The following is a 111837-nucleotide window of genomic DNA, read 5'->3' on the forward strand; positions in this document are numbered from 1 at the left end:
GCTAGTAAGTGACTGTATGGAGATCTGAAACTGCCTTTCCATCCCATCATTCAGTTTTCCACCTGAATTAGTCATGAACCCAAGCCAGAAGACTTTGGTTAAAGTCTTAAGGGAATTTTGGAAGAGGAGCAGGTTGTATAAGGAATTGGCACTTGCTTCCTTTGGGGGCCATGGTGAGAAACAGTAAAAGCAACCCCATGACAGGCAAGTAGACTTATAGAATTGGATCATGGCTACCATTTCTACTCCCTTCCAACCTTCCAGCTTCTGACTGTATTTTTCAGTTGTCAGAGCCTTCCAGTTCAGCCTCAACTACATCAGGGCCTCCCCTGGACCAGTGCCAGCTCCCTGTCTTCCTGCCAGGGAGTTGATTGTTCTTGGGGTTAGTGGTAAAAGCAGGTGAGAAGCAAGCAGAAGTGCAATTGGTCCAGTCTTCTGTCTCAGAGTGTCTCATTTCCAGGGACGAGTCATGACTCACTGGGCCTTGGAGATGAATTTGGCCTCAGTCTTCTGCCCCCCATCACCTGATGGGTTAATAGAAAAAGCAACATCCATCTTGTAGTACATTACTGCCTTTCCAGGAATCCTAGATGAAAGCATATTTTTTTTAAGTCTTTTATAATTATCTCTCAAGGTTTTCTAACAACTGTATACCCCATCTGATTCATGCTCTGCAAAACCTTTCCCAGAATTCAACTTCTGGCCTTGTCCTCAGAGTGCCTGGCCCAGTTTGAGTCCTATCTGATGCTGGGATAAATCTTCTTGTTCCCTTGACTTCTGACTTTAAGATGTCCTTCCACGTTTCCACCCCACAATCTCTATCCCTCTCTGGGCACAGCAGCACTTGGGAAATAGTTCCTACACTGCCTTTTATCTCATTTCACAAAATGAACTGCAAAGAAGCTGGAAGGAAAAGAGGAGGAGGATTATAGTGAGGGCACAGAGTGGGGGGGGGGCCTAGAGAAGAGCTCCAGCAGATTATCTCCTTGCTAAAAAATGCAACCAGCATCATCAACAAAGTATTGGCTCAAAAACATGCAAGAAAGGAAAAATAAAATCAGTGTTTGGGTGGTCTGAGTGGAAGGAGCCAAGCTGCCCAGAATGTATCCTGCAAAGGCTGTCAGGAACCGATAAGGACAGCCCCAGATGCAGATGGCACAGAGAAGAGCAGGGTGAGGGGGAACCACAGATTTGCTGAAAGAAGCCTGAGAGAATGGGGCCTGCTACCCAGGGAATGTGGGGGCTCACTTATAAATGGCTGCAAAATGGCTGAGCTGGGGACCTCCTCACCATATTTCAATGAGGCCTCACTCCCACTAACAGCCTGTAAATCTGCCTGTAACAAGGAGAAAATTAAAGAAATGAATCTGGGCAAATAGAAAATTAAGGAGAGCTGGTAACAGCCAGCTCCTGCAGAGAGCAGGGGTTGGAGGAGTATAGAAGGCTCTTATCCTGTGCATTAGGATGATTGGGAGAATCTAAGCCATTATTTGAAGGGCTGGAAGGAATTAAGATCTGGACATTTCCCCAGTATTATGGTACCTGGGAACATGAACTTTGAAAACCTAGTTTCCAGGACCCAAAATGATATGGTAGCTTGAAATGCAGCTGAGTACAGTGGTTCCCAAAGCATAGCCTCCATTCTCTTCCATGTGAGCAGTAGCATCACCTAGTAACTTAAGTGTGCAAGTTCCCTTGCCTCACCCAGACCTGCTGAATTAGAAACTGGGGATGGGGCCCAGCAACCTGTGATTCTACAGTAGACTCAAGTCCCAGAACCTTGGGCTGAGTATAAGTCATGCTAGTTGGTATAAAATGTTATCTGTGGCCCCTTAACTTTTGTCTCCAGGAGAGGTGAGTCTTGGGCCTGTTGAGAATAGTCTGTGGGGTGGTAAGTGGTTCTTATCTACAAGGTTACAGCAGCTGGCTTCAGTTAACTCCAAAATGGCTCTTTAAGCAAATACAAAGCAAAGGACAAAAGATTAAATTATATTAGCAATTTAGGAGCAGAAGGGCCAAACTACTTAAAAAAAAAAAAACAGAGGTTTATGAGGTTTTATTAATATTTAAATTGCAGTGAAACCACAGCTTCAGCCTTTGACTCTAGCATAGAGATATGCAAATATGGCTTTCAAAAGCAAGGCAATTTTAGACAGCCCTCAAGGTAATAAGAACAAATAAAACAAATGATTTTGTAATTTACCTTTATTGACTGATGTTGCCGAGGCATGAAGAGCCCATACCCTGTGAGAGTCAGCAGCAACTGAGCTCTCCAAGGGGAGCAAAGGAAGCCCACCCAGAGGGAGAAATGCCAGCAGACTCAAGACTGGTAACAGAAAAGACCCAAAGAAGACAAAACAGAAGGAGGTCAATAAGAGGGAAAGATGACTAACTTAAAAAGTAGAATGGAAATCCATCCCTGGGGTCTATGGACCATCTGATCACAGGAGCAACAGCAATGATAGTCATTAATAATGATCACTTATGGGCTGGGGATGTGGCTCAAGCGATAGCACGCTCGCCTGGCATACGTGCGGCCCAGGTTCGATCCTCAGCACCACATACAAACAAAGATACAAAGATGTTGTGTCCGCTGATAACTAAAAAATAAATATTAAAAAATTCTCTCTCTCTCTCTCTCTCTCTCTCTCTCTCTCTCTCTCTCTCTCTCTCTCTCTCTCTCCCCTCTGTCACTCTATCTTTAAAAAAAAAAAATTATCACTTATAGGCTGGGATGTAGATCCTGGGTTTGATCCCCAGTACCACACACACACACATACACAAATTGCCACACTCCTATTATGTTTCATGCACTATTCCCCACATTCAAATGAGAAAAATGAAGCTTCAAGAGGTCAAGCAAGGGCTGGGGTTGTGGCTCAGTGGTGGAGCGCTTGCCTAGCGTGTGAGGCACTGAGTTCGATCCTCAGCACCACATTAACCACATTAAAAAAAATAAAGATATTGTGTTCATCTATAACTAAAAATACTAAAAAAAAAAAAAAAGATCAAGCAACTTGCTTAAAGTCACACAACAAAAGGAAGGGGTAGATTCAAATAAGTATGTGAAGCTGAGGTCCTTGCTCTTTCCAGTGCATTGTGCTGGCAATCTGGAGGCAGCGAATAACCCCGAGGTCAATGAGGGGAGACTATGACTGGTTCTGTGGTAGCCTCTGTGTGTGTGTATTTGTGTGTGTGCACGCACGCATGCTTGGTTGTGGAAGAGAGAGTGAAAAGATCCATTTATGACTTTGAAGTTGCTTGCTATCCAATAGATTTGCCAAGAAAGCCACAGAAGACCTTTGCAGAGTTCTGGTAAGAGGCTCTTTGGAGTTCAATTCCCAGCACCATCAAAACACAAACAAAATCCTTAAAGATTATGTAATGAGTTTGCCCACTCTAGGTGAATTTCTGGAGGAGATATCTCAACTGGGCTTTAAGGCTTGGGTAGGGTAGAATGTGGCCAAAAGAAGCCAGGAGATGCTAGAAGGACCATATGAGAACTCCCAGTTGTCAGAATTGGAGGGAGGAGCACCTAATCCAAAGAGAGGAGATGGAAAGGTCCTCTAATGTACCTTTCTCTGACTCTTTCTACCTACCATCCCAAACCTAGCCTCTCCATGCAGTACCTGATGTCCCTTTTAGGCATGTGGCCTCCACATGTAGCAATCCATAGACTTTGCTCTTGCTGCCAGATGTGGTGGCACCCTCTTCTAACCGACACAACTCAGAAGCCTAAAGCAGGAAGATCACAGATTTGAGGCCAGCCTGGACAACTTAGTGAGACCCTGTCTTAAAATAAAAAGGGCTTGGGAACTGGGGCAGTAGCTCAGTGGCAGAGCACTTGCCTTGCATGTGTGAGGCACTGGTTTGATCCTTAACACCACATAAAAATAAATAAAGGCATTCTGTCCATCTACAGCTACAAAATTTTTTTTAAATAAAAAAAAAAGTGCTTGTAAAAGCATCAGTGTTCAAGCCCTTGTTCTAAAAAGAAAATTAAAGGGGCTGGGGATGTGGCTCAAGCAGTAGCGCGCTCGCCTGGCATGCGTGTGTCCCGGGTTCGATCCTCAGCACCACATACCAACAAAGATGTTGTGTCCACTGAGAACTAAAAAATAAATATTAAAAATTCTCTCTCTCTCTCTCACTCTCTCTCCTCTCTCACTCTCTCTTTAAAAAAAAAAAAAAGAAAGAAAATTAAAAAAAAAAGATTTTGCTTTTACTATATTTTTACTAGGTAAGTCCTGATCTGCTATCTCTGCCAATCAATACTTGCCTAACCTCTTTTCCAAAAACCTCCCCCAGGTTTTTCTCCCCATTTAGAATATCCCAGAAGTTTTATTTTGAGATGTGCTCCTTGATAATTCCTTATTAACAAGTTAGTACCATTTTTCTTTATCATAACCCTGCTCCATACCTGGCAGATATGTTATTAGGTACTCAATGAGTATTTGTTAAGGGAATGAGTTAAAGGATGCATGAATGAACTCCATTAATTAAAAAGTTTATCCAACTGCAAGACCCACCCTCAAAAATTTTGGAAAGCCACTTTTGCCATTAGGAATGCTTCAATTCCTCCCACCCATCTTTTAGGGCCCTGATTTACTCCAATATTATTATCATTCATCTATTTATTTTGGTACTGGGAGTTGAACCCAGGGGTACTTTACTACTGAGCTAAGACACAGCCCTTTTCATGTTTTATTTTGAGAAAGGGTCATACTAAATTGCTTAGGGCCTCAATAAATTGCTGAGTCTGGCCTTGAATTTATAATCCCTTTACCTCAGCCTCTGGAATCACTGGGATGACAGGCTTGTGCCTTGGCACCCAGCCCCAAAACAATGTAAGTAATCAAAATGTCTTCCTCTTCTAAACCCATTCCCATGGATTTTCTCTGATTTTTTTTTTTTACTATCATGAAGCCCCACCTCTTTAATTAATCAAATCAACACCCACCCACACAGCTTCCCCTAACATCAGTGAGTCAGGCCTTCTCCAGCCTGGACACTCAAGGCAGACAAACTGTTGCTGCCATCACTGAAAAAATAATTATGATGTTCATGGTAATCCCTTGGCAGGTTCAAAGCACTACCAGTCATCTCTCCTTACTATGGTAGAATGCTAACCCTACTTTACAGATGATAAAACTGAGGTCCAGGGCTTTGTCAAAAGGGTCAGTTCATGAGTTGGTGGCAGACTTGGAACTAATCAGCCCAGGAATCCCTATTCATTAGACCACAGATGGAAATGCCCTCATTATGTTGTCTGAACTATGTCTGGGAGAGAAGGAATATGGATTCCAGCCGGGGAGGAGGGGAGGCTGGAGAAGGTCAAAAAGAAAGCTTTTTCTTTGCAATGCTATAGTAGTTGGCACTAGATAATTCCAGAAAGGTTTTTAAAGCATTTTACACAATCTAGATGAGGGGAGAAAGAATTCATCCAAAGGTAACAGACACACAGGTAAGCAGATGTTTTGCCATCTTTTCTTGAAAACCACATATGGTAGTGTATATTAGCAGAGGAAACTCAAGTTACAATTTAGAAGGGTCTTCCCAGGTGTTAGTCTGTAAGACTCAGATAAGCTAGCATATGTGCCAAGTAAGTAGAAAATCTTTTGGCAAGCCCTGTTCTTGGAGCCTGGTGAGGGGTGGGGTTTTCCTGGAGACACAGGGTTTGTGGGGGCTGTCTCAGGGTCCTCCACGGTCCTAAAATGAGAAGGCTGCTGATGGAATCATCCCCAAACTCACAGAAGCTCTGAAAGCCATGGAAACCAAGATCTGTGTAGAAGCTACCTCTGGTATCTAAACAAATACCAAGGAAATTGAGAGGGGGAAATGATCCTCTGAGAAATTTATTTCCTAAAGATATGTGGCCTCAGAGCTGGGCATGGTGGTGCAGGCTCTGGAGGCTGAGGCAGGAGGATTGAGAGTCAAAGCCAGCCTCAGCAAAAGTAAGGCGCTAAGCAACTCATTAAGACCCATAAATACATTTTATTTCTAGATAAAATACAAAATAAGTCTGGGGATGTGGCTCAGTGCCCCTGAGCTCAATCACCCGTGCTTAAAAAAAAAAAAAAAAAAAGATGCGGCTTCAGGGCAGTGCTGGCCAACAGTGTGATCTCCCTCCCTCCCAAAGGCCAAACCTTCTTCTATAGCTAGTGGCATCCTAGAACACAGAGAATCATTCTGTTCACTTCAGACCAGCTCTGGGCTTTTCTTAGCCTTTAGCCTCTATTACTCTTCCACTCTGCTGAGGCCTCTGTAGCTTTTCTGCCCCACAGGGAGCAGAGGGTCACAAAACCTGAGTGCAGAGAAGTGTTGGTCACACCACTTTGAATGTACTAAATGCCATTGATTTATATATCTTAACAATAGGTAATATGTGACATGAAATTCACTTAAGTTTTATTTATTTTTACTTATTTTGCCTAGTGACTTTCGAGTGCTGAATCACTGGGCGACAATCTCAGGTCCCTTTTTTTCAATTTTAATTTTGAGACAGGGTCTCACTAAGTTGCTCAGGCTGGCCTCTCTAACTTGCAATCCTGCCTCAGCTTCCCAAGTAACTGGGATTACAGACATGCTCTATTTGCTCCCAAACTTTTTAAAAATTAATGTTATTTATTCAATTTTTTTATTTTTAATTTTTTAGTTGTAGATGGACACAATACCTTTATATATTTTTATGTGGTGCTGAGGATCGAACCCAGTGCCTCACATATGCTAGACTAGGGCTCTACCACTGAGCCACAACCACAGCCTATTTATTCAAGTTTTTGAGGGTGTGTGTATGTTAGTGTTGTGTACATGCCCTGGGCCTTGTGCATGGTAGGCAAGTGCTCTACTACTGAGTTACACTTCCAGCCCTCACTCAATTGAAATAAATAAACAAATAAACCAAAAAACAGGGGTGCTAGACCTGACTCTGAGGCTTTGAGGGTCAGAGCTCTTTGCAGGGAATGACAATGAGCAACAATGCCAGGGCCAGGCTGGGCCTCCCCCTCCTCCACCAGGTCCAGATGGGAACTGGGGCTCTGGAGAAAGGCCACACTGGGGCAGCGCTGGGCTCTGGGCAGAAGAGAGGCACTCAGTGAATGTGAGGAGGCCACAGCCGTCAGCTCATTTGCATCATAAGTGATTGGTTTTCCCTGCTCGTCCCTCATTAGGACACAATGGACAGTTGTTTGCTGGCGCAGCAGATCATTTACCAAGGGAGAGAGGAGACAGAGCACAAATGACTGATGGGCCATTGGGGGGGAGAGGCAGTCACCTCCCTCTCCTGCCCTCCCCAGGCCACTGGGACTCTTGTTCTCACACAATGAGAGGGAACCTTGGAGAGTAAACTAAACCAGTCATTTGACAGAGGGAACTGAGGTGATAAGAGGGTATATAAGACTTGCTTAAGGTCAAACAGAAAGTTCATAGCAGAAATGGGGCTTCTAGAAGAATCTAGAGTCTAGACTCGCTCCTCCCCCCACCCTTTATTTTTGTGGTGCTGGGGATTGAACCCATGGCCTTGTGCTTGCGAGGCAAGCACTCTACCAACTGAGCTATATTTCCCAGGCCTGGAGGGGCCCCCTTTTCTGCTGCAATACATTCCCTCTTCCTGTCTGGTGGTTCTATATTTCTGTGGTCTTTCCTGTTCTGAGCATTGGTTTCCATCTTCCTCTCTTCTATGTCTGCCTTATCTAATCTCTCTGTTCTTGCCTCTGTCTGTATCTTGTCCAGGCAGCCAGGATAATTACTAAACTTCTAATTAATCTCTGGCCTAACAAGGGTGGGTCTTGGCAGGAGAGACAGCAATTTGGAAACTGTCTAGGATCTGTTTTGTTGGGGATAGGTGGGAAAAGAACCAGTATGTGTTGGGGACTATGGTAAACCAGGCATGTGGCACATTTCATTTCATCCTTTCAATCTCACAAGGTAGATTTTCTTAGAAACAAGGAGAATGAGGCTCAGAGATATTGAGCAATTTTTGCAAGGCACCCAGCTGGCAAATATTAACTGATTTCAGAACTTCTATTCTTCCACCTTCGCATACCCTAGCACAGGTCTAAGGCAGGGTGAGGGGTCTGTTGATTCCAGGGTTCAGGTGAGACACAACCTTCCTGAAGGAGGCCACTGCTGTGTTGTTCTCTAGGCAGTGACTGCCTCCCAGCAAACTCTCTCCTATTCTCTGACTCCCACCTTCCCCTAGGCCCCTTTTCTAGAATGATTAAACCTCACAAATGGAAGTTTTCACCCCTGGGGGGTTGGTGGGGAGTCAGTGATCAAGACAGAGAAACCCGACAAACAGATCTTGGGGGTCTCCCTCCTGCTAACACCCCCTCCCTGTTCCCATCTGCCCCTCTCCTCCCCTTTGTGGGTCAAGGCTGCCAGTGTCTGGTTCTGTTTCATTGTGCTCTGGGGGAAGAGGAGAGTCGGGGGGTGAGTGGGTGTCTGTGTGCATGAACATAAGGCCTCCGGGTTCATTCTGACACTGAATGAAAAACTCACCAATTATTCGTCCAATCTCATTAATATGCAGACAGACATCTGTTATTTAGGAGTCAACAGCAGAGGCATTTTCTTGGGGGGGGAGGGGCACTTGTGTACATGACTCTCTTGTCTCTAGCTACTGGGGGATATCTGCTTAGAAATCACCCCACTCCTCCAGACCTGGAGCCTCCCCTCTCTTACTCTTACCCTCAGCCTTGAGGAAAGCAGGAAGGGGTTGACTAGAGATGAAGGAGGCATGGGAACCTGGCTGGAAGGATGGAGGCAGGAGAGGAGCCAAAGTTATACAAGAAACTACTAGAACAAAGAACTAACCCCCTTCCTGGGGAAGACAGTAGAGTATGGGAAGAGAGCAATACCAGGTCCTGGTGTCTGCTGGGAAATGAAAGACATGACTTTGGGACATGACTCCTTCCCCACTTTTGCAGCCCCAATGAGGAGTTCTGGTGTAGCTGAGGAAGGTTACTATGGCAACATGGGGTCCTCACTAAAATTCTTCAGAGAAAGAGAGTTCAGAAAGATAGAGACCAAAGGACCCCAACCTTTGGAGGAGTGACTAAAGCTCTCTCCAGCTCCCAGGACAGGTAATAAGACACAGCCACTTCCATCTTCTTCCGGCTTTAGGTGCCCACACCAAACACGCCCTCAGGCCCAACTCAAGTCCTCAAACCTGCACAACTATCTTGGTTATAAAGGTTGACAACAGCTCAGGCTCTGCCAGAAGGTCAAAGCTTTTCTCTCATTTTTTCTCCTCTCTGGAATCTTCTTCACTAGCACAATGAAGTAGATGTGATCAGCCCCCTTTTCTAGTGTGAAGTCTGAGGTTCAGGCAGGTGCTGCCTTGCCAGTTGCAGTGTGTGGAGGTTAGTCTGAGTCCTCCCTCCTTCCCTTCCCGCCTCCCCCCCAGCAGGCTGATTGCTGAGGTTAAAAAACACTGGCTGCATCACAGCATGATTAATTGTTTATTTCATTAAATGATTAACGAGGCTACATTGTTTCTCAAATGGGTGTCTAATTTGTGGGGGAAACAGCTGCAGAGGAGGAAGCTGGGTCTGACTCTTGCCTCTAGGGTGGGGGTGGCTCTAAGTTCCCCTCCCCAGTCTGCAAGGGCCTTTGAGGATCAAGGAATAGCCCCATTCCTTCTTCTCATCCACTGGGCTCCCCAGCCCAGAGGCACAGCCTCCTCCCCAGAAAAAAAAAAAGATCTGTAGCCCAGACCTGAAGAGGGGACCAAAATCCATTCTGGGTGGTATTGGAAATGTATTAAACTTTGGGGGCTCCTCCAACTGATTTATCTTCCTAATTATGTTTGCTTTAGGCAGATATTGAAATGTGTTTGCATTCCCTGAGCGCAAATGGCAGGGGAGGGAGGCTGGGGAAAAGAGCCGATACAAACACTCTGCACTTTGGCAGCTGCAGGCTTCAGCCTGCTTTGTACTTGAGCAATTCAAAGTGGAGAAGGATCCAGCCAAAAATCCCAAGTTGATTTTTATGCTGGGTCCCTGTGAGGGAAAGGGTCCAGTCCTCTGGAACAGACAGCGACCCACCTAGCTAGGCCTAAGAACCCCAGCTATCTCCAGCACCCTCAGCCCAGGACTTGGGGTCCTTGAGGAGGTTCTTAAAGTCAGCCCCTAACCAGGTCTTGGTTGACAAGGTAGGATGTCCAGTGCCCTTGAAATTATCCTAGAATCCTTGAAATTGGCCAAGATGAATTAGAATAGGGGTCCAACAGGAGGGTCCGCTGAGCCAGGGAATGGGTAGGGATTTCCTTTCGAAAGTCTGGGGCCTAGCATCAGGAAAGGGGAGCTCTTTTATGTGCCATACCTCAGAGCCCAAACCGCTAACCCTCACCATATCATCCAGATAACCATCTATCCAAAAAACAAGTCTGATCACTCTCTGTTTGAAATCCATGGTGGCTGCTCACCTCCTCAGAATGAAGTCCTGGTTCCCTTGGCTGTGCAGCCACCTCACGTACCTTTCCAGGCTTGTCTTTTGCTCTTGCTGTCATGGGAACCCCACCATGCCATGCTCACTCTCCTCTCCACATTTGCACCTGCTGTTCCCTCTGCCCAGAGTCTTTCTAACCTTCCCCATCTGGCAAACTCTTCAACCCTCAGGACCTGGCTTAGGAGAAGGACCTCCTGCAGCAACCAGTTCTTTTACAAACATCCTTTCTCCCTTTGCCAAGGCACTTTCACACCTAAGGTTCCTCTCCTCCCCACTGGGCTGGTCTGTGGAAGCTCAGAGACTGGTTCTTTCAGGCTTCCAAGCCCCTGTGTGACCCATAATGGTGCCATGCACATTTGCTAAATGCCTAGGGCCGAATGGGCTGTGAATTAAGGTAGGATCCCCGCAGAAGGGAAGGGAAGATCTGTGTTCTCTCCCAATGTGTCTGGAAGAATTGGCTGGGGTTAAGGCTGGGAGAGAAGGGGAGGGTCAAGTATAGTTCCTGGAGGAGAATGTCACCAAAAAGAGGCCAGTGGGACCAGAGCCAAGGAAGGAATACAGGACAATCTGAAACCAGACTCCTGAGAAAACAGACCAGCACTGTCCTTCCTGACAACAACTGTTCTTGCCATCCCCTCCACTGGTTTTCATTCTCTAGTGGACAGCAGGGGTGACCCTAAATTCAGAGCTGATGCTCCCCTATAAACATCAAGGAACTCAGGATGGAATGTAGAGAGTCCCTGTCTTTAGGGAGACCCCAGAATCAAACGAGTGACTTTTGGGGAAACTTTATGCAGGGTCAACTTATGTAACACGGAGGCTCTTGATGCCCTCCTACCCTGTGACCCCAATCAATAGGTATCAATAGGCTCAAAGCCATGGGTGGAGATGGTGAGCAAGGGGCCTGCACCACTTTTGCAGGACCCCTCCCATGCTAGTGGCAGCCCCAACTGGGCTGGGTAATGTGATTGCACATCAGTCCACTCCAAGACCCCTAATGGTCTGAGGATTGTCTGCCTCATTAACTGGAATGAAGAGTCCCAAGATATCTCGTCCCCTGACCTCTGGCTCCCAAAAGGACAGGTGTGATTCAACTCTGCTCCACCTGTGGGCATGGACAGGAAAGTCCCCCGCAGTGATTAACTTTCCCTCCTTGCTGCTAGAGACTAGATTGTTTTTTTGAGAAAGCAACAAAACTAAAGCCACAGCCGTTTTCCATGGACATGGGCTTTATTTGGGACTGTTGGGGGAAGGGAGGTGGAAAGCTAGGATTGGTGGGCTGATGGGGAAGGAGCTTCTCCTTGCTTTAAAATGTAGTGTGTGTTGCCTGGAGGTTAGAATGTGTGAGAACAGCTGTAGAAGTGGGAGGAGAGAAAAAAAGATCATAAAATGGACACTTTCCTTAGGGAAGGAAGCCAGGACTAGGATTTAAAGACCAGGGGTGGAGAGGGAAGGTACCCTTTATATAGGAATTCAACCAAAGTCATTGCTTGATGCCATCTTCCCTAATGCCCACATGCCCTATCCCAGTTCATGCCCCAGATGCCCATCCTGTTAGCTCCCTCAACTTCCAGAGGAGAGGAAGGGGGATGCTCTCCTGGCCAGGAAAACTTCTCATTCTAACTGCCCTAACCTCCCAGCCAGGGTCAGGAGGTCAGGAAGCCCAGATGCAGGCGGGGGAACAATTGTGCCCCTCACCACCCCTCCTCACACTCCCCACCGCAGCCCCTCACATGAGGTTGCAGCTCTTGGCACGATCCTTGTGTATCTCGCCCTCATTCCCCCGGTCTGGCCGTCCTGACAGCTGAGTGGACCGCTGAAGTCCCCGGCGTGAGTCAGTACGGCGCAGCTGCCTATGGCCACGGCCAAGGGAGGCCACTGTGGCCACATGAAAGACATCCCTGACGCTGCGCTCAGATGACCTGGAGGAGCATTCAACATAGGACACGGCCCCCACCTGCTTGGCCAGCACAGTCCCCTGGAAAAGAAGAACATAAAAGAAAGTTATAGGGCTTATACTGCAGCTCAGCAAAGGGCATGGATGCTGTGGGCTGAGGTTGGAGGTCAGTGTTTGGGGAAGGTCAAGGGTCAGAGGTCAGAGGACAGAGTAAAATGACGAGCCAGGTAGGGCATTTTCAAATCAGAGGCAGAGAAGGGCAGAGGTGAGAGGTCTAGGTTAGGATTAGGTTAGAGGTCAAGGTCCCACCTGCTCATGTGTAACAGGGATAAGTCTCTGCTTGGACAGCTCCCTCAGTGTGGCCAGGTCTGTCCGCATGTCCAGTTTACAGCCAACCAGCACAACCTTGGCATTGGGGCAAAACTCCTGAGTCTCACCCTGCCACTATTTGAGAGAAGAAAATAGTTATGGAGGGATAAAGGGAGGCACAGGGAAAATTCCTGCTCCACACCAGGAGGATGCCCTTCCTTCCTCATAGCATGCCGAAACCAGGTATCCTTCCGAATTCTCCCATGTGAGAAAGGATCTGGGAATATTGGGCTTGGGTTGACAGCACAATGGGGTTCAGAGAAGGAGATAGTGAAGAGAGCTGCAATGGGGCTGTGGGAATGGGGCCCTCCTCTGCCCTGAAGGGCTAGGAAGGGTCTGCCAGCCTGGAATCTTCCCATTCCTACTCCCCTTTCCCATACTTTCTCTTGTGAACATACAAATCCCATCCTCCCTTGACTGGAAACTGGTGCTGCTAGCTGATTTCAGTCCATTCACCATGGGCTTTTCTCATGGAAATAGGGGCCTGAAGAGGAGGCCTCAGGGCTATCCTGAGCCCCAGGATCAACATTCCCATTCCCTTCATCTGGGGCTCCCAAACCAAGAAGAAGGGGAGAGCTGGTAGGGAATCCCTGTCTACTTCTCTACTCTCCCCATATCCTCCAGCTATTGTTTTCAGCTGTGAAGGGGCGGGATAGGAGGAATGAGGGGAGAGTTGGGAGGGGGGAGCTTCACCCACTATCCAGCTGATAGCCAAGCCCCAGTCATCACTTCTTCCTCAGGACCATACTGTCCAGTCCCCTCAGTCTAGCTGCCCTGCTTCCCCAGTCTCCCACCTTCTTAAGGACACTGTCCAGTGTTTCTGGCCGGCTAATGTCAAAGCAGATGAGCACAGCATCGGAATCAGGATAGGCCAGAGGCCGCACGTTATCATAGTAAGAGGAACCTGAGGGAAGACAGTGAAGGGACAGACAAGGGTCCTGAGTGAGTGGCAGGCCTAGAAGGGAATAGTAGACTTAAGAAATCTTGGTTAAGGGATTCTGGGAGCAGAGAATGGAAAAGAGCAATCATTAATACACATCACAGAATTCTGGTATTATTCCAAGGAGAGGAGCAGGCAGAGGGGAAGTGAAATGGTGGGAAACATCTCTCTGGGTTTCCCTAAGAGTAATAATTCTCTACTCTCCCCATCCCCAAATACTGGGGACTGAACCCAAGAGTGCTCTACTACAGAGCTTGATCCCCAGCCTTTTTTTTTTAATACTCATCTTCTAGGTGTAATTGGACACAACACCTCCACGTTATTTATCTGTCCCTATGTGTTGTTGAGGATTGAACCCAGGGCCCTGCATGCCCTAGGCGAGTGCTCCACTGCTGAGCCACAACCCCAGCCCCCTAGCCTCTTTTATTTTGAGACAGGGTCTCAGTTACCAAGGCTGACCTCAAATTTGTTATCTTCCTGCCTCAAGCTCCTGAGTAGTTGGATTATAGGCATATGACATTGCACCCATCTAACAGTAATAATTCTTAATCTTTTTGAGTTTCAGACCCCTTAGAGAAGCTCAGGAAATCTATCAACATTCTCACGAAATTCTGACTGTACTTTCTGAGCTTGTTTTGACAGACTCCCCTCCCCATCCAGTGGAACCCAGGGTCTTCCACATGCTAGGCAAGTGCTCTACAACTGAGCTATACCCCCAACCCTTGACAAACATCTTCTAAAGCCTTAAAATAAAAACCCTCCTCATTTTTGGGGGAAGGTAAGGAGCAGGGGTAGGGAAAGAGCTCTCCCATCCTCTTGGGAATGGATCTCAGATTTCTTTAGTTCAGCTCAGAGAAATCACTCTCCTTTACCCCAAGAAGGAATTCTAAGTATATCTCCTATACTCATTTCCTAAAAACACTTGTTCCAAAATAAAAGCCATTCCTTCCCAACTTTCCTAGGTAGGCAGAACATAGTTGAGGGGCTTTCCTCCTTCAGGACATGGTTTCTATTAGGCTGAGTGTGCTCTGCCTCAGTTTCCCTGGCTTTAAGCAGATATTTGATATTCTTTTCTCCTAGAATTGGATGGATGGGCTAGGATGACCTGGAATCTAAGGTTTACTCAAGGGAGAGGTCAGGCTGGGGGCCTCAGAAGTCAGGGTGACCCCGAGGGACTTGGCTACCTGAAGTATCCCACATGTTGAGCTCAATGCGGCGTTTGTCGATCTCAAAGCTCGCGGTGTAGTTCTCAAACACAGTGGGGACATAACTCTGCAGATACAGATGGGTCAAGATGAAATCCTTTCTCCAGTCCTCACAAATGCCCTCCTTCCTCCCATACCGGGTCCAGCCCAGTCCCTGGACAGAAGTTGGTCTGGGGTTGGGCAAAGGGGAGATCCCAGGAGCTGCTCCCTCCACGGATTTTCTGCTAGGCTTCCAGACCCCTTCCGGATCCCTTCAGCCTTTAGTTCTCTCCCTCTCAGCAGCCCAGAATCTCCGACATTACCCCCTGCGCGCCCTCCCGGATCCTCTGGTTCTCCCAAATCCCATTCATCTCGCTATGATCCCTAATTCCTTCCACCCCAATCCTCTGCAGTCCTTTCAGAGCCCCCAACATCTCTTCCCCCTCTCCAAGCCCCTCTCTCTTGTCCCTGGTTACCTTGGCACCCGTTTCCATCCGTCCCCGAGGCCCCTGTCACCCATCCCCGGTCCCCTCTCAAAAAGCGGATTCCTCACCCCGGGGTAGGCGTCCTTGGCGAACACCTGCAGCAGCGCCGTCTTGCCGCACTCTGCATCCCCCACCACCACGATCTTGCAGCGGCCGCTCTGCCCCTCCATAGTCCCGGCTACGCGCCGGCCCCCCACGCCGCCCCCCTCTTGGGCCCCGCCGCCTCCTCTACCGCCACCTCCCTCGCCGCTGCAGCTGCAGCCGCTCGGGCCGCCGACACCGGCATCTCGCGGGCCTGAGCGGAGCCCCCGCCCGGGGCTGCGGCCCCCTCCGCCCCGCCCCTAGCCTGGGGGCCGTGCCCCCAGCCCCGCCTCCCGCCCTCGCAGCCGAGGGGCGGGGCTCAAAGGACCCGGGAGGAGCCTGGGGAACCCGGGTCCTTGAGCGGGGATCTAGGTCCCTGGTGCAGTCTAAGAGGTTCCTGAGGGTTTGGGGCTGGCCAAGACCACGCTTATTTGAAGTCCTTGGGAATGGGGGCGGGGCGGAGTTCGAGCAAAGTTCTGAAGGGTAGGGTGTGAGCGTCACATTCACGAGGCTGGGACCCACGCGTGCACGCAGGTGTGCCAGTGCGGATACGCGCGGTGGCAGCCATCCACTTCCTGAACACAGGGGGCGCGAGATGACTGGGAAAGGAAAAAGTCTTTGGTTTCGTCTCCCTCCTCCACTCTTGTGTCCTGGCGGGGGATTTGGGGAAAATGGGAATATAGACTCCTACACACCCCACTCGGTGGCGGGTGACATCATAGCTTTCCGTCCCCATGGCGACGGGTGGCCGGGTCTGGGGCTGTAGTGACTTAACCGCGGGCCTGGACTAACAGGGAAACGTGGACTGAGTTCCTTAAACCAAGTGCTGAATGGAAAGTTTTGGGGAAGCTGCGTCCCCTGGTGGATGCTTGGGGTGAAGGAGAAAGGGAAGAAAAAGAGCCAAGCCCAAAAGTCAACTCAGGCTTGACTTAGATTCTAACAGTAATCAAACCCATGTTTGCATCTGCATGTCATCGTTTATCTTTTAAAAATGTTTCTTTAAATCGGAGACACTAGATTTATTTTTGCTTGTTGTAAATAACCCTATAAATATAACTACAGCACCAGCACCAGCACCAGCACCACTTTACAGAAGGCAAAATGAGGCACAAAGTGTTAATAAAGTCAGAAAGATTTAAAAGTTCGGTCTCCATGCTTTTAGTTTGCCACTGTAAGGCCACAGTGAATGAAGCCTGATTCTTTGTAGGGTTACTGATGGATAGAATCAGAGCTTGAGGTACAACCTGATTGGGTTCTGGTCCACAAGTGGCTCGTTCCCCAAATCTGATGTAAACTCAAACTTTGGGACTGTCCTTCAGAATGCTTCTTAACATAGCTTTAAGTTTTCATAAGGTTTATTGTGAATAAGTAAGTTAAACACAATTTATTCATGTTATAAGAATGTCCTCATGTGTATCAGTGGTCCTATGCGACTGAACCCCTTTTTCCCGCTCTGGAAGCTCGCAATGCAGAGGCCTTGGCCCTTTAAGTCTGAACGCTAGGCCCCGCCCCAGACCCGGCGCCCCACCCAGCTGGTTGGAATCCGCAGCCGAGGCACATCCCGACGTGCGCCCCGCCCTCCCCAGCTGTGCACCCTCAGTCCAGCTGTGCTCGCTCGTCGGGAGTCCAGCCATGTCCGCCGAGAGAGAGGTAGCCGAAGCGGCCACTGTGGTGGTGGCGGCGGCCGAGGAAGGGGCCAAGGAAGATGTTTCTTCGCAGCCCCCGAAAGCTGAGGCAACTAGCGACCCGCAGCCGCCCGCGGCCTCTGAAGGAGCGGCCGCCGCCTCTCCGCTGCCGCCGCTGCGCTGCCTGGTGCTCTCTGGCTTCGGCGGCTATGACAAGGTGAAACTGCAGAGCCGACCGGCCGTGCCCCCAGCTCCCGGCCCGGGTCAGCTGACGTTGCGCGTCCGGGCCTGCGGGCTCAACTTTGCAGATCTCATGGCCCGGCAGGGGCTGTACGACCGGCTGCCACCGCTGCCCGTCACTCCTGGCATGGAGGGTGCGGGCGTTGTGATCGCTGTGGGCGAGGGAGTCAACGACCGCAAGGTGAGCGGGCCAGTGCAGGGTAGGTAGGGACTGCGCAGGCCGCGGGGCAGTGGGGCACGAGTGGGCGGGCGCCGGGGGTGTGGCAGGGCGGGGGAAACTGGCACGGATCTGGGTAGACAGACATGGAAGACGTAGGAAAAAAAACTTATGTTTTGAGGATCTTGGAGAAAGGAAATTTGTTTGTCGAGGGGACAGTTAGCGTTCCTTCCCCAGCCATTTTTAGTTGCTATACCCCCCTAGTGGGGTTAGGTGTGTGGGGGGGGTGTGCGCAGGGGGTGGGGGGGGGAGACAATAAGGCGCTCACGCGCATGCGCACTATGCCTGCTCACTCCCCACCCCACACACACTTACGCACTAAAACCACACCTGTCTGTACCCCTGCCCACCAAATACTCCCTGGGCAATTGTGGTCTGTGACCCTAAGTGACGGTTAGCGTCCTCTTTTCCGAAGGGAGCTTGAGGAGCTGGGTAGTCGAGGTTGGGCGGGGGTGCAGTGGCCTTGCCAGAGCCCTAGTCACATGCAGCCCCGTGGTCTGTGGGGGTGTGAGGCGGCCCCTCCCTGAGCCGGGCCATGGAGGAGGACACGCCCGTCATGGAGGAGTGGGAGCAGTGCTGCCCCACCGCCAGCAGCCTTACACTACCCGACTGGTGTTGAGTGGAGGAAGTGGGATTGGGTCTCCTAATCTTTGTCTGGAGCTCTCTGTCTCCCGTGACTGCAATATCTTCTCCTCTGACTCAGCAGGCCAGCTACAACCCTGAGATGCCTTAGGGAGCTTCCAAGAAACGCTTCTGCCTTCCTTGGGGACCCCCACCTCAGAAAGCCCCCGGTGGGAACCATTTGGGGCAAAGTGGGGAGGTGTGGCACCGTGAGCAGGTTGGCCCAGCTCTGCCGGTCGTTTCTCCTTCTCATTTGTCATTAATCTTGGCCACAACCCCGGACTCTAGAGACTTCCATATGAGCAACTTTTTGAAAAACCTGGGGGGACACATCATGTGTTTAGGGGTGTCTTTTCAAATCTTGTGTGAGGAGCGGATGCACTCTTCCTATTATCTGACCTAGATTTTTTGAGGTTATTGTACATAAGCCCTTAAAGGTTTCTCCCTAAATTCAGCTGTGGCCCCACCCTCACCCTGACTTCTAAATAATCCCACCCCTGAGAAAATGCTAAGAAGAATTTGGGGAGGGGGAATTGTCATTCACGTTACTGCTGAAGGCCACACACCTATTCTCCCATCCCTACCCACTTTCCGCCAGATAAATACAGGATTTCCTGACCAGGGAAGAATCTGATGTAAGAGCCTGGATTCTGTGGGGAGGGCCCTATCTCCCTCCTGTGGTCTGGGCTGGGAGGCTTAAGTCCCTGACCTGTGATGGGCTGAGGGTGAGCCATGAGCCAGGCTAGAGACTTGTTCTGGGCCAAATCTGGGACTGGCCACCACCCCGAATGGCTGCACTGTTTGCAGCTCTCCTAGGACTTGTTAGACCTGAGTCCTGGGATGGAGGGCTTTGTTCCCCAGACCTCAGGCCACAACTGTGGAGAAAGATCCCAGTCTACTCTTAGTTCTCCACTTCAGTGGAGTATAGGATCTTGAAGATGTGAAAAAGGGCTTGTGGCCATGGTGTATTCCTGTAATCCCAGACACACAGGAGTCTGAGGCAGGAGGATCACAAATTTGAGACCAACTGGGCAACTCAACAAGACCTTGTCTCAAAACAAAAAATAAAAAGGATTATGATGTAGGTCAGTGGTAGAGCGTCCCTGGGTTCATTCCTCAATACCACAAAAATTATGGGGCTGGGGATGTGGCTCAAGTGGTAGCGCGCTCGCCTGGCATGTGTGCGGCCCGGGTTCGATTCTCAGCACCACATACAAACAAAGATGTTGTGCCCGCCGAAAACTAAAAAATAAAGATTAAAAAAAATTCTCTCTGAAAATACCACAAAAATTAAAATTAAATTAAAAAAAAAAAGGAGTGTGTAGGAGTCCCACTTCCTTTCCCTGTAGATCCTAAGTCTTGTTAATATAGATTCCCATCATTCCTGACAGGAACTAAGAGAAACCTGGATTGTCCTGGAACAATACCCACACCTCCCTCTCCATACTCTTCAGAGAGCTAGGAGAGGCTCTTTCTTTCAACTGAGGACTACCCCCTCCTCCTTGCCCTTCCCTTGCCCTGGTTGGTAAGCTAGAAGGATTGTTATCTTTGTCCCCTTTTCCTCCTGCAAAGAGGCTCCTGTGCAAGTGGCTGAGAATGAGAGAAAACACCTTTTCTTAGTGCGTGGGATGGTGTGTCATTCCTTATGCATTGCCCCTCCCACATGATCTCTGGGTGAAGGTGTTTTCTGAGCCCGTAATACTGGCTCAAATACAACTTTTGATGGATCACACCCAGCCCTAACCACTCAGAGACATTTACCTGTGCTTTGGCAAGGTCCTTACCACATGCTGCCCTCTTCCTTCAGTTATTTGTGTGACTTCCTCTTCTGCTATTATTGTTATCATTGTTATTACCTAACATTACCAAGTGCTTACAGTGTGCTAGACATTGTGTTAAAAGTCCCTGAGTTTTTTCATTTAATTCTCATCATTCCCCTACTTTACAGATAAGAAAAACTGGTTAAATACTTTTATTTGCCCAAGGACACATTGCCAGTAAACAGTGAAACTCATTTTTATAACCAAAAACAGTTTGATCTCTTCAATAATACTCATGCTGCCCTAACTGTATTCTTCTTGCATTCAGATTCTTACACAATAATTAAGTGCATGATCTGTAAAATGGAGATAAGGATAGTATCTACCTCAGAGTTGATGTAGGGATTATTTGGGTGCTTATATATAAAGCACAGGGCATAGGGCCTAGCCCTCAGTAAGCACTCAGTGAAGGGTAGTGCTTATTGTTGTTGTTGATAATGTTGTTATTATTACAATGACTTCTATTGCTGTTTTTACTGCTATTTCTTTTTTTAATATTTATTTTTTTAGATGTAGATAGACACAACACAATGCCTTTATTTTTATGTGGTGCTGAGGATGGAACCCGGGTCCCACTCGTATTAGGCGAGTGCTCTACCGCTGAGCCACAATCCCAGCCCCTTTACTGCTATTTCATCTCAAAGAAGATGGCTGGGCACATAGTGGAAAGTCAGTAAATCACCTTAGGTGAATTAATTGACTGAATGCTTCTATTCTCCCATTCTTCAAGGCAGGGGATCGGGTGATGGTGCTGAACCGGTCAGGGATGTGGCAAGAGGAGGTGACTGTGCCCTCAACCCAAACCTTCCTGATGCCTGAGGCCATGACCTTTGAGGAAGCAGCTGCCTTGCTGGTCAATTACATCACAGCCTACATGGTCCTCTTTGACTTCGGCAATTTGAGGCCTGGCAACAGCGTCTTGGTACACATGGCTGCAGGTGACAGGTCCTTTCTGTTTTCCCCTTTCCTTACCAGATTTTCCTTCCAGGCTCTTCTAAAGCCTGTCTGGTTTGTTGTCATGGTAACACCAGGCTGCCTTGGCCTGTGGCACCTAGAGGCCTCTGCAGTATAGTTGCCATGGTAACATTCAGGCACCAGGTCCAACCTAGTGTCCTTAGCAACATGCCCTCACTCCATACCTTCTCTTCTCCAGTGACCCTCCCTCAATTCTTAATTATGGAAATTGGACATGGGCCCCAAAGTGAATCTAGGCACAATAAAATTGATGGACTGACTGGGTCCTTGGGAGACTAGTATGAAGAATAGTGACTAGGTGACTCCATATCCGCTTCTTCTGGATGTTTGTTTTTTTTTTTTTTGTCAATGAACCTTTATTTATTTATTTTTTATCTATCTACCTACCTGTTTATTTATATGGGGGTGCTAAGAATTGAACTTAGTGCCTTACCCATGCTAGTGGTACCTACCACTGAGCTATAACCCCAGACCTTTTCTGGGTATCTTGCTGCAGGTGGTGTGGGTATGGCAGCTGTGCAGCTGTGTCGTACAGTGGAGAATGTGACAGTGTTTGGAACAGCCTCAGCCAGCAAGCATAAGGTGCTGAAGGAGAATGGGGTCACACATCCCATCGACTACCACACAACTGACTATGTGGATGAGATCAAGAAGATCTCCCCCAAAGGTAGGGGGTCAGGGTATGGGAGTGGGTAGGATGTCACAAGACCGGAAGAAGGTCTTTAGATCTGTGGATCCTAATGTTGTTCCTGGATCCCCTACTTTGTGACAGGAGTGGACATCGTCATGGACTCTTTGGGTGGGTCAGATACTGCCAAGGGCTACAACCTCCTCAAACCCATGGGCAGAGTCGTCACCTATGGTGAGTTCTTGAGCCAGAGATGGAGAGGATGTTAGGGGCAGGAGGGTGGGGTAGGTCTGATTAGTGGGAAACTGAGATATAAGAGCCTGTGGCTTTTGAATGAAGAAGGTGCAGAGACTTGGGGGCTCTACAGAGAGGATCAGGGTTACACTCAGGTTGCTGCCTGCTGGGTGCCAGCTACTTTCATTCTCTTTTGTAATTTTTCTTGTGAGTCATAGTAAATCATTGTGTTCTCTCTGTGCTCCTGTCTGGGGACAATTCCTGATACAAAACCAACCAGTCTGCTTTCCTTCTGACTTCCCCTGTTGGGCCTCTTAGGCAAGCTAGATTTTCATTTTAAAAAACTACTCCACACAAAAAGTTTAGGGTTAGGAATGCAGCTCAGTGGTAGAACACTGGCCTAGCATGCATGGGACCCTGGATTTGATCCCAGCACTGAAAACAAAGGAAATAAAGATTAGATTCTGAGTGCGCCTGAGAGGATTTGGGCCAAGTAAGCAGAAGTAAGGAATCATCCTGCACTCTGTGGCAATGGTATGGAGAATTGCAAGGAAATACAGGGGTACATGAGCATGGATTCATACATTCAGGCATGTACTTGGCACCTGGATCACAGGCCCTATCGCCCCACCCCTCAGGAATGGCCAATCTGCTGACGGGCCCCAAGCGGAACCTGATGGCCCTAGCCCGCACATGGTGGAATCAGTTCAGTGTGACAGCTCTGCAGCTGCTACAGGCCAACCGGGCTGTGTGTGGCTTTCACCTGGGCTACCTGGAGGGTGAGGCAGAGCTGGTCAGTAATGTGGTAGCCCGCCTTCTGGCTTTGTACAACCAGGGTCTCATCAAACCTCACATTGATTCCGTCTGGCCCTTTGAGAAGGTGAGTGTGGTGACCTTTCAGGGTGGCAGGGCCTAAGTAGGCCTTGTGAAGGGTGTGGTCTCAAGGGAAGAGGGAGGGAAACAACTCCTTTGGGCTGCCTCTTGTGGGACGGGGACCAGATGGGATCAGAGTCTTCTCTTCCCTTCCAGGTGACTGATGCTATGAAGCAGATGCAGGAGAAAAAGAATGTGGGCAAGGTCCTCCTGGTTCCTGGGTCAGAGAAGGAGAACTAGGACAAGGGACTGAGGACCCTTGAGGCCTGGAAAGGGAAGGGAAGGTTGGGAAGCCCCATTTCTGATGACCACCAGACTCTCACATTTCATCCTCTTATCATAATGCTCTTCCCTCCCTCTCTCCCCAAAGGTCTCTGTGGTGATGAACACTTCCGGGCCCTGTTCTTTCTCTTTGGTCAGGGCTGCTCCCTCCCCCTTCCTGCCCTCAAAGAGGTTGGGAAGTGACCACTTGGATGTTTGGGGCCTGCCAAGGGGACAGGGAGGGTCAGAAGGAGGCTGATGGCTTCCTGCCCCCACCCTTTCCAGGGCCTGCTGTGCTGCTTTTGTGCCAAGGTTAGCTAATCCCTCCCCATCCTGTTGTGTGTGCTTCCGCTTCTGCCTCATCTTCTCTCCCACCCCTGCCCCACCACCTCCCCAAAGAATTAAAATGTCAGCTCAGGATACGGGGCCAATCTGTGTGAGCCCAGCATGTACCTGTCTCTCCCTAATGTCCCTTCAGCCCAGGGCCGACCAGCGCCCACCTTTAGGCTTTATCAGTTCCCAACTTTGTCGTCTGTCCCCAATTTATTAAGCACAGTTGGATTACTTCCACTTCCAGGTTTTCTGCCATCCTTAACCAAGGCCGCCTCTTACAACAAGGACAGGAAACAGACCCATGTCCCAGGTCACAACTCTGGGAGGGAGGCAGAGCACCCCTACCCTTCACTGAGGTCTCTGGATTTGTTCTCAGTGCCTTAGCATCGGAAAACCTGTGCTTGTGTGTGTGTATTTGAGGGGGGGGGGAATCCCTGTCTCTGGCTTCCTCCTTCCTGTCCTCCCCAGTGCCTTCCTTATTCTGGTGGAGATGGGGTTTTACTTCTCCCCAGTCCTACAACACTGCCAAAAATCTGTGTATGTGCCAGTGGGTGGGGGGCCAGCCATTAGCATCTTGGGGTCAGGGCAAAAAGTAGTTGCCCTCAACGTGGTCTGTGCCATGTCCTGTCTTTTATAAGACCTGGAGGAGAACAAGATGAGAAGCTTTAACAGGCTGATCTGGGAGATGCAATGTTGTGTCTTGTTCTGGGACCAAAGTGAAAATCAAAGCACATTCCCTTTGTAGTCAAGGAGGCCTCACCACCTTCTCCCAGAGGGAGGCAGCTTTTCAGCTCAGCCCCAAACTTTGTTTACATGGTGGGGAGACAGAGCAGGAAAATAAAGGGGGGTGGTAAGGATCTGTACCATGGGAACCAAAGTGGGGACTTCCTAGGGAGGAGAATAACTCCCTCTGCTGAGTTGGCATTAGGGAGGATTATTGCCCCAGCCATTGCTAACGGGAGGTGGGGGGTGGGGGGATTCAGCCTCTTCCTTGTCTAAATGAGGCCTACATGTGGGAAGTGTGATTTCTGTTTTTGTGTACCCCACCCCATTACCGAAGCTGCCTTTGTGTTTGTGTCAATAAAAAGCCAAACCCTGGGTCCTTGATGTTGCCTTAGAATGGAGGGGAAAGTGAACTCCTGGAAGGCCAGTGCTGATGGCAGGAAGTCAGGGTTCTTCTCTGTTCCAGTCTCCCTTCCATACCCAAATCAAGTTTCCTTTTATGAATGAAATGAGGAAGGACATCATGCCAAGTAGGCACTTTTACTCTTCCCTGGCAGCGGTTCACAATGTGTAATCCCTTCCCCCTGTCAGTAAACGTAAAGATCTATGCTTACCCAACCACAGCTGGTTGGAGAACCTAGACTGACTCAGAGGTGAAGACTGCCAGGCCCTGCTTTCCTGGGGGCACAACTGCCAGGGCTTCCACCTCCCCGCCCCCTCGAGTGGGCTTCTGGAAGTGAATCTCTAAGATGTCATGCATCTCTGGGCCATCGAGGACATCGGGAATGTTGAGTACCAGCACTGAGCGGAGAACTGTCTGGGATCTGATCTGAAAAATAAGCCAGGAGATGGTAAAGACTCATCAAAAGATTGGGGCAGCAGATGCCCTGTGAGAATATGGAAGGGTCAGGATGGTGGTGGGTAAGGTAGGTAGGGTTTAGAGGCCCTGATCCTTGGGCAGGTTTTTGGCAGATAGACAGGTCTAAATCCCCATCATCCACCGTCCCACTTACCTCAGCCTTCTGGATCTCCCCACTCACATAGGGAAAGACTCTGAGAGGAACCTCCTGCCTTCCCAATGGCACTCTGAATTGGCCAATCCGGCACAGGTTCTGGGCCACTGTGGGGAACAAGGAAGGGTAGACATTTACCCTCAAGCCCTCTCCTCTCCTGTGACCTCATGCACACTGAAATCTATTCTCCCTGCAGTAGGCCCTTACCTTCTTCCTTAGCAAAACCCAACACAACAACACTTCCTTGCAGCAGTTCCCGAGTCTCCACGTCCCCACCCCCATTCCTGGCTTTGCCAAAGAAGATCTCCAGCTTGTCCAGTAGCTCCTCCTCACTCAGCCTGAGTTCAGCAGGAAATCCACTAACCAATACCCTCTGGTCATTCCTCTGGCTGGACACCTAGGAAGAGACAGGCAGGAGTGATCCCAGACTCAATCTATTTCTTGAAGCCCAGGTACAGCACACCCTTTCCATATCCCAGGATCTTATCATTCTGTTACCTGGATAGTGGTCACCATGGGTAGCTCCAAGGGTTGGACCTGTACCCGCAGCCAGCACTCCTCCATGTCAATCTTATGTTCCTTTTGTTGAAGCACTTGATCAGCAACTGGATAGCAGGAAGAACATGGTCAATACTGGGAAACCTCCCAGCCTCCCTCCTGAGATTCACCCCAAGCTCACCTTTGGGGTCATCGAAAATGACCAGAGCAGACCCTCCAGGCAGAGGGCAGCAGATCCGAAGATTGGAAACTAAAGACTTGGGCACTGGTCTGCCCTGCTTAGTGTGTCCTCGGAACACTAAGGGGAATTCTGGTACAGGGAATGGAATCTGGAGGTACAGAAAGGGAGGCTAATAAAGGGTTAGAAAGGTCCCTAATCCCTCCTGAGTAGATGGTGCCCCCAATTCAGTTTGATTGACAGAGCTGAATACATTTACTGAAAGAAGAGCTGGATTGATGAATGGATAACATAGCTCAGTCCCATAATGGGCACTTTATATATAAGATTTTAGTTTGTTCTCATACAAAGCTGAGGTAGTTCTACTTTACAGATGAGAAAACTGTGGCTCAGAGAGTTAAAGTAACACATTGAGGTCACACAGCAAGGAAGTGGCAGGGCCCAAAGTAAAGAACTCCCCAGCTCTTTTCCAGCAGACTGCATGTCATCTTCCTGCTTACCTTGTCTTTGGGAGAATTCCTGAGCTCCCTTTTTAGCTGCTGCAACTCCTGCAGTCTCATCTTTAGTCTGACCTGCTCCTCCTGAAGGGTGCAGAGGGTCTATTGGAACACAAGGGAACAAGCAACTAGTCACCTGCCTTTCCAGAGAACAACCAAGCCCGGGGGAAGAGTGTCCTTTTCTGGACTCCCCAGAAGCAGACATGATGATTGGCATCAGAACAACCCAAACCCTTTACCTTGCCCTGGGCTGGTCCTGGCACACTCCACCTGGGGATGGCTAGCCTCAGCTGCTCTAGGAAGGGCTGGAGCATTGCAGCAGCCATGGCTGGTTTGTTACTGCAGATCTAGAGCTTAAAAAACATTCATCAAGCTCCCGCTATGAGACAGTGAGCCCTAACACAGGGCAGTGGAAATTAAGGGTCCAGCCCTGGGGCCTATACCAAACTACCTAAGATAGTCAATGCACAGTCACTGATTGTAAAGGTCAGCAGGAGTTTAGAGGAAGTAGTCCAGAGGGATTAACACAGCAAGGGAGGCCTGTAGGAGGAGTGGAGGTCGAGTTGCATAATGCCATAATACTGTTTGCTAACTTGTTTTTTGTGGGGTGGGGTTAGGGATTGAACCCCAGGCCTTGCAAATGCAAGGCACACATTCTACCACTGAGTTATACCCCCAGCCTATTTGCTATTATTTACTAAATAACTTACAATATGTTAGGCACTGAGCTAAGGCCTTTTATATGGATTATATCCCTCAATTCTCATGACAGCTCTATATGATAGACACCCTTTTATCCTTATTTTACAAAAAAAGAAAACCAAAATTGAGGTTAAATGGCTTGCCCAAAGTCATTTGGCCCTAGGCAGGCTGATTCCAAATTCCAACCAGTGCTGTACAGAGAAGAAATCAAGCCCAGAGCCAGCAAGAATTTATATATCTCCTAGCTTATCTCTCTCTTTTTTTTTTTAAGAGAGAGTGAGAGAGGAGAGAGAGAATTTTTTTTTAATATTTATTTTTTAGTTCTCGGTGGACACAACATCTTTGTTGGTATATGGTGCTAAGGATCGAACCCGGGCCGCACGCATGCCAGGCGAGCGCGCTACCGCTTGAGCCACATCCCCAGCCCCTCCTAGCTTATCTCTTAACTGCAACTTTTTCCATGTGCCAACCAGCCTTTCAGGCTGATGTGATTTGGAGTAGGTCCAGAGAGACAGCCAACAGCACAGGCAGGGAAATGGCATCAGGGATACAGATAAAATACACCTTTGTTTGTGGGCTGGAGTAGACACTGGCTGGCAGAGTTCACACTGTGGTTAGGAAGGTCAAATTTAACTGTGGTTAAATAAGGTTAGCTCAGAGAAGAGTGAGCTTACTTGGAAAGATGAGACTCTATCCTGGTCACCTCTGTATCCCCAGTGTCCAGAAAAGTGCCTGACACAAAAGACTTTCACTAAATGTATGTTGAATGAATGCATGAAGTGAATGAATGATAGGGTGAGAGCATGTTACCAAAGGCACTGAAAAAATTCAGTGAGTTTATTTTTTTAAGCAGAGGAAAACTAGAGCTTGACCAAATTATGCTGGTTTATGAATAGTGAAAAAGGTTCCTAGCTGTGGTGGTACATGCCTGTTATCTCAGTTACTCAGGAGGCTGAAGCAGGAGGATTGCAAGTTCAAGGCCAGTTTCAGCAACTTAGCAAAACCCTGTCTCAAAATTAAAAATAAATAAATAAATAAAGGATGAGGGAGGGAGCTCAGTGGCAGACCCCTCCTGTGTTCAATCCCCAGTACAAAAAAAAAAAAAAAAGACTCCTTGGAGTCTTGCCTTATTTAGCAGAGGGCAATGAACCAGAAACAATGCCAAGATTTTGGACCTGTGGGTCCCTGAGTTTTGTAGCCAAACAGGCATTATACCAACAGGCAAGGGAAGTGTGTCAGTGGCTATTAAGGACCTAATATGTATCAAGAATAGTCAGACTTATTCATGTATCATAAAACCATCTCCTGGCCTGAGGGTGTAGCTCACTGGTAGAACCCTTGCCTAGCATGCAGTGAGGCCCTGGATTTGATTCCCCAGCACTACAAAAATCAAAACATAAATAAATAAAAACAAAACAAGATGTTAAGAGCTTGCCTTTCTTTTTTCTTTTTTGTGGTACTGATTGAAACTAGAGGTGCTTTATCACTGAGCAACCTACATCCCTAGCCATACCTTTATTTTGAGATGGTCTCTAAATTGCTTAAGGACCTTACTAACTTGCTGAGGCTGCCCCTGATCTTGCAATCCTCCTGTTTCAGACTCCTGAGTCTCTGGGATTATAATCATGCATCACTGTACCCTGATATAAAGGTCCTCTGAGACCAGTTTTAAGCTAGGTGTGGTGGCACATACCAGCAATCCCAGCCACTGAGGAGGCTGAGGCAGGAAAATTGCAAGTTAAGGGTGAGGATGTAGCTCAGTGATAAAACACTGTTGGGTTCAATACCTAGGATACCCCTCAGAAAAAAAGTAAAAAGGGCTAGGGCTAGGGCTCAGTGGTAGTATATCCCTGGGTTCAATCTCAGCACTGCAAAACAATAGTTTTTTAATAGGTGGGAGTGAGGTGGGGTGAATCAAGGTTGTCCTTGGGAGCTCCATTTCTGAAAAGAGTATTGATGATAACAAACACATTGAGCATTTGGTATGTGCTATAGTAGCCTAAGTTTTTCCTATATTAATTTATGGGTTATCTAGTCTAATTCTTATCATTTTTTACCAAACTTAATAGTGTAATTCTTTTTTTATTTTTAATTACTTGTTTATAGTACTGGGGATTGAACCTTGCATTATGGCAGGTTGTTAGAGGTAATTACTCAAGATAAACTACATTCCTCAGTCCCACCCCTTTCCTTACTCTTTTTATTTATTTATTTTTTGGAATGGGAATTGAAGCCAGTGTGCTTTACCACTGCGCTATTCACCCCTTTTAATTTTTTTTTAATATTTAATTTTTGGGGCTGGGGATGTGGCTCAAGCGGTAGCACGCTCGCCTGGCATGCGTGCGGCCTGGGTTCGATCCTCAGCACCACATACAAACAAAGATGTTGTGTCCGCCAAAAACTAAAATAAATAAATAAATATTAAAAATTCTCTCTTAAAAAATATTTAATTTTTAGTTGTAGTTGGACACAATGCTTTTTTACTTATTTTTATGTGGTGCTGGGGATCGAACCCAGGGCCTCGCGCATGCTAGGCAAGCACTCTACTGCTGAGCCATAGCCCTGGCCCTTAATTTTTTTAAAATTTATTTATTTTATTTAGTTCTAATCAGTTATACATGACAGCAGAAAGCTCTTCAATTCATTGTACACAATGGAGCACAATTTTTCACTTCTCTGGTTTACATGAAATTGTCACATCATTCATGCAATCATACATGTACCTAGGGTAATGATGTCCGTCTCATTCTACCATCTTTTCTACCCTCATGCCCCCTCCCTGCTCTTTTTATTTTTTGAGACAGAATCTTGCTAAGTTGCTGAGGACCTTGATAAACTGTTAAGGTTGGCCTTGAATTTGTGATGCTCCTGCTGCTGAGTAGCTGGAATTACAGGCATGTGCCATCGCATGCATCTGGCTATAGTACAATTTTTGTAGTATAATTCCTATAGTTGTTTTTAATTATTTTTTAGTTTTAGGTGGACACAATCTTTATTTTATTTTTATGTGGTACTGAGGATCGAACCCAGTGCCTCATGCATGCTAGGCAAGTATTCTACCACTGAGCCAAAACCCCAACCCCCTATAGTTTATTTTTTATTTATTTATTTTTAAGAGAGAGTGAGAGAGAGAAAGAGAGAATTTTAATATTTTTATTTTTCAGTTCTCGGCGGACACAACATCTTTGTATGTGGTGCTGAGGATCCAACCCGGGCCACACACATGCCAGGCGAGCGCACTACCGCTTGAGCCACATCCCCAGCCCACCCCCTATAGTTTAATTCTTTTTTTAGCACGTATTTTTTTTTTTTTTTTTTTAAAGAGAGAGTGAGAGAGGAGAGAGAGAGAATTTTTTAATATTTATTTCTTAGTTCTCGGCGGACACAACATCTTTGTTGGTATGTGGTGCTTGAGGATCGAACCCGGGCCGCACGCATGCCAGTCGAGCGCGCTACCGCTTGAGCCACATCCCCAGCCCTATAGTTTAATTCTTGTAGATAGGTAATCTTGTGAGGAGGTTTAATATAATTCCCATCTCCATCTCTCTTTTTTTTTTTTTTTTTTTTTTTTTGGTACTGGGGATTGAATGCTTTACCACTGAGCTACATCCCTAGCCCTTTTTGTTATTTTTTGAGTCAGGGTCTCCCTAAGTTGCTAAGGCTGGCTTTAAACTTGTGATCCTTCTATCTCAACCTCCTGAGCCACTGGGATTACAGGTGTGCACCACTATGTTTGGCTCTCATTCCCATCTTATAGGTGAGGAAATGGGATAAGACTGTTTATTTTATTTTGTTTTTGCATTGCTGGGAATGAACCTAGGGCCTTGCACACGCTAAGCAAGTACTCTATCACTGAGCTACATCCCCAGCCCTAGAGTATAAATTTACTACATCTAATGATTTGCTCAGGGTGACACACTTTGAACAAATTAGGATTTAAAATCAACCAGGCTGGCTCCAGAGCCTGTGGTTTTTTGGGGGCAAATGAAAAATTCCCAAGGGAGAAATTTTGTTATGTGGAACAAATAGGGTAGTATCAGGAAAGGCTGAAAAAACAGGAGAGAGGGTGAGATTCACTCATTCATTCAACAGTGTTTGTTTATTTTCAGTATTGGGAACTGAACCCAGGGTCACTTTACCACTGAACTACTTCCCCAGCCCTTTTTATTTTCATTTTTAAAATCAATCAATCAATCAATCAATCAATCTATCTATTTATTTATTTATTTTTGATGGTGCTGGGAATTGAGCTCAGGGCTTGCACTCACTAAGCAAGTACTGTACCACTGAGTCACATCCGCAACTCCCTTTTTTTTGACACAGGGTCCCACTAAATTGGGTAGGGACCTGCTAAATTAAGGAGACTGGCCTTGAATGGCAAGCACTCTATCAACTGAGCTATATCCCCAGGCCAAGGCCTTGAATTTGTGAACCTCCTGCCTCAATTTCCCAGCTGCTAGGAATACAGAGGCAGGACATCATGCCAGGCTCAACAGTGGTTATTGAGTGTCTAATATATGTTAGGGACTGTACTAATCACTGGCAACCAATGCCAAACAGGGTATGCAGAGACCAACCCTCACAGAGCTTAGTCTATAAGAGCATCATGAGTCAGAGAAATTTAACTCTCAGAGGGGGGAACACTTATTCCTGACCCTGGAGCAGGCCAGTGGTTAGGCTGGTATGGAAATATAAGTGAGGGTTATTTTGGGGAGGACAGATCTTTGGGAATAGGGCATGACTCATCATAGAAGTTCTTATTTGGGCCATAGGACCCTTTGAGTATCTTAAAAAAATGTATGGATTCTCTAGCGTGGCATAGTGGTACACATCTGTAATCCCAGCAATCTGGGAAGCTGAGGCAGGAGGATTATAAATTTGAGCCCAGCCTCTACAATTTAACAAGATCACATCTCAAAACAAACAATAAAAAGGGCTGGGGAATGTAACTCAGTGATACAGCGTCCCTGAGTTCATACCAGGAAAAAAAAAAAAAAAAAAAAAAGCATGGATTCTCTCTTCTAAAAAATACACATTCACACAAGAAATTCACAAGATCAAGACTTGCTGGATGGGAGAGATAATCCCAGCCTTGTTTCTTCCAGCCCTTCAGCAGGTCTGAGATGAGCAGGTTCACAAGTTGAAGATCCAGAGAAGAGCTCCTCTGCTCCCCCCCCCCCGCCCCCCTTCTTCTCACTTACAGTATTGATGGTCACTGACATGGGTCTGGGGTCTGTTTGGTAAAAGTTGAGGTTTCAGAGCTGGTCACAGAGTGGCAGATTCCACCACAACAAAATTCTTGCTTATATGCTTTGAGGGATTTTGGTCTCCTCCAGCCCCAATGCGCCTGAAACAAACTTGTGAAGGTTCTACAGGAAGTCTTTTTGCTTCCACTTTCATTTCAGGGAAATCCCAGCCCTCTATCAAAGCTTCTCCACCTCTAGGTGGAGCTTCTTGATGTTGAAAACTTGACTACCCAGTCATGCGCAGTGGGGCATGTTTGTGATTCCCGTGGCTTGGAGGCTGAGATGGAAGGATAAGCAAATTCAAGCCCAGCTTTAGCAATTTAGAGGCCCTAAGTAACTTAATTTGGCCCTGTCTCAAAATAAAAGGGGATGGGGATATAAATTGCTTCAGGGTTAAATCCCCAGTACCCCCTTCTCCTTCAAAAACAAAAAAAAATCCTGACTACCCAGCAATAAGGTTTCAAGAGAAGCTACCTCACAAGCAACTGCAAAGTAAATACTGGCCCCAGTCAACCATTTCCAGGTAATCTAGACAAACCTGTCAACAGAATTTTTTCTGTTCCCGAGTGTTTCTCCAGATCCTAGAATGATGCTGGGCACATGTAAACATTAATAATGTACTTTTAAAAAACTTTAGTTGTAGATGGACACAATACCTTTACTTACTTACTTTTATGCTAGGCAAGTGCTGTACCACTGAGCTACAACCCCAGCCCCTAATGTTTTTTTGGAGAGGGGTATAGGGATTGAACTCAGGGGCACTATTTTGTATTTTATTTAGAGACAGAGTCTCATTGAGTTGCTACGTGCCTCACCATTGCTGAGGCTGGCTTTGAACCCACAATCCTCAACCTCCAAAGCTGCTGGGATTACAGGTGTCACCGCACCTGCCCTAATAATGGTTTTTATCAGTGGAGAATGCAAACAAGACAGAGAAAAGCTATAGTTGAAGTTCACAAAGTGTAATAGCTGGTGTATGAATTGTGCTATGAGCCCAATATTCTGCTACACATGAATTAGCTCTGTGAAATCCACAGAATTGGTTCTACTTAAGAAAATCAAGGCAGACTTAGAAACTTGCCAAAGGTCACACAGATGTATTGAACCCAGGGACACTTAACCAGTCACATCCCCATCCCTTCTTGAGACAGGATCCAAGTTGCTTAAGGGCCTTAAGTTGCTGAGGCTGGCTTTGAACTTGATTCTCCTGCTACATTCTCTTGAGTAGTTGGGGTTACAGGTGTGAACCACTGCCTAAGGCTTGTATTAGTTTCTAAGAATTTTTAACCAGTCCAGGATATTTTCTACTGCAGTTACTCAAGTGAAGTGCTAATCTTTGGCAAACAGGCCTATTTGGAGGTTTTTTTTTTTTTTTTTTTGGGGGGGAGGGCAGTATTATGGATTGAACCTTGGGACTTGTGCATGGTATGGTAGGCAAGCATTCTACCACAGAACATTTCTAGCCCAAATGGGCCTTTCTGAATCCTAGTTCTACCAAGTGACAGTCCATCTTGAGTGCCAAAGAGTAAAATAGGGTCAGATTAAAAAAAAAAAAAAAAAAGAGGTAAAATGCCAGATCTATGGCCAAATCTTTCCTGTATTGCACAATGGTGATACAATAAGAGTTCCCAAGTCCCTTGAATCAAACTTTCATGCCAGTCTCTGCCACACTGACAGAGGGTAAGAGTCTCCTCATCTCCTTTTAAAAATATGTGAGGTACTAGGTTCGATCCTCAGCACCACATAAAGCTATTGTGTCCATTTACAACCAAAAAATAAAAATAAAAAAATAAAGTGCTGGAGATTTAGTTTAGATCCTGAGTTCAATTCTCAGTACCAAAGACAGAAACACTAGAAATGTAAACTCTGATTCACTAAGTCTGGGGAAAGCTGGACTTTGGCAATCTGTGGGTCAACAAATCATGCAGGTAATCTCCTGTGCTAAGGTGTCAAGTGGGGACAAGTCATGGCTTAGGTTCTCCAGATTTGTAATGTGTAGAAACCAGGAATGCTAAGGAATTCTGCACAGTGGTATACTAAACTAAAAATGTCAGGAGCAGCCTTTTGGGGCAGCAGACCACACTTTACCTATAGAAGGCAGTCACATCATTAAAACATTATCAATCAGTGGACAGAGTAGTCTTTAAGTCTTACAAAGATTTTTAAATATTCACCCACAGTTTTCTATTTACTAACCAGTTATCTTATCCTTTGAATGTTCTCCTTTACTCAGTCTTGTACAACATGTAGACAAAGGTTTTTTTTTTTTAATTTTGTTTTTAATGATGGAAACAACAACAAAAATATCTAAAACCGAAGCTTCTGGAAGAACCATTTGTTCTTGCCTGTCTTGTACCTAGAAAGGGGGAAAAAAGGGATAGAGATTAAAGAATGGAACAAGAAGACCAAACTCTTTCATGTACATTAGTAAAACTATATGCCAACACATACTACCAGAAACCACTTACCTCTCTTCAAACTTAATCTTGGCTTCCCTACGGGCCTTACGTTTAAGAGCAGGGTCTCTGAAGACATCCTTGTTGACGACAGTTTTGTCCAAGGGGATATCAACAGAGTACCTGAGAACAATGGTGGAAAGGTAGGATTAACTAGGGCTTTCACATAACCAAGTCCTCTGTGACACTGGGGTGGTCAGGGTCTGACTCCATAGCAGCTCTCATCAAAAACTGCTAAAGGGGCTGGGGTCAGCAGTAGAGCACTTGCCTAGCATGTGCGAGGTGCTGGGTTCTTTCCTCAGCACCACATAAAAATAAATAAATTAAATAAAGAGCACGGTGGTACATACATATAATCCTATATCTCAGGAGGCAGAGGTGGGAGGATCAAAAGTTCAAGGCCAGCTTAGGCAACTTAGTGAGACTGTCTCAAAATAAAAAAGGGCTGGTGATGTGGTTCAGTGGTTAAGTGCCCCTGGGTTCAATCCCCAGTATCACAAAAATAAATAAGCAAACAAACAAATAAATAAGTAAATGCTGATGCCCCGATAACATTCTTTGGAAATCCTCATTTCTAAATATTCATTTACACAGACTCAAGTCATTGAAAAATCTCCTTCTCAACTTTCCACAACTCCTATTTTTTTTTTTAGAGAGAGTGAGAGAGAATTTTTTTTTAATATTTATTTTTTAGTTCTTGGAGGACACAACATCTTTGTTGGTATGTGGTGCTGAGGATCGAACCCGGGCCGCATGCATGCCAGGCGAGCGCGCTACCGCTTGAGCCACATCCCCAGCCCCCCACAACTCCCTATTTTTTGAGCTAAAAATCATTATACTGGTCCTTTTTTTTTTTTAACTTTCAAAATGGCAGTTGGCTAGGTTTCTATTTATATCCATTTCACTTAGTATTATTCATATTCTGTCAAAGTAACCAGTAAGGAGCTAGCTATATCAATCTCACCATAGTCCAGCACCCAAGAAAAAGCAGTCATATCTTTTAAAATTAAAATTTTAGGTCTGGGGATTGAAGTCACATCTTCATTAGGAGAGTACCTGATCACTGAGCTACATCCCCAGACCCAGCCTGCTCAGCTTTTAGATTAGTAAACCAAAGCAATTGGGCAGGTCTAGCATGAATTTTAAGAAACATGCTGCCAGGCCCTGGCAATAACTGTTCAGGACTCTTGAGGAGGGACAGTGGCAGACAAGGTAGTGGGGATTGAACACAGGGGTGTTCTACCCCTAAGCTATACCCTGTTTTTGAGACAGTGTCTTCTAAGTTGCCAAGGCTGGCCTTGAAATTGTGGTGATCCTTGTGTTTAAACCTCCCCAAGTAGACACAGGCCACCATACCCAAAAGGACTTGTGCATGCAAGGCAAGCACTCTACCAATTGAGCTATATACTCAGTCCAAGGACTCTCAATTCTTATAGCCAGTGTACCAAGATAGTCTGTTTTTCACGGGCTCACTAGGAACCTATGCCTGTGTTTATCATAAAAGACAAGGTGACAATCTTTAGCTAACATAAAGACAGATAAAGAGCAATTTTTTTTCTTATAGGCAACTATGCAAGCCCCTTCTTTTCCTCAAAAAAGAAAAAAATAGTCCAGATATGTAGTTCAGTGGTAGAGTACTTGCCTAAGATGAGTGAGGCACTGGGTTTAATCCCTAGTACCATGAAAATATAAAAGTCACACTCCTATCAATTCTTAAAAGCTCACCTTGTGGGCATGAGGTGATTGTAATTATAAACTTTCACAAAAGACTTGATCTTTGACCTTTTGGCGATTTTCTTCTTGCCCATGGCAGCTGTCACTTTGCGGGGATAGCGGTCGATTCCAGCCACCAGAGCATGGCTGTAGGGACGGTCTGATGTGCCATCATCAATATTCTAAATAAACGAGTATTACATTTGTTATTAACTGAGTGCCCGTTTAGGTCCTGTGCTAGATATGTGGAATATGTGTATGTGTCACAACAGCAAGACAGGTGATGTGTGCAACTGGAGTACAAGGAAAACATTAAAGAGGTCACAAAAACTGTGGGTAGGCAGCAAATAAAGACTAAAATACACTCAGTTACCATTTTGACTAAACAGTTTCTCTTACAGAATTGCAGCAATTACCTGTTTAGTCTTAGCAAATTAAGTCCTCTAAACCTTAGCATTAGAAAGGAATTCTTTCATAGTTAAAGCAGAATTACATGACTACACCTATAAGGCGTCCAGTAAAACGTAGACCACTATTATAATTTAAAGCCTCTTTGATGGAGAACGTCTCACATTTGTTTTTATTTTGCATCTTCCCTTCCTCTCTTAAAAACCCTCATGCATCACCATTCCCCGGAAGTAGGTCTTAAATTCCAAGCCTGTCCGCCCTCCACAACCCCTCCACAACCCGCCGGGTCCCCGGATGGAAGGGGGAGGAGGCCGGTGGACTGATACCTTCACAATGACAGCTTTGCGTCCGGAGTAGCGTCCGGCTAGGACTAACACCACCTTCCCGGGTTTCATGAACTTGCCCATTTCTGCAGAGAGCAAGGAGAAGGGAACGCTCAAAAATTCGTTAAGCCAAAGACTCCCTAGCCAATGCCTGCGTGGGCCCGGAACTTCAGACTGCTCACTGCCGTCTTGACCCAAGCCACTCGCAGGCACTGGTCTCGGGAAGGAATCCGCTACGAAGCCGTCAGAGGCCTAAGGACTGAATGCACCCGGCAATTCAGCCCGCAAGCCGAGGATGGATGCGGATTGAAGTCCCTGACCGAACCTCTACTCACCGAAAGCAAGCAGCCGGGGCTACAGCAGAAAGGAAGAAAGGATACTTCCGCTAACCTTTCACCCTGCGGAGGAGTGACCTCACTTCCTGGCCCGCCCCTCAGGCCTCGCCTTGGTACCTGTGTTGCGCCCAGTTTGTACTGCGAGTGGAAGCTCGGAGGAGAAAGCAGGGTTTGGCAGCTTGTTTAGTTGAATCGAACAACTTTGTGTGTGTGTGTGGACTGAGGATTGAACTCAGGGGCGCTCTACCCCTGAGCTACATATACACCCAGTCCTTTTATTTTATATTTATTTTTTTTTACTTGTACTTGGACACAATATCTTTATTTTATTTATTTTATTTATTTTATGTGGTGCTGAGGATCGAACCCAGGGCCTCGCACGTGCTAGGCGAGCGCTCTATCGCTGAGCCACAACCCTAGCCCATCCTTTTAATTTTTTTAATATTTAATTTTTTGAGGGGTGGGGTACTTGGTATTGAACTCAGGGGAACTCAACCACTGAGCCACACCCCCAGGCCTTTTTCATATTTTATTAGTAGCAGGGTCTCACTGAGTTTCTTAGCGTCTCACGGCTTCTGAGGCTGGCTTTGAACCCACCAGTCTCCTGAGCTGCTGGGATTACAGGGGTGTGCCACGTGCCCCGTCCCTTTTTATTTATTTAAAAATATTTATATATATTTTTTAGTTGTAGACGGACACAATATCTTTTTTTCTATTTTTTTAAGTTGCAGTTGGATACAATACCTTTATTTTTATTTATTGTATGGTGCTGTGAATGGAACCCAGCGCCTCACACGTGCTAGGCGAGCGCTCTACCACTGAGCCACAATCTCAGTCCCCCTTTTTATTTTTTGGTATAAGGTCTCACTAAATTGTGGAGGCTTGCTTCGAATTTGCTATCCTTCTGTCTCAACCTCCGTTTTGCTGGGATTGGGAGCCTATGCCACTGTTCCCAGCTTAAATTAAAGTTTATTAGCAGCTCTAGCAGTAGATGAGAGGAAAGAAATCCAGTCTGGTTTATGCTAGCCAGAGCAGGGAGGGCGCGTGTCCCCTTTTTCGTAGTTCTCTTCTCCGACGCTAGGAGGGGGAAATAGTCTGAATTTTCCTCTCCCGACCCCCCCCCCCAAGGGAACACAATGGGACATTTATTTATTAGACAGGAGGGAGAGACAAGATTTAAATAAGAGCACTTGACTGCAAGATTTAGAATCTAATGACGTCAAATCCATTGCTGACTAGAATAAGCATGAGGGAGGTAGAGGAGGGTAATACCTTGTGCCAGGCCAGGTTAATCTATTTTCATACATTGTGTGATTTGGTCCTCAGAACAACATTAGGTAATAAATACTATTATCTTTCCATTCAGCAATTGAAGAAACTGATTAAAATATTTATATATTTTTTTAGTTGTAGATGGGGTGGCCCACGCCTGTAATCCAAGCAGCTAGAAGGCTGAGACAGGAGGATCTTGAGTTCAAAGCCAGACTCAGCAATTTAGCGAGGCTTAAGCAACTAAGGGAGGCCCTGTCTCCAAATAAAACAAAAATTGGCTGGGGATGTGGCTCAGTGGTTGAGCGTCCCTGGGTTCAATCGCTAGTACCAAAATAAAAATAATAAAAAGGGCTGACGATGTAAATAAGTGATAAATTGTCCTTGGGTAAAATCCCCAGTACCCCTTACAAAAAATAAAAATTTTGCCCAAAGCCCACATCCTCGACAAGTAAGTAGAGCTGGGTCTTGGACTCACAATCTGACTCCTAAATCCATACTGTCAACATACTGAGCACTTGCTCTGTGCCATGCAAGATGCTTGGCACTTTATATAAAGTTTGACAGCCTTCTTAATACAACTCTGCATCTTGGGTATTTTCCTCCCATTCAGACACTATGAAATTATGATCCAGAGTTGGTCCTTAATCTGGCACAGATGGGATTCAAATGTAGCTGAGTCAAAGTCTAGCTAGCTCTCACACTTAATTATTTCTGATTACTATCTGCCATCACTCACTGAAGAAGTGTTTTCAGATGGTATTTCAGGTGTTCTCCAAATTAGAGAAACTTTAGGTTTTGGTTATCAGAACACTGAAGAACTGGGCTAGGGATATAGCTCAGTTGGTAGAGTGCTGGCTTGCAAGCAGAAGACCCTGTGTTGGATACCCCATTCCCCCCCAAACAAACAAACAACTGAAGAACCTATGACTCTTCTTGAGCACAGGTGGACCTATTCCAGGTCCCACTTTTTTGTTTGTACTGGGGAGATTTTGAGCACAGTAGTGCTTTACCACTGAGCTACATCCCCATTCCTTTTTGAGACAGATCTTGCTAAATTACTGAGACTGGCAACGAACTTTTGATCCTTCTGCTTCAGCTTCCTAAATCCCTGGGTTTATAGGAGTGCACCACCACACCATGCTATCAATTCCCTACTTGAGATTCCCCCCAAAATGCAATTTTCCTTGAAGCCCTCAGAATCCTATTCCTATGGTTTATTACCCTAATTGTGTACTTATATCTCTGTATCTAATTAAAATCATCAGTAGCTCACTGGCAGAATGCCATTGAGTTCAATCCCCAGTACCTCCAAAAAAAGAAAAACAAAAGTCCCTTGTTGGTTCTCTATTCCAAAGTTCGAATTCTCACTTCTTTCCTATTTTTACTGCAGGAAGAACTCTTCCCTGCTCTTCACATACCCTCTCAAATTACTCAAAGTATCAATCTCTAAGTCCTGGAGTCTATTCTTCCTCTCCAGGACTTTTTTTTTTTTGGCAGTTCTGGGGATTGAACCCAGCGCCTTGTACAGGTGAGGCACTCTACCAACTAAACTACATTCCCAGGCCTCTCTCCAGGACTTTTGTTCAAATCCTATCCATTCTTCAAGGCCATTTAAGAATTCTACCTGGCAGAATTAATCTCTTCTTTGTGATCCCTCAGGAACCCAATGCATACTTACCTTTATTCTAGAACCCAACACATCTTAGTTTGGATCAGTGGTTCTCAAAGTACAGCCCCCTCACCAGCATCAGCATAACTCAGGAAGCTGTTAGAAATGAAACTTCTCAGGCCCCACCTCAGAACCACTGAATAAAAAACTCTTGGGGTAGGACCCAATTATCTCTATTTTTAATAAGCTCACCCAATTTCCACATTGGTATCTCCTTTGCTAGACTATTCCTAAGGGCAAATAGTATGTAATCTTTTATTCTTTTCCTTTGCAGTACTTGGTTTGAACTCAGGGGCACTCTATCACTGAGCTACACCCAGCCTTTTAGGATTATTATTATTTTGTACCACGGATTGAACTCAGGGGCACTTGACCACTGAACTTCATTCCTAGCCCTTTTTTTGTATTTTATTTAGAGACAGGGTCTCACTGAGTTGCTTAGTGCCTCGCTTTTGCTGAGGCTGGCTTGGAACTCTCAATCCTCTTGTTGCAGATACCCAAGCTTCTAGAATTACACGTGTGCATCACTGTGCCTGGCCCCAGACCTTGTTTTGAGACAGGGACTAAATTTCCTAGGCTGGCCTTGAATTTGTGATTCTTCTATCTCAGCCTCCTGAATAGGTGGGATTACAAGTGTGCTCCACCACACCCAGCAGGCCCAGCCCTTTTACTGGATACAAATTCATCTCTTCTCAAATCTTCATATCCTTATACTTGCATTGACTGTCCTTCCTTCCCCCTCCCTTGTCCTGTCTCACCCCAAGCACCTAGCAGACATCTGACTGTTGGAATGCTGGTAGGACTGCCTGTTATTAAACACCTCTAGGTTTCATGAAGGACTTAGCAGAGTAATGCCTGTTAGCATAATTCTTTGGCAGCTGAAATTGCTATCAAATATGCAGAAAATATTGTTTCCTCTGCAAAGTGAGAGTAAAGGGGTAGATAAGAGAGAAAAAACAAAAGACCTAGAAACTGCATGATACAATGAAGTAACATGAAAAAGGCCAGAGGCTTTGCATTCAGGCAATATGAATTCAAATTCCAACTCTTTCGTCATCATGTAAATCTTGAGAAAATATTTCTCTTCAGTTCAGGGTCTTTAGCTGTACAGTGAAGAAAGTACTGTCCCCTTCTTTTAAGTAGCAAGTATTAAATTAGGATGACACAAAAATGTTTCCCATGATGTCATCACAAAATCTTAGTGTAATTGAGTTTTTGTGAAAATCAGAAAAAGACAACACTAGGCTTATAAACCTATCCTAAATGACTTTGAGGCAAAAGGATTTAAAAGTTCAATTTAAAAGCAGCATGTGTGGTAACATCTATTGTGGGGATGGAATTACAGGGTTACATAAGAGGGATAATGTCTGGGGCAGTTTTTAGTGGACTTATTCTGGTGGCAACAACACCTCGCCACCCCCCCCCCCCCCCCAGCACTACTGTCACCAAATCTGAGTTGATCCAGGACAGAGGGGAAGCAGACAGTTTCTAATACTGATCTGGATCAGATGGACTGTTAAAGCCAGACAGACTTATAAACTAAAGTTGAGGGGTTTCACAGTCTTTGCAGAGAAACTACATAAAATACTATGATTTTATTAGCAGCCACAGATGTACCATTTTTCACAATTTTTTTTTTTTTTTTTGGTGGTGCTGGGGATGGAACCCAGGGCCTCATGTGTGCTAGGCAAATGCTCTATCTCTAAGTTACATTCCCAGCCCCTTACACTTATCTTGTTTCATAGGAAAATTAGACTAATTCTAATGAAATATCAATAATGTACCTTAAATAAGTAATGATGCTGGAAAAGTTTAAGTTAAAATGTACTACATAATAGTGCAGAAACTAAGTGCAGCTGGCAATTTCATACATGAAAATAATGCTGAATATTTAGTGTTTGGAGCAATATATTTTACCCATCTTTGGACAGTCCTGGAGAAGTACCCACCACAAGCTGAATGAAAGAGAAACTAAAAAGGCTAAAATATTGAAGACCCAAAAGGACCACTCTAGAGTCAGTTAATAATGAAACACTGGTCTGTAAACAGTGATCTGCCATAGTTCCAATCCCCAATGCAGACCTCACTGCAAGATCAGATCTCTTCCATCATTTAGCCTCCAGGACAAGTGATGCTTAGAGATTCACAACCCAGGGTGCATAGCCCCTAGTTACTGATACCTACTCCTATACATATTTGAGCAGCAAGAATTCTCTTGAGAAGTATATCTTGAAAACATTTCCTTCAACAGACCGTCAGTCTTCTTGAGAGGAACACAGAAGAAAGTACTTGCTAGAGGACATAATATCAGACGTGGGTTCCCATTCCTCATAAACAACAACAAAAAAAAAAACCCTGTTTTTTTTCAGTTCTTACTATTTTTTTCAGTTCTTACTATTCAAGCAAAGAGGCTTATATTAAAATCAACTTGTGGTTAACTCCCTTTAAAAAGTTATTTTCAACCAGGTGCAGTAGAGCATGCCTATAATCTCAAGACACTCTGGAGCTGAGACAGAAGGATCAAAAGTTCGAGGTCAGCCTCAAGAACTAGGCAAGACCCTGTCTTAATATAAAAAATAAAAAGGGTTGCGGGTATAGTTCAATGATAAAGTGCCTCTGGGTTTAATCCCCAGTACTAAAACAAAACAAAACAAAAAAAACAGAGATAAATATTATTCTCAGATATTCACATTCTTAAAATTTACAGGAAGCCTTGGAATGTCTTCTCTGACATTTGGAGTCAGGAAGAAAGAGGAATCAATATTTGTAAAAAGAATTTAAATTCTTTTTTTTTTTTTTAAAGAGAGAGAAGGAGAGAGAGAGAATTTTTAATATTTATTTCTAGTTTTCGGCGGACACAACATCTTTGTTTGTATGTGGTGCTGAGGATCGAACCCGGGCCGCACGCATGCCAGGCGAGCGCGCTACCGCTTGAGCCACATCCCCAGCCCCAGAATTTAAATTCTTGACCTAAACTTTCTAAGTTTCAAACTTGCTTCATATAAAGGAGGATAGTTCCCAACTTGACTAACAGGAGTCTCAACACAAATATATCTCTGAACCAACAATTCATTCATGTTGTCACTTACTGCCATGGAATGATTAGAGCAACCCAAGTTTTCTAAATATCAGATATGGCACAATAAGTTGAGACATTAGCTGTGTGCCCTGATTCCTTTTACACAGGCTCAAATACATATGCCCACATGTACATTGCAGTGCATGCTGAGACAAAATTTTGTTTATTTATTGAACTTACCTAGAGCCTTGTTTATCCTAAGCAGGAGCTCTACCCCTGAGTCACACCTCCGACCCTGAAAACCTTTTTATTTTTATTTTACTTTATTTTTTGGTACTGGGGATTGAAACCAGGGGCACTCTGCTACTATGTCATATCCCCAACCCTTTTCATTTTTTATTTTGAGACAGAGTCTCTGTTAAGTTGCCAAGGCTGGCCTTGAACTTACGATCCTCCTATCTCAGCCTTCTGAGTCACTGGAATTATAGGCATATGCCACCGCAACCAGTTGTGAGAACCTTTTAAATAAGAGGGTCTCCAGCACATCTTTCCAAGATACTAACTTGATGGAGGGAAAATATTTTGCCGGCCACCTAAGCAGAGTATAGGAAAAATGTCTTTCATCCCTCCTCGGACCACTTTCTCTTATTCTAGAAGTCTAACACATCTACAGAGTGAGGAGCTGTCCAGGCAGTCTCATCAAAAGGCATCCTTGATGTTCTTCAGTTGGCGCACAGCTAAGTCCACAGGGAGGCTAAACTTGAGGCTGCTGAGGCGACTGAGCAGGTTGAGGGCACTCTCGAAGCCTGTGTGGGCCATATAGCTCCAGGGCTGGTAGTGTGGTTCAATGAGTGATCCTGACTTACAGATGAGGTTCACCCAGGACACGAGACGCTGTTCATTCAGGGCCATGCACACTAAGGCTTTCAGCTCTGAGTCTGCACTGCGCTTGAAAGGGTCATGCTCTGTCAGCACCATATGGATGGCTGTCAGTAGACTCTGTTTGGGGGTCACAATAGTGCCACCCGTAACAGGCAGGGCAAAGGACTGGGACAGCTTCCGGGCTGGGGATTCCACATAAGCACGGCCGTTCTTAGCATGGTAGTACTTTACAAAGAGCTCCCAGGGATGCATGGTCTCAGGGGCTGAGGAGAAGGCTGGCAACAAACAAGCAATGGGGGCCATGACAAGGCTCATCCCAGGGGAAGAGGCATAGAGTCCATGGGCCAGCAGGTCCCTCACAGCCACTGTTAGTTCCTTCCGCACAGCCGTGGTCAGCTCATCCTTGCCTCCCAGAGAGAGGTCCTGGAGGTTGGCAGAGGTGATGACATGGTCATGTGACTGGTATCTCAAGGCTAACTGTTTCACTCTATCTACTGATACCTCCAGCTTCTTCAGTAAGGGGGAGTAGTCTCTGTCGGCCTGGCCTCTCTGCCATAGGGTTTGAGGGATCTGGCCTGTGGCACAACCAAACTGGCTAACAGCAAAGATCTGGAGCACAGCCAACGCTCTCCTCATCAGGTGTAGCCCCGTCTCCCGGACTCTCTTCACATCTTCTGTCTTCACTGTTTAGAAAAGATAATGGCTGGTCAGTAGGAGGCCATAATGGCACAGAGGAACATTCTGTAAGTAACAGGGTGAGATCAAGTCTTGCTTCTGTGCAATAGTATATGTGACACACAAAGGCAAGACTCATCTAAGATGTAGTTGAACTGACTTATATTTTTAGTAATTGTGGCTGCATTGAGATAAAATTCATGTTTCACATAATTTACCCATTTAAAGTGTACAATCTAGTGGGTTTTGGTTTGTTTTCTTTTTGTTTGTTTTTTGATACTGGGAATTGAACCTAGGGCCTTGTGCATGCTAAGTAAGTATTCTACCATTAAGCTACCCATCCCAGCCCTGGTGTTTTTTTTTTTACTATATTCAGTTGTGCAACCATTGTGGTAATCAATTATAAAATGTTTTCTTCATTCCCCCTCCCCCCCCAAAAAAATTCTGCACCATTAGCATTTCCCCATTTCTTCCCAATACCTAAACAATCACTAATCTACTTTCTGTCTCTATGGACTTTCCTGTTCTGGAAGGTGCACTTACTTTTGCTGTTTCCTGGAGGCAGTCTGCTGCTGCCTGTTCTGGTGGAGCCATTTCCTGTCTTCCCACTGGCCTTGCACTCACATTGTCCACCACCTGTCTGTAAGGGGCTTCCTACTTCATCTGTAATCAGAGGATACAAAGGTGAGACAGTTATTTAGTCTATGTGGCAGACTTTTAAAGGAAAAATACTATTTAATGATGTCAGGCTAGAGTTGTGGCTCAGTAATAAAGCACTTGCCTAGCCATGTGTGAGGCATGGGGTTCGATTCTCAGCACCACATGAAAGCAAATAAATAGGGGATGGAGTTGTGGCTCAGTGGTAGAGACCTTGCCTAGCATGCATGAGGCACTGGGTTCGATCCTTGGCACCACATAAACAAATAAAATAAATGTATTGTGTCCATCTACAACTAAAAAAAAAAATTAAAAAAAAAAGCAAATAAATAAAACAAAGGCTTTGTGTCCATCTGCAACTAAAAAAATTTTAACAGGGCTGATGATGTGGCTCAAGCAGTAGCGCGCTCGCCCGGGTTTGATCCTCAGCACCACATACAAACAAAGATGTTGTGTCCACCAAAAACTAAAAAATAAATATTAAAAATCTCTCTCTCTCTCTCTTAAAAAAAAAAAAAAAATTTAACAAATATTTAATGATATCTACTGTATGCCAAAAATCTTATAAATTCTTATTTCATTGCATAAAATGGTGACTGACATATTGTAGTTGGCTCAATAAATATTTGTTTAGTAAATAAAGCTTGAATAATCATTTTTCAGATGAGAGAAACTAAAGGGGGGGGGGTTGGAGGGGAAGGGAGGGGGCATGGGGTAATTAATGATGGTAGAATGTGATGATCATTATTATCCAAAGTACAGGTATGAAGACACGAATTGGTGTGAATATACTATGTATACAACCAGAGGTATGAAAAATTGTGTTCTATATATGTAATAAGAATTTTAATGTATTCCACTGTCATATATAAATAAAAATAAATAAATAAATAATTGAAAGAAACTAAAGCAGTTAGTAACCCGCCCAAAGATATAAAGCCAGGAAGTGGCAGCACTGGAACTTTATCTGGTTCTAAAACCGTGTTCCTTCTACTCTATCATGTAGATAAGACCTCTTAAATAGTACATTAAGAACTAGCAATGTAACAGTGGTCCACTTTATGCTTTGAATGTAGCCCTTGCTGTTCTGCTACTGCAACTTATTTTTTTTTTAAAGAGAGAGTGAGAGAGGAGAGAGAGAGAGAGAATTTTTAATATTTATTTATTTTTTTTTAGTTCTCGGCGGACACAACATCTTTGTTGGTATGTGGTGCTGAGGATCGAACCCGGGCCCCACGCATGCCAGGCGAGCGCGCTACCGCTTGAGCCACATCCCCAGCCCTGCAACTTATTTTTAAAATGGACATGTTTCTTTCTCTTCCTCTCTCCCTGCTCTTCCCTAATCTCTCCTAGTCCCTAATCTCAGGGGAAAACAGGATTCCCCATTTTAAGAAGATTTACCTGTCCTTGAGTACACACCCACCATAGGAACAAAGCAAGCCAGACTTTGGGGATGGTACCAGAAGATCTCAGAAATGACTATCTCCCATATTAACAAGTGAATTAGAACTCCAACAGAAAACAAGTAGAATGTAGCCTTTGAATCATCTCTTTTAAAAGCCCCCTGTTCCTGCTGATGGGGGGAATCATAGCCTGTGTTTCTCCTTTGCTAGCAAAGCAATACAATTTAAAAAAAAAAAAAAGAACTAGCACCTTAGCCAGGGCCAGTGGTGCGTGGTGTATGTCTATAGTCTACTAGTCTACTTGGGGTGTGGGAAAATTGCTTAGGCCCACAAATTCAAGGTCAGCCTGGACAACACTAAGAGAACCAGTCTGAAAAAAAAAAAAAAAAAGAAAAACATAACTGGTACCTTTAGGTATTAGTACTCAGAATAAATATAATTAGTATGACATCCATCCACCCTTCTATCTCCAATCTCTTCTCTGACCTTGGATAAAGCTGATGAACATCTCAAGATCTCGGATCTGGGTTTTCAGTTGCTCAACCAATTGTTCTTTCACTCGGGCTGGGTTGACAATTTGAGCCACTGCTGCATCCACACGCTGACGAAGCTCTTCAGTGGACAGGGAACTGATGTCCTCATTCAGATTCATGTCCAGTTTCTTTATTAACTCATCTATGATCACCTATCAGGATCATAAGCAATGAACATACACTTTAGAATTCTCAAGGAGAGGGTTAGAAAGAAGAATCTCTTTTTTTTTTTTTTAAAGAGAGAGAGAAAGAGAGAGAGAGAGAGAGAATTTTTTAATATTTATTTTTTAGTTTTTGGCAGACACAACATCTTTGTTTGTATGTGGTGCTGAGGATCGAACCCGGGCCGCACGCATGCCAGGCGAGCGCGCTACCACTTGAGCCACATCCCCAGCCCCAGAAAGAAGACTCTTAAGCAAGGAGTATATATTTAAATGGAAATCAAAACTCAGCAGACCTCCAAATTTGTGAGAATATCCAACTGTTGATCAAGATCAGGCTCTACTACTTTTAACATAACAAGAACCTTTAGTTCCTCTCTGATAGAAATGGCTCCTTTTACGCACTGTAATTTTTTTTACCAGGACAATCAGCTTTCACTCAGTAAAACAAAAGTATGAATAACCCAAAGAGGCCTCACATTTAGTTTCCTCTAAAGGTTTCCAAGAGAATGTATACTGATTTTTCTTAAAATCTTTTCTCTTCTTGCCTTACTTTAGACAACCAAAGGACAACTCTATAAAACATCAAGGTATATTACAGCACAAATTTTCGAGCAACATTATTAGAAACAATTTGAACATGTATTTTCCATGTGTAAATAAAGAATGGCTCTATATGAGAATAAAATTTCCTTCTGATATGAACCAGTAGGGATTCTCAGTGAGGCCACAGGTAAACTGAACTTGGAGAAGCTATTCTGGGAATGTTGGCAGGGACAAGTTAACCGTGTGTAATGATGGAGGTGCCTTTAAGGCCTGCTCACCCTTTGTCTTTCCAAGACCACAGATTGAGGCAGGGAGTCATAACTGCCCTCTTGATAGGCAAATGTTTCCAGGTCATCTAACTGAGTCTTGAGCTGTAATATCAGTTCCTTCTGTTTCTCCCTCTGGGTTTCCAGACGCTCTTGTTTTTCCCGCTCACTCTAAGAAAAAAAAATACTTGGTCCATTTCACAGAAGAGAAACTCATGACACATTAAGAATCTTTTTGGTTGGCTATGGTTATGCACATCTGTAATCCCAGAACTCAGGAGCATGGCAAGTTTGAGGTCAGCCTCAGCAATTTAGCAAGGCCCTAAGCAAAATAGTGAGACCCTGTCTCAAAATAAAAAATAAAAAGAGCTGGAAATGTAGCTCAATGGTAAAATACCCCTATATTCAATCCCCTGTGCCAACAAAACAAAAACACCCCCCTTAAACCAATAATGATCAGGAAAATATGAAACACTCAATTGACAAGATAGGTCGAAAGTAATAATAATTATTCCACCCAAGGTGATTTATTTATTTATTTTGAACAGGTCTCACTGTGTTGCCCAGACTGGTCTTGGGCTCGTGGGCTCAAGTGTTCCTCCTATTCCAGCACCTCCCACCAGCAGCTAGGACTATAGGCTGGGTGCACCAGCTACAGGGCAATTTATTATACACATGTTTTCTTAAAGGAAGTTCTGGCGCTGGAAGCATAACTTGGTGATACAGCACTTGCCTAGCACATGCAAGCCCTGTATTTGATCCCCAGCACTGAAAAAAAAAAAAAAAAAAAACCAACAACAACACAAAGTTCTTTATTGGAAACAGGATAACAGGATATAAATACAAAGAAGTCTTTTGTTAAAACTTTTTGTTTTTTAAAGGTCTACTTGGGATAGAGACAACCCGTTCTTAGCCAAGAGTGCCTCCCAGGAATTAAACATGCCATCATCCACAACCAAAGACCATAGCTTAACTCCTGAATACCTTGTGCAGCTAAATTTTGCAAGAGAATCTGGGGGACAGGGTTTAAAGAAAGGCTTTTTAACTCATAACCAATTTTCTTAAGGTTCAAATCTCCTCCATTTCCTCTGATAAGATTATAGGATACTTAAAAAAAATTAAAACAATCAAATGAAGGTGCCAGGGAGAAACATCTACAAGTAATGGGGTGGGAAGGTCATGATCACTGTTATTTATTTATTTATTTGTGGGCAGTGCTTTGGATCCAACCCAGGGCCCTATGCAATCTACTACTAAGCTATGTATACCCAGCCCCTTGTTTTGTTAAGTCTGGTTAAGATCTTCTAGAAGTAATTCCTTTTTTTGCTATTGGCTACCAGATAATTTCTACACTTAAATTATTAAAAAATCTTCAAGATGGTAAAGTCCTGCTAATATATTCTTAGATACTGGCTTTTCCTTGACTTTCTTGACTATCAAAACCAAAAAGCAGGTGCTGGGGGCATAGCTCAGCAGTAGAGCACTTCTCCTGAATATCTGAGGCCCTGGATTTGATCCCAGCACTGCAAAACAAATAAATTTTAAAAAATAAAATTTAAAAAAGCTAAACCGGCAAATTATTTGTAGGTATAAGGCTACATTTTAAACTAGAAGTCTATAACAGTATTAAATTTAACCTTAAAAAGGTACTTACCAAGCCCTCCAGAAGTAATTTGCATGAGAGAAAAAAATGAAAAGCAACAAATTTAACTTTTTGTTCAAGTATTTATAAAGCAATCCTCTTGCATTAGCTTTGCTCAACACAAAAGCAAGTCTTTCTTTAGGATACCCTTCTCCAAACCTTTCTGTTGCAGTTTTTTCCTGGAATCCTGTCCTCTTTCCCCTGCTTCGTAAAGTCTTAGCTTGCCTTTAAGAAGTTTTCCTGATTTCTCCAGGCAGGATGAATAATTTCCTCCTCAGTATTTTGCACACACTTTTATGATTCTGCCTCCAGTAATTTCTCAGCTTCTTAAGGGTAAGGGGCCTTGACTTTGATTACCAATACCAAGCACAGTGCCCAACATAGGATGGGTTCTCAGTACTTTTTTTTCCTCCCAGTACTGGGGACTGAACCCAGGGGTGATGTACTTCTGAGCTACATCTCCAGTCTTTTTTAAATTTTTTGGTTTGAGACAGGATCTCCACAGGTTGCTGAGGCTAGCCTCAAACTTGAGATCTTCCTGCCACCTCAGCCTCTTGAGTCACTGGGGTTTCAGGTGTGTACCACTGCTCCTGGCTTCTCAGTACATATTTGTTACATGTTACTGAACTAAATTAGGTAGTGAATGACAAATTCCAAATAATGAACTCTGACTGAAGGAAGTTATCTAACTAGCCTAAGGAGAAAGACCTGGGAAAATAGACTTTATTTCTGTTTTCATTGTATCCCAACTTTGTGAAGCCAAAGAAGAAAGAAATCAGACATAAATAACAATTCTGTTTTCAGGACTATATCTGCTGAATTCTATCTCTTGCTATGGTAGCTATGGTATGATATTTGCTGGAGTGTGGGGCAATAAATTTAATAGGAGAGAACAATGAGCTCTGGTGCAAAGCAGGAAATAATAGATATCATTCCTAGTGTGAACTGAGATAAAATATTGGCTTAAGGGGCTGGGGATGTGGCTCAAGCGGTAGCGCGCTCGCCTGGCATGGGTGCGGCCCGGGTTCGATCCTCAGCACCACATACAAACAAAGATGTTGTGTCCGCCGAGAACTAAAAAATAAATATTAAAAATTCTCTCTCTCTCTCTCCTCTCTCACTCTCTCTTTAAAAAAAAATATTGGCTTAAAAAAATTGGGGAGACTGGGGATGTAACTCAGTCATATGGCTTTGCCTAGCATTCGTGAGGCCCTTGGTTCCATTCCCAGCACTATCACCAACACAACAACAAAATGGAACCAATAAGTAAATTATTCAGTTCAAAGATGTCCCCCACTTAGTTACTACCTGTTCACAGGTCAACATATGCACATATGATTCTATCTGTTTATTACGTAGACCCACTAGTTTTTTTTTTTTTTAAGTGTTACCCTGAGAGACTGAGGCAGAAGGATCTCAAGTTCAAGACCAGCCTCAGCAATTTAGTGAGTCCCTGTCTCAAAATAAAAAACCATCTGGGCATGGTGGTACATGCCTGTAATCCTGGTGAACTGGAAGGTTGAGTCAGGAGTGCGAAGTTTTTTTTGTGTGTGTGGTTGTAAGGATTGAATCCAGGGACACTCTACCACTGAGCCGTATTTCCAACACTTTTTATTTTTAATTTTGATACAGAGTCTCATTAAATTGCTGCGGCTGGCCTCCTCTTGCCTCAGCCTCCTAAGTCACTGGGATTACAGGCATGAGCCACCACCCTAGTTATGAGGACAGCAAGTTTGTGGCCAGCCTTGGAAACTTAGGCCCTGTTTCAAAAGAAAAAATATAAAAGGTCTGGGGAGGCTCAGTAGTAGAGCACCCCTGGGTTTAATTCCACAGTACCAAAAATAAATAAATAAATAAACAAAAATCAATAAATAAAAAGGGCTGGAGACTTTGCTCAGTGGGAGTACACCCCTGAATTCAATTCCCAGTACTGCAAAAAACAACTGATTAAAAACATTTTTAAAATAAATAGTGCTACACTGTTTCTGAAAGTGAAAATGAACAATGAAGTGTGCCATATTCACATAGAATCTTTGGTGCTTTTCCATCCTGAAATGGACCTTGCAAAACTAATTCTATCTTTTCTAATCTTCAAGTCTGGCAATTTAAGGTGGCTATTCCTTGTGTACTTATCTGTGGATGTGGAAAAAAGGGTGGAACAATAAATACAGGATTGCACTGAAAACTGTTCTGATTAAAATAAGTCAATATCTGCTGCTGATAAACTTTGTTGGCTAAAATCAATTTGAGTGGGAAGAAAGCCACATATGAGTTGTAATTTGAAGAGTAAAAAGGCAGTGTGTTTCAACACCTCCAACAAGCTACCTACATGAATTCACTTCCAGAGATTCAAAACTTGTAAGGAAACTTTTTCTTGGTGTGGAATACATAGTTTCATTGCTTCTCAACGCAGGGAAACTGAATCCATCTTGTCAGTTACTAGAGGACTTCATTCAGAATATCTAGTTATTAAGCAGGATGAAAGAGCAGTTTGAAAATACCAATGTTAGGAATTTTTTTTTTTTTTGAGAGAGAGAGAGAGAATTTTTTAATATTTATTTTTAGATTTCGGCTGACACAACATCTTTGTATGTGGTGCTGAGAATCGAACCCGGGCCGCACACATGCCAGGCGAGCACGCTACTGCTTGAGCCACATTCCCAGCCCCAATGTTAGGAAATTTATATAATCAGGTGTCATGTTTTTTTCAGTTAATAGGAGATTGTGCTGTTCATCCAAGTTCTCACCAGATAAGAGGGTATAAAGATTAAAGACTACCTAGATTTACAGGAAAGCACAGAAATTAATCTAAATTTCCACGGATTCCAGTTCACTTTCTAATTCTAATCCCCATAGTCAGAATACCCCATCAACAAAAGTGTTTAAGACTGAGAGTGTAGCTCCATGATAGATCCCGTGCGTAGCAAGCGCAAGGCACTGGATTCAATCTCCAGTACCAAAAAAGGTGGCCAGGATTTTTTTTTTTTTTTTTTTTTAATGAGGAGCGGAAGGTAAGTGGGAGTACCGCTGCACTCGTTGTCCCGTTGTCTTCTCAATACTCTGCTCCCTCTCCTCGCATCATCAGAGCACTTTTCCCATACCTTCAGTATGCACCTCTCACAAGTTCCCTGGCCGCTTAGTTCTCTTATGCCATCTACATCTGGCTCCAGTCTCCCTGTCTCTGACATATCCATAAGCACCTAGTTGAGTCTGTTCTCCCCTTTATACTTCCGTCTGCGTTAGCAACGCCACTCACTTAACTCCCTATTCCTAAATCTCTTGGGGCCCAGCCCCAGCCGCTCACCTGGTCCTCGCCCCGCAACCGTGGCCGGTCCCCGGGCAGCCTGCCGCCCTCGTCGCTGGCAGGGTCCCCGGGCCCCTCGTAACCCAGGACGTGAGGGCAGCCGCGGAAGGCGAATTCTTCCAGCTCGCGCAAGAGGCGCTGCTGCTCCGCCGGTGCTCCCCGCACCACCTGGCGCAGGCGGAACTGCACCTGCGCGAAGTGCGAGGACAGCGCGAGTAGCGCTGAATCCAGCCGCCGCCGCTCGGCCCGCAACCGCCGCAAGGTACAGCTGGGCGAGTCCGGCGGGGAACCCCGCGCCGTGCCGGGCTCCTCGGCTGCCGCCTCTTCCGAAAATGCAGACACCCCAGGCCCGGTCTCGGCCACCGCCCCTACTGGGGCCCAGCGCACCGCCTCGCATGGTGACAGCAATTCCTCTTCCTCCTCCTCTTCGTCCTTTGCTTTTGCCTCAACAGCCGCCACCACCGCTACCGATTCCTCAGCAGCGTCCACAGCAGCCATCTTTCCGGAAACACTGCTGAACGTCAGCCGCGCCCCCTTACTGCCATGGCAACGGCGCGCAGGCAGGGAAAAGGGGGAGGAGTGGAGGGCGGGGCTTAAAATTTGGTCGTACCGGAGGGCAGTACTCCCGAGGGCAGTACGCCCCTCAGGGACTTCTTTCGAGCCAATAATTTTCTCCTGAGCGCCTATTCTGAATTAGGCAGAGAGTACTAAAAGTTGGAGAAACAGGTAAATGAAGCCGAGCACACGCCATTCCCTGTGTTCAGAGTCTAGGATGGCCCTTTCCTGGTTTAAGCGGGTGCGCAGTTTATTCCTCATCTGTACATTTCTGTAGATTTTGAGAGGTTAAAGTCTACAGGTTTTAAACTCTCCCAGAATCCCTCCAGAGTGCAGATCTCTAGGCAGTGGAGCCACATTCCCCACCCTCTCAACCCTTCCCTCGACCATATAAGGAGAGGCAGCTGCTAGGGGCGTCCCCAGTATCTAAAGATAGAGGCTTTTGCCTGGGACTCCAAATGCCACTGGGCAGGTGGAGCAGCCATGGCACGGTAAGTGTTTCCGGCCTTGGTACTGCCCCTTTCCCTCCGCCCTTTTCCCTGGAGATTCCCTTCCAGTCTAGTGCGCACCCCAGATTCAGTGAGGCCCATGGGAGCCCAAGACCCCAGAACTCTGTAACTTGTAGGGTGAGTTTTGATTCGACCTAGGTTCACCCTCACCACATCTATGCACTTCCGTCACTCCCTTCCTCCCCCTCTGTCTTGTATTGCTCCACTTTAACAGAACTGCGGCACCGAACGTTCCTTTAAGGTCCCCTCCCTCATCTTACCCAACTGCCCTATATTCCCTTCCCCACACTTATGAAGCCCCACCACACTCCTGTCAGGCAGCATGCCCGGACCCTGTGGTATGACAGGCCCAAGTATGTGTTTATGGAATTTTGTGTTGAGGACAGCACGGATGTCCATGTGCTCATTGAGGATCATCGCATTGTGTTCAGGTAATGGCCCTCCTCTATGAAGGGGCTCGCTTCCCAGGAACTTCTGTTTTCCTAATCCGCACCCCCACCCCCAGGCTCCCACATCTCAATTTCATTATTTCCATAGCTGCAGGAATGGTGATGGAGTCGAGTTGTACAACGAGATTGAGTTCTACGCCAAAGTGAACTCCAAGGTGAGGGTGGGGTGCGTCAAGTAAGGTTTGGATGGAAAAGGTGCCCAGGAGATTCATATGAAAACTCAGACCCTAAGAATGAGGCTTTCTATCTGGCAGGATTCCCAGGATAAGAGGTCCGGCCGCTCTATTACTTGCTTTGTGAGGAAATGGAAGGAGAAGGTGGCCTGGCCCCGGCTCACCAAGGAAGATATCAAGGTGTGTGGGGAGTGGCTTGCTCCTTGTGTGCTCTCTGCTCATCCTCTGGGATTGCCCTTGCTTCCTTTCCAGTCAATATTCAATGACTCATCAGGCCCTGCTTCCTACTCAATATACTGCCCTCCCTCACCCACATCCCCAGTACTAGGAACTGAACCCAGAGTGCTCTCTCACTGAACTACATCCCCAGACCTTTTTATTTTTATTTATTTAATTTTTTAAAACATAGATGGAGCCCCGCGGGGTGGCGCACTCCTGTAATCCCAAGGGCTGAGACAGGAGAATAGCAAATTCAAAGCCAGCCTCAGCAATGGTGAGGAGCTAAGCAACTCAGTGAGACCCTGTCTCTAAATAAAATACAAAAATAAGGCCGGGGATGTGGCTCAGTGGTTGAGTACCCCGAGTTTAACCCCCGGTACCAAAAAACAAAGATGGAGGTTTATTTAGGAAAGTAAACATATATTAAAGGAAGAATGGAGACACTCTCAAGAGAGAAGCCTTGGGTATAAAGCAAGGAATACACATTCAAGGGAGAATGCAGGCTATCTCCAGAGGGAAAGACAGTCTGTCTTTATTATTTTGAGATAGGGTCTTACTAAATTGCTGAGGCTGGTCTCTAACTTGTGACTGGTGCCTCAGTCACCACTATACCTGGCTGACCTCCTAAATATTTTTGAAATTATTACTTCTTCTTGGTTCAGACCTCCTCCGTCAGTATTTTTTGGGAAGTTTTTACTATTATTATTAGTTGTACAAGGATGCAAAACCTATATTTTATTTATTTTGATGTGGTGTTGAAGGTGGAACCCAGTGCCTGACATGTGCTAGGCAAGCATTCTATCCCTAAGCTACAACCCCAGCCCCTTTGGGGAAGTTTGTTGCATATTTTTGGCCCCATCCACAATCCATCCTCTGTGTTGCTCCAAGCAGACTGTCTAAAACATACCTTAACCTTAACACTTTCCCACATAAGACCCTCCAGTGGCTTCTCCCCTTAAGATTGAAAGTTCAGTTGGGCATGGTGATGCATGCCTTTAATCCCAGCTACTGGGAGGCTGAGGCAGGATGATCACAAGTTCAAGATCAACCTGGGCAATTTAGTGAGACCTTGCCTCAAAGTAAAATATAAAAAGGATGTTAATCTAGGACAATGATAGAGCACTCCTGGGTTCAGCCCCTAATACCCCAAAACCCAAAACACAACAACCACAAAAAACCCAAAGCTTGAAAATTGGCCACCTGCTGGATGAATCTGACTTTTTTCACATTTATTTTAATATTTTTCACAGTGTCAATTTTTTTTTCCTTTAGTACTAGGGATTGAACCCAGGGCCTCATGCATGCTAGGCAGATACTCTTCTACTGAACTACATCTCTAACCCTTTTAAAATTTTTTATTTTTATTTTTGAGACACAGTCTCATTAAATTGCTCAGGTTGGCCTTGAATTTGTTATCCTTCTGCCTCAGCTTCCTGAATAACTAGAATCACTGGTGTGCACTACCATTACCTGGCATAAAAATTGTTTTTATTGGTTACATTTACATTTTTTATTGCTTGCTGACATTTAAAAATGTAAGATATTTTATCTACAAATTCAGATTATTAGCTTCTTTGCAATTTGGGAGAATCTGGTTATGCTAATATAAATTCCCAAATGCTGAATAGAAGCTTTAAATGGGGTATGCACTTCACCTCAGGTTACTCTTTTTCATTACCTCCCTGACCTTTTTTTTAGGTATTTGAGCTGTAACTCCTGCCCTTTGGGTTGAATTCCAAGTACTGTAGCAAGGCAAGAATCCCATCCCATACTTTCTGGCTCCATGTTTACATTCCAGACACAGCAAGCTATTTGCAGTGTTTTGTTTCTGTTTTTTTTTTTTTTTTGTACAAACTAGGTTTTCCTCACCTTTGTAACTTTGCTCAAGCCATGTCTTTTTCCTGAAAATCTACCACCATTCTTGCCTTCACCTACCTAACCCCTGCATATCCTTAAAGGCCCTGCTATTCCAAGAAGTATGGGTTCCCCTACCTCCTTTCTGGGTTCCCATGATATCCCCTGTTTCATCCTACCACCATACTTTTCACACTGTGTGCAAGACTGTCTGTGGATTTTTTTTTTAATGTATCTTTCCCCGACTTTCTTCCTGATGGCTGAGACACTCTGTTGAACATTTTTATAATCCCAATACCAAACTCAGAGTCTGACCCATAGTGTATGTTCAATAAATATTATTAAATGAATGTGTGAATGATGTCTTCCCTATATAAATGAGGACACTTTGGAACATGGGCCTCAAAGTGTCACCTCTGATTCCAGGGAATGCCACTTGTCTGTCTTGATTGACTGACTCCTCTGATGCTTTATGATATTTTTCCAGATGTGTTGTCCCCCTAAGGGCAAGGCTTCTATGCTTTTACAGATCCTGTCATTTCTGGCATTGTGCTTAGCAGCTAGTAGATTTTTGGTAAATATTTGTGGATGCCAACGACAACATGTCAGCCTGGAGGGGAGTTGGTCAAAAGGGATGCTGTTGGGAATACTATACCGCATTGACCCTCTTACCCTTCTATGCACATACTGATAATCTTTTCATGCATTCCTGATGCTGCTCTTCCTGCCTGTGACTCTCTGTATTTCCTCTTGCAGCCAGTATGGCTGTCTGTGGACTTCGATAACTGGAGAGACTGGGAAGGGGATGAAGAGGTAGAGCTGGCTCACGTGGAGCATTATGCAGAGGTAGGAGATATAGCACCTGCTGTTTTTTGCCCATCTTGGTCATTCTCTGTGTCTGTCTGCATACATTTCTCTGGAGAATTGTCATCAGGACCAAGCAGGGATAGTCAAGCATCCTTAGTAGGATATTCATTGGTGCTGTTACTCTTTACACATTTCATGCAGTGTTTAGTAGGGATGAGAGGAATAAACATTAGTGAAATTATATATAAATTCAATTACTATTCCTAGAGTAGCCTGTGTTCTGTACAAGTTTAGCAAAATTGCTTCCCATAGTACTTACATTCTTGTCTTTTCTTTGTGTTTTTTTTTTTCTTCCTGAGCCGGAACATTGCATGGGAAGCTAACGCCAAACAGTATAAAGTGTGTATCATGGGTTGAGGATGTAGCTCAGTGGTAGTGCTTGCCTAGACTGTGTGAGGCCATGGGTTTGATCCCTAGCACTGTTGAGAAGGATGTGGGATATGAATCTGGATTAGTAAGGGTAAAGACTATGTGTATTTAAGTTTACTTTTTTTACAATGAACTTTTATTTCTTTAATTTTTTTGTATGGGGATTGAACCCAGGGGCACTTAACCAGTGAGCCACATTCCCAGCTATTTTTTAATATTTTATTTAGAAATAGGGTCTCTCTGCATTGCTCAGGGCCTTACTACATTGCTAAGGCTGGCTTTGAACTCACGATACTCCTGCCTCAGCCTCTTGAGCTGCTGGAATTATAGACATTGCCACGTGACAGGCTCCAGTTAATTTCAGTGATGTGTTATGGGTTTTGAAGATGGGAGTAGTTGCCTGGCAGGCTCTGGCTGGGACCATTCTTCTGTAGTCCATCAGTATGCAGGTTATCCTTCCCTCACCCTCCTTGACTCTTGGGACTATTTTTTCTTCCCATTAGCTTTTGGAAAAGGTCAGCACCAAGAGACCTCCACCTGCCATGGATGACCTGGATGTAAGTAATGCCTTTCCCGCCACTCTTGAGTTTCTTTTTAGGCCTTAAAAAATAACACACTAGAAAGTTTCTATCCCGGTCTCTAGCACACAATAGTTCTCAGTGCATATTAACCAAATTTGAATTTGACAAATGTTCTGCAAGTTTTAGAAAACCAAGAGCATCCTCCCTTCCATCTCCCTCCCTCCTTCACTATCCTAGAGCAGATCTGGTCCTGTTGAGCATCTTTACAGCTGTAGGATTGGTAGAATTATTGAAATTCTGGAACTAAGTGATGTTTATTGAGTGCCAGGGTTTATTTTATTATCCAAAGTTAAAATCCTTCATTATTAGCCTCCTAAGAAGTATGTTTTAGAAGGTAACAGAGAGGAAACATGGAGAGTAGGCAGCCGGGAGCAGCATTTATAAACATAAATGTTCATTTTTTTGTAGAGCCTACAGGTGCTTTGTCTTTTTTCTCTCCCCAGGATGATTCTGACAGTGCTGATGCAACAAGTAATTAACTTTCTGTGACAGCAGAGCTGAGAGGAGATTATAACTGCTTTCTGTTGCTCTGAAGAGTCGTGGCCTGGACCTTGTCAGCTCTTTGGCTGTGCACCAGGGTCCTTTGAGATCTCCGAACTTCCCTAGAAGTTCTTTTTTTTTTTCCCTAAATATTTATTTTTTAGTTTTAGGTGGACACAATATCTTCACTTCACTTTTATGTGGTGTTGAGGATCGAACCCAGTGCCTCGCACATGCCAGGCGAGCATGCTACCACTTGAGCCACATCCCCAGCTCCTCTAGAAGTTCTTTATTAAGTGTTCCTCTTCATACTTTATGTCTCCCTACTGTGCACTTGACTTTGGTGCTTCATCAAGATAGCAGGATAGGGGAGGAATAGATGGGGTTGGGAGGGGCTTCTAACTTCTTACTGATTTATTTATAAGATCTATGTTTGGGATGCTTGGTTATTTGAGTTTTCCATATATGTGATAGAGCAAGAGCCAAAGAGGAAACAGATTATAATAAATCTCTAGGAGTGGTTCTCCATCTTCCTCTTGGTGGAAAGCCTCTTCTGCTTTCAGAGTTTCTCTTAAGAATGTAGGGTAGGGCTCAGAGATTCTGGTCCTCACTGAGGTTGGAAGAAAAAAGATATTAGGGACAGGCTTATAACCAACCCAAGGACTTCCTCTTGCCTGTATCTGGGCTTGGTTCTTCTTAGAACCAGTCACCTTAGGCCAAGAGCAGGGTGAAGGTCTATAATTCCAGTGGAAGCTGAAGCAGGAGGATTACAAATTTGAGGCCAGCTTTAGCAATTTAGCAAGACCCTAAGCAATCTAATGAGACCCTGCCTCAAAAAAAAAAAAAATAAAAATAAAAGGGCTGGAGATACAGCTCAGTGGTAAAATAACCCCGGGTTCAATCCCCAGTACCAAAATAAAATAAAACGAAAAACCCAAGCAAACTAAATAAACTAAGCCCAGCCACCTCAGCTTCCTGCATCCATAAATCTTTTCACATTTTCAAAACTAATTTTTACTCTAGTTAATGCCTATATCTGTATACTCTTCCATTTAACAGGTTCTTCATTCATCCATAAATACCTTTTTTAAAAAAATATTTCTTTTTAGTTGTTGATGGACCTTTATTTTATTTATTTATATATGGTGCTGAGAATCAAACCCCACTTGCTAGGCAAGTGTGCTATCACTGAGCTACAACCTCACACACCATTCATAAATATCTTTTGAGTGCCAAATGTGTTCAATGACTGTGACTTAAAACAAATGTAATATCCATAGACCTTGCTCTTTGAAGTCATAGTTTAAGTTTGTTTGTTTATTTGTACTGGGTTGAACCCAGGGGCGCTTAACTGCTGAGCCATATCCCCAGTTCTTTTTATTTGTAATTTTGCTACAGGGTCTTGCTAAGTTACTTAGGGTCACACTAAGTTTTTGAGGCTGGCTTTGGATTTGCAATCCTCCTGCCTTAATCTCCCAAATTGCTGGGATTACAAGTGTGGACCATGACATTTGGCCCTGAAGTCATGGTAAAGTATTAAGATTTGTTTTTAAAAGTAAGTTTTACGGGCTGGGGTCATGTCTCAGTGATAGAGCACTTGCCTAGCATGTGTGAGGGGCACTGGGTTCAATTCTCAGCACCACATATAAATAAATTAATAAAGGTCCGTTTACAACTAAAAAATATTTTTTAAAAAGTAAGCTTTAAAACTTATATAAGCAATATATATGGATATAGTTTAAAAAATGAAATTATATAGAAGCTGAGCGTAGTGGCGTGCATACCTGTGATCCCAGTGACTTGGGAAGCTGAGGCAGGAGGATCACAAGCTCTAGGCCAGCCTCAGCAACTTAGCTAGACCCTATCTCAAAAAATAAAAAAGGGCTCAATGGTTAAGTGCCCCCGAGTTTAATCCTCAATACCATTCAATCAATCAATCAATCAATAAAATGATAAAAATAAAACATAAAATAGATAAAATTTAAAGAAAAAACTTGTGCATCTTCCCTTATGGGGTAACCACTTAACCGCTGTTTTGTTTATTTTTCTTTTTCCCATCTTTGTGTGTGTGTGTGTGAGAGAGAGAGAGAGAGAGAGAGAGAGGGAGGGAGAGAGGGAGAGGGAGGTGTATTGGGGATTGAACCCAGGGGCACTCTACAACTGAAATACATCTTCAGCCCTATTTTAGTCAGGCTTTTCACTGCTGTGACTAAAAGACCCATCAAGAACAACTTGAGGAAAAGTTTATTTAAGGGCTCATGATTTCAGAGGTCTCAATCCATTGACAGCCAGCTCGATTCCTGGGGGCTTGAGGGAAGCTGAACATCATGGCGGAAGAGTTTAGTGGAGGGAAGCAGCTGACATGATGATCAAGCAGCAGTGACAGAGAGATCGAAAAAGAGTATCCACTCTCCACATACGAAATATATGCCCCAAAGGCACACCCCTAGGGATCACCTTCTCTAGCCACACTCTACCCACCTTCAGTTTCCACTCAGTTAATCCCATCAGGGGATTAATTCACTGATTGGGTTAAGACTCTCATTTTGGGGGACACATCACATCCAAATCATAACATTCTGCTCCTGATTGCCAAAATCTCATGACCATTTCACAATGCAAAATACATTTTGTCCATTTCCAATGGTCCTCATATTCTCAACAGTTCCAAGATTGTCCAAAAGTTCAAGTCCAAAGTCTCCTCTGAGATTCAGGGCAAGCTTGCATTGTGAGCTCCTATAAAAATCAAAAGCAATTTACAAGTATCTAGTATACAAAGGTACAGAGTAAACATTTCCATTCTCAAAAATAGGGGCATAGAAAGAAGGGATGGCACCAAAGCAAGACTTAAATCCAGCTGGGCAAACAAATCCTGTAGCTCCACATATGGCTTCTGGGGCCCATGGCATGGTGATGTTCTGTCCAAAGGACTTGTATAGATCCGCCTCATGTCCTTGTTGGTTGTAGCCATAAGGGCCTTTCTGTTGGCTTGTCTTTGCTCAATTCCTGCAGCTTTCGTAGGATGACGTACTATGTTAGTGGCATTTCTTAATCTTGGGGTCTCCACTGCAGCTTTGGATTCCTCTGCTGCCCCTGTCCAGTGCAGGCAACTGAACTAAAGTCAGTTAGTGAATTTGGGGTGACACAAAATACCACGCAGACATGGAATATTTTTTTATAAGTTTCAGAACAGCTTCCCAGGCTCCCCCACGGGGTGGAGGTGGGGGTGGGAGTGAGTCATGAGAAGCTGAAGAGAGAGAGAGAAAGAGAGGAGAGAGAGCGAGCGCAAGCACACATTCTAGAGTTGGCTTTAATTGGGGGACACTGTTTCTTAGAACATTCTATCCAAAAACAGGGCAATGGGTAGGATTACAAAGGAATAGGTGAGTATAACTCAACCCCCCCAGGTAACATCTACTCCTGGAGCCATGCCTCATTATCCACGCAAAGGTAAAGCCCAAGTTATTGCGGGGCACAATAATTGTTCAGTATCTCTTGCTCAGGACTTAAGGGCATGTATTTCCAGAGCGGCTCCTAATATTCCTCTTCATACTTTGCCCGCTCAGGAGTTGCTTGCAGGGACTCTGACCCTGCTGTACTTTGCCTGGCTTCCCATGCCTTCCTTTGAAATCTTGGTGGAAACCTCCGTGGACCTCCATGACCTGCAGAACCACCACCTTGTGGCTGACACCCTCTAAAGTAGTAGTAAAGCTTCTAGGAACCAGGGCTGCAGCAGCCTCTGAGTGTCTGGGTGACTGAGCACATTGAAAAAACTTCCTAGGCCCCTTGTGTAAGAAGAGTATCCCACTGGTCTCTTCTCAAAAGAATTTTACTTTTACTTCCTTGAATCTGAGATGGACATGATCTTGCCAATTCCTGTGATGTCCTCAGGTCATCTTTCTGATAATCTCTGGGCAAAGGCTTTTAGCATTTCTTTAGTGGCAGCAATCCCTTTAACAACTGCAACTTCCTTAGCCCCAGTTTTACTCCACCTTTGAGTCCAAGTTTTTCAAGTCTTTCTGCTCCTGAATTTTAATTAAGTTTGACTAAAAGCCACCAGCAATATCCATGCCACCACCTGAATGCTATGCTGTTTAGAAACTTCTGCCAGATTAAGAAGTTTATTGCTTTTAAAATCAGCCTCACAGAAAGTCTCAGGACATAGAAAAATGCAGACAATTTCTCAGCTAGAATATAACATGAATGGCCTCTAGGTCAATTCCCAATAGTATTTATTCCTCTGAATTTTCCTGAGCCCTGTCATTACTGTCCATGGTTCTATTGGCATTCTGGCTTTTTGAGCTCCCACCAGAATCAACCATTAAGCTCCACTTCTAACACTCTAAAGCATTTCTAGCTTGCATTAAAAAATATATATTTTTTTTAAAAATGTGTACTTCTGGGCTGGGGATGTGGCTCAAGTGGTAGTGCGCTCGCCTGGCATGCGTGCGGCCCGGGTTCGATCCTCAGCACCACATACAAACAAAGATGTTGTGTCCGCCGAGAACTAAAAAATAAATATTAATAATTCTCTCTCTGGGGCTGGGGATGTGGCTCAAGCGGTTACGCGCCCTCCTGGAATGCGTGCGGCCCGGGTTCGATCCTCCAGCACCACATACAAACAAAGATGTTGTGTCCGCCAATAACTAATAAATAAATAAATATTTAAAAAAAATTCTCTCTCTCTCTCACCTCTCTCTTTAAAAAAAAAAAATGTGTACTTCCCCCATAACATCCATGGAATGCTTATTTGATTCCACAATACCCTTTCCTCTTTTTAAAGCATTCCATGCTGCACTCTATTAAAACGAATGAAAATGAAATGGGACTTAAAAGCTGGAGAATTTTGCAATTTACTTTGAGATCTATGGAAAAAGTCTCAATTGCTACTTTGAAAATTCAGTTAATGATAGGAAGTGAATGTGTGGGAAAGTCAAGTATTTTTGTCTAATTCTTTAATATAGATTATCAGAAAAAGGAGCGGTCAGCAAATACAAAGGCAAATGGATCCAGATGCTATAGGGTTAATCCAAGTCTGGAGCAGTCAGCTGTCAGCAGAGTGTCTGAAAAAGTCTGGTCAGTTTGAACCTACTTCCCACAGATGTCATCTACTACAAATATCTAAGTTTGTGGGAGCGCTTAGGTGAAGAAATGGAAATGAACCTGACAGAAATATTTTAACTGGCTGCCGTGAGTTTCTTAATCATAAAGCATTCACATCTTAATACCAAAGACCAGATGTTATTTGTGGAAATTCATCTGACCTGACATAATAGCTCATTATTCTTTCCAATCCTAATAATTATTAATAAAATATATGCATTTTGTTTGCATAAAGTTTATTGTTATCATAATTGAATACCGAATGTTTCTTAGATACAGAATCTAAGTCCAATGATCAAGCTTTTGAATTCTACACACTCATGGGTTTTAAAAGCATAAACAAAGTCAAATGTCTGTACATGGAAATTGTGAGTACTACCATCCCATTTTGAATGGTACTGAAATACCAGTACTTCTGAAAAATGTTATAGTTAACTATATGGGAAACTATGTTTTCTTGATTATGAAGGTATATTTGTATCCAGTGGCCTGTTAGGTAAATGTAATATGCAATGATGAACTACATTTATTTTAGGCCCACATTTATTATAACATTCTATATTATAATAAAGTATATATTATAATATATATCAAACTATGCCTGTGACATACATATGTAATACAAGATTAATGTGTATATACTATATAATACAGTCATATGATTATCAAATTGTAAAAAACAAACAAAAAAATTATACTTATAGTTGGACAGAATAACTTTATTTTATTTATATGTGGTGCTAAGGATCGAACCCACTGCCTCACACATGCCAGGCAAGAGCTCTGTCACTGAGCTACAGCCCCAGCCCCCAGCTTGCACTTCTATTTATTTATTTGGTGTGGGGGGGTACCTGGGATTGAACTCAGGGACCTCAACCACTGAAACACATTCTCAGCCCTATTTTGAATTTTATTTAGAGACAGGGTCTTACTGAGTTGCTTAGTGCCTCGCTGTTGCTGAAGCTGGCTTTGAACCGGCAATCCTTCTGTCTCAGCCTCCCAAACCGCTGGGATTACAGGCATGTGCCACCACACTAGGCCAGACTGCACTTTTTTTTAAATACTTTTTTTAGTAGCAGTTGGACACCATACCTTTATTTCATTTATTTATTTTTATATAGTGCTTACAATCAAACCCAGTGCCTCTCGTGTGCTAGGCGAGCGTTCTACTACTGAGCCACAACCCCAGCCCCCAGCTTGCCCTTTTAAACTGTTAGGTCAGTGGAGATCTCAAAATTCCTCCCCCAGGGGCTGGGGATGTGGCTCAATCGCCTGGCATGCGTGCGGCCCAGGTTCGAACCTCAGCACCACATACCAACAAAGATGTTGTGTCCGCCGAGAACTAAAAAATAAATATTAAAAATTCTCTCTCGGGCTGGCGATGTGGCTCAAGCGGTAGTGCGCTCACCTAGCGTGCATACGGCCCGGGTTCGATCCTCAGCACCACATACAAACAAAGATGTTGTGTCTGCCGAGAACTAAGAATAAATAAATGTTAAAATTCTCTCTCTCTCTGTCCCCCTCTCTCTCACTCTCTCTTTAAAAAAAAAAAAAAAAAAAAAAAAAGACCATGTTAAAAAAAAAAAAAATTCTCTCTCACTCTCTCTTTAAAAAAAAAAATTCCTCCCCCAAATTCCGAAAAGCTCCCAAAGCTTCTGAACCATATGGTCAGGTTAGTCAAAGAATGATCCCACTCTTGGTACTAATTTCTGTTTTAGTCAGCTTTTTCACTGCTATGATTAAAAGATCCTATAAGAACAAGTTTAGTGGAGGAAAACTTTATTTGGGGGCCCATAGTGCTAAGGTCTCTGTCCATAGGCAGCTGGCTCCATTTGAGTTGAAGCTGAACATCATGGCAAAAGAGTGTGGCAGAGGGAAGCAGGTCACTTGATGATCAGACAGCAGGGAGAGAGAGACTGCATTCTCCAGATACAAATTACAAGGCTGGGTACAGCACTTGGTACAGCATTTGCCTAATATGCATGGGGCACTGGGTTCAATCCCCAGCACCACATTAAAAAAAATACTAAATAAAGTTATTGTATTCATCTACAACTAAAAAAACAAGAACAAAAAACAAACTACATACCCCAAAGGCACACCCCTAGGGACCCACCTCCTCCAGCCACACCCTACCCATTTATAGTTAGTACTCAGTTAATTCCTATCAGGGGATTAATTTACTGATTAGGTTAAGACTGTCATAACCCAATCATTTCACCTCTAAACTTTCTTGCACTGTTTCATAAATGAGCTTTTTAATATAAATAATATATATTGTACTGTGTTTTAGACTGCACAATATCATCTGTATACATATATTACATATTATACTGTATTATAAATTTCATAAAATCTGTAATTTATATAATTATAAAGTATAGTTATGTAATATATAAGACAGTATGTAGGATGAACAACCCTGATCTGAAAATTCAAAATCTGAAAAGCTATGAAATCTGAAATACTCTGAAATCCAAAATTTTTTGGTTGCTGATATGATGGTCAAAAATTTTGGATTTTGGATTTTCAGATTAAGGGCGATCAACCAATAAAGTCTATGCAAATATTCTAAAAAACAAAAACAAAAAAACCTCAATGGGCATGTGTTATATACCTGTAATCCCAGCAATTTGGGAAGCTTACGCAGGAGGATTACAAATTTGAAGCTAGTTTCAGAAATTCAGTGGGACCCTGTCTCAAAATTAAAATAAATAAACTCATAAACCTGAAACGCTTTGATCCCAAGCACTTTGATAAGGTATACACAACATATATTGAATATTGCAATTTACTCTGAGATCTATGGAAAGAGTCTCAATTGCTACCTTGGAAATTCAGTTAATGATAGGAAGTGAATCTGTGGGAAGGTCAAGTATAAGCATATACAATTGTATAAACATATACAATTATATAAGCATATATAATATCATGTATTGCTTATATAAAGTATAATATAGATTAAAATTTAGTACACATATTAAGTTAAAATGTAACATGTATCTCTGGACTCATACCATATGCATCTTGAGCCTATTTTTTTTTTAAAGAGACAGTGAGAGAGGGGGGAGAGAGAGAGAGAGAGAGAGAGAGAGAGAGAGAGAGAGAGAATTTTTAATATTTATTTTTTTAGTTCTCGATGGACACAACATCTTTGTTGGTATGTGGTGCTGAGGATCGAACCCGGGGCCGCACGCATGCCAGGCGAGCGCGCTACCGCCTGAGCCACATCCCCAGCCCGAGCCTATTTTTTTTTTTACTTAATATATTGGAGAACTTTTCAAATCAGTATATATAGATATAAACCATTCATTTTCATGGCTATATGGTATTCCTTTGAATTCATTTTCTGTATTTTGTGTGTGTGTGATACTAGGGATTGAACTAGCCCTCTTAATCTTTTATTTATTTATCTATTTATTTATTGGTACTATAGGCACTTTACAGCAAAGCTACATCCCCAGTCCTTTTTATTTTTCATTTTGAGACAGGGTCTTACTAAATTGTTGAGGGTCTAAATTGCTGAGGATGTTCTCAAACTTGTGATGCTCAAACTCAGGTTCCCAAATTGTTGGTATTACAGACATAAGTTGCGCCTGGCTTAAAATGTGAGATTCTTTTTTTTTCTTTAATAAAAAATTCTTAAGTTTTAGGTGGACACAATATCTTTATTTTACACTTATGTGGTGCTGAGGATCAAACCCAGTGCCTCGTGCATGCTAGGCATGCACTCTACCTCTGAGCCACAACCCCAGCCCCCAAATGTGAGATTCTTTAGAGTCTGTTTATTACATTAAGAGTACTTATTTTGCAGCATAAATCACTAATGCGTGATTGCAATATGTTTCCCCAGAACCCCCAGTTCTACCATGCGGCCTGCGCAGTGGTTTCATTAATGAGGTTCTAGGCATTAAGTTAGTTAGAAGAGTTCGAAATAAAACACACAAACCAGTTACCTTATTTTACATTGCTAGGTCCCAGACGGCTCACCTCCCTGGTTCCCGCCTCCAGCCGCGGAGCAGGGCAGCGAGGATTACTCTGGGCTAGCAGGAGAGAGAGAGCGACACACCTGGGAGTAGCCTTTTATTAGGGGAACAAGAGATTCAGGGGAGAATTCCATCCAATGAAGGTTGAGGGGGGGCTGTACTCCAAGGTCAGGGTCAGTGATTGGGTCTCCGGGGTCAGTGGTCATGCACACCCCCACACGGATGGGCTCTCTCATCAGGAAAGGGTCGGGAAAGCTCCAACACTGCCAGAGCGCCTCAGGCCCTTAACGGGAGTCACCCAATCACGTGTCAGAATGGCTCCCCACACCCAGTGGAGGGTATTTCATAACATACAGGGTACCTTCTGCATTTCTTGTAAAAAATCTGAAAAGTTCTAAATTCTGAAACGGCTGGAGTCTTTAAACTTTAGTTGATCTAGGAAACAGATAATTTTAATTTTTAAACCACTTAACGTTTTAAGGCATGATTGCATCTTGTGAACTTGTGTTAACCTCTTTGCACTGTCCAATTCAATAGCACTAGCTACGTAGGGTTCTTGAAGTATGGTTAATCAGAACTGAGACGGAGTGTGCACAACCGGGTTTTAAAATTTTTGTAGGAAAAAAACAAAGCTAAATATTTCACTAACTTTACTTATTACATGATGAAATAATATTCTGAATATGCCGATTTAAACATATTATCAACATGTGTGCCTTCCATTATACGTAATACCAGGGATTAAACACAGGTACGCTTAACCATTGAGCCACATACCCAGCCCTTTTTGTTTTTGTTGTTGAGACAGGGTCTACACTAAATTCTTAGGGACTCGCTAAAATGCTGAGACTGGATTTGAACTTGTGATTTTCATGACTCAGCCTCACCAAGCCGCTGGGATAACAGGAGTGTGCCACCGCACCTGCCTGGCAGGGCTATTCTTTATCTAAACCAGTATCATTCCCACCCCTACGCAATGAGGATTTGACCTGCAGGTTTACAAGTAATCCAGGGGTCCAAAGGGCTAAATTGAGCTACGTGCTCTTGACAAGTTCAGGCTGCCAAGTTTTGTCTTGTTTTCTGTTTTATTTTTTTTAATCTTTGTTTTTGTTTTTCAATGTTAAAACAGTTACAAAGACAAAGAAATAAAAATAAACCAGAACTCCTACAATTCGCGTTTTCTGTAAATTTGGCCAAACCACACCCCTTCCTTCACCTTCCGGCGTCTGCGCAGAGACGTAATGAAGTTTGTCCCGCGTCGCTGTCCGTCCGCTCTCAAGCTTTTCTGCGTACGCGTGTTCCCGGGTCCTGGGTGACGGTAATGGCGTTCCTGTGTCAGCGGGATAGCTACGCCCGGGAGGTGCGGCCTTTTGGGAGGGGGCTCTGATGCTGCCCCACCGACAGGGCGGTTTGGGGAAGAGGGTGTGAAAATAGGCTTCAGTCTCCGAGTGGAGAAGGCTTGGAGTTTATTTTCTTATCTCTCTCTGCCCAGTTGGTCACCACCGTGGTCTCCTGCCAGCCGGCGGAGCTGCAGACCGATGGGAGCAACGGCAAGAAAGAAGCGCTGAGCGGTTTCCATGTGGTGTTGGAAGACACGCTGCTTTTCCCTGAGGGCGGGGGACAGGTACCAGGCTTGTCCCCTCAACCTGACCCAGTAAACCCCTAATTTCTTCGTCCTTCGGATGGAAAATGCTTTCCTGTCCTTCTTAGCCGTAATGAATTCAGAAGGACATTACTTCAATTCACTTTATTATTCATTTAACTTTTTTAAAACTAAAATACCTAGATACAATACAGTATTATTCCAGTCTCCAAAGATAAAGGGGAACAAGACAACGTGTTTTCATACACACTAGAGATAACCATTGCCCAGGCACAAATAATGTAAATAAAAATAAAGCCAAGTAAAGGGAGTGATAGGATGCTTTCCTGAATAGGAGGCAAATTATTTCAGTATAGTCCTAAATGAAGGGAGGAGTGACCATTGCAGTTATCTATCTGATGTTGCTGGGAAAGGGCTAAGATTCTAGGCATAAAGTACAAAGGCCCTAGGTGAGAATTAGCATAGTATGCGTGACGGGGACAGAAAAAGAAGCCCCTGAGGAGTTCAGGAAAGGTAGATGGGTTACAGTAGCAAAATAGAGAACAGCCATTTCTGTGTACTAATGGAGTAGAGACTACAGGTGTGAACACAAAGTAGGTAGGTACATTGTAGCCCTGTGCAGTGGAGCACTTGAGTAATTTCCCCTACTGGGAAGGCTGAAGTAGGAGGATCCCTAATTTGAGGCCAGCCTCAGCGATTTATGAAGACCTTGTTTCAAAATTTAAAAATAGGACTGAGATGCTGGGCATGGGGTGCAAGCCTGTAATCTTGGAGACTCAGAATTCCAAGGCAGTAGGATCAAAAGTTCAAGGTTAGCTTGGGCAAATGAGAGAGACCCTGTCTGAAAAAAAAGGGCTGGGAATATGGCTTAGTGGTAGAGTGCTCCGGGTTCAATCTCCACTACTAAAAAAAAGTAAAAGCTGGATTGTATCTTAGAAGTAAAGTGCTCCTAGGTTCAATCTCAGTACCAAAAAAAAAAAAAAAAAAAAAAAGGTAGATTGTGAACACAGAAGATTAGAACAGTAACACCAAAGGTTGGCATTATAGAAGAGATTTTTCTAGCAGGAATAATATTATAAAGGCAGCAAAGGCTGGGCTGGGGATGTGGCTCAAGTGGTAGCGCGCTTGCCTGGCATGCGTGCGGCCTGGGTTCGATCCTCAGCACCACATACCAACAAAGATGTTGTGTCCTCTGAGAACTAAAAAAAATATTAAAAATTCTCTCTCTCTCTCTCTCTCCTCTCTCACTCTCTCTTAAAAAAAAAAAAAGGCAGCAAAGGCTGAAAGAATTTAAGTCTCTTTAGTCATACATAGTCTAATATGTTTGGACCCTATATGGTATGTTGATGACAGGCTAGAGATGATATTGATAAATTTATTGGTTCTTACATAGAGAGGTAACATGGGAGCTGGGGTTGTAGCTCAGTGGTAGAGTGCTTGCCTAGCACTGGGTTTGATTCTCAGTACCACATATTAAAAAATAAATAAATAATAAAAGATCCATCAACAACTAAAAAATATTTTTACAAAAGAAGTGATGTGAGATCACGTTTAGTAGACTTGCAAGTGAGAAAGTTTCAGTTTCATATTAGTGTCATCATTATAGTAATTGTTTTCGACATGGAGGTTTCCTGATCTGCTAAAGGAAAATCTGTAACTTCAGGTATCTGTAGAAGGTCTTGTTTTAGACATCACTTCTTTCAGGAAATCCTCCTTGATACCCCAAGACTTAGGTCTCTTTCTTTTCAGCTTCTCTAACACCAAGTATATTTAAGTTCTGTGGCAATTTGTAGATCTTATTGCAATTGACTGCATGTCTGTGTTCTTCTGTAGACTCTTAAATTCCAGGAGGGATCCCTATTGTTTATATTGTATTCTTGGGCTGGCACAGTATCATAAGTACTTGGTACTTTTCTAAATGAATGAATATTGTTGAATCTAATTCTAGCAGCAGTGCAAAAGATGGAATGGTTGGAGGCTGGGAAATTCACATAATTTTAGAGACTATTAAAGATAAAAATTTAGGCTGGGCATAGTGGCTCATGCCTATAATCCCACTGACTCAGGATCTTGGGGCAGGAGGATCGTAAGTTCAAAGCTAGCCTCACCAACTTATGCCCTGTCTCAAAATAAAAATATCAAAAAGGACTGTGGAAGTGGAGTGGTTAACACCCCTGGGTTCAATTCCTGGTACCAAAAAAAAAAAAGGAAAAAAAAAAAAAAGGAATTTGGTACATACCTATAATGCCAGTGATTCAGGAGGCTGAGGCAGAAGGATTGCAAGTTTGAGGCCAGTCTCAACAAATTAGGCCCTAAGCAACATGGTGAGACCCTGTCTTTTTTTTTTTTTTTTTTTTTTTTAAAGAGAGAGTGAGAGAGGAGAGAGAGAGAGAGAGAGAGAGAATTTTTAATATTTATTTTTTAGTTCTCGGCAGACACAACATCTTTGTTGGTATGTGGTGCTGAGGATCGAACCCGGGCCGCACGCATGCCAGGCGAGCGCGCTACCGCTTGAGCCACATCCCCAGCCCGAGACCCTGTCTTAAAAAATAAAAAAGACTGGGGATATAGCTCAGTAAGTGTCCCTGGGTTCAATCCCTCATTAAAAAAACAAAAACGGGCTGGGGATACAGCTCAGTTGGTAGAGTGCTTGCCTTGCATGCACAAGGCCCTGGCTCTTCAATCCCCAGCACCACAAACAACAACAACAACAACAACAATAATAATAATAATAATAATAATAAACACTAAACGGTGAAAGCAGTTAGGATAAAGTTTCTTTGGGTTTTACTAAAAATCAAAAATCTCTATTGCTATACTTACAGTCTCTTTCTGTTTGAATTCTCTGTCCTGAAAAATAAAATATATGTGTTCAGAGTAAGGAGGACAGAGAATCCTTTTGGAATAAAGTGGGCCTACCTCATTGGGCATTGCCTTCTCCTCCTTTAGGGAGGTCAAATTTAGGGTCTGTCTCTCATAAACTTTCCCTAGAGGGTCTTTGTATCTATGAGGTATGGTGAGCCCTGTCTTCTCCTTGATTACTTCTTTTCCCCAGCCTGATGACCATGGTACAATCAATGACATCTCTGTACTGAGAGTGACCCGCCGGGGAGCCCAAGCTGATCATTTCACACAGACACCTCTGGCCCCTGGGAGCCAGGTTCAGGTCCAGGTTGACTGGGAGAGGAGGTTTGATCACATGCAGCAGCATTCAGGTAAGTAAGTGAGGCAGGATGGGGGACATCTGGAGGTGCAGTTGACATGTATGAGACTGTCATGATGATTTGAGATGCGGTTTGGATTCTCTAGGAGTTAACCTTTTGGAAGAGACAGAATCAGCTCTGATTCAGGCAGAATATTATATGTTTTAAAAGCAAAATGAACAATTTAAGTAAAAATATCAGACTAATTGCTGGTTCTAAGTATTACCAATTTCCAACTTGATATTTCTACCTGAATGTCTCACAGGCTTTTCAAATTCAAAATGTCCATCCTTGTTTTCCATCAGGATCCTGTATGTTTAGTCCTGGGTTTCTGTGTCTACTATGCCTGGCTGCATAAAGTTTTTCAAAGGCTTCCTTTAGTTCTTTATGTAAAGCCAAATTTCAAATCCTAGAATTTGTCCCAGATGCTCTTTTGGGGATAGCTAATCAATCACTAAGTTCTTTTGGTTTGTCTTCTAAATATCTTTTCACTTTGTTCCATTGTCAAAGTAATCATCCTAGATCCAATTTTCACTGTTTTGGCCCTAGACCTTTGCACATTCAATTTTTCTCTGCCCTACCCCGTTTTCCACACAGCAATCAGAACAACCTTTGTTGTTTTTTTTTGTACTAAGGATTGAACCCAGGGTCTTCCACATAGTACAGAGCAATCTGTTTTATTTTTATTTTTTCAGGGTACTGGGGATTGAACCCAGGGGTGCTATGCCACTGAGGTATATTTCCAACCCTTTATTTTTCTATATTTTAAAAAATTTGAGACAGGGTCTCGGTAAGTTGCTGAGGCTGTCCTTGAATTTGCCGTTCTCTTGGCTTGGCTTCCCAAGTCACTGACTGGGATTATAGGTGTTCACTCCAGGCTACAGAACAGTCTTAAAAAAGGAAATGTGGGGCTGGGATTGTATGTAGCTCAGTGGTGGAGAGCTTGCCTTACACGTATGAGGCACTGGGTTCAATCCTCAGCACCACATAAAAAATAAATAAAGTTATTGTGTCCGTCTACAACTAAAATATATATATATATATATATATATATATATATATATATATATATATATATTTTTTTTTTTTTTAAAGGAAATGTGGTTGTGTCAATCCTTTGATTAAAGTTTTCTTTTCATTTATTTTTTTCTTTGGGGTGGGAGTGATGTTAGTGGGGATTGAAGCCAGGACTGCACCACTGAACTATATCCCTAACCTGTTGTATTTTTTATTTTGAGAAAGGGGCTTGCTGATCCTCCATGCGCCACCATGCCGGCTGCTTAAAGTTTTTCAAAGGCTTCCTTTAGTTTTTTGTGTAAAGCCGAATTTCTCATGGCCTACAAATCTCTGCTGTGGCTGCCCTTATCTACTGCTCTAGCCTTATCTGGTACCTCTCTCCCTCTTGCGCTATATAACCCAGGAGTGCTTTACCATTGAGTTATATCCTCAGCCCCCCTTTTTAAAATTTTTTTAAAATTTTGAGACAGGGTCTCATTTTGATGCTTAGGGCCTTGCTAAGTTGCTGAGGCTAGCCTTGAACTTATGATCTTCCTGCCTCAGCTTCCTGGATTGCTGGGATTACAGGTGTGTGCCACTATGCCCAAATGGTATTGGGGGTTGAATGCAGGCCTTGCACATGCTAGGCAAATGCTCTACCATTGAGCTATATCCCCAATCCTATTTTATCTATCTATTTATTTATTTTTTTGAGGTGCTTGGGATTGAACCCAGGGCCTTGTGCATATGAGGCAAGCACTGTACCAACTGAGCTACATCCCCAGCCCATATTGTATTTATTTTTTAATTATTGTTATTATTATTTTTGGCAGTGCTGGGGATTGAACCCAGGGCCTTGTGCATGCAAGGCAAGCACTGTACCAACTGACCTATGTCCCTAGCCCAATTATATTTTATTTTGAGACAGAGTCTTGCTTTGCCCAGGCTGGCCTCCCTTTGTTAGCCTTCCAAGTGGCTAGGATAACAGCCATGTGCCACCAGGCCCAGCTTCTTCAAGGGCTTTGACTGTCTTGTTCCTTCTTCCTTCATAGTTAATTCTTTCTCCTCTTCTTTCTCCTCTCTTTCCTTATTGTCACTATCATCAATTAAGAATGCTGCTGCATCTCTGATGTCAAGCCCTGTACTTTGCATGTGGAAGGTACTCAGTAAATATATGTTGAATGAATGAATATTTTTTTTTAAGAGAGAGTGAGAGAGGGAGAGAGAGAAAGAGAGAGAGAGAGAATTTTAATATTTATTTTTTAGTTATTGGCGGACACAACATCTTTGTTTGTATGTGGTGCTGAGAATCAAACCCGGGCCGCACGCATGCCAGGCGAGCGCGATACCGCTTGAGCCACATCCCCAGCCCTGAATGAATGAATATTACACATTGAATTTGAATTCAAATCCTGCCTCTGATAAGCTATGTTGCCTTGGCAGATTCTTGTGAAATAGCATGATAAAACATCTTGTAGAATTCTTTTGATGATTTTCAATAAAATATCTAAAGTGATTAACCGGGTATTCAACAAGGAGAATTTCTGTGATATATCATTTTGGGAATATGTGGCTGTCTGGGTTTTTCATTTTTCTCGTGTCTCTTGCTCCACTTGCTTAGGGCAGCATCTCATCACAGCAGTGGCTGACAGTCTGTTTGGGTTGAAGACAACATCATGGTGAGCAGGAGGCACTGGACTAACTGTAGGGCATTGATACTAGCTAGGTCTATTCCCTATAATAGGTTGGGAATAGGAGGATAAAAGAAAGGGTAATCTTCAAAATTGGCTGTGTTCTCGTATTCTTAAAGATTGGGTGGAGGATTGACCTGTGTTTTTTAATGGTGAGAAAAGAGACATCTGCCTTTGCTTGGGAAAGAACATGGACTTTGGGGGCTGGGGATGTGGCTCAGGCGGTAGCGCGCTCACCTGGCATGCGTGCGGCCCGGGTTCGATCCTCAGCACCACATAAAAACAAAAGATGTTGTGTCCGCCGAAAACTAAAAAATAAATATTAAAAAAAAAAAAAAAAAAAGAACATGGACTTTGGAGCTCAGAGATCTAGAGGGTGAACCTGCCCCTACCACATACTGGCAGCATGACTTTGATTGTATTTCTTGTCAACCTTTATACCCATAAAGTAGGAATGACAATTCCCTACCTTGAGGGATTTTTGTGAGGATTAAATAAAATAATTTATACGAGCATTCTTTTGGAAACTTTTTTTTTTTTCCCATATTAGGGATTGAATCCAGGGCCTCACACATGCATGCTGTACTGCTGAGCTACATCCTTAGCGCTTTCTATTTTTTCAGACAAAGTCTTGTTAAATTGGCCAGCCTGCCCTCAAATTTATGATTCTCCTACTCTAGTCCCCTGAGTAGCTGGGATTAAATAGATATGTGCCACCATGCCCAGGACTTTGTAAACTTTATTGTTGTAATATCCTGTGACCACTCGCTCTCTTCTGGCAGGGAGTTGGGGAAACTCCGGAGTGTAATTGAGCTGGACAGCCCCTCTGTGACTGCAGAACAAGTAGCTACAATTGAGCAGAGTGTCAATGAAAAAATCAGAGATCGGTTGCCTGTGAGTGTGCAAGAACTGAGCCTGGATGATCCTGAGGTGGAGAAGGTGAGGGGAGAGGCAGGGGCCTGGCTTCTGTTGAATGGCTTTCCAAGGTCTCATCAAAATTCCAACAGCTCTTCTCTCTCCCCTCTATTCCAGGTGAGAGGCCGGGGATTACCAGATGATCATGCTGGACCCATTCGAGTTGTTACCATTGAGGGTGTTGATTCCAACATGTGCTGTGGGACTCATGTAAACAATCTCAGTGACCTTCAGGTAGGTGTGGAAGGACTGTTGAGTGGTTTCAGGAGAGATTATTGGGGCCTAGGGGATTACAACAGGGCTGGGAATGGTAGAGGGGTCAATTAAGGAGTCCTAAATGGAATCTTCTTCATTGCTTTAGAGCTGGGGAGGAGTTCTAGGTCTCTTCTGTCCCCAGGTCCCAAGACCCACTGTGGTTTATCCATGTTTGTGTGTGTTATCCCCTTCATGTAGGTCATAAAGATTCTGGGTACTGAGAAGGGGAAAAAGAACAAAACCAACCTGATATTTCTGGCTGGGAACCGGGTGCTGAAGTGGATGGAGAGAAGTCATGGAACTGAAAAGGCACTGACCACTCTGCTTAAGTATGTCCCCTTTAGTTGCTTCCCGTTCCTCAGGTTCTGGACATCTTGGGCCTTAGCTCTCCTATCTAAGATAGACAGATTAAGTTCTTACTTCTAAGAAATAAGATGCAGCCATAAACAATAAAGTGCTTTGGATAATAAACCAGAGCCACACAAAATGGTTTGTTCCCTTGTATCCTTTCTCCCACTTGCCTAAGGGGACTCCTCAAAATATTCCCAGGTCCCTATTAGGCATCATTAATTTATACCCCTAATGCTGGACAACCAGTTTGGCTGGTCTCCATTGACCTTTCTTTGCAGGTGTGGAGCAGAAGATCATGTGGAAGCAGTGAAAAAGCTCCAGAACTCCTCCAAACTCCTACAGAAGGTGATTTATTCTTTTTTTTTTTTTTTTTAAAGAGAGAGTGAAAGGAGAGAGAGAGAGAGAGAGAGAGAGAGAGACAGAGAGAGAGACAGAGAGAGAGAGAATTTTTAATATTTATTTTTTAGTTCTCGGCGGACACAACATCTTTGTTGGTATGTGGTGCTGAGGATTGAACCCGGGCCGCACGCATGCAAGGCGAGCGCGCTACCGCTTGAGCCACATCCCCAGCCCTGATTTATTCTTTAGAGAATGAAAAGGGCCTAGGATCTGCCTATAATAGACTCCAGACAGCCCCGGGCCTAAGCAGGGGGCTTAGATGGGGTTTGTAGAAGGGGATAGTGAAGGGAGAATGAGGCAGAAGAAAGTTGGTGTTCTCTTGTGTTATTCTTTTTATCTGTCTACTTATCACATCCATTTCAGAATAACCTGAATCTTCTCAGAGACCTGGCTGTGCACATTGCTCATTGTCTCAGGAATAGCCCAGACTGGGGAGGTGTGGTCGTACTACACAGGTAAGAAATTAGGAGCTAGAGAGAATGCAGAAGGCTGTGTTGGGCTTCGGCTCAGCATCTCCCCTGTGTGCAGGGCACAGTAGGAAGTGGGTTGCTCACTGGTATCCTCAAGGCTGAATAGACCCGTAGGCCCTAAAGAAACCAGATTTTCTGGGTTTGATCATAGCAACTTTACTGTAACCTTGTAACTTTCATTAACACCTTCCTTCTCTTCCTTCACCAGCTAATAGATCTCTTATTCTGGTTAATCCTATTTAAGGGAGACAAAAACAAATGCTTTCCTTATTTCTGAATTGCTAAGGCTGAGAAAGATATTTTGGTGGCCTTCAGTCAGAACTCTCTCTTTGCTAAGGGGTCTGGGACATAACATGCTGAAACAGGCAGCAGTGAGACCAGCCTCATGAGGAGCCAGGCTTCCTACAGTTTTACAGCAACCACTCCAGCCTGGATCTTATGTCTGTGTCCTTTGTTCTAGGAAGGAGGGCGATTCTGAGTTCATGAATATCATTGCCAATGAAATTGGGTCAGAGGTAAGAGGAATATGAGATTCTCTACTCTGCCCTAAGTAGAGACCTAGGGACATACAACTGAGGAGTATTAATTTAGCTGAAGTTCCTCCAGATTAACACTTGAAGAGTAGGGAACAGAAATTCATTCAGTACTATTTTGTTAGCACTATCTTAGGAACGAAGCTCTGTTTTAGGTGTTGAGTTACATCTATGCTCTTAATCTTTCTGGGGCTATGACATTTATCAGCTTCTGTGCTCCTTTTATCTGAGTTTTAGCTTCACAGAGCCATCCGATTTGTGTGTGCTGAAATATAGGGTAGCTGGGTGTGGTGGTACATGCCTGTAATCCCAGATACTCAAGAGGCCGAGGTGGGAGGATTGCAAGTTTAAGGCTAGCCTCAACAATATAGGCAGACCTTGTCTCAAGAAAAAGAGTGGGGGTGGTTTGACAAGCCTTTTAAAGGCAATCCCACCCATGTTGTTCTGCTTCTGGCTTCACCTACTCTTCCTTATTCTGACAGTCTATAGCTTAGAGATTGTAAAGTCTCTCTTTCACAATAACTCTAAAACCTTTTTTTGAAATACCTTCGATGGGTCAAGCATTGTATATTTCTCTCTTCATAATTCTTCTGTGTGGACAGTACTGATTCTTAAGGGGCTCACATTCTAGTGTGGGAGACAAATGTGTTTATCCACGTTTATAATTTGAATGATAAATACCAGATGCAGCGGGGCGCAGTGGCTCATGCCTGTAATCCCAGTGGCTCAGGAGGCTGAGGAAGGAGGATTGCAAGTTCAGAGCCAACCTCAGCAAAAACAAGAGGCTAAGGCAACTCAGTGAGACCCTGTCTCTAAATAAAATACAAAATAGGTCTGGGAATGTGGTTCAGTGATTGAGTGTCCCTGAGTTCAATCACTGGTACCCCAAAAACAAAAAAACACAGAGGCAAAAGAGCACATTATCTGAAAGGATGGGAAGGCTACAATGGAGGAGCCTTGAAGATTGCTTAGAGGTCATCAGACAGACAAGGGAGCAGAGGCAGCCAGGCAGAGGAAAACATGATGATTTAGGCAGTAGCAGCCCAGGGTGCTTGGTGGGCAGAAGGTTGGAGAGTTGATGGGAGTCAAACTGTTAGAAATACCAAGGTGCTGAGGTGGGAATGTGACTCAGTGGTAGAGTGCTTGCCTGGCATACATGAAGCCCTGGGTTCAAGTCCCAGCACTGCAAAAAAAAAAAAAAAAAGAAATACCAAGGTGCTTCATGAAATAAAATGTGCTCAAAAGAAGACAGCAAAAATTGCTCTTCTGCAGAAGGGTGTGCCCCCAGAAGGAATCTTGAGGGGCAAGTACACTTGTGCAGGGAGTCCCCCTGCTTTTGTCCCTAATGAAGTACTGTCCCTTGCTCTGATAGTACAGTTCAGGGTTATAATCTACACATTAGCTAATTTTAAAATGGTAGTGGGGTGGGGGGAAGGGAAAGGCTATAATAAAAATGGCTACAGTTGGATCCAATTAAGGCTAAATGCTATATTCTGAAAATGGACTACTGAACTTTCTTTTTCACAAGACCACAAAAGGCATATTATGCTTGGTCCTGGTTATCAGCTTTCTGCCTCCTACTTAATGATTAGCATAAATATTTTACTCTCAAAAAGTTTCTTGGATTAGTGAAAAAGGTGTGGAGGGGCTGCATCATCATTCATCAGCAGCATCACTGGTGGTTTAAGGGAGATATCTGTTTTTTGGGTTTTGTTTTTTGTTTGCTTGCTTTGCAACTGGGAATTGAACTCAGAGGTACTTTACCACCGAGCCACATCTTTAGGTATGCATCGCTGTGCCTGTCTGATGGGAGATATCTATCCTTGGAGACAGAGGAAAGTCCAGGGTTTAGGGGAGTTGACCTCACATATGCTCACCTCTTTGCTTTACCTCCTAGGAGACCCTCCTCTTCCTAACTGTGGGAGATGAGAAAGGTGCTGGGCTCTTCTTACTGGCAGGGCCAGCGGAGGCTGTGGAAACCCTGGGGCCCAGGTAATGCTATATAGGTTCTGATGCTACATGGACTTTCTTGTGTGAGAGGAAGAACATGTAAGCTACTAATTTAATAATACTGCCCTGTACCTGTTAATAGGGTTTTCATATCTGCCATCTCCTTGATTCATATTGTAGACACGTGAGGTATGCTGAGCGGAGATGTTATCACTACTACCACTCCTGGTTTGACAGATGAGGCACCTTGTATCATGTGCCTGAGGTCTCACAGTTAAAGTGGCAGAACTGAGACTTGCACCCAGCTCCTTTGGCTCCAAATTTCCTGTGCTTATATATTTTCTTTTAGAAATTTAGATTCTAGTTGGACGAAGAGGCAAACACCTGTAATCCCAGCTACTCAAGAGGTCAATCTCAGCAATTTAGCAAAACCAGTCTCAAAAAATAAAAAGGGCTGGAGATATAGCTTAGAGGTAGAGTGTCCCTGGGGTTTGATTCTCAGCACTGTAAAATAAACAAACAAACAAACAAATAAATAAATAGGAAAAAAAAATGAGAACTTTGTTGGACTTCTTTACCCTCGTAAAGAAGTTTATGTTTCTATTTTAAATTATGTATAGATTATAACCCAAAGTCTTTCTGGCATTTGGGGTTTTCAGAGTCCTTACTAGCTCTGGAATATGTGTTCATCAAAAACATTGAAGGACCATGTAAGAATTTATAGTAGAGATTAGTAACAGGCAGCCGTATGTGGCATACAGACTACTTTGGCCTGGCCTTGTGAAGTGTTTTAAATTTTCAGATTAGTTGCTACTTTTTTTTTTTTTTTTTTTGTACTGGGGTTTAGATTTAGGGGTGCTTAACCACTGGGCTTCATCCCCAGTCCTTTTCTGTATTTTATTTTGAGACAGGTCTCATTAAGTTGCTGAGGTTGGCCTTGAACTTTTGATCCTGCCTCAGCCTCACAAGTCACTGGGGATTACAGGCGTGCACCACTACACCCAGCAGTAACTCTGGGTCCACACACCTACATGATAGTAGCTATGAGGAACTGAGCTGCCATACTCCCCAGATAGCACATACTCTCCAGTTTGCCACCATCCCCACCTCCCTCATAGCTGTGTCACTGCTGCTCCCCACAGCAACCCCTTGTCCCTAGTATATACTCATCCTGCTCCCTGGAGATTACCATAATTTATTTTGCTTCCATGTATAGACATGTTTCCAGTTATTTGTTTTTGTTTTCTTTCTTTCTTTTTTTTTTTTTTTTTTTTGTGTGTGTGTGATTCTGGGGCAGTTATTTACTGTTATAGCATACTTGGTACATATCGTGTACATGTGCAAGTATTGTGAATTTTTTTAACTCTTTAAATTGACATTGACATATATGTTTATGGCATATAGTGTGATAATACAGGTATACAATGTGTGATTGATCAAATCAGAGTAATTAGTGTTTCCATAACTCTAAACATTTGTTATTTCTTTTGGGAAACTTAGAACTCCCCTCTTCTAGTGCAAGTTTTTTTTTTTTTTTTTTGTGTGTGTGTGTGTGTGTGTGCAAGTATTTTTATTTTTATTTTTGGTGATCCTAGGGTTAGAACCCAGGGCCTTGTATATGCCAGGCAAGCACTCTACCAACTGAGTGATAGTCCCAGCCCTGTGCAGGTGTTTTTAAGAAGGGCTTCTAGAAATTATTATTCTTCCTCCCCTAGATCCCAGGGCCGCCCTTGTGGTTTTGTGTTTTTTCCCTCAAAGACCAGCTCTCTGACTGCATCTCTGTTCCTCAGGGTGGCTGAGGTCCTGGAAGGCAAAGGAGCAGGGAAGAAAGGCCGCTTCCAGGGCAAGGCCACCAAGATGAGCCGGCGGGCAGAGGTGCAGGCGCTTCTACAGGACTATGTCAGCACGCAGAGTGCTGAGGAGTGAGAACTCAGAGTGTCCACTCCCTCTGACCGTGGAAGGAGTCTCTTGGACAATAAAATAATGTGACTCAAAATGGTTCTATTACCACTTAAATTTATATGACTAATTTGTACATCAGTGTGCTTGTGTGATTAGCATCTGTTTGTGAATAAACAGTTTTCTGATTTGGTGCCTATTAGGCATAACCTACATGAGTGGGCATTATGTTGATGACATGTGCTAATTTGTCTAAGCCTAGCTGAAACCTTTGTTTTTTTGAGAAACATATTGTCTACAGAGAATACAAGTCAGTCTAAAGGCTTTATCCATGACTTAGTCTCATTCATATCTCCTTGATTGCTTTTCTTTCTTTCTTTCTTTTCTTTTTTTCTTTCTTTTCTTTTTTTCCAAATATTTGTTTACTTGTATTTTGGTACTAGGGATCAAACATAGGGCCTTGTGCATACTAAGCACATGCTCTGCCACTGAACTACACCCCTAGTCTTCTATTTTTTTTCTTATTCTTTTGCTAGTGTTGTAATTTAGAACTAAAAGGTATCAATGACTTTGCAAATATGTCATGAAATCACAAAACTGTGAAGTAGTAAGGTGCTGTTAGTCTAGAAAAGGATATATCTTGCACAATACAAAGACAGCTTGTGTGGCAATATTAATATTAGACAAACTCAACTTTTTTTTAAATATTTATTTTTTAGTTGTAGTTAGATACGATATCTTTTTTATTTATTTTTATGTGGTGCTGAAGATCGAACCTGGGGCCTCGCACGTGCTAGGCAAGCACTGTACCGCTGAGCCACAATTCCAGCCCCAGACAAAATCAACTTTAAGGCAAGGATTATTATTAGAGATCAAGAGGGACTTGTAATGATAAAAGAAAGTTCTAGGGCTGGGGTTGTGGCTCAGAGGTAGAGCACTCATCTAGCATGCAGAGGTACTGAATTCAATCCTCAGCACCATATAAAAACAGAGGTGTTATGTCCACCTACAACAACAACAAAAAATATTAAAAAAAAGTTCTAAATTTGTAGGCTTTTTGTTGTTGTTGTTGTTGGTACTGAGGATTTAACCCAGGGCACTTTATTTTCTATTTTCAGACGGTCTCAATAAGTTGCTTAGGGCCTAAGTTGCTGAGGCTGGCCTTGAACTTGGAACCCTTCTGCCTCAGCCTTCTGAGCTGCTGGGATTACAGGTGCATGCCACTGCACCTGGCCTAAATTTGTACACATCTAATAGCCTTACAATATATAAAGCAGACATTGACAGATCTCAAAGGAGAAATTAAGAAATAACAGTTAATTGAAAATGTAAAGTCATTTTCAGTAACTGATAGAACAAGTAGAAGCATAATGTCATGGTTAAGAGTCTTGCTAAATTGCCCAGGCTTGCCTCAAACTTTTGATTCTCCTGAATAGCTTAGACAAACTCTGAATATTTAGGAGCAAAATGGGGGTGTTGAGGATATAGCTTAGTGGTAGAGTGCTCCTGGGTTCAAAAAAGGTAGTGAAGTCTAAGAGTGAAATGGGGATGTGGCCCAGTGGTAGAACAACAGTCATAAACCTGGATTTCGACAGGTAATCCTGGATGTCTGGTATCTGCCAAGATAATTCCTGAGCTTCAATTACTTGACCTGAAAAGGTGGATATGAACATAGTATCCTAAGAAAGAAGGAACACTCTGAAATAACTAGGAAAAGACAAACACTTGAACAGATTTTGTGGAAGTGGTAATTGTATGAATAAAGGAAAAATTAAGCAGCAATTTTTCAACTGATGATGTCATTTCAGGCCTATCAGGAATAGTTTGTCAGTGTGTGTGTTCAGGAAAGGGAGTGAATTGTCTTTTTATTTGCTATACTGGGGATTGAAGCCAGGGATACTCTGGCACTAAGCTTCATCCTCAGCTCTTTATTTTTTTATACCTTTATTTTACTTATTTACGTGGTGTTGAGGATCAAACCCAATGCCCCACACATGCAAGGCAAGCACTTTACCACTGAGCCACAACCCCAGCCCATCAGCTTTTTATTTTTTATTTTGATACAGGGTCTCACTAAATTTTCAAGGTTAGCCTCCTCCCTCAGCCTCCTGAATTGCTGGGATTACAGGCAAGCACCTGGGTGTTTGTTTGTTTGTAATATTTATTTTTTAGTTGTGGCTGGACACATTACCTTTATTTATTTTTTGTGTGGTGCTGAGGATCAAACCCAATGCCTCACACGTGCTAGGCGAACGCTCTACCGCCCAGCCACAATCCCAACCCTGGGTTTTTTTCTTTTTGAACAGTGAAGGAAGGTTTATTTTTGGCCAGGAATAGGAGTAGCAGGGAGAAAGGCTCATAGATCAGTTTCTCTGTGAATTGTCTTTGATGAGGTTTGCCAGAAAATAAAGCAGAATGAGTTTGTTTATTGGAGTGAGAGTTTTATATGTACGTACACACACACACACACATGTACACACGTACACACACACATTATATATAAGTATCGTCTTAACACACTTTTTATTTGGTACTGGGGATTGAACTCAAAGACACTTGACCACTGAGCCACATCCCAGCCATATCTTGTGTTTTATTTAGAGACAGGGTTTCACTGAGTTGCTTAGCACCTCGCTTTTGCTGAGGCTGGCTTTGAACTTGTGATCCTTCTGCCTCAGCCTCCTGAGCCGCTGGGATTACAGGTGTGTGCCACCGCACCGGTTTTAACACCTTCTTATAGCCTAGAAATATTAAGAAGAACCAGGCATGGTAGTACACATCTGTTATCCAGGGACTTGGGAGGCTGAGCCAGAAGGAATTGCAATTTTGAGGCCAGCCTTGGCAACTTAGATTCTGTCTCAAATTAAAATTTAAAAAGAGCTGGGGCCGGGTGCAGTGGTGCACGCCTGTAATCCCAGTGGCTGGGGAGGCTGAGACAGGAGGATTGCAAGTTCAAAGCCAGCCTCAACAAAAGCGAGGTGTTAAGCTACTCAGTGAGACCCTGTCTCTAAATAAAATACAAAATAGGGGCTGGGATGTGGCTCAGTGGTCAAGTACCCCTGAATTCAATCCCCAGTACCAAAAAAAAAAAAAAAAAAAAAAAAAAAGCTGGGGATGTAGCTCAGAGGTAGAATGCTTTTGGGTTCAATCCCCAGTACCACCACCACAAAAAAAAAAAAAAAAAAAAAAAAAAAAAAAAGATACACCTCCTTGACATCTAAGAAAGTTCTATTACTTAAGTAACCATCAATTGCTGAAGACACATTTGCTGTGGCTCCCACTAAGGTGACACAGGTTTCCCGAGTAGCTGTATATGTGCACATGTAGGTACTGGAGCAAACATTAATATGAAAGATGGAAGAGGGATTTGGAGCAGGAGACAGTGAGTTCAAGCAGGCATTGTGCCCAAACATCATGCAGCCCCACCTCACCCTTAAGTCCTGAGTGGAAACCAGTGAGTAAGCCAAGCTGTGTCAGAATGCCAGGCTTTGAATAAGAATTTAAATAAACACCAAAGCCCTGTCTTGTCCCCAGGGGAAAACAGCTTAACAGTAGTCTGGTGAAAAACTTGTAGAAAGCACCTGTGTTTCCCATTCCTGTTCTGAATTTGCCCCAAACTATGACTAAAGTGCCTCAATAGAGCACAGCCATGGCTGTTCGGGAAGGAGTGATGCAGGAGTTTCCTTCTTTTTCTAGGAAAGTCTGCATCTTCTGGGCAGACGACTATTGACACAATTCCAGGCTTCAAACTCTAAGAGTAGGTCTTAGTTAACTGTCATGGGGCTGTGTTCAGAGCAGAAGAGTCTCTCTCGAGGGGACAGCCTTTTCTCTTTAGCAAAACCCGGTCATAAAGTCCCCACAGAGTGACCTGTGGCTGAAACCTATTGGTAAACATCCTTTCAACATTTTAAAACACCAGCCTCAGGCTGGGGGTATAGCTTAGTGTTGAGCCCTTGCCTAGCATGCGTGAAGCCCTGAGTTTGATCCCCAGCATGGCAAAACCAAAATAATAACAACAAAACCCAAAACAACAAAACATCAATCTCAAAGCCAAGTGTTTGGAGTGAAAAGGAGGAGCGGGGTTGGGGGGGGGGGGTTATTGGGTAGATGTTGCTCAAAAGGTAGAAAATCGCAATTGACAGAAGGAATACATTTAAGAGATCTATTGTCCAACATGGTGATTATAGTTAATAATAATACATTGCATTCTTTATTTTTGTGGTGCTGAGGATTGAACCTACTCATAGGCAAGGACTGTATTACTGAGTCACAGTCCTAGCCCTAACATATTTTTTTAGTTGTTGATATACCTTTATTCTATTTATTTATTTATTTATACACAGTGCTGAAAATTGAACCCAGTGCTTCACACATGCTAGGCAAGTGCTCTACCACTGAGCTACAACCCCAACCCTCCTTAAGATATTTTTAAAAATTGCTGAGAGGGGGCTGGGGATGTGGCTCAAGCGGTAGCACGCTCGCCTGGCATGCGTGCGGCCCGGGTTCGATCCTCAGCACCACATACCAACAAAGATGTTGTGTCCGCCGAGAACTAAAAAAATAAATATTAAAAATTCTCTCTCTCTCCTCTCTCACTCTCTCCTCTCTCACTCTCTCTTTAAAAAAAAAAATTGCTGAGAGTAGATTTTAATTGCTCTCACAACAAAACATAAGTGATTTAGGTCATGCATATGTTAACTAGTTCAGTTGAGTCATTCTACAATGTATACATATTTCAAAACATGTTGGGCTGGGGTTGTGGCTCAGTGGTAGAGTGCTTACCTAGCATGTGTGAGACACTGGGTTTAATTTTCAGCACCACAAATAAATAAGTTAGTAAATAAGGGCCATTGACAATTAAAAAAAAATTTTTAAAACAAAAAAAAATCATGTTGAATCAGGTGTAATGGATGTACACTGGTAATTTCCAGTTGCTGGGGAAGCTGAAGCAGGAGGATTGCTTCAAGTTCAAGTTCAAGGCCAGCCTTGGAAACTTAGTGAGATCCTGTCTCAAAATAAAAAATTAAAAGGGCTGGGCATGCAGCTCAGCAGTGGAGCACCTCTGAGTTCAGTCCTCACTACTGGGGAAACAAAAGTTGCTCCTCTTTTCATAACACCCAACTTATACTTTTGTTGTTATTGTTGACTTATGCATATAATAATTACAATTCATATATTGAGAGTTTAGCATGTGTCAGACATTGTATGAAGCAGGAGTCACACTCAGAAACAATATAACCAATATCCCTGTTCTTATGTTCTTATTACAGACGTGGAGAAGAAAGGTAAGAAAAAACAAGCAAATGTAAAATTCTAAATTCTGTGGCACTAAAGAGGAGAAGAACAAAAAGAAGTAACAGAGAATATTGGCAGGGATAGAGCAGAAGAGGGTTGTGGCAGTCACAGGAGGCTTGGGGAGGATTTAGTTCCCTCATGATTTCCAACATTCAGGCCATTGCAAATAAAGCAGCGTGTTTACTAGGCAAGCATGCGGTTTTCCTTCCCACCAGATGGCCATTCCTGAGCCCTTTCTTTATTCCGGAGTTGTAAATTGTCTGCCACCCCTCAACAGTGATTAGTGTCTTGAAGATGTTGCTGGTTCATCAATGAACGCTATATATATTGGGCACCTTCCATGTGGTAACTATGAGAAGCCATGGGACTGGGGCTGTTGCTCAGCAGCAAAGCACTTGCCTAGCATGTGTGAGGCACTGGGTTCAATCCTTAGCACTGCATATAAATAAATAAAGGCATTCTGTCCATCTATAACTACACACACACACACACACACACACCACCACCACCACCACCACCACCAAAGCCAAAAGTAAGACTGACATGACGCTTGTGTTGCTGTCACCCAAATGAGCCTCTGGGCCTTTTCTTCTGACCCAGTAAAGCTGAACTCTCTCCTTGTAGAAGGTAAACCTTGTGTTACATCTCAGCAGAAAGAGGGTGACAGGGCTGGAGGTATAGCTCAGTGGTAGAGCACTTGCCTAGCATGTGAGAGGCCTGAATTCAATCATCTGCACCCCCGGCAAAAAAAAAGAATATTTATCTTTAAATTTAAATTTATTCTGCTCTTATAGTCTATCTATCTATATCTATATGGTTGATTTAAAAAAATTGTTAACCATAGTTTCAAATAGTGAAGGGAACTGTACATTTTTTAATTATTATTGTTTGGTATTGCTTAATTATTGGTTGGAATAAACCAATTATCAATTGGCTTATATAGCAAACCCAGGCATTGTCCCAAGCAAGCATTTTATTTATTTATTTAAAAATATTTTTTAGTTGTTGATAGACACAATACCTTTACTTTATTTATTTATTTTTATATGGTTCTGAGGATCAAACCCAGTGCCTTACACATTCCAGATGAGTGCTCTACCACTGAGCCCCAACCCCAGACTCCCCAAGCAAGCACTTTATAAAAAATGACTGGTAAACTGCAGTGGCCACATGCCTATAGTCTCAGCTACTTGGGAGGTTGAGGCAGGAGGATGACTTGAGCCCAGGATTTTGAGACGAGTCTGAGAAGAACAGACTGTTTCAAACAAAACATTGACTCATTTGGGGCTGGGGGTTTATATCACTTAGTGGTAGAGTGAGGGCTTAGCTTGTGCAAGGCCCTGGGTTGGACCCCTAGCGCGCGTGCACACACACACACACACACACACACACACACACACAAAACAATGAAAACAGAAACAACATAAACTAACCCGAAACAAACAAACAAACAAAAAAGTCAGCTCATTTAATTTTCATAAAGACCCCATATATCCTATCACCACCCTCATTTTACAGGTGATGATACTGAGGCCCAACGAGAAGGAGCTGGCCTGAGCTTGCTCAGCTAGTAAATGGTGGGGCATGTATTTGAACCAAGCCATCCACCTAACCATAGAGTGTGAGGTCTCCCAGTAGGGTGTCTTCTAATGTAACTAAAAAAAGCACACAAATTATACACAACTGGTATCTTTTCTATTTTATAAACCTGCATCTCTCAAGTGGAATTTTGGGATCTGGGGCATTTAAGGATCTTGAAGCTGCTGGCTGCTTCTGGGAAGGAAAAATAACTAAGTAAGCAAGCTATAAATAGAGGTGAAACCTTCCACTGTAATGTTGCCATGTGGTCTCTAGTTTGGGGCAGGTATGCATGTTATAATACTGGAACTGAAAAGCCAAGGGGTTAACTCTTTATGGGATCCTGAAGACTCTAATTCCCTATACTTAATTCTCAACCTGTATATCTCTCCCTTTCTGTTACCCTGGGCTCTATTTTTCTGGAGATAGTATTAAGTAAGTTTCACAAATGGCATTAGAAAAATTGTATTTTTCCATTTTGGGGACCTTGGTGTAGATTACCACTTAACTCAAAAAGGGCTGAAAAACCACCTTGGTGAAAAAGTTGAGCTGTTCAGTTTTTCTTTGCCTTATCATTGCTGTCTGTTATCAGCAAAATTAACTCATTCTAGAGTTTTGCATAAAATCATTTTAAATTTCTTCTGCTCTTATAGTCTGTTTTTTTTTCCCCCCCCAGATCAGGGACCTTTGGCCATATTGGTTCCAATGCTCTGGTACCAACCTTTGTAATTTAACAGCAGAGGGTGCTGTGAGCCTGTGGTTGCCAATGCCGGTATCAGAAAAAAATAAAAAAACAAAAAGGCAAAATCCCGGCCAAATGTGTGGCTTCTGAAGCCCTCATCCTAGGAAAGTAGAATACACAGGCATTTCTCAAAACACAAGGGAGGAATCCAGAGACAAGTCGTAACCTTCTGGCAATTATTTCTCATTTCGATTTTCTTTTTAAGAGATGGGGTTCTTGCTATGTTGCCCAGATTGCTCCCAAACTCCTGGGCTCATGTGACTCTCCTGCCCAGGCCTTCCAAGTGGCTGGGACTATAGGCATTGCTATCACACCTGGCTTTACCAGTTTTATTTTTAGGGAGTTTCAGTCCTTCTCTAGTTTTCTTGCTGAGGCCTTGCACATAATAAGCACAGACTCTACAACTGAGCTACACTGTCATCCTGTCCCATTATATCAATGCTTGATTCTCCCCCCACGCCGACCCCCATACTGGGGATTGAATCCAGGGGCACTTTACCACTAAGCAATACTCCCAGCCCTTTTTATTTTTTATTTTGAAGTAGGGTCTCACTAAATTACTTAGGACCTCGCTAAGTTGCTGAGCCTGGCCTTGAATTTGCCATAGCCTTAGCCTTAGCCTCCCAAGTCACTGAGATTACAGGATTACAGGCATGTGCTACCAACTCATGGCTATTAGTGCATGATATTTTATACATTTTGCTTCAACATTCTAGCAAGACCAGAGATTCCAAATAAATCTGGGCTTAATTAATTCAGAAAACAACACTCATCATTCCTCTTTCAAAGGCTGCCTCTGAATTCCATTGTAATAATTCTATCAATAGTTACAATAGTTCTTTTCTGTTTTGTTTTTTAAGCTGAGATTTGAAGGTTTTCTCCTAATTATCTCCACTTTCCTGAAATTCTGGATTTTTTTTTTTTTTTTTTTTAGAGAGAGAGAGAGAGAATTTTTTAATATTTATTTATTTTTTTTTAGTTTTTGGCGGACACAACATCTTTGTTTGTATCTGGTGCTGAGGATCGAACCTGGGCCGCACGCATGCCAGGCGAGTGCGCTACCCCTTGAGCCACATCCCCAGCCCTGGATCTTTTTTTTTTAATATTTATTTTTTAGTTGTAGTTGGACACAATATTTTTATTTTATTTATCTATCTCTATGTGTGCCGAGGATCAAACCCAGGGCCCTGCATGTGCTAGGCGAGCACTCTACCACTGAGCCACAACCCAGCCCCTGAAATTCTGGATCTTTAACTTTTTTTTTCCTGTTTCTTATCTTCCTCCAGCCCTTTTACCTTTTGATTGTTGAAAAAAATTATCAATGATGTTCCATATTTCTGGTTAGTTCAGTTATCCTTTGCTCTTGTGCAAATTTGCTTTGTAAGAATATAGATGTTCCTGCGTGATAAATCAAAGGTGATGTATTTTTATAAAACTCTTTACACTAGGCTTTCATGGCAAGATGCATTGAAGAGTTTATGATATAACCTGATGGACATGCCATCTAATTATTCACTACTTCTTACAAGCATATGGAAGGTCTATCTCAAAGAGTTGGCTTCTGCTCTTTCTGTGTGGTTTTATAGCTACTGTGAAAGAGATGGATATAGGGATGCAGAGTAGACTTGGGTTACAGAAGAGGAAATTTGTGGCTACAAAGGCTGGCCTCTGATGGCATTAGCAGTCACTTGGGATGCAAACATTGACAGAATTCTAGACATGAGCAAAACAGATACTAGTCAACAAACAAAACCCATTATGGTTTGATTTGTTGAGTGTACTCCAGCAAAACAAGAGAAGAATTCTTGAAAGACAAAAACATAGGGTATAAGGTGGCAAAACTAAGGACTACAGGTCAAAAAATTGCAGCCTAGTTGGGCATGGTGGAGCACCACTGTAATCCCAGCAGCTAGGGAGGCTGAGGCGGAGGATCACAAATTTAAAGCCAGCCTCAGCAATTTAGTGAGGCCCTAAGCAACACAGCAAGATCCTGTCTCTAAATTAAATATAAAAAAAAGGGCTGGGGATGTGGCTCAGTGGTTAAGTGCCCCCAAGTTCAATCCCTGATACAAAAAAAAAAAAAAAAAAGAGAGAGAGAGAAAATAAAGAAAGAAATTGCAGTCCAATAGCTGTGTTATATATCAACAAACACTGTAGTCTTCAATGAGATGAAGGCATAGGTCTTGTTTTCCAATGAGAATTAGAAACTTCTAAAAAAAAAAAGCATTATTCAAAAAAGTCATAATCTAAAAATAAAGGAAGCTATGATTTTGCAATGAATTTAGAATTGATGAAACAGGAGCATCACTTTCCATACTAACAAAACTAAGCCTCTTTTAGTCATATAATTTGAGATTAGGGGGAATAGTAAGACAGACCAATACTGTTATTTATGTGTGATCAGTTTGGATCTATAAGAGTTACTAAATCCAGTCATTCTCACATAATGTACTTTGTTTCTCACGTTTTCTTTTCAGTTTTTTAAATTTTTTTTTTTTTTTTTTTTTTTTTTTTTTTGTGGTGCTGGGGATTGAACCCAGAGCCTTGTGCATCGTGAAGCAAGCACTCTACCAACTGAGGTATATCCCCAGTCCTTCATTTTTTTTGAATGCCTTTTTTTAAAAAAATATTTTTTAGTGGTTGATAGACATTTATTTTCATTTATTTATTTACGGGGCTGAGAGTCTAACCCCATGCCTCACTCATGCCAGGTAAGTGCACTACTGCTTTCCCAGCCCCAGCCCCTTGACTGCCTTTTATAGGGTTTTTTTTTTTTTTTGGGGTGATACATTCAAATTATATTATGGCATGAGCACAGACCAATTTCAACAAATATTTATTGACTGCTTACCACATGCCAGGCAATATCTCAATGACCCAAATTAACAAAACTTATATTCTAGTAATGCAGATACTAATAATAAACAAGACACATGATCAAGAAGTGAGAGTGTATGTATTCGTCAGTTTCCCATTGCTATAACAAAATACTCAAGGCTGAGTACTTAAGAAACAAAAGAAGTTTGTTTAGCTCACAGTTTGGGAGGTTTAAGGTGTGGTATCAACATCAACTTGGCTCTGGTGAGGGTCTCATGGTAGATGGCAGTACATGTGGACAAACAGGAAGTTAGAGTACAAGGAGGTGTCAGGTTCACTCTTAATTTTTTTTCATGAGAACTAACCAGGGTCCACTGTGAACTGCCTTAATTCCTTCTGAAGTCAGCATCCGCAATGACCTAATCACCTTGTACTAGGCTCTACCTCTTAAAGGTTCTGCACCTCCTCTCAACATTACCACATGGAGAACCAAGATTTCAAAGGACCAACTCTTGGAGCACAAACCATATCCAGATCATAGCAGTATGTGAAAAAAAGATAAATGCTAAGAGGAAAACAAAAGAAAATTTAGAAGGGAAGAAAAAGAGTGTTAAAAATGTAGGGGGTAGGAATAGGGGAGAATGAGATTAGTCGGGGTTGAAATTTTAAATAAGGTGGTTATGAAAAGCTTCACTGAGAAGCTGAGAATTGAGCAAGGTTGGTAGAAATAAGGGCCTTAGGCCATCAGGGGCCAAGGCCCCAAGCCTGGAATGTGCTTGACCAGCTTCATGGGACCTGGAGCAGGGGTTGTACTGAGGGTAGGAGGAAATGAGCTAAGAGAGCTCAGGGTCCTTCCAGCCTCTGAAAGGAGTAAAGCTTTTACCTGGAGTGAAATCCCTGCCAGGGACTGCTGTCATTTTAAAGAAATTCCCATGGTCATTTTGTTGAGAGGAGACTGTTGGAGGCATGGGAGGAGGCAGAGTCTGTCAGGAGGCTAATGCTGTATGTAATCCAGGAGCAAGAAGATGGCAGCTCAGAGCCAGGAAAAGAAGTAGAGGCTTCTGGACACAGTTGAAGGTAGAGCCATCAGGACTTCCTGCTGGGCCCCATGTGGGAATGAGGGGAGAGAGGAGTGAAGATTGTGCTCGCTGGGGGACTAGAACAAGGTCCTGGGGGCCGTTGTTCCACTCTCCATTGCAGTGGTAGCATCAGAATTCTTGGAAAGGTGCCAGGGCCTCAGGGGGGCACCTGGGGAGCTCAGAGCAGCTGTCTATTCTGGTGCTTCTGGGCTGGTGTCAGCTCTGGATGTTGAAAGTGTAGCTCAGCCTTTCCATACTCCTTTCTTTTGGAGAATGAACCTAAAGGTAGGCTTGAATCTTAAATTAAAAGATTTAAAAATAAACAAATTAAAAAATAGGTATTTCCTGGGCATGGTTTGTGTCTGTAGACCCAGCTACTTAAGAGGCTGAGGCAGGAAGATTACTTGAGCCCAAGACTTTGAAACTAGCCTGGGCAACATAACAAGTCACCATTTCAAAAATAATAATTAATTGTAAAAAAAAAAAAAATCCAGCAGTTAGACAGCAGAAGGTTGATTTTTAGGAGACTGCCAAGTTTCCTTGGAAACAAATGTTTGTCATAAAGAGAAACATTTGTGGGGCTGCGGAAATAGCTCAGTTGGTAAAGTACTTGCCTCGAATGCACAAGGCCCTGGATTCAATCCCCAGCACCACACACACACACAAAAATTAGTAAAAATGAGCTGGGTGAGGCAACACAGGCCCATAATCCCAGCCACTTGGGAGACGGAAGCAGGAAGTCCAAATTGGAGGTTCCCACTAGCCTTAGTGAGACCCTGTTGCAAAATAAAAATTAAAAGGGCTGGGGATGTAGCACTCTTGGGTTTGATCCCCCACCACAAAGCACTGTAACTTAAAAAAAAAAAAAAAAAGAAAGAAAAGAAAACTTTGGACACCACAGGTTTTATCCTGTTATTTTGACTGTAAGAGTGTTTTGATTCAGGTGACATTTTCTCATAAATATATACTTTTAAAATCAGATTTATACCAACATAACAAAACGAAACACAAAGCATAGTGGCCCAACTGACTCAATATTTTTCACATTTTTTATTAACCTTTAGAGAAATCTCTGATGTATCTGATGAAATATTTGAAGTTCAGTAGTGCTTTAAGTTTTATGTTGATTTCTTTTTGATACACTGATTACTTTTATTGTTGTTGTTGTTTTCAATGGCTCTTTTATTTTATTTATTTATTTATATGCAGTGTTGTGAATCTAACCCACATGCAAGGCAAGTGCTCTACCACTGAGCCCCAACCCCAGGCCCCACTCATTTCAAATATACAGTTATTGATGAGTGATTGCTTGAAATGATTTTTTGTTTTCATCTTTACACTTTTCAATAGCTTCCAACATTTTTGAGGGAAACAGTCATATTCGTAATTCCTTTGTGTGACACTTTTCTTTCTTTTTTTTTTTTAATATTTATTATTTTTTAGTTCTCGGCGGACACAACATCTTTGTTGGTATGTGGTGCTGAGGATCGAACCCGGGCCGCACGCATGCCAGGCGAGCGCGCTACCGCTTGAGCCACATCCCCAGCCCCATATGAAGCTTTTTTGGTAAGAGCTTTTTTTTGAAATATGATCACAAAATCCATCCATTTAAAATGTATAATGCATTGGTTTTTAGCATATTCACATATTGTACAATCACCATAATCAACTGGGGAAAGGAGAGGCTTTCCTTACATTGCCCAGGCCAGCCTAGAACTTGCAATGCTCCTGTTTCAGTTTCCCAAGTAGCTGGGATTACAGGGAGTTACCACCATCCCTGGCCAGAACTTTAGAAGAGAACGTGTATAAGGGTCTTGATTTAACATCTGAGCAGCCATCTTAAATGTTAACCACCATCTTATGAGGTAAGTTTTGCTTTCCTGTACTTCCTCTTACCTGAACTCCCTCTACCCCCATTAGTGACCTACCCCACGGTCCCATGACCCTAAGCCAATCCCTGAAGGACATAACCCCTTTGCTCTGGAAAGCCCCATGGTGCCACTGACCTAAGCCAATCTCATGCTATTCCCCACCTGCCTAGCTCTGTCACAAGTACCTCTGGGCCTCTCCCATAGCACCACAGCTACAACTCCAAACCCTTGCCCCACAAAATCTGAACCCCTGAACATCTCTGGGCCTCTCTCCTCTCTATAGAGATGGCCTTTATTTTGTCAGCTTTGACAAATAAACTTTCGTGTGGATCTCTGCTTGGTCTCCATCCTTCATTTCTCATTCACCCATCTCTTGCTTTCTCACTTTCCTTTCAACCTGAAAGCAGACACTCAAGTGCATCCTTTACATATGGTCAAGTCATTTTATTTTCTTTTCTGTAGTACTGGGGACTGAACCCAGGGGTGCTCTACCACCAAGCAACATCCCCAGCCCTTTTTCTTTTTTTCATTTTGAGACAGGGTCTTGCTATGCTGCTATACTGACCTTAAACTTGTGATTCTCTTGCCTCAGCCTCCTGAATAGCTGAGAGTACAGATACAGCCACCATACCCAGGTGTGGGTTAAATTTTTTTTTTTAACACCAAGGAGACTAAAGTCTGAAAGCATTTATGATTCTTAAAAGTCACCTACAGATTGTGGATAACCTGAGTCTCAAGGGCACAGAAATAGTTTCTCTCTCTCTCTCTCTCTCTCTGTTGGTGACATCACCCCAAAGACAGAAATGCAGAAAAAAATGGTATTTTAAAAATTAATTTCCATCTCTCTCTCCACCCTCCTTAACAAGTTGCATGATCACTTGTAGGCTTTTGTTTTATTTTTTTACAGTACTTGGGATAGAATATAGTGCCTCTCAAATGCTAGGCAATTGCTCTACGTCATATCCCAGCCCCACTTTCAGGCTTAAAGTTCTACCTGAACTAGTTCAGCCTCAGAGCTCCTCAGCAGACATTACAGTCAAATTAGTCTGAAAGAACACATGTCTGGCTACAAAAACAGTGCTTTTCCATCTTTTTGATTTGTTTTGAAAGTATTGTGACTCCCTCTGCTGAAGATTATGGAAGAAAAGATGAAGTTTAATCTTATTTTACATCGTGGGAAACCTGTTTAAACATTGGAAATGCTCAAATGTACCACAGTCTGCTTAGAGAACATTCTGGCAGTGGGTAACAAGAGCTATGAAACTTTTTAAACCTTTGGCCTAGTAATAGCAATTTTGGGATTATACCCCAAGGAAATAGTAACCCAAAAGGGAAAAAAATGTAATTTGTGCAAGGATGTTCTTGTGCTATTTATAAGAGTGAAGAATTGGAAATAATCCAAATGCCAAATAAGGGAATGGCTCAGCACATTATGGTATAGTGACATAAGGAAACACCAGGAAACAGTTCTCAGCGACAAGAATGTAGCCTCTGTTGGCTCTAGTAGATCTGATTGTTTTAAGTAGAAAAAAGAAAAGGAAAGTTTACAACTATGCAAAATGTGTGTTGTGCAAAAAAGTTTGGGAGTGAATCTTGAGGAAGGGACACTGTCATTTAGAGTGGGGTTTAGAAATCTTTTCTGTAATGCTGCTTATCTGTTGCAGTACCTTTTTGTTGGACCACCTTGAGCCTAAAAAACTATTTGAGTACCCTAAAGGCAGCAATGCAGAGAAAATGGTATTTTAAAAATAGTAGTTAGCAGTTGTAATATGAATCAGGCAATGGGTATTATTTTGCAGTAAATAGTCTTTATAGTATTGCCCAAGGTACAGGAAAATATAAATCCTAGAATAAAAATTCTTTGCCCTAGAATTTAGTATCAGAACTCTTTGCTCTTAGTAAACCTTTTGACCCCCTTTTTTACCCCCTTTTTCAGGGTTTTGGAGTGTAGCTCAGTGGTAGAAAACTGGCCTCGCATGTGAGAGGTCTTAGATTCTATCTTCAACAACAACAACAACAAAGAAAAACCTCTTTGCTGGGCATGGGTGGTACACAATTGCAATCCTAACAACTTGGGAAGCTGAGGCAGGAGGATTGCAAGTTCAAAGCTAGACTTGGCAACTTAGCAGAAACTTGTCTCAAAATAAAATAAAATAAAAAGGCTGGAATGTACCTGAGTTCAATCCCCAGTACCCACCACCCCCCCCCCCCCCCCCCCCCCCCCCCCCCGCCACACACACACACAAAAAAAAGCCACCTCTTTGTTTTAGAAACTAGCATTAACTAGTATTAACATTTGTTTGGAATCAGTTCATTGTGCCGGGGCAGATTGATCTCCTGATATTGGTAAGGACTCACCAACAACCAAACAGTGGTGGGGACCATTTTTAAATGATGAAAGAGAAGGAAATAAATCAGACGCACCTAAGAAATCTTTACGAAAAACTAATACTGACTCTTCAATTAGTATTGTAGTCCCAGATCTATAGCAGACTCACACTTCTCTCTCTCTCTCTCTCTCTCTCTCTCTCTCTCTCTCTCTTTCTTTCTTTTTCCTGTGTGTTTGGGGGATTGAACTCTGGAATGCATCACTGAGCTACATACCTAGCCCTTTTAAAATTTTTATTTTGAGACAGGATCTTGCTAAGAGGTCTAGACCAGCCTGGAACTTTCGATCCTCCTGTCTCACCCTCCTAAGTAGCTGGGATTACAGGTGTGCACCATGGCACTGGGGTTCACACTTCTTTTTTTGGGAGGGGGGCACCAAGGATTGAACTCGGGGGCACTCAACTCCTGAGCCACATCCCTAGCCCTTTTTTTGTGTTTTATTTACATACAGGTTCTCACTGAGTTGCTTAGCACCTTGCTGTTGCTGAGGCTGGCTTTAAACTCCATATCCTCCTGCCTTAGCCTCCCGAGCTTCTGGGATTACAGGCATGAGCCACTGTACCCTGCTTACACTTCTTTTTTTAGTTTAAACTAAGAACTCAGTGGTTCATAGCAGGAAGCTGACAGTCTAACCGAGAAACTAAAAGGACATCAAATTAAGGAACTATAAAAACCAGAAAGGAGATGGTTAAATATTTGTGGCAATCTTCAAGGGCATATGGAGTATTTTTAAAATAATATATCTTAGGTATGAGTCAATATTTAACAACTAGAAAGCAAAGTCAAGTTCACTGGAATGAACTATTAGTTTACACATTGCTTAAAATCCACTGTTCTAGAGAATTCTTACCTAAACAATGGCCTGTGATTTTTTTTTCCTTTCTCAACTTCAACTTAGATGCCAAACACAATTAAATTAGAGTCTTTTAATTAGTAACTAATATAAAATAAAACAGAAATTTGTACCAGCAGTAGTATGAGACCCCAATGAATTCCATATTGGGCTGGGGGTGTAGCTCAGTGGTAAAGTGCTTGCCTAGCATGCAGAGTCCCTGGGTTCGATCCCCAACCCCACACACACACAAACAAAACAAAACAAAACAAAACAAAGCAAAGCAAAACAAAACAAAACAAACAAACAACAACAAAAAAAAACAAACCCATTCATACATATTTCATTTCTTCTGTCCTCTCTGAAAAAGTCAAATCCAAGGTCTGTGGAATTAAATTAAATACCAGTGTTATTGTGTCTTGGAGAGGGGTTAGGTTCTTCGTCTCATGAATTTGAAGAATAAAATTCACAGACACAGGGTGAGAGCAAAATAGCAAGATTTATTAGAGTAATAGAAAGTAGAGCTCCTAAAGAGGGAGGGGTCCCAAGAGAGGGATACTAAAGAACTGCTATTGTTTAGGGGTTTAATATAGATTTATAGGTTTAAGGAGGTCAGTTCTCTGCCCAATCCTGGGTAAAGCATTCAGTGTCCATAAGCTATCATTCAGGCTTTAGCCCAATCAAAATATCGATCAAGTATATGATACTTCCATGGTAGGTAGCATCTCATGCATGCAGCATCTTTTGTGGTATTTATCAGACACTCCTATATAAGAATTCTTTCTATATAGCCTCCTAGTTTTACTTACTTTTGGGAGGACTGACACAAGTGTATGTCTCAAGCTACATTAAAAAACCATTGCCTTTTTCTTTTTCTATTCTTTCTTTTCTTCCTTCTTTTTTTTTTTTAAGAGAGAGTGAGAGAGGAGAGAGAGGAAAGAGAGAATTTTTAATATTTATTTTTTAGTTCTCGGCAGACACAACATCTTTGTTGGTATGTGGTGCTGAGGATCGAACCTGGGCCGCACGCATGCAAGGCGAGCGCGCTACCGCTTGAGCCACATCCCCAGCCCTTCCTTCCTTTCTTTCCCTCCCTCCCTCCCTCCCTCTCTCTCTTTCTCTCTTCTCTCTCTTTCTTTCTTTCTTTCTTTCTTTCTTTCTTTCTTTCTTTCTTTCTTTCTTTCTTTCTTTCTTTCTTTCTTTCTTTCTTTCTTTCTTTCGTGTTTTATTTAGAGATAGGGTCTCACTGAGTTGCTGAATGCCTCACTAATTCCTGAGGCTGGCTTTGATCCTCCTGCCTCAGCCTCCTGAGCTGATGGGAGTCATTGCCTTTTTAAAATGTCCCTGAAAGTCAGCATTATAGTTGATAGTTTATTATCAAGTAATTTTGTAAAAAACTAAAAGGCAACAGTTATAAAGTTGGATGAGGACTTAGTTCATATAATAGCTTTGAACCAAGAGACAGTGTTTATAATAGCACTAAGGTATATTTGATATTAGCCTCTATGAAGACTATTAATTTATTAGCTCCTCACATATGAAATCCTTTACAAATTTTGTCTCTTAAAAACCCTAAATAACTTTTATAATTCACCCAAACTTTTCCTTAGTTTTGCATTATAGCCCTTGTTTATTTTGAGATCACAGTAATCTTCATAACAATAATCTATTTTTTGAACATAACTTTAAATGTGCTTAATTCTGGCCTACTTTGGCACCATCCTAACATGGAATAAGGTGAGAAGGAGAGCCTTAACTCAGATGCGGTATCAGAAATAGACTTATTATCTGATATGTAAATGCATTTCATTTATATAACAATGAAACATTTATGTAGCTAAAGCAAATAGACGTAAGCCAAGTTTTTAATTGGCAGTGTGGCCCTTTAATGTCAGATACAATGTATAAAAGAGAGCCTTCACTGGTTACCATGCCTGTATCAAACCTCCATAGTTTTTATTTTTTAAGCTTTACATAACACACAGACAAAGCTCAGACAAACATATTTAGTTTTCACTAAAATAAGTCCAGCCACATAAATTTAGGGTGTAAACTATATTGTAATATCCTAAAATAAAAGTTGTTTGTTTAACCAGAGCTATAAAACAATCATTTTAAAAAGCTTTAAAATAGGTATGAGCCCTAATTAATAAAACCTGATAGACATAAGAAGTTATCTTGATAAATAAGATCAGGTCAATGTTTTAAGAAAATCTTGTCATTTTTTAAGCATAGAGAATTAGACTTTGTTTTATATCAGTACATTAAAAGTTGGCCTTAGAAGACTCCTTAAATAACTTCAAATGGTTGGGCACAGTGGTGCATGCCTGTAATCCCAGCAAATCAGGAGGCTGGGGCAGGATTGCAAGTTCAAAGCCAGCCTCAGCAATTTAGCGAGGCCCTAAGCAATTTAATGAGACCCTGTCTCAAAATAAAAAATAAAAAGTTCTGGGGATGTGGCTCAGTGGTAAGCTCCCTTGATTCAATCCATAATTCCAAAATAAATAAATAAATAAATAAATAAATAAATAAATAATAAAAATAAAAAGCAAGGTCTGCAGTTGTGGCTCAGAGGTAAAGCACTTGCCTACCATGCGCGAGGCACTGGGTTTGATCCTCAGAACCACAAAAAATAAAGATATTGTGTCCACCTATAACTAAAAAATAAATATTAAAAAATAAAAAGCAAAAAGTTTCTACATTGCTGCATGCAGTAATTTCATTGTACATTTTTTTTTTTTTTTTTGGTACCAGTGGTGGAACTCAGGGACCTTGACCACTGAGCCACATCCCCAGCCCTATTTTGTATTTTATTTAGAGACAGGGTCTCTCTGAGTTGCTAAATTGTTGAGGCTGGCTTTGATTGTGAGTCTCCTGTCTCAGTCTCCAGAGCTGCTGGTATTACAGGCATGTGCCACTGCACCTGGCTCACTGTACATTCTTGACTACAATGCAATCTTCAAATCCTCGCTAGGAGCTTGACATACATCATCACGATTTCTCCAGAAAGTCAGCTGTCATACCTTTGTGCAGTTCCTTATGAACTGATGATAAAACTTCTTAGTTAATTCATTGATCACAAAGCTGTACACAAGCACACAGACTTTCCATGTCTAACCAACTATTCAAAATTCTTGAAATCTCAAGCAGAACTTCCTTGTGCAGTCTGTTTTTGTTCTTTAACCTTCTGCCATGAGATGATGTAGCAAGTTTTTTTTAAATCAAAACTACATTGTTGTTGTTCCTTGTTTGTAGAACAACACACGTAAGAAGTTTAACCCTCACCCATTTTGTTTTTAGTGAATACCCAGACACAAAGCTATCTTAAACTGACTTCATGTACTAACAATTTTTTAAAACATATTTAATAAACCCCAAAATACATAGTCTTATAGAATTGAAGAAGCCAAAACTACTGGAGTTTGTATTTATCAGTTAATGTTTCAGTATTTTAACTTTGTAAATTAAACAGATGTCTCTTTTAACAAACATATGTATGAAGATTAATCCCATTTATGTTAAATCTAATTTATTCATTCTAGTTGTTAACATTATGTCCCCCATGAAAACCAAGTTATCAGACAAGTCTAGTTAACACTTTAAGTTAGTTATTCCTGCCAAAGAAAAATCCTTAAAAGCAATGGGTGTTGCACTTTAAGCATTTTATAGATACTAATGTTTTCTTTCTTTCTTTTTTTTTCTGGTACTTGGGATTGAACTCAGGGGCACTCAACCACTGATCCACATCCCCAGCCCTATTTTGTATTTTATTTAGAAACAGAGCCTGACTGAGTTGCCTAGTGCCTCACTTTTGCTGAGGCTGGCTTTGAACTTGCAATCTTCCTGCCTCAGCCTCCCATGCCACTTGGATTACAGGTGTGCACTACTGTGCCCGGTACTAATATTTTCTTGATTGGCTGGACACTTAGAAAAACATGTAAGTCAGTAATTTTATTTTATTTTAGAATTTTTAATATTCATTTTTTAGTTTTCGGCAGACACAACATCTTTGTTGGTATGTGGTGCTGAGGATCGAACCTGGGCCACACTCATGCCAGGCAAGCGCACTACCGCTTGAGCCACATTCCCAGCCCAGTCAGTAATTTTAAAGACATCTTTACTCTTATTTTTTAACCAATATAAGTCACGTGACCTGAAAGACATTTGGATCCATTTAAAAAAAATTATGAGTGTTCTTTTATCTATATGCCAATTTTGGTGCCATATACATGATTTATAGACACAAGTACATAACATACAACACACAGGTGTGCACATATATAAATAAAAATTGACAGGAAACAAAGATTTTATAGCCTTCTGCCAGGTATTAGATTCCCACAGTTACAAGGTAAAAGTTACAGATGTTTAATTATACAGACTGTTAGATTTAACCCTTTAGAAATTAAAAGAGAGTGTGTGTCATAGATCTTGCCGTATGACTCAGATATAAGGCAGGCCTTTTGGCCATGTTAGAAGCAGAGTCTGTTATCCATGGTGGATGCTGAAATCAAAGGTTCAGGTGGTCACTTGTCCTCCATGGGGGCAGATCCACCCCCACCATCACCACTATTTATTTTTCCTGCTTAGTACTCTTCAAAGGAGAAGATCTCTTTCCTTTTCCAGTGTATTTGAGTGTTAATTCCTGAACAACTGGCCTCTGAATAAAAATAGCAGAAAGAAAAACAGAGGGCTAGAAACTTCGGTTAGACAAAACCAGACTACTTGGTACAGAACCAAAGGTAAATTAATCAGAAAACCTTAAATTTAGAATAAGACAAAGACTTTGGAAAAAAAAATGACACAGATGAAATTACTATATTAAAGGAGCATATGCAACATGTTTATTAGACAGAGAGCACTTTTGAATCGATTGGCATCAACTCAGATATTTAAAGAATTTGGAAGCATGTGGAGTCTTTTTTTAAAAAATATTTTTAGTTGTAGATGGACACAATACCTTTATTTTATTTTATTTCATTTTTAATATTTATTTTTTAATTTTTCGGTGGACACAACATCTTTGTTTTATTTTTATGGGGTGCTGAGGATCGAACCCAGAACCTCTCGCATCCTAGAAAAGTGCTGAGCCACAACCCCAGTTTGCCTGTGAAGTCTTCAGAAAAAGAAAAATTAAAGAATTTTTTTTTGTAGTTGCAGATGGACAGAATGCCTTTATTTGCTTATTTTTATGTGGTGCTGAGGATCGAACCCAGTGCCTTACACATGCCAGGCAAGTGTACTACTGCTGAGCTACAGCCCCAGGACTTCTCTTTTTTTTTAAGTATTTTTTTTAAGTTGTTGATGTACCTTTATATTTTAGTTATTTTATATGTGGTGCTGAGGATCGAACCCAGTGCCTCACACATGCTAGGCAAGCTCTCTGCCACAGATCTACAACCCCAGCCCAGAAAAAAAATTTTAAGAAAAAGAAAACTTGTACCTACAGGATCTTTTAATTTTTTTTCTTTTTAAAATGCCTATCTGGAGAGAAGAGAAAGCCATTTAAGGAGGAAATTATTGAAAAAGCAGAATCCCAGAGTGCAAGAAAAGAGAAAACAGTCTTTTATGTCTCACAGTAGCCTTGACTTAAAAGTGACACTTTTTCCTTCTCTGGTCTCAAGCTGATTTGGGCACTTGTGTCTGTAGCTTACAATTTAGATGGGCATCAAACAGGCAGCTCAGGAGCAAAGACAGCTGCCATTTTGAGCATGAGAAGCCAAAAGCTTTTACATAGAGCAATTTTGACAACTTTTTCCTTCTGTAAAGTCAGTCTAGCTTTCAGATGGTTTTAAGGTTTCTGTTTTCCTTCAGAGGCCTTTTTTAAAAATTCCTTAGCTGGTAATTAGTCCAGGCTTTGGGGCAGAAAATTATCAGGCCTTTTTTTTTTGTTAATGGCAAGGATCAAATCTAACCCAATTTTTTAAAATGTAGGCTAGTGGCACATTTTATTTTTGAGGCTGAGGCTCCCACATCACTGGAAGATGAATGAAAAAGTATAGATCATGGGCATCTGCATCAAGAAAACTGTCTCTTTGGCTAGGGGAGTCTCCCTGATTTGGGGGCTTCTAAGGGTCAGCAGTTCTGACCCCTCCTCCCATGTTACCTACTGGATTCAAGTGCTGCCTTACCAGTGTGGTCATGACCTATGACAAGACTCCAACATGCTAGAGACTGGTGGAGGACTGGACTTGATGGGTCTTACCAGTCCTCTCCCCTGCTGCTCCCTTGTCTCAATTATGATTAGGGTATCCCCTGTATTCTTTCCTCTTTCATGGGTGACTAAAGGTGCAAGCCTCCAGATTTACCCACCCATACCCATATGACTTATAAACCTGGGAGACCATGAAACCCTTAGATGCATTTCTTATTGCTTGTAATAAATTCTGGTCTGTCTGTGCTGAGCCTATCATTAGTTAAAAATTTTGGTCAGGGGAGGGAAACTGGGCCTCAGATTGGAGGATACTAACTTCTTGATAACTATTTAATTTAAAGGGGGAGGCATGTGTACCATTGACAGGGGATAAAAACAAGTGGAAGTTTGGGGATTTTTCAGATTTTTCCTTAGTTGGGGCTTCTTCCATTAAGGTAGCAATCATAGCTGAACTTAATTTACTTTGTTGGCATGATTTGGGTTTTTTCCCTTAAGGCAAAGAAGGCTAGCACATAGGGAACCTCAGACCATTTTCCTTCCTTTTTTTCAATACGGGCTAAGCTGCAGAATGGTATTTAAATATATGCTTCCCTTTGATGGTCATGATTCTCCTTCAGAGAGTTTGTATTGAGGTCATGATTGGCTGCAGAAGAAAATGAGGCACCTTTTTTGAGCATCTGTGGGTCAAACTTGTCCCAGTTTTTCAGTATGCAGGCTAGTGGTGAAGCTAGCTAGCATTACTGTTGAGATCAAAGCTCCCATCTGTATAAGAGAAAACAGAACTCAGGTGTCCACACCAGAGAAAATGCCCACTCTCATAGGGACATCTCCCTAATGAGCTTCTGATGGTCAGCAATTTCACCTCTCTAACTCCCATGTCCTGCTGGATTTATTGCTGCTTTATCAGCAAAGATGCATAGGACTTTGTTTGCCACATGCCAAATACCCAGGAGATCCAGTATTAGTGGCCTTTAATGGAATCCCCTGCCACTATTACATTTCCAAATGCAGTGCCCAATGATAAAAAGATGGCCTGCAGTAAAATGTATTCCTCTGCTTTGTATGTCTATGTAACTAGTGAGCCTAGCCAGTAAGAATTCTCCTTCTATTAAGCAAGGTCTGAGAAGTCTGCGCAAGGCCAGAGTCATTAATGGTCCTATAAGTGTGAGGACCCAAAAGGAATGCCCCAAAGCAGCAGCATGCCTTTGCTGCCCACCAGGAATCTACAATCAGCTTGTGTTGTAGGATTCCCGGTGGGCAGCAAAGGCATGCTGCTGCTTTGGGGCATTCTTTTTGGGTCCTCACACTCATAGGACCAGTTTCATCCAAGATTCATTAAGTGAGTTACCTTCCACCACTGGGCCAAGTTAACCAGAAAAAGAAAGATAGTGTCAGAAAGAGAGAAAAAGAAAAATTGTACCCCTGAGGGTTTTTGGGGGTCAGACTCAGGGCATGAGAACTTCATGAAGCAGTGGGGATTTACCCTGGTCAGCTGCCTTCGGTTGTCTCAAGCCTTCCTTTGTCCCATGCACCAACTTTCTTCCACAGAAAAGAAACTGAAGCAAGTCAGGACCAACATCCTCAATACCTGGGTGAAGGGGGATTGGCCCTGCCTATCCAGCAAGTCAGTCATCTGAGTCTTGTAAACTGGCAGCTGTCCTATTCTCCCTTATTGGCTGACAGATGACCATTTTGTTTGTTTCTGACAGACAGGGCTGAACATTTTAATGGAGCTTAGGGCTCTTAAAAAAGCCATTGGTCCATTTTACTCACCCTTCCATAGATTCCAGATGAGCCCCTAAATATGTAGCACAGAACACGGGGTTTGGTGAGAGCAAAGTAACAGAATTTATTAGAGTAATAGAAAGAGGGCTGGGGATGTGGCTCAAGTGGTAGCATGCTCGCCTGGCATGCGTGCGACCCGGGTTCAATTCCCAGCCCACATACAAACAAAGATGTTGTGTCCGCCGAATACTAAAAAATAAGTATCAAAAATAAATAAAAAGAAAGAAAGCAGAGTTCCCAAAGAGGGAAGAGTCCCGAGAGTGGTACTAAAGAGCAGTTATTGTCTAGGGCTTTATATAGATCTATAGGCTTAAGGTAGATGACATCCTGCCCAATCAGTGTCCAGGAGCTATTCATGCATTCTTTAGCCCAATCAAAATATTGATGGGGGGAGGAGCTGGGGTTGTGGCTCAGTGGCAGAGTGCTTGTCTGGCATGTGTGAGGCACTGGGTTTGATTCTCAGCACCACATAAAAAATAAACAAATAAAATAAAGTTATTATGCTCATGTACATCTAAAACACTAAAAATAAAAATTAAAAAAAATATCAATTGGGCATTTTCCTCCTTTGGAGAGGCATGGACCCCAGTCATGTAAGTCCTGATATAAAATTAGCCTTTTTTTTTTTTTTTTTAAAGAGAGAGTGAGAGAGAGAGAATTTTTAATATTTATTTTTTAGTTATCGGCGGACACAACATCTTTGTTTGTATGTGGTGCTGAGGATCGAACCCTGGCCGCACGCAAGCCAGGCGAGCGCGCTACCGCTTGAGCCACATCCCCAGCCCAGCCTTTTTGTTTTTTAGCAAATATCCACAGGTGCTGTTTGTGCTCTACTGCTCAGGAAGTTTCCCAGGGGCCCATCTCCCTATCCTCTCAGCCTTATCTCTTCCTCCTGATGTGATTATGCACAGTTTCTCTTAACTAAGTTCTTTGTTTATGTAAGAATATGTTTTGTTTTATTTACTTTTCTCCCTGGTGATTTAACAATGTTCAGGACATCCAGAGCCTTTGAAGGGAGCAAATTTGTCCACTAATCGCTTACAATAGGTGGCTCTTTTCCAGTCCCTGTCCATCTCACCCTAACCCTTTGGCTAAAACTTTGAATCTGTCTACACATTTTATCTTGCATTTAATGATGTTTATATCTTTGGCTTACTGGTAACACATTTCAGCATCAGGAACTCCACAACAAGATGGTTTTACTTACATGATTCCAGATGTGGTGACATCTGTTGCTTTAATAAGTAGATCTGGGGCTAAAAATGTGGCTCAGTGGTAGAATGCTTGCCTAATGTGCATGAGACCCTGGGTTCCATCTCTAGTACAACAAAACAAAAACAAAAACAAAAAACAAGTAGACCTAGTTAGAGGGAAAGACCTTGGAATTCAGAGCAATAAAATTCCCACTTAAGACAGACGTGGAAGAGGGTTTTCAGTGCTATACTGTGTAAAGAAATGTTGAAACCTAAATCCTACCCATGGGATATAAACTTGGCAACATTTCAGTTTTCATAGAAAAGCTACATGAAGAAAGAAGAACAATAAACTGATAATTTGAGGGCGAAAAAGAATAGTTGAGTCGAGCCATTCTACACCTTGAAGAGGAATAAACTCACCAGTTTGATGGGGTCATTAGGTTGGGGGTGGAGTCATTTGTTCTTTGTAAGGAAGCATATCTTCTAGCTGGGCAGGTGGAAATGAGAAAGGGCCTAATTCTGAAGATGAGTTTAGTGTCCTGCTGACAAAGCTTGGAGAGTCAGATCAAAGACTGGGGCTGAGCATGGACTTTTCCTGAGCCCACTCTGATACCTGTCAGGAGTCAGGTCCCCCATGTGTCTCCTGAACCAAGGCCTTTGGGAGGCTTTGGTACAAGGATATCCATAGTGGTTTTCTAAGTCTGCAGGAAGACACGATGCCATGTTACTCCATGGCAGTCACTGGGTGGGATAAAATGGACTGGTAAGGAAGACCGTGGCAATTTAGAGTCAAATAAAGACTAGATAGATCTACACCACTTGGGTTATTAAATCAATTAAGTTGGGGCTGGGGTTGTGGCTTAGCAGTAGAGCGCTCGCTTCACACGTGCGCGACCCTGGGTTGGATCCTCAGCACCGCATAAAAAAAAAATAAGTGAAATAAAGGTATTGTGTCCAACTACAACTAAAAAATAAATTAAAAAAAATAAATTAAGTCCATCACATCTCTCCAAGGCTCACTTAACTCCCTGACCAGGGTGAATCCATTTGGGACTTGTTGTAGTGTTGCCAACTGACTGGGGCTGAAGATCAGAGGGAAAGATGGAGATGAAAAGATGAAATTCACACCATCAAGACCCATGTCGGTCAAGTCCAAAATCAGTTCACAACAGAGGGGAAGGAATTTGGGTTTTGTTCTCTTTGTCTCTGAAGATAAAGGAGTGCAGATAGTAAAGGATTGGAATCTTCAATTTTATGATGAAGCAGAATGAGATGAGTTCTACCTGTTCTCAAACTCAGGAATTGAGTGGAGATAACCTGAAGTCAATGCCTGTGGGACAGAAGGAGAAAGGAAGAAAGTGAAAAAACAGCATGAAGGAAAGTACTGAAAATTTGTTGACTGAAAAACTAGCCCTCATGCTTAAAAAACAACAAGAACACACACACACACACACACACACACACACACACACAAAGCAAAAAGTACCATAAAAACACCAAACTGAGCCTGGCACTGTGGCGCACACCTGTAATCCCAGCGGCTTGGGAGGCTGAGACAGGAGAATCACAAGTTCAAAGCTAGCCTCAGCAACTGAGAGGTGCTAAGCAACTCAATGAGACCCTGTCTCTAAATACAAAATATGGCTGGGGATGTGGCTCAGTGGTTGAGCACCCCTGAGTTCAATTTCTGGTACCAAAAGAAAAAGAAAGAAAGAAAGAAAAAAAGAAAGAAGAAAAAGAAAAAGAAATAAATAAAGAAAGAAACCACCGAGCTGGGGGCTGGGGTTGTGGCTCAGTGGTAGAGCACTTGCCTAGCATGTGTGAGGCACTGGGTTCAATTCTCAGCACTATATATAAATAAATGAATAAAATAAAGGTCCATCAATGTTATGTTAAAAAACAAAACAAAACAAACAAACAAACAAACAAAAAAACATCAATCTGGCTGGGTGTGGTGGTACATGCCTATAATCCCAGCTAGTCAGGAGGCTGAGGCAGGAGGATCATGAGTTCAAAGCCAGCCTTAGCAAATTACTGAGGACCTAAGCAACTCATTGAGACCCTGTCTCTAAGAAAATATTTAAAAAGGGCTGGGGATATAGCTTGGTGGTTGAGTACCCCTGGGTTCAATCACTGGTACCAAACAAACAACGACAAACAAAACAAAACAGAAAAACCCACCAAGCTGTTCCCTGTTTATTTGGTTATATATCTGTCTTGGGAAGGCCTGTGAAAGCAAAAGAAGAGAGGAGCACTTAACTTAATTAGGAGAAGGCCACCTTGCACACAGATATTTTAGCTGTGGCCTGGTTTTGTTTCAAATAAGCTGGCTCTACTGTTGAAATATGTCCTTTACTTCTGTTGCAACAGCTACATGTTGACATAGAAGCCTAAATATATTCAGGAGACTGGCAGAGAGGAGATTGCTCTGCTAAGAATCGGGAGACCTGGGGACAAGTTATATTTGCAACTTAGGTCAGACATATGCATCTCTCTTGGTCTTAATTTCTCTAACTATTAAAAGAAAAAAAATTTTCCCCAATAGAATCAATAGCAATTTTTTTGAATAAATATCAATTCAGGAAAAATACAACATTTATAGACTGTTTTCCTTCTATTGAGAAACAGTAACTCCTAACATCTTTTTAATCTTTCATTCTGAAATTAGATGCAGGGCTTCTGGTTGCCCATTGCTGGACTAGACTATTGTTAGTTTTCCCTATAAATGAATTAGGCTTTTGATTTTCTGATAGAAGTAACTTTTGTTGACTGTTCCTCATATGATTTCTGGTTAATTATTTTCTTAGAAATATCACCAGAAGTCTATTTGGTGGATCTTGCATTCTTGGTCTCCTGGAAAAGTCTTACCTACAAATGATACAGTCCTGTTTTATTTACACACATAAGGCTTAAAGGCATCTGTCCTAGTTCAGCAATTGCTACCAAACAAAATCAATAAATATTAATAATTCAGCAGCTAAAGTAATGGTTTTCAGAAATCAAGTCAGCAACTTTTGACAGGTTACAAACAACCAGTCAATTGACTAGGGCTGGAACTTAAAATATCCAGACATGTCCTCAAATGAAACGCCCTTGGAACACATTTTGGAACAAGAAAGCCATTGCCAATGAAAGTAGGAGGAGCTCACAAATGTTTCATCATATAAAATCTGATTACTTGATTAATCTTGCTTTAAAATTCTTCCAAAGAAAAGAAGTAGACAAAGTTATGTTACAGGGAGTGATTCTAAAAAATTACCAGAGATGGAAAAACCAAAAACACTGTAAAACTTTTCCTTACTAATCCTTTGGGAAAACAGTCTAGGTGACTATAATG

At 43.0% G+C, this 111837-nt stretch overlaps 7 protein-coding genes and 1 long non-coding RNA gene across 15 annotated transcripts; 3 read left to right on the forward strand and 5 right to left on the reverse strand.

The window, feature by feature from the left end:
• Nucleotides 1–459: 459 nt before the first annotated feature.
• On the reverse strand, nucleotides 460–15652 carry RND2 (Rho family GTPase 2). Of its 3 annotated transcripts, XM_081271664.1 has the most exons (6): nucleotides 15393–15652; nucleotides 14840–14927; nucleotides 13510–13619; nucleotides 12656–12790; nucleotides 12183–12427; nucleotides 460–586 (listed from the first exon to the last, which is right to left on the reverse strand). In XM_081271664.1, exons 1-6 carry the CDS (start codon nucleotides 15492–15494, stop codon nucleotides 475–477), a joined length of 792 nt encoding a protein of 263 aa, XP_081127790.1. In that variant the 5' UTR covers nucleotides 15495–15652; the 3' UTR covers nucleotides 460–474. The 3 variants fall into 3 exon arrangements, with proteins under 3 accessions (XP_081127790.1, XP_081127792.1, XP_081127791.1); XM_081271666.1 differs by lacking the exon at nucleotides 13510–13619; XM_081271665.1 differs by lacking the exon at nucleotides 460–586 and having other exon boundaries at nucleotides 9443–12427.
• Nucleotides 15653–17008: 1356 nt separating this feature from the next.
• Nucleotides 17009–24330, forward strand: VAT1 (vesicle amine transport 1). The gene is made up of 6 exons (XM_081271018.1): nucleotides 17009–17451; nucleotides 20659–20866; nucleotides 21400–21570; nucleotides 21676–21765; nucleotides 22404–22645; nucleotides 22795–24330. The coding sequence occupies exons 1-6, from the start codon at nucleotides 17038–17040 to the stop codon at nucleotides 22876–22878; spliced, it is 1209 nt and encodes a 402-aa protein (XP_081127144.1). The 5' UTR covers nucleotides 17009–17037; the 3' UTR covers nucleotides 22879–24330.
• A 151-nt stretch (nucleotides 24331–24481) lies between these two features.
• Nucleotides 24482–32290, reverse strand: IFI35 (interferon induced protein 35). Of its 5 annotated transcripts, none has more exons than XM_081271013.1 (8): nucleotides 32045–32290; nucleotides 26381–26488; nucleotides 26145–26243; nucleotides 25648–25816; nucleotides 25467–25573; nucleotides 25176–25365; nucleotides 24969–25075; nucleotides 24482–24784 (listed from the first exon to the last, which is right to left on the reverse strand). In XM_081271013.1, exons 1-8 carry the CDS (start codon nucleotides 32063–32065, stop codon nucleotides 24593–24595), a joined length of 993 nt encoding a protein of 330 aa, XP_081127139.1. In that variant the 5' UTR covers nucleotides 32066–32290; the 3' UTR covers nucleotides 24482–24592. The 5 variants fall into 5 exon arrangements, with proteins under 5 accessions (XP_081127139.1, XP_081127141.1, XP_081127140.1 ...); XM_081271015.1 differs by having other exon boundaries at nucleotides 26381–26494; nucleotides 32045–32289; XM_081271014.1 differs by having other exon boundaries at nucleotides 25648–25795; nucleotides 32045–32287.
• A 2056-nt stretch (nucleotides 32291–34346) lies between these two features.
• Nucleotides 34347–37149, reverse strand: RPL27 (ribosomal protein L27). The gene is made up of 4 exons (XM_081272572.1): nucleotides 36993–37149; nucleotides 36271–36440; nucleotides 34558–34668; nucleotides 34347–34445 (listed from the first exon to the last, which is right to left on the reverse strand). Exons 1-4 carry the CDS (start codon nucleotides 37071–37073, stop codon nucleotides 34397–34399), a joined length of 411 nt encoding a protein of 136 aa, XP_081128698.1. The 5' UTR covers nucleotides 37074–37149; the 3' UTR covers nucleotides 34347–34396.
• A 5972-nt stretch (nucleotides 37150–43121) lies between these two features.
• Nucleotides 43122–54277, reverse strand: RUNDC1 (RUN domain containing 1). Its single transcript, XM_081271661.1, has 5 exons — nucleotides 53354–54277; nucleotides 48420–48578; nucleotides 47388–47586; nucleotides 45385–45504; nucleotides 43122–44849 (listed from the first exon to the last, which is right to left on the reverse strand). Exons 1-5 carry the CDS (start codon nucleotides 53849–53851, stop codon nucleotides 43984–43986), a joined length of 1842 nt encoding a protein of 613 aa, XP_081127787.1. The 5' UTR covers nucleotides 53852–54277; the 3' UTR covers nucleotides 43122–43983.
• A 58-nt stretch (nucleotides 54278–54335) lies between these two features.
• PTGES3L (prostaglandin E synthase 3 like) lies at nucleotides 54336–61436 on the forward strand. Of its 2 annotated transcripts, XM_081271667.1 has the most exons (7): nucleotides 54336–54399; nucleotides 54735–54848; nucleotides 54955–55021; nucleotides 55121–55219; nucleotides 57869–57958; nucleotides 58852–58905; nucleotides 59373–61436. In XM_081271667.1, the coding sequence occupies exons 1-7, from the start codon at nucleotides 54392–54394 to the stop codon at nucleotides 59406–59408; spliced, it is 468 nt and encodes a 155-aa protein (XP_081127793.1). In that variant the 5' UTR covers nucleotides 54336–54391; the 3' UTR covers nucleotides 59409–61436. The 2 variants fall into 2 exon arrangements, with proteins under 2 accessions (XP_081127793.1, XP_081127794.1); XM_081271668.1 differs by lacking the exon at nucleotides 57869–57958.
• Nucleotides 61437–69701: 8265 nt separating this feature from the next.
• Nucleotides 69702–82981, forward strand: AARSD1 (alanyl-tRNA synthetase domain containing 1). Its single transcript, XM_081271662.1, has 12 exons — nucleotides 69702–69858; nucleotides 69991–70122; nucleotides 73157–73316; nucleotides 75922–75979; nucleotides 76774–76930; nucleotides 77024–77140; nucleotides 77360–77490; nucleotides 77791–77857; nucleotides 78275–78366; nucleotides 78842–78896; nucleotides 80812–80906; nucleotides 82655–82981. The coding sequence occupies exons 1-12, from the start codon at nucleotides 69820–69822 to the stop codon at nucleotides 82788–82790; spliced, it is 1239 nt and encodes a 412-aa protein (XP_081127788.1). The 5' UTR covers nucleotides 69702–69819; the 3' UTR covers nucleotides 82791–82981.
• A 10339-nt stretch (nucleotides 82982–93320) lies between these two features.
• On the reverse strand, nucleotides 93321–94904 carry LOC308636400. Its single transcript, XR_014019397.1, has 2 exons — nucleotides 94079–94904; nucleotides 93321–93760 (listed from the first exon to the last, which is right to left on the reverse strand). It is a non-coding gene; the product is annotated as an uncharacterized lncRNA (long non-coding RNA).
• Nucleotides 94905–111837: the final 16933 nt, after the last annotated feature.

The sequence above is a fragment of the Spermophilus citellus genome (assembly GCF_964194105.1).
Source record: "Spermophilus citellus genome assembly, chromosome: 17".
NCBI classification, from domain to species: domain Eukaryota; kingdom Metazoa; phylum Chordata; class Mammalia; order Rodentia; family Sciuridae; genus Spermophilus; species Spermophilus citellus.

Excerpts from the sequence above, each read along its gene's own strand:
- IFI35 (XM_081271013.1), bottom strand. The coding sequence starts at position 32,065 with ATGTCAGTGACCATCAATACT. Across the intron at positions 25,574-25,647 it reads CATTTTCGATGACCCCAAAG|TTGCTGATCAAGTGCTTCAA; the intron begins GTGAGCTTGGGG and ends CCTGCTATCCAG. Across the intron at positions 24,785-24,968 it reads GGGAGATCCAGAAGGCTGAG|ATCAGATCCCAGACAGTTCT; the intron begins GTAAGTGGGACG and ends CTTATTTTTCAG.
- VAT1 (XM_081271018.1), top strand. The coding sequence starts at position 17,038 with ATGTCCGCCGAGAGAGAGGTAGCCGAAGCGGCCACTGTGGTGGTGGCG. Across the intron at positions 20,867-21,399 it reads CTTGGTACACATGGCTGCAG|GTGGTGTGGGTATGGCAGCT; the intron begins GTGACAGGTCCT and ends ATCTTGCTGCAG. Across the intron at positions 22,646-22,794 it reads CCGTCTGGCCCTTTGAGAAG|GTGACTGATGCTATGAAGCA; the intron begins GTGAGTGTGGTG and ends CTTCCCTTCCAG.
- PTGES3L (XM_081271667.1), top strand. Across the intron at positions 54,849-54,954 it reads GATCATCGCATTGTGTTCAG|CTGCAGGAATGGTGATGGAG; the intron begins GTAATGGCCCTC and ends TTATTTCCATAG. Across the intron at positions 58,906-59,372 it reads CTGCCATGGATGACCTGGAT|GATGATTCTGACAGTGCTGA; the intron begins GTAAGTAATGCC and ends TTCTCTCCCCAG.
- AARSD1 (XM_081271662.1), top strand. The coding sequence starts at position 69,820 with ATGGCGTTCCTGTGTCAGCGGGATAGCTACGCCCGGGAG. Across the intron at positions 78,897-80,811 it reads CCAATGAAATTGGGTCAGAG|GAGACCCTCCTCTTCCTAAC; the intron begins GTAAGAGGAATA and ends TTTACCTCCTAG. Across the intron at positions 80,907-82,654 it reads GTGGAAACCCTGGGGCCCAG|GGTGGCTGAGGTCCTGGAAG; the intron begins GTAATGCTATAT and ends TCTGTTCCTCAG.
- RPL27 (XM_081272572.1), bottom strand. The coding sequence starts at position 37,073 with ATGGGCAAGTTCATGAAACCCGGGAAGGTGGTGTTAGTCCTAGCCGGA. Across the intron at positions 34,669-36,270 it reads AATCACCTCATGCCCACAAG|GTACTCTGTTGATATCCCCT; the intron begins GTGAGCTTTTAA and ends CATTGTTCTCAG. Across the intron at positions 34,446-34,557 it reads AAGATTAAGTTTGAAGAGAG|GTACAAGACAGGCAAGAACA; the intron begins GTAAGTGGTTTC and ends CCCCCTTTCTAG.
- RUNDC1 (XM_081271661.1), bottom strand. The coding sequence starts at position 53,851 with ATGGCTGCTGTGGACGCTGCTGAGGAATCGGTAGCGGTGGTGGCGGCT. Across the intron at positions 45,505-47,387 it reads GTTCATCAGCTTTATCCAAG|ATGAAGTAGGAAGCCCCTTA; the intron begins GTCAGAGAAGAG and ends CTCTGATTACAG. Across the intron at positions 44,850-45,384 it reads GCCTCCAGGAAACAGCAAAA|TGAAGACAGAAGATGTGAAG; the intron begins GTAAGTGCACCT and ends TTTTCTAAACAG.
- RND2 (XM_081271664.1), bottom strand. The coding sequence starts at position 15,494 with ATGGAGGGGCAGAGCGGCCGCTGCAAGATCGTGGTGGTGGGGGATGCA. Across the intron at positions 13,620-14,839 it reads CAACATGTGGGATACTTCAG|GTTCCTCTTACTATGATAAC; the intron begins GTAGCCAAGTCC and ends GTCTTCCCTCAG. Across the intron at positions 587-12,182 it reads GCCAAGAGCTGCAACCTCAT|GATTCCTGGAAAGGCAGTAA; the intron begins GTGAGGGGCTGC and ends GCTTTCATCTAG.